The sequence below is a fragment of the Tachypleus tridentatus genome, chromosome 3, assembly GCF_004210375.1.
Source record: "Tachypleus tridentatus isolate NWPU-2018 chromosome 3, ASM421037v1, whole genome shotgun sequence".
Taxonomy (NCBI): Eukaryota; Metazoa; Arthropoda; class Merostomata; order Xiphosura; family Limulidae; genus Tachypleus; species Tachypleus tridentatus.
In genome coordinates, this window is record NC_134827.1 from 73302176 (window position 1) to 73436409 (window position 134234).

A 134234-nucleotide genomic window follows, 5' to 3' on the forward strand; every position below is an offset into this window, starting at 1 on the left:
TTTTCTTGTTTGGACCACCCATTCTTTGTAATGTTTGTAAACTACTAACATGTTTATTGTATCCTATTCGGGTCTGATGAGGTCTGGTATTTGCTGAAAAGCTTCGTCAGTATTAAATATAGCAGAGATAGTGTGGTTGACATATTACTACATTCTTCTTTACTTTCACTGATTTCGTCCTATGACGCTGTGGTCACTTGACCAACTCCTGGATCAAAAAAAGAAAAGAAAGTCTCGCTTACTGTTTTGCCAGTTCTTTTGAGTTAAATTATAGTGAAGTATATCATATGACTATAAAAATAATTATATGTTAAAATAAATAATTAAATGTAAAAATGAATAACTCGTTCAGTACTAAAATAAACAAAAATTGGTGTTAATAAAAATAATAAGCATAATTCTGACTTGTAATGACTTAGCTAAGACTGATAAAATTCACAGTTCATCAGCTTAATGTAGTTCACACAAAAACAGTTGATGTTAAGCAGTTGATGATATAAATGGTACCAAGACAACTGAGTGGAAACATTAAAGATTTGGATCCATTTATTCGTCATTGCACAAACTATGGTACTATCTCCTGTTTGTTCTTGTTTTATGAAAGACATACACATCAGCTGGCCTTCAAATTCAAGTTACCTAGTCCAACTCAAGACTTACATGATTTTATCATGTTTCTCAACATTCTCTACCATCTTTAGAAGCTTCGTGTCACACGCTGTTTCCAGATGCACAATCTCATCCTTGATGGCTGATAAACTCTCCAGTCATAGATCTGTTAAACACTTTTGAGATATTCCTTCCAAAAAATGATCCCGGACATGCTGGTTTCCAGATGAAAAAATGTCTCTGATTATTTCCACCCGCTAGTACAGCGGTAAGTATATAGATTTACAACACTAAAATCAAAGGTTCGATTCCTCTTGGTGGGCTCAGCAGGTAGCCCGTTGTGGCCTTGCTATAAGAAAAACTCACACTCACTTACTCTGAATATTTATCCTACCTGAATATCATATCCATTCCTCGTATCTCACACATCTTCGCCACTATTTAATTAAAGTTTTGAACTCTTTCAAAGTCATCCATAGCCACAATGATCTGAAGTTTTATCTCACGGCCGAAGAAAGGGCTTAATCTTTTTGTTGCCCTCCAGATTCATAGGCTGAAAATAAATGACAAACGGGTAAAACTACTGCATTTGGAATATCCCAGCTGACCTAAAGCCTTGATATTGAACAAAATGTTTCGAAGATGTAGCAGATATAGCGTGGTTGTGGTATGATTATATTATTCTTTACTTACACTCATAAATTAATATATTAACAAACAACTTAGAGTTGGATTATTGGTGGATTCTTGTCTCCTCTTCCATCTGACTTTACAGTGACTTAGATGGATTATTGCTGGATTCCTGTCTACTTTAATTTGACTTTTCAGTGACTTAGATGGGTTACTGGCGGATTCTTGTCCACTTCCATCTAACTTTTCATTGACTTAGATGGGTTACTGGTGGAATAAACTTCAAGAGTGTAATATGGATCTTTCAACTCTAATAATTTAAAGTAAAGCTTGAAAGATAAACACGGTAGGTTTAGGTGACACTCGCTTTTTCAGAATGTCACAGTGATAATTGTTTGAATATGAAAGTTATACAGACCGATGTTGTAAACACAGTTACTCTAAAACAAAGGTTTTGTATTTGATAGCCAATTAGTGTCTGTTGACTATGTTTAAAATACGTTCTACTAGTTTTTAAAGTCTTACTGATAACGTTTATATTACTGTTTTAGATCATTTCTGACATATTGACCCGTAGTACAATACCGATGAAAGAGTTGACAAAGTCAGTAATATGTTTTCTAATAGATTTAAGTATTTTTAATATTTCATTGGAAGAAAATGATATATACACAAGATTGTACTCTTTATAATAAAACTTTGAGCAGTGTGTGTTTCCTTATAGCAAAGCTACATCGGGTTGTCTGCTGTGTCCAACAAGTAAAATCGAGTCTCTGATTACAGCGTTGTAAGTATGAAGACTCACCGTTTTCTCTCTGTAGGATTTCTTTGAACAGACGAAAGATAACCACCAATAACACAATGTAACAAAATTTTTACTTTTTCTTGTTCCTGAGTAGAAGGTGTTATTTCCCAATTGCTTATGCCTAAAGTAAGTGAAAAAGACCTATTTTTCTCTTCAAACTTTGTTTTTGTGACCTGGGAGCGTATAACGAAAACATGATGAGAAACTATATTTGGGTGCTGATACGTGAAAGTGATTTACATCACAGTCGCAAATCACGAAAAATTACTCGCTTCTAAACATTTCTGTTCATTTTTGTATACCGTTAGTATAAATACATGTAAATCTTAATTCATATGTTGTTTTATTCAGACCTTATGTAAATGAAAATGTGAAAATTTGCCCGTTTTTACATAGAAAATAGGTTAATTTCTAAATTTAATTATCCAGGTCACAAAAGCAAAGTTTGAAGGGAATAATGGCCATTTTCTATACTTTTACAACATAAGCAATTAAGAAATAACACATACTATTTAGGAACAAAATTTATGTTAAATAGCGTAATAGTATAAGAACAAAGAATGATTTGTGATCGTGCAACAATATATGATACAAGATACCTTCAAAAAACACAAAAATACATGTAGCTATGGAAAAGTTATACATGTCACAAAAATTTCAGAACATAAAATAATACTACCAACCATAAACATGCAGAGCATTACAGAACTAAGTGTAGTCATAATACAATATCTGATTACAATTATAATTCGCTTAGTTGTGGTTAAACCCAGTTTCACAATGGGATATCTACACTCGGCCCACTCTCTTGTTTCCAAACCAGGTTTGTAACGTAATAAACTAGCAAGCTGTTATAGAATAATAGTTGGAGCAAATCTCCATAACACTACTACAGAAACGTATATGCTACCACAGGAGAGTAAATTCCATATCAGACAACCTACACTGTGGACAACAAAATGCTGTAAAAAACAAAGTGTAACTGCATGATTTGATAAGCTATCCTGGAATTTATATCTACGTTTTTAAACTTTTTTTCTTCATGTTAAAAACATAAATAAAATAAAGTAAGGATACAAATACAAAAATATGTTTCAATTATAACAACCTAAAGTTTAATATAATTATCTCTATATATTATTTTTACAATAATTTAAAATTAATGAAAATAAGGTAAATGATATGATGCTGTAACGTGTCAAATCCTTGGTCTGTTGCTTTTGTAATATTTTGATAAATATTATAACAAGTCCAACTGGTGTAAGAATAACAAATTAAATAATTTATTTTGTCAGTAACGTTTCTTGCGATCTATGTTAATTGGGGGCCCGGCATGGCCAAGCGTGTTAAGGCGTGCGACTCGTAATCTGAGGGTCGCGGGTTCGCATCCCAGTCGCGCCAAACATGCTCGCCCTTTCAGCCGTGGGGGCGTTATAATGTGACAGTCAATCCCACTATTCGTTGGTAAAAGAGTAGCCCAAGAGTTGGCGGTGGGTGGTGATGACTAGTTGCCTTCCTTCTAGTCTTACACTCCTAAATTAGAGACGGCTAGCACAGATAGCCCTCGAGTAGCTTTGTGCGAAATTCCAAAACAAACTATATTAATTGGTGGACCTAATTTCACAAATAATATTTCAACAGAAGCTTCGAAAATAATACTTTTTACGCCTAGTTCACAAATAAGTTTACCTGTAGAAATTACTCGTTAACTAATCAGTAATAAACACACGTTGATTAATTCATTAACTAGATTAATAATTAATTAACAAATTAACTCATAATACGCGGAATAACTACCAAACTAACTATGGAAATTTTATGCCATTATTCTTTTCTACTTATTGGTCAGATGTTGTTTGTCTTTGTGACGTAATGAAAAGCTCTCTCTACCAACAACATCTAACTTAAAATCCTAGAAATATACTTCACAAAGTTGTTCTTGATTGTATGTTGTAAAACACAAAATTACACAATGGACCGTCTGTGCTCTACCCACTACAGGTATGAAAACCTGGTATTTAGCATTGTAACACCAGAAACTTGTCGTTGCAGTACCAAAAATCAGATATAGCCTGAGTATTTTTGTAGTTTGTCTTCTATTGCAGTGGGAATTATAGGGAAATACCGTGCCACCATGATGAAATACAATCATTTCATCATTAATATCATGGTCACAAGGTGATATAAGTCTTCCATTGCTAAATTCATCTGTGACACAATTACTTTCTGTGTAATACACTGAAGAGGGAGAGAGTACAATAACACTTTAAGTGTTAGGATGTCATTATTGCCGTTTAATAACTTATACGCAGCAGTAGAAAAACACAAATACGCGTTTTCTGATGTTATTCCACAGATATGTCTAAATGATTCAAAAATATATAGTATTATCTATCTCTCATTTCATTGTAATTTGGATATAGACCTGTTGTCTTGTCTTTTATTCCAAAGAGTTGGCATATTTTTTCAAACAAGAATGATTAAAGATTTCGTCTGAGTGAAGTTCGAAAGATACTCCAAATCTTGGAAGAAATTCATTTACGTATTTCTTTGGTGGCCTGGCATGGCCAGAAGGATAAAACGCTCGACTTGCAATCTGAAGGTCGCAGGCTTTAACACCCGTCCCACAAATATGCTTGCCCCTTTTAGCCATGACGGCGTTATAATGTGACGATCAACCCAACTATTTAGTAGCGAAAAAGTGGCCCAAGAATTGGCTGGATGGTGGTGATGACCAGTTCTCTTCACTGCTAAATTATGAATGGAATCATTCTGTTAACCGGTTCTTTAACTGCGAAATTTGTCAGCCACTTCGGTACTGTGTTATCTGTCCTGAATATAAACAATTGATCCTATAGATAGGGATTAAAACAGTTTAGAGCTAAAAAAAATACAGGCGCTTCTTTCTTTTTCTCCTTTCTTCAACATTCATTAATTAATAACATTAAATGCCTTGCTGTAGTAGTTAATCACATGTTCTGTACTTACACCTGTGTTAACACTGTCCCCACAACAAAACCACTGACATCTGTATCAAATACAAGTAGATCTTCAATATGTACTATAAATGTAACTCACAATCTCTCTCTTATTGAAGCCTCATTTCTATTACTGTTCTCTGCAATCCGTTTTATTTTCATCACCGGAGACAATTTTCCACTTCTTGTTACGAAGTAAAACAATTGTAATTGTAGAGGAAGTTTTACAGTGAATGGTGTTTTAGTTTGGACTTTTGGGAAAATGAAGAAGAAAGTATAGCTGATGTGATTTTTATCATTCACTAATTATTTTACCAAATATTTCACGTTTGATAAAATTAGACATTATAATCTTGTACTTTATAGATGTCTTTTTGTATTTCTTTAATTTTGTTACTACAGTCTTTCTGAACTTATCCAATAATTTCTCTGTACATATTTGATGACTTATTTGATCTTTGTTTTAATAATATATAAGTTTCTTCTTCTAAAAATACATTTCTTAACACTATTTCTTCTTGGTCTTTTTTTAAAGTTGAACTGTCAAGGCCTGGTGGAAAAGGCACTCGTCTCGTAATATGTAGGTCGCGAGTTTGAATCTTGTCTAAGTTCAAATGATACTAACAAATTGATTTATTTCTTCAATAACATTTTCTATTGATTACATTCACTGGCAGATCCAAAGCCAAAAACAATGTTTCAACAGAAATTATAAACTACTGTAAGTCTAAGTTATTTGCAAGAATTCGTTGTTTACAGAATTGAAGCTTTCTGCATGGAACTTAGTTAAAGTTCAGTAAATTTATCACTGACTCGATTTGCAATAATTTCCTCACTAATCAATCGATGTCTTAATCTCTAAATCACTAACTGGCACTGAAAACAATCACTCATTAGTGATTAATTCACTGAGTTTAGTATTTATTTATTTCTTTTATCTCTTCATAATACACGAGAAATTCTTATCGTTCACATAATTCGAAGCATCATCATCATTCTTCCTCTGGTAAACAGTCAATTACATTACAATATTAAAGATATCCCAAGGATACAAACAGTCAATTACATTACAATATTAAAGATATCCCAAGGATACAAACAGTCAATTACATTACAATATTAAAGATATTACCCAAGGATACAAACAGTCAATTACATTACAATATTAAAGATATCCCAAGGATACAAACAGTCAATTACATTACAATATTAAAGATATCCCAAGGATATAAAAAATTCATAATTTGTTGATACTTTTTGAAACGTAATTTATGAGGCAACATTTATCCTACTGATGTGAGTTAATAAATTAAAGGGTGCTTAAAATTATTTTAAAATTAATAAATTGTTTAATTTAAGACAAATTTGCTCCAGAAAACAGGAAAAGGACAATAAGGAATATGAAAATTACCTGTCTGACTATGGAGGTAAAGTTGAAAATCAGGAAAAAATACCACAAATTTAAAAAGTTTAAATTTACTGAGAGAATAAAAGATTTACAGAACTACAAGAAAGTTAGAGATTTTTGTTAAAAAAGAATCTGCCAAAACAAAAAGGCCTCAGCCGAAATAGTTGGCTGATAGCACTAAAACCACGAAGAAAGTAAGGTATGATGGTTAGAGAAAGATTTATTAACTGAAAATAGGATAGCTTGCATTTGTTTCTTTTTGAATTTCGAGCAAAGCTATACGAGGGCTATTTGCGCTAGCCGTCCCTGATTTAGCAGTGTAAGACTAGAGGGAAGACACCTAGTCATCATCACCCACCGCCAACCCTTTGGCTACTGTTTGACCAACGAATAGTAGGATTGACCGTAACATTATAACGCCCCCACGGCTGAAACGGTGAGTATGTTTGATGCGATTTGGATGGGTAGCTAGTAAGACATAGCGTAAATTTGTCAATAATGTCAAACCGGAACTAGTGGTGTGTTTCGAGGGCCATTGTTTTATTTTACTTACATTAACAACAGTGATAAATTTAACACGTTTGTAATGATATTAAACTCATGGGCAATATCCGTTTGGATGAAAATGTTATGATAATGTATAATAAATTAGACTAATTTATAAGCTCAATAAATACATTCCAAATTACCTTGAATTATAACAACTGTAATGTAATGTATTTCCTCACATATTAACTATAGATGAGGACCCACTAAATAGCATGATTGAAGAAAAGGATCTTAGAATATTGGTAGGCAAGTAATCCAAATAGTGTTTCGTTGCTTATAGAATGTTAAGGCTCAATTATGGAGACCAGAAAAGATTGGAAGGGTTATCTTATGAGAAAGGTTTCGGATATCTCGAATGAATCATTTTATTTTAAGAAAAGAAAGGTGAAAGACAATTTTAATGGATTACTAGGCGAATTCATAGTATGAAGATTTGTTTCATTGTACTACACTACAGTGGAAAAGTGTTAGGACAAGATAATATTTTATCATGTTTTTTTCCATTTTATGGGCTAATTCTTACATGCCATTACAGAGTATAAATTACAACACTATAGTAATGCTTTACTGATTACTGTTAGAATTGAATGAGCCAGGGTGATAATACTTATCGTTCCTTAGAATACCCATATACTTGTACTAATGACGTATTTTAAGGGTCTGCTTGAATGAACATACTGACCTAATGTATGATCTGAAATAACTGTCACGGTACCCATGTAGTTTCTTAACTATATAAAGAGTAGCTAGCATATGGTACTGATATATATATATATGTATATACTAAAATAAATCAATTTAATAGCACTTTACAAATAAACCTAGATAAAAATAGAGTTTAATACTAATACTATCAGCTTTGTTTTATTTTTATGCGTAGAGAATAGTCAATAGAGAAAATAATTTCCATAAAAGCTTTACGTGACGCTGGTTGGACCCTTTCAAAAATTGATGCAAACTTGACATGCTCCACAAACACTATCAGGTACAACCCAGATCATGTGGCCAAGACAAGCATATTTAAAAATAGGAAGTGATGAGGCAGAATACCTAAACTTAGTAATACTGGTGTTAAGTATCTTTGGTTATGCAGCCTTCAGGACAGAAGGAAGACTGCCACGATTCGATCTCAAGCGTGAGATAAACGACCATGTATCAAATGACAGAAAAGTGTCCAGATCTACAGTATCAAGAAGACACAACAAGAATGGAATGTTTGATCGTGTGGCAGTTAAAAACCTTTTACTTCGATCTCCAAATGTTGTCAAGAGACTGAAATTTGGCAAAAAGTACAAAAACAGGATTGTTGACGATTGGAAAAGGATAAAAGATATTATGAACGGATGCGTACAAGTGTAAAATACTTGGTTCAAAGTGTGATTTTACGTAATTTTAGGTGAAAGATACCTCAGTGCATAGCACCTACCATGAAGCATGGGGAAGACAGTGTGATATTCTTCTTCTGAAGCAACAGGAGGTATTCACAAAGCAGATGGATTAATGGACCAGTGCAAGTATCATCAGATGCTGATACCTCATGGTATACCAAGTGATTTGTATATTATTGGTAAAGGATTCTTATACCAAGAAGATAATGACCATAAACATTCATTCAACCAATGTAGAAAATAGTTATCTAAGAAATTACTTAGCTACAGTCATAAAAATGATGTAATGGCCCTCACAGAGCCCCAGCCACAATCTAATTAAACATATCTGAGACTTGATAGCTCAAAAACTTCAGAATTCAAAAGTTCCTTCCAGAGAAACTTTATGGGATTTCATTAGAGACATTTGTAGTAATATCTCAAAGGACACTTTGATTAAATATGTTGTAACAATACCTGAAAAATCGTCTGCAGTTACATAAGCAAAATGGGAATACACAAAATATTAACTGTTTGCTAAGCTCAAGCACTTCCACTGAGTTTCTGTTGTACTAAATATGAAGATTAATAACATCTTGATGTTTCATCTGTAATTTATCTTCCACTGTTTTTTGAAAGTAACCTGAAATCTAATTTTTGACTAATGCACAGAACTGTATATTCTAAAGATAAGAGGATGATAATTTTAAGACTTGAAAAAGACAGGTTTACAGTTAAGATATTTTCCCCAAAAGGTATTTTATTTATGGAATGAGATGCTACTAATATGATGGAAGTCAGCATTTAATTCACAAGACCTTCTTGAAAAGTAACGAGGGAATTCAAATTCTTACTTTTATCGGTCTGAATGGAAAGTATTGAAAAACTAAGTGACCCTTTCTTGATCGTAGTTTTCCTTCCAGGTTCTAATTCTGTCTGATTCAGTAGTCTGAGCCTCTTATTCATTTCCTCTTGAAACGAACAGTTTTGATGAAGAGAGGAAAGTACATCACCTTAATCCGTTTGTCCACTGAAGATTTTAGAAGATATTAGTGGAACATTTATGTAACATGTTTTTCTTATAACATTATAAATGTATTTTAATTGTGAATAGGGAACAAATGAAAAGCTCAAACTCTATTATAATGTTTAGTCATTTATGCAAAAAGTGTTTCCAGTAATGTTGATGGATTTCAATTGCACATCTGTCTAAATAATCGAACAAATAGTCACACAAATATTTCCTAGAAAACAAGTGATATTACCCTAAATAAACAAACAAGTAACTGGACAATCATTTTCTAGAAATCAAATTGCATTATGATATAATTAAAGTTTTTTATTTTGTTAATTGAAAATACAAAATAATTGAGATTTCATATAATGTTTACAAACTAACGTTATTAAAATTGAGCTATTCTCCATTTTTCAGGAAATATCCAGTCTTCTGTTCACCGAGTTGACTACTGTTTCAAAGAAAACCAAAATATGCTAAAACATGAGTTGATAAATGTTTGGTGAAATCAGAAGAAGCAGTTTCTACAGTTTTCTGAAAGTAGTTTTCTCTTACGTATAAAATAAACAGTTACTAAATAAATTATCCAATCACTATATCTCAAAATATTTCTTACATTTAGTGTAAATAGTTTATATTCTACGGAAGAATAAATTAATTAAAAACATTATTATTGTTTCACAAGTTTGTGCTACTGTAACCACACGAAAATACAGCTTGAAGTTAAAAAGAAGAAGAAAAACATTAAATCTAATAGAAGCTAGTAAGAAGAAATGTGTTATATGTAAGTTATGAAAACTGATTACTCTTGACCACGTATATTTTATTGACATAAATATGTAAGAGTTGGAAGTGGGTGGTGATGACTAGCTGCCTTCCCTCTAGTCTTACACTGCAAAATTAGGGACAGCTAGCGCAGATAGCCCTTGAGTAGCTTTGCGCGAAATTCTAAAACCATACCAACCAAACATGCCTCCTTAGCACCGTCCTCCGAATTGTCAAAGAGGTTCGGCATTTGATTTGGTTTAATTTGTTTTGAATTTCGCGCAAAGCTATACAATGGCTATCTGTGCAAGCCGTCCATAATTTAGCAGCGACAGACTAGAGTGAAGGCAGCTAGTCGTCATCACCCACCGCCAACTTTTGGGCTACTCTTTAATCAAGGAATATCGGGACTGAGCGCCACATTATAATGTCCGGCTGAAAGGCTGAGCATGTTTGGTGAGAAAAGGTTCAAATCCGCGACCTTCAGATTGCGAGTCGAGTGCCCTACCCATTTGGCCAGATCTCGGCGTTCTGTCCTATCTCCTGCCACTCCCTAAGGGTCATTGTCAGTTTGATTATACGTCTTTGAAGCCAATCATTTCCGACTTTTTAAAATAAACTTGACATTGTTCATTACAGCCTTCATCCCAGCAGTGTAATAGGGTACAATATTCAGGTCTGACATCCATATCCTCTGGGGATTCATATACAGTTATCTGGATATTTAATCATGACAACATTGGTTTGAGCAAAAACAGTTATCTGAACGTTTAATCATGATAATACTGGTAAACCGATGACCGAAGAAGGTCGAAACGTTGTTCGCTCTTCTATGTAAAATATTTTCTCAACCCAAACGAGCCGTTTTTGCATATAAACATCACAACACTAGTTTGAGTGTATACAATCTTCTAGATGCTTAGTCATATCAACACTGGTTTGAGTGTATACAGTTATCTAGATGTATAATTATGACAACAATGCTTTCGGTGTATACAGTTATCGGAATTTTTAATTATGAAAACATTGGTTTGAATGTATACTGTTACCTGGATATTTCACAATGACAACATTCGTTTGAGTGTATACAGTTATTTGGATGTTTAATAATGACAACTGTGGTTCGAGTGTACAGTTATCTAGATATTTAGTAATCACAACACTGATTGAATGCATACAATTATCTAGATATTTAGTAATCACAACACTGGTTGAATGTATATTCAGTTATCTGGATTTTTAATCATAACGCCATTGGTTTGAGGGTAAACTGTTATCTGAATGTTTAATCCTGATAAGAGAGGTTTGAGTGTATACAGTTATCTAGATGTTTAATCGTGATAACACTGGTTTGTGTGTATACTGTTATCTGAGTGCTTAATTGTTATAACATTGGTTTTGGTGTATACAGTTGTCTCAATTATTAATCATGACAATATTGGTCTGAGTGTATATAGTTATCTGGACATTTAATCGTGACAACATTGGTTTGAGTGTATACATTTATCTGGAGCTTTAGTCATGTCAACATTGGTTTAAATGTGTAGAGTTATCTCGACCTTTAATTATTATAATACTAGTTTTAGAGTACACAGTTATCTGAACCTTTAAACATGGCAATACTGGTTTTAGTGTATACAGTCATCTGGATGTTTAATCGTATCAACATTGGTTTGAATGTATACATTTATCTAGATATGTAATCTTGACAATACTGCTTTGAGTGTATAGAGTTATCTGAATATTTAATCATGACAAAATGGCTTGAGAGTGTACGGTAATTTAAATATTCAATCATGTCAATACTGGTTTGATTGTATACGGTTATACGGATGTTTAATAATGACAGCATTGGTTTCAGTGTAAACAGCTATCTAGATGTTTCATCATCAGAACACTGGTTTGAGTGGGTACAGTTATCTAGATATATAATCATGACAACATTGACTTAATTATATAAAGTTATCATGATTTTTAATCATGAGAAAATGACTTTAGTGTGTATAGTAATCTAGATGATTAAACATGACAATACTGGTATGAATGTGTACGGTTGTCTGCATGTTTAAAAATGTCAGCATTGGTTTGAGTATATAGTTATATACATGTTTAGTCTTTAGAAAGTATACAGTTATCTAGATGTTTAATCATGACAATACTAGTTTGAGTGTATACAGTTATCTAGATGTTTAATCATGACAATACTAGTTTGAGTGTATACAGTTATCTAGATGTTTAATCGTGATAACACAGGTTTGAGTGTATACAGTTATCTGTACCTTTAATTATAACGATATTGGTTTTAGTGTATACAGTTATCTAGATGTTTAATTATGACAACATTGGTTCGGGTATACAGTTATCTAGATGTTTAATCATGACAATACTAGTTTGAGTGTATACAGTTATCTTGATGTTTAATCGTGATAATACATGTTTAAGTGTCTATAGTCATCTAAGTACTTAATCGTGATAACACTGGTTTGAGTGTGTACAGTTATTTGGGTGCTTAATCGTGATAACACTGGTTTGAGGGTATACAATTATTTGGGTGCTTAATCGTGATAACACTGGTTTGAGGGTATACAATTATCTGGATGTTTAATATGAGCTGTTGGATGCACACCCATACCTACTACATAATAATGAATACAACAAAATAACTATTCTCAAAACTATGTCTCAAAACAACATTGTTGTGTTCGATCGCAAAATTCCTCAATACAAAATGCTCGTCTTATCCGGTTCGAAACGTAATAGTTAATCGAAATAAAATAAATTTTGACAATAAATTATGTTCCTTACGAAGAAGATAGTGATAAACAGGACTAAGGTGAGTTCCATAAGTTAAAGATGTTGTAAAGTTCGTATTACTTTTTCAGGTTAGTAAATAATATGTAAGTTATCAAAACTTAAACAAAATTGTTATCGTCTTAATCTGTGTTCAGAAGTAATTAAAATCAGTGATATTTAAAATTTGTATATAAACTATAAACAACGATCATGTCTTAATTAACTCGTAATTTACACATGAAATATTTCAAACGTTATACAAAACAAAAGTAATATCCATAAGATGTAGCTTAACACGTGTAGTATTTCAAACCTTAATACAAACAACAGTAATCTCTGTTAGGGGTAGCTTACACATGTAATAGTTTAAACTTTATACAAACAACATTAATCTCTAGGCTTAAACCTAGAATATTTTAAACTTTATAGAAACAACAGTAATTTGTTTGAGGAGTAGGTTTCACGTATTAAATTTTAAACTTTATTGAAACAACAGTAATCTCCATTATGAGTAGGTTACATGTGTAATATTTTAAAATTTATAGAAAGAACATTAATCTCTGCTGGGGGTGGTTTACACGTGTGATATTATGAACTTTATACAAAGAACAGTGATCTCTGTTATTGGTAACTTATACCTGTAATATTTTAAACTTTATACAAATAACAGTAGTCTCCTTTAGGGGTACCTCACACGTACCCAGATTTTAAACTTTATACAAACAACATTAATTTCTGGTCTTGGTAGCTTGCACGTGTAATGTTTTAATCTTTATATAAATCAACAATAATCTCTGTTAGTTGCAGCTTACACGTGTAATATTTTAAATTTTTTGAAAGAACAGTAATCTCTGTTAGGGGTAGCTTGTGTGTGTAATATTTTAAACTTTATACAAACAAGAGTAATCTCTGTTAGTTGCAGCTAACTTGTGTAATATATAAACTTTATACAAACAACTGTAGTTTCTGTTAGAGGTAACTAAGATGTGTGATATTTAAAATTTATGAAAACAACATCAGTCTCTGTGAGGGGTAATTACACCAATGATATTTGAGACTTTATACAAACAACATTTATCTCCGTTAGGGGTATCTTATATGTGTAATGTTTAAAGTCTCCGTTACATGTAGCTTATATGAGTATTTTTCAAATTTTATTCAAAACAATAGTAATATCTGTTAAGGGTATTTTACATGTGTAATATTTAAACTTTATACAAACAACATTAATCTCCGCGAGGTGTAGCTTACACGTATATTATTTCAGACTTTATACAAACAACATTAATATATATTAGGGGTACTTTATATGTGTAGTATTTTGAACTTTATAAAAACAATAGCAGTCTCAGTTAATTGTAGCTTACGGGTATAATATTTCTGACTTTATACAATAACATTAATCTCTGTTAAGGCTATATCTTAGGTGTTATGTTTAAACTTTATAGAAATAACAGTAATCTCTTTTAAGGGTGGATAAAACGTGTAATATTTTAAATTTTATACAAAGAACATTAATATCTGTTAGGGATAGTTTACCCGTATAATATTTTAAACTTTATACAAACAACAGTAATCTCTTTTACTGATAGCTTACACGATTATTTTTCAAACTTTATTCAAACAAAATTAATGTCCGTTAGAGGTAGCTTACGTGTGTAATATTTAAACTTTATAAAAACAGTAATAATCTCCGTTAGGGTTAGCTTATATGTTTAATATTTCACTCTATACATAACAACATTAATTTACGTTAGCGGTAGCTTACACCTTTATTTTTCAAACTCTATAGAAAATAACAGTAATATCAGTTAGGGGCAGCTTGCGTCTGTATTATTTAAACTTTACATAAATCAAAATTAATCCCTTTTTGAAAGGATTTCTCGCTTGGACAGCGATAAGTTTAAGGATTTAAAACGCTAAAATCGGGATTTCAATTTCTCTCGGTGCGCACAGGAGATTTCGGATTGGCTTTCTCTTAAGCAAAAACCTTCTATTTTGTAGGGTGGTGCTATCTATTAGCGAAAGTACAAATTTCCTACACTCCTGGTGGGAGATGTTTGTATTACAATTATGAATAAACTGGGGCAGTTCTTTCTATTGGGTTGAGGAATAATTCGTGAGCGTTTTTTCAAGTTAAAAAAATATATTCATAAATGAAACGCTTTCGCAAAATATTTCATGTCATTTGGTAGATAATTTTTTGCTCTAATAGATGGTGTGTTTGATTTTCATATGTCTTTAATTTTTGCTTTCATTTTCAGCTCATTAAATGGAATGTCAAGTGGACAAAATCGAGCATTTTCGACACCATCTGCTTTTCGCATTTAATTTCTTGCAATTTCGTTTTAAACAATGCATACTATATACCTAGGTATTACATGAAATAAAGTATCATAATAAATGTTTTGGGTGTAATGTGTTCATGCATTGAAGAATTGTATAGTCTTGCATGTAATGCTTGAATGAAATTATTTAAAAACGCTCACGAATTATTCCTCAACCTAATAATTATCTTCAATATCATAATCTATTTTAAATTTTCAATTTCCAGTTAAGTCTGTTACACATTGTAACACACACACATATACATATATATATATATAACACATATATATGCTTCTGTTATCGGAAAAATTCATTCCCCCTCCCCTCATCGTTCATCTTTAAATCGAAGGTTTATAACTCTGAGAACATGGTTTCATACTCGGGGCTAGATCTGATTAGCACAAATAAATGTAGCTTTGCGTTTATATCAATCAAATGAACATAAATGTTTAAATTCTGTAGCTCAACATTCATGCTTTCAGGTACAGTTTAAATAAAACGTGGAATTATGTTTTTTAGTTCTTTAATTGAACTCTGTTACCTCTAGGCAGCATAACCATTTATTACTTACCGACATATATTTCACAAACTTCTTTAAGCAACATTGGTTTATTTATGTAATTTTAACCTTCTATTGTACAAAGTAAGAAAATATAGTCTCTGGTATACAATTTCTTTATGTAACTCTTTGAGAATTAAAAGGATGTTTGGTATTGAACATTTTATTTTATTTTTGATCAAGTAATAAACACAACTTTAAAATGTTGTTATTCAGTAGCCGCTTATCAAACGTTACTGAAAAAAATTAAAAATTAAATCAATGTAAAAAAAAAAACAAACAACAAAGACAAAAACATTGTATTTACCTCTGTGAGCTGTTATAATTCAAACTTTACCAAAAATTAAAATCATCTATCTTTGATTGATTAATTTACTTTTACTTTAAAGAACTCAAAGTTATTTTAACAGCTAGATGGCAGCCTAATCATATAATCAGGATATAATAGATAAAATGGGGCCTTATTGTATTCTATGTTGTAATAACATGTATAAGGTTTTACCTGTTAAGTTACATATATAACAAACAACAAATGAATTATTTCCGTTCATGTTATAGAAAATATTTAACGTTGTACGGTTGAAGTTTTATACGTTAAAGATAAGTGATTAAAATCATTTAAATAGAAATGAGGTTTTGCTTTATATATTGAATTTATTTGGGAAAAAAATTGTAGTGTGAAAACAAACAGTATCTGATGATAGAATTGTCTATGTAAGCAGTTAATTTATCACTTTCACGATCAGTACAAGAATCGTCTATATTTCTCCCTTATCTTCCACATGCATATCTTCTGAACAGAAAAACGATTTGTAACTTTCCCATTAGGAACTAGAGTAAAATAAAATCTGAATTAATCCTGAGTGCCCGGGGGAGTGTCCTGAATACCTAACCTTCTATTACAGTGGAGAACACGTTTTGTCTGTTCAGTTGTAAGGACTGACACAAAATTAAATTTCTAAACGTCGCTACTGTTTGATATATAGTGTTTTTTTTTAAAGTAAATAGGACCATAGGAACTAATATAGCTACCATGTGTTCACTTTCGTAGCTGTTGGTTATAAAATAACAAAAATGTGTCTTAGCTAGTTTAAAATATCTGAAACCTTAACTTGGGAGATTAAAAGTTATCAGATTCCTTTCATTTTCCTGATTAATTTCGTTGAAAGGCTGCGCCCTCTATTATTGAAGGGATAAAGCTGCACATTTCAACGAAGAAGTCTTACTGTCATATCTTTTGTTTTCGTTGTTTAGTTCAACGGCATCGCGTAATAATAAAAGACAAGTTTTTACTGAAGTTTGTTATATTGTGTTTCTCACCATTTTGGCTTTTCTTTCTCTCTATTGAAAAGTCTATAGTGAACGAATATCAGGGGCGTAGATTTTTTACACCCGATGGGGGGGGATGATTTTTGCAACCAGTTATGTGGACTGTTCAATTTGCAAATTGGTAATCTCTGATTACGTGAACCTGAAAGCTGTAAACATGCAGTGACAGAGTAATCTTGTTGCCACGATACTTGCATGTATACTTAGGCCTACTGACTGATGCTTACTAACTATCGCTTAGATCGAAAAGCTTAGAAGCACGCCTATATTAAAGATGTACATTTCGGCTACTGAAAAAGCCTACATCTAGGCCTAATTATGTAATTTTATTGGTAAGAACACGAGAATCACAAGAACAAACACACAATTTATAGGCCTGTGATGCAATAAAACAATTCAACAGACCAAACTGTAGGGGGGAATGATTGTATGCACCAAAGCCCCCATCTAAAATGAAGGGGGAATGTATATCCCCATCCCTCCAGGATCTACGCCCTTGACAAATATAGTATTCATGTGATTAAGAACTATTTTGTCGAGTTGTCTTATGATCTAATATCGTGTCTTATGATCTAGTATCGTGTTTTATGATCTAGTATTATGATAATCTTCTTACTCAAGTAACTCATGCAGAATAAACTTTCCTTTCAATACCAAAACTGCTTTGATTTATGGCTCTTAACGGAAATGGTTTGGAAACAAAAACCATACAAGAAATATACTTTGGTAAATTGTTTACAAGAGGTTAATTGTCTGTTACAAAATATCAAATATATATATATATATTTAATTCAGTTGACTTGTATGTGGTGTGATAAACACTTGGCTACTCTAAGTTAACATTCCACTTAGAGTTAAAATTATAAATATGTTGTTTCTTTAACAAATAATTTGGTTAGAAAAAAAATACACTTCAGTTAACTTTACACTTAGGTGTAAACTAAGAGTTGTTTCACTTCAGTTAACTTTACACTTAAGTGTAAACAAAGAGTTGTTTCACTTCAGTTAACTTTACACTTAGGTGTAAACAAAGAGTTGTTTCACTTCAGTTAACTTTACACTTAGGTGTAAACAAAGAGTTGTTTCACTTCAGGTGTAAACAAAGAGTTGTTTCACTTCAGTTAACTTTACACTTAGGTGTAAACTAAGAGTTGTTTCACTTCAGTTAACTTTACACTTAGGTGTAAACTAAGAGTTGTTTCACTTAACATTCGACTTTGGTATTAAAAAAAAACTTTTTCTGTGTTGTGCAACAAATTAATGTTATTACTGGATGTAAACAAACACTTTTTCTGGCTTGGTTAACAGGTTAACATTATTATTGGATGTAAATAAACATTTGTTCGATCTTAAATAACCTTTCACTTGGATGTAAACTAAAACATGTTCCACCGTATTTCAAACTAATTTTGGATGTTAATAAAAACTTAGTTCACCTTATTTAAAATTACACTTGATTGTAAAAATAAAAACTTAGTTCATTTTAGTTAACGTTACAGCTGAAGGTAAAAAGGAGCTTGTAATCTCTCTGTGCTAAATTTATAATTGGATGTAAATGAAAATATTGTTCACATCCGTTAACATCTCATTTGGATGCAAAAATTAAAAACTGCTCCATTTCAGTTAACATTATATTTGAATGTAAATAACAACTTTGGTTAAAATCATATAAAATGAGATTATATGATAGAGCTTCTTTGATAGTGGAGGTTTGTTTGTTTGTTTTGGAATTTCGCACAAAGCTACTCGAGGGCTATCTGTGCTAGCCGTCCCTAATTTAGCAGTGTAAGACTAGAGGGAAGGCAGCTAGTCATCACCACCCACCGCCAACTCTTGGGCTACTCTTTTACCAACGAATAGTGGGATTGACCGTCGCATTATAACGCCCCCACTGCTGGGAGGGCGAGCATGTTTGGCGCAACTCGGGCGCGAACCCGCGACCCTCAGATTACGAAGCGCACGCCTTAACGCGCTAGGCCATGCCAGGCCCCAAATAGTGGAGGTCTCTTGAATTAACAACTTAACTTCTCAGATTCTCTAACCTTGCAAAATAAATCAAACCAGTAAAGATACTTAGACATTCCAAGGACTCTTAAGATAACAGTTTGACTACTCCGTTAGTTCTAATAAAATATCTCACATCCTCTTATTTTATCTAATAAACGAAACCAGTAAAGCTATTTAGGTATTTCAAAGGCTCTCTAGATAAATTAATTATACCTTTAGGCTAGCTCTTTTAACTTACTGAGAGTAATTAGGACTAGTAATGATTTTTCAGATATAACAAGAACACCTAAGTTAACAACCTAATAATACAACTGCTGAACTAATGAAGACTCTAGTCCCTTTATCTTTCAGAATGAACGAAACTAAGAAGTTACTTGTTTCATATACTTTTTTTTAGTTAAAGTACCTAACAAATCAGAACTTTATAAGGTTTATCATACTATTTTAACTGACGATTCGGAACTTTATAAGGTTTATTATACTATTTTACCTGACGAATCAGAGCTTTATAAGGGTTATCATACTATTTTACCTGACGAATCAGAGCTTTATAAGGGTTATCATACTATTTTACCTGACGAATCAGAGCTTTATAAGGGTTATCATACTATTTTACCTAACGAATCAGAGCTTTATAACATTTTCTTTGAGCTAATGTACCTAAAAGACTAGAACTTTATAAGGTCTTTTTTACGTGAGACAAGAATAACTTTATTGCTTTCTCGGCGGACTCAGCAGATAGTCCGATGTGGCTTTGCTATAAGAAAACACAAAGACACACACTCTCAAAAACTAAATTCAAAACTCCAGTAACAGTGGATACACTTATACCTACAAACTTGAAACCGTAACTTTTTGATCAGAAGATTACTTCACGGAGTCTTTCTCATGTTAAGTTTTTATTTTAAAAAAAAGTCAACCCAACGTTTGATTCTAGAAAAAAATATTAAAATTCGTCACATCCAAGCTTAAAAAGACAAGTAATAGGAAAGGCAAAAAGAATGGGTTATTTCACGTCCACTAACCTTCTGTTGAAATAAACGACTTTGATGTGCTCATGCCTAAGTCATCGTTTTAATTCTTAATCGCTATGACCGCCTTTGTATAGAGCAATATGTGAACGGTATGCTGGATGGAGGTAGAGCCGGTCGGCTTGGCGTCAATACGTCCGTTAATAATTCCAAACTATGTAAGCCTTGGTCCTTTTCTTTCTCTCTCTTCTTTTTTATACTGATCAACCAAATTATAAGGAAATAGAGAAGAGTGATGAGTTTTTATACGTTGTTTCATAATATTTCACAGATCTTTGTTCGGATTTAATAAATTAGTCCAGAACTAATGTGAAGATGTGAATTAGATAAATAGAAGTATCAAGTGAGTTATTTGACAGTATCAAAAGAGTGTTTACAATTTTGTCTTCTGAGATTTTTTGTTTTTATAAATCGTGAAAACGATCTAACTTAAACACAACTCGGCTATCAGACCTGTAGACATAAATAACTAGTCTCTTGGTGCTTCTGTTAAAATAGTTTTAATCTATGAACCTCGAATTGGCAATATTTTCATGTTAAGGGTATTAAAGCACTTTAATCTCCACGTACTTGTGATTCGGAACTTCAACTTTCTTAACGAATTTTGAGAGCTTAGTTTGGTTTTACAAAATATTAACTCTCTTAACGGGTTTTGAGAGATCCATTTAGTGTAACAGAACTTTAATTTTCCTAACGGGTCTTGAAAGTTCAACTTGGTGTTACAGAAATTTAAGTTTCTTAACTGGTTTTGAGAGAACATCTTAGTGTTAACTTTATTAAAGAAGTTTTGACAGATAAAATTGGTGTTAGAGAACTGTGACGATCTTTAAGGGCTTTTAGTAATCGGTTTAGCATTAAAAATCTCCGGTTTTGTGAGCTTTGAGTAATCAGTTTAGTGTTACAGATCTCAGGTTTTGTGGGCTTTGAGTAATCAGTTTAGTGTTACAGATCTCAGGTTTTGTGGGCTTTGAGTAATTAGTTTAGTGTTAAAGGTCTCCGGGTTTTATGGGGTTTGAGTAATGAGTTTAATGTTACAGATTTTCGGTTTCCTTAATGAACTTTGAGAATTGAGCTTCGTGTTGCAAAACTTTAATTGTTTTAATAGGTTTTGAAAAACCAGATTGGTGTTAAAGAAATATAACTTATTTAAAAGTTTTCGTAAATTAAGCTTGGTGTTACAGTTTCTCATTTTTCATCAAGATGATTCCGAGATGTAAAAGAAAGCCTGTTTGATACAGTTGTTATTTTAATATAACTTAATATTTAGTCGTCGTAGGAAACAACGAGCTAGTTCTTGAAGTTTCACCTATAGACAAGGATGCTTTGGTAGATGATTGATTACAGTCAAAAGGATTTGATTATTAATGAGATATTTAATACTTTATACCCGTCTCCTTATGAAGTATTTCATTAAAATATGTCAGGATATGATTTGAAAAAGCTAATCAGAATTCAAAAGAAAATCAAATTCTCTCAAAATTCAGAAAGTTCTAAAGTTATAAAAACTACTTGAAGCAATTCAACCCTGTGTTCGATCAAGAGAAAAGTATTTAAGAAGTGAAATAAAAAAAAATATCTCTGAAAGTTGCTTTAGAAGTTTTCGTAACTACAAATACAGATATTTTAATTTTTCCGCTTAAAAGTTTTGAACGTTTGTTTAGATCTATTAACAGTGTTTCTGTTTTTGTAAATTTTGTTATGCGTTGTTTGTTTTTGAATTTCGCACAGAGCTACACAAGGGCTATCTGTACTAGCTGACCCTAATTTTGCAGTGTAAAACTAGAGAAAAGGTAGCTAGTTATCACCACCCACCGCCAACTCTTGGTCTACTCTTTTACCAACGAAGAATAGTGGGATTGACCGTCACATTATAACGCCCCCACGGCTGAAAGGGCGAGCATATTTAGCACGACTGGGATGCGAACCCGCGACCCTCGGATTACGAGTCGAGTACTTTAACCAAGTCCCCCGCTAGTACAGCGGTATGTCTCCGGACTTACAACGCTAATCAGGAGTTCGATTCCCTCGGTGGGTTGACCAGATAGCCCTTTGTATCTTTGCTATACGAAAAACACAAACACACACACTTTAACCACAAGGCCATACCGGACCGGCTGTAATGGGTTCAGCTGAGTTGAAACTGAAAGTTGTATAAACATGGCAAGTGTAAGAAATGACTGGCACAAAGCACTAGAGATAAAACTTATAATAAATGAAATTTATAATATTGAGATTATTTGCTAAGTATTTACATATAAAATTTGAAGACCTGTTTTAGATTTAAACTTATAAATCATAAACATTTCATCAGTTCCACGTATAAAAATGTACATGTGAGTGTAATTAGACCTACGAATAACGTCTGATATATGGGATACAAAAACAATGCATTTTAAACATATCGCACAAAATGTTCCAGTTATATATCACATCTCTTAAGACATATTAAAGTGCACGAAAAATCTGCTAATTAAACCATTTAGTAAAATAATGATTTTGTTTGTTTGTGTTGAAGCACAAAGTTACGTAATGGACTATACAAGCTTTGCCAATTAGAGGTATCAAACCTCAATGTTAATGTTATAAGCCTTCAACTTATGACTGAGCCACAGAATAAAAACAAAATAATAAAGCTTTATAAATTAATTTCTAAAAGAATCTTTATATTACTTCTGACTGACTTACTATTATATATCTATTTTAATATCGATGTTTATTTAAGTTAAATTTATGTATATAAACGTACAAAACATGCTGTGTAAATATGTGTTGCGATATTCACGTCTATCCACTAAAGTTGTAGAAGATTCTCGAGTGTGAGAAGAAACAATACATGTGTGCACTTAAACACTAGTGTGTCATCAATATTGTTGTGCAGGCTGAAATTTCTAGAAACTATTCTTACGCCTGTAAATGTAAACAAAGTGACGCGCCAAGAGATAGTATATACTATTGGTTTGTTAAAGGGGTATCTATAAACCTTGAAAGATATAACTTTAATTAATGCTTATTAATCTGGCACTTCAGATATTTGATTAAGAACGTTTATAAATTTCGAACCTTATAAATAATTGAATTCAGCGGATTCACATCAAACATTAGTATTTTTACGAAGATATTATATAACTTCATCGGTAGAAAAACTCGACGTGTGATTACTAAAGAGCGTAGAAAGCAGAGTCTGCTAACTCCCTGTTAAGTGAATTCTATCTACATTAACTCGGAATTGATTCGCTCATCGTGAACCTCCGATAAGATACGAAGGAAATTACAGATGAAAAGAAAGACTTGATGCTGTTTGTAAGTTTGTAAAACTATTGTATATAGATCATTATTTGTAATAACCGTTATTGAAAATCGTATTATTGTTTGTATGCTAAAATATATTTGTATTAAAAAACAAACTGTGTCTCTCAATCTTGTTGGCAAGTATCATAAAGTGGATATATATGAAAATCTAATTATTTCCTAAATCTAAACTACTATTTAATTTAGTTTCAGACTATTTCAAAATGAAATACATAACATTTAAAAAATATACAGGAAACCAGAGCACTAACGAAATATTTAACTCCCTTTTTCAAACGCAAGCTACAAGATAAAAGAAGCAATAAGATACAAGGTATAATATACAATAAGATACAAGATATAATATATAATAAAATACAAGGTATAAGTTACAATAAGATACAAGGTATAAGTTACAATAAGATACAAGATATAAGATAAAATAAATTATTATTTTTCGACAAATTCTCTCTTCCAGGGATATGTTCACTAGAAAATAATAAATATAATATCTTTTCAAGATTTTGACTCTGACAGAAAGTAAATATACCATCTTTTCAACTTTGTGACTCTAACAAATGGTAAATATACTATCTTTTCAAGATTGTGACTCTAACAAATGGTAAATATACCATCTTTTCAACTTTGTGACTCTGACAGAAAGTAAATATACCATCTTTTCAACTTTGTGACTCTAACAAATGGTAAATATACCATCTTTTCAAGATTGTGACTCTAACAAATGGTAAATATACCATCTTTTCAGCTTTGTGACTCTGACAGAAAGTAAATATACCATCTTCTCAACTTTGTGACTCTAACAAATGGTAAATATACCATCTTTTCAACTTTGTGACTCTAACAAATGGTAAATATACCATCTTTTCAACTTTGTGACTCTGACAGAAAGTAAATATACCATCTTCTCAACTTTGTGACTCTAACAAATGGTAAATATACCATCTTTTCAACTTTGTGACTCTAACAAATGGTAAATATACTATCTTTTCAAGATTGTGACTCTGACAAGTAGAATACATAACTTTTCAGATTTGTGACTCTGACAAATAGTAAATATGCTATATTTTCGAGTTTGTGACTGACAAGCCGTAAATATACAATTTTTTCAAGTTTGTGACTTTGAAAAACAGTAAATATACGATCTTTTCAAGTTTTTGACTCTGACAAGTAGAAAATATAATATCTTTTTAAGTTTGTGACTCTTACAAATAGTAAATATACCATTTTTTTAAGTTTGTGACTCTGACAAGCAGTAAATATACTATCTTTTCAAGTTTATGACTTTCAAAAGTAATAAATATACAGTCTTTCCAAGTTTGTGACTCGGACAAACACTAAATACAGAATCTTTTCTGGTTTGCGACTCTTACAAATAGTAAATTACCATTTTCTTAAGTTTATGACTCTGACAAACAGTAAGTACACGATTTTTTCAAGTTTATGACTCTGACAAACAGTAAGTACACGATTTTTTCAAGTTTATGATTCTGACAAACAGTAAGTATACGATCTTTTCAAGTTTTTGATTCTGACAAAAGAAAATATAATATCTTTTCAGGTTTGTGACTCTGAAAAATAGTAAATATATCATCCTTTCAAGTTTGTGATTTTGACAAGCAGTAAATATACCATCTTTCAATTCTGTGACTCTAAAAAGCAGTAAATGTACTATATTTTCAAGCTTGTGACTCTCAAAAGTAGTAAATATAGAATCTTTTCTGGTTTGTGACTCTGACAAGTAGTACGTTCATTATGTTTTCAAGTTTGTGACTCTGACAAGTAGTAAATATGTCATCATTCAAGGTTTTGACACATAGTCAGTAGATATATCCTTTCTTTAAGTTTTCGACTGTGACGATTAGTAGTGTTTGGACTCTGTTTAAGAAAATCTAGCCAGATGTTCACTTTACAATACTAGATTTAAGATGAGGTGCTATTTTAAATCTTATGGTTTTGAGAACCAGACATTCTCTTCTTATACATCAATTCAAAATTTTGAATGTTGATGTAGACTAGTACATGTGTGCTCACTTCACATATATATTTACTCAGCACAACACTGTACATACGCTAAGTACAAGAAACATTAAAAATGTATTCAGTCCAATATGTGAAGTGATTCTACATATGCTATATATATGTCCACTCAAAACTTCGCTGTTTTTTGGAAACATTGGCATATTTTTATCACCAGATGCGTATGAAATATAATTATTATATATCATATTTTTAACATCTATCTCATTTAAATAACTAGCAATATGCTCAAGTAACTTTCAACCTCATTTCTGACGTATTCAAGGGACATTCTCCCATACCTGCAAATGAGACTTCTCACAATGTGAAAAGTATTTGTCGGAAAACCTGTGCATAAATGTCGCTTCTCGATATTAAGACATATTTTAAATTGTCATAGAGTATGGACTATTTTCAGAAGTTTATAATTGTTCAAACTTCTCACTAATTTTACATCACTAATTCTACAGAAAACGGACACCTGGATGCTGTCATAGACTTCTGTATTATAATTTTTACAGATGCACGTGCTACTTCAAGTTAGCGGCGGGCGTGGTCGACGTTTCAACTGGTAAGGTTCTCTCCTATATAAAAGAGAACCCGACGAGCTCGTGAAGTCCGAGCTTCTGGTACGTCGTGTTGGGATGGTCACACTTTACACACGGAGTAATTGTTACCAGTCTAGTTCTCCCACTTCTATGGTTAGTCTTTACGAAACAATGTTAAATATGAAGAATAATACCAGTTTGTATGTCAAATACTAAAATTTCTCACGAGCAAAAAGGAAATACAAAAAAGGTAAGCTACATTACCACTGTATACTTGTTAGTATAAGGTTTTCAGTGTTTTAAAATATAGTTATGTGAAATACTTGTTATAACACTGCTTTGCTGTCTATATTTGTTAGAAGAAGGTTTTTAGTCGTATAGAATATCATTATGTGAAATACTTGTTTTACCACTAACTTACTCTCTATACTTATTAGTACAGGGTTTTAAATGTTTCAGGATTTTGTTAAGTAAAGTACTTGTTTTACCACTAACGTGTTATCTATACTTGCTGGTACAACGTTTCGAGTGTTTTAGAATATCATCATATGAAATAGTTGATTTACTACTAACTTACTCTCTGTACTTATTAGTACAACGTTTCAATTGTTTTAGAATATCGTCTATATTTGTTAGTAGAAGGTTTTTTTAGTCGTATAGAATATCATTATGTGAAATACTTGTTTTACCACTAACTTACTCTCTATACTTATTAGTACAGGGTTTTAAGTGTTTCAGGATTTTGTTAAGTAAAGTACTTGTTTTACCACTAACGTGTTATCGATACTTGCTGGTACAACGTTTCGAGTGTTTTAGAATATCATCATATGAAATAGTTGATTTACTACTAACTTACTCTCTGTACTTATTAGTTATATGAAATACTTGTTATACCACTGTTTTACTATCTATACTTGTTAGTAGAATGTTCTAAGTGTTTTGGAATATCGTTATTTGAAATAATTGTTTTACCACTGGTTGTTTTCGCAAGGATTCAAGTATTTTAGAATATCGTTATGTGAAATAATTGTTATACCACTGTTTTACTATATATACTTGTTTTAGAATATCGTTATGTGAAATGCTTGCTATACCACTGTTTCACTATATATACTTGTTTTAGAATATCGTTATGTGAAATACTTGTTATACCACTGTTTTACTATATATACTTGTTTTAGAATATCGTTATGTGAAATGCTTGCTATACCACTGTTTCACTATATATACTTGTTTTAGAATATCGTTATGTGAAATGCTTGTTATACCACTGTTTTACTATATATACTTGTTTTAGAATATCGTTATGTGAAATACTTGTTATACCACTGTTTTACCAAATATACTTGTTTTAGAATATCGTTATGTGAAATGTTTGTTATACCACTGTTTACTATATATACTTGTTTTAGAATATCGTTATGTGAAATGTTTGTTATACCACTGTTTACTATATATACTTGTTTTAGAATATCGTTATGTGAAATGTTTGTTATACCACTGTTTACTATATATACTTGTTTTAGAATATCGTTATGTGAAATGTTTGTTATACCACTGTTTTACTATATATACTTGTTTTAGAATATCGTTATGTGAAATGTTTGTTATACCACTGTTTTATTATATATACTTGTTTTAGAATATCGTTATGTGAAATGTTTCTTTTCCAATTAACTTAAAATCAATACTTATTAATACAGAGTTTTAAGATTTTAGTACATTATTATGTAAAGTATTTGTTTTACCATTGTCTTACAATCTATACTAGTTAGAAAGAGGTTTTAAGTGTATTAGATTATCATTGTGTTAAAAACTTGTTATACTACTGTCTTACTATCTACACTTGTTATTAGAAGGTTTCAACTATTTTAAAATATCTTTATGACAAATACTTGTTTTTATTAATAACTTAGTATCTATACTTGTTAGTGCAGGGTTTTAAATGTTTTAGGATATCTTTAAGTGAAGTACTTATTTTAACTGCAACTTGCTGTAAATATACATGTTAGTTCTAGGTTTTAAGTGAATTAGAATATCCATATGTGAAATACTTGTTTCACAGCTAATGTACTATCTACGCTGGTTAATATTAGGTTTCAAGTGCTTTAAAAGATCATTATGTGAAATAATTGTTTTAATACTGTCTTAGTATCTATACTTTTTTTAGTACTTACTATCCATAATTGTTAGTACTAGGATCCAAGTGCTTTAGAATATCGTTATGTGAAATACTTGCTTTACCACTAACTTTATATCTATACTTTTTAGAACTTGGTTTGAAGTGCTTTAAAATATCATTATCAATACTTCTTTTAATAATGTTTTACTGTCTATACTTTTTTTAGTACTAGGTTTCAAGTATTTTAGAATATTATTATAAGAAATACCACTTTTTACCACTAACTTACTATCTATACTTGTTAATATAAAGTTTCAATTGTCCTATAATATCGTAATGTGAAATACTTGTTTTACCACTAACTTACCATCTATACTTGTTAGTAAAACGTTGGAAGTGTATTAGAATATCGTTATATGAAATACTTGTTACACCACTGTTTCACTATATATACTTGATAGTACAAGGTTTTAAGAGTTTTAGAATATCGTTGAGTGAAATGGTTGTTTAACCACTCACTTACTATATATACTTTTAGTACAAGGTTTTAAATGATTTTGACTATCGTTATGTGAAATACATGTTTTACAGCTATCTTGCAATCTATATTTGTTGCAACAAGGTTTCAAGTGTATTAGAATATCATCATGTGAAATACTTGTTATACTAATATATTACAATCTAAACTTGTTAGTACAAAGTGTCAAATGTTTTAAAATATCGTCATGAGAAATACTTGTCATGCGAATATCTTACTACGTGTTAGTAGAAGGTTTTTTAGTGTTTTAGAATATCGTTATGTTAAATACTTGTTTTTCCACTAACTTACTATCTATACTTTTTAATACAGGGTTTTAAAAGTTTTAGGAAATCGTCAGGCAAAGTTCTTGTTTTACCCATAACACACTATCTCTACTTGTTGGTACAAGGTTTTAAGTGTTTAACAATATCATTAAGTGAAATACTTGTTTTACCACTGTCTTCATATCTATGCCTGTTAGTACAAGATTTCAAGTGATTTAGAATAACGCTATGTTAAAAACTTGTTTTACCGCTAACTTACCAACTATTCTTGATAGTAGAATGTTTTAAATGTTTTAGAATATATTTATGTGAAATACTCGTCTTACCACTGACTTACTCTCTATTCTTGTAAGCACAAGGCTTTCAATGTTTCAGAATATCGTTACGTGAAATATTTGTTTTACCATTGTCTTACTATATATTTTTGTTAATACTTGACTACAAGAGTTTTAGAATATCGTTTTGAGAAATACTTGTTAGAACACGGTTTTAATGTTTTAGAATATCGTTATGTGTAATAATTGTTTTAACACTAACTTACTACCTATAGTTGTTATTACTAGGTTTCAAGTGTTTCAGAATATCGTTATGTGAAATAATTGTTTTAACACTAACTTACAACCTATAGTTGTTATTACTAGGTTTCAAGTGTTTCAGAATATCGTTATGTGTAATAATTGTTTTAACACTAACTTACAACCTATAGTTGTTATTACTAGGTTTCAAGTGTTTCAGAATATCGTTATGTGTAATAATTGTTTTAACACTAACTTACTACCTATAGTTGTTATTACTAGGTTTCAAGTGTTTCAGAATATCGTTATGTGTAATAATTGTTTTAACACTAACTTACTACCTATAGTTGTTATTACTAGGTTTCAAGTGTTTCAGAATATCGTTATGACAAATACTTGTTTCACTCCTAACTTAATATAGATACTTTTCAGTACAAGGATTTAAGTGTTTTATATTATTGTTGTATGAAATACTGGTCTGCTACTGTGTTACTATCTACACTTGTTAGTCAGGTTTTTAAGTGTTTTAGAATATCGTCACGTGAAACATTTGTTTCATCATTGTCTTACTATCTATTCTTGTTAATACAAGGTTTCAAGAATTTTAGAATATCGTTTTGAGAAATACTTGTTTAAGCACTGTCTTACTATCAATACTTTTTAATACAAGGATTTAATATTATAGAATAATATTATATGTAATATTTGTTTTACCAGTAACTTACTGTGTTTTACGGTAAGCAAGATGTTTAAAGTGTTTGGTAACATTATTATTTTAATAGAGATCAGTAAAAATATACCTGAAACGTGGAACTATTCTTTATATGATTCATACGTGTTTAAAATATTTTGTTTGACTCCACGACTAGTTTCGTTTTAAGATCAAATTTCACGTCAGTTAGGTGAACACCTTTATTGTTGCAGGAGACACTTTTTAAGGTATAGAAAAACAACAACATTGACCTGAATTAGAATTCTCCTTAAGCAGATGAGTAGGACTAACATTTAGTGATGTCGAGAAAACCCACTTGTAGAGAAAAATATATGTGTAAAAACGGATCGTTTGGGTTGAGAAACTCTTTTACGTAAAGGAGCGAACAACGTTCTTCGGTCATCGTCAGGTTCACAAAGAAAGGAAGAGGTAACTGACCGAAAGCTGACCACATGTTTGAAAAGGGGTTGTATAACTGAGTGTCGGAATGTAGAGGGCGTGCTTAGATGTTTGAATATATAATTTTATATTATTTATTTTATTATTATTATTATTTATTATCTTATTTTTAATATAGGTATAAAGGTGTTCCTTTGTATTGGTTTATTTTGGGCTTGAGTTGTTGCATAAGTAAGGCTTCTTTAATTTTGCGTTTGTTTATGTTTGTTTTTTTTATTTAGTATTTGACTGTTTCCTATGGTTATGTTGTGTTTATTTGACTTGCAATGTTCGAAAAATATCAAAAATATTTAATAAATACACAAACATTATCCAAAATTTCCAGAAAAAACTACTTAAAGCCATATTGAACACGAAATACAAAGAACTACATGACTTACAAAAAAAAAATGAACCTAGACCATCAACTGGTAAGCTGTATAAATCAGAGATTTACGGACTTATACAACGAAACATAATCCAAATCAACATTAGGAATGACAGAGACAAAAAGATCTGCCACAACAAAAAACTAGAAAAACTAAGATGCAAACAACAGAAAAGACACCACACAAATCGTTGACTAACCTCATAATTAACAGATCCGACCGACAATTAAACACAGACGAGATACATCTATTTAACAAAGTACTCAACTTTGCAATAGCACCTCGGTACATTCCAACCTTAAAAATCAAAACATGTTTAGAAGATCTAGCCAGGGAACTCTTGATACTTTCCACAGAAAACAAAAACAAGAAAACAACCAACAGAAAGAAGACAACTTAGATAATTTTATTGACATCCAACAGCCAAACTTCCCAGGAAAAATTAAAATTTATATTTTCCAGAAACACCTAAAAACAACATCTTAAACGATTTTTTAAAAGAATTTTCTCACAAAACCATCAACATAATTTCACAAAACAGAAAGCTAAAAAGCAATCCTACAAAAAGAAACATTAATTCCATTAAAACTTAAAATAAGACATAAAACATAAAAATTCTAAAAGCAGATAAAGGTGATGCTATCGTCAGAGTGAACACGAATTGTTCACATCCAAAAAATGAAGAACATCCTATCAGACACTAACAAATTTAAACCAATACACACAAATCTAACAAAGACATACGAAACGCAACTAAACAAAATACTACTAAAAATGAAAAAGCCAACACAATTTCACAAACACTTTATTCCTACCTACGTAAAACCGACTCACGCACATCACAAATATACGGCATCCCCAAACCTCATAAACCAGATTGTCCATTACGACCAATAATGTCCACATATGAATCGTTTAATTACAATCTTGGTAAATACATAGCATGGGCATTCTCCAAATATGTAACATCAGCCAGCTCATTTATCAAAGACTCTTTTAATTTCAAGTCTAATCTTAATCAACTTAATCATAAAGCCTTAATGGCCAGTTTCGAGGTCATATCCCTCTTTACAGAAGTTCCAACCGCTGAAGCCTGCAGGATAGCCTTGGAACTCTATATTCGAGACCCAAACCCATCTATAGACATTCCCAGTAACCAATTAGCAACCGTTATATAATTCATCACGATGAAGACAAACTTCATGTTCAACAACCACTACTATATACGAAAAAATGGCCTAAGCATGGGCAACCCAGTGTCACCAGTTTTAGCCAATATTTTTATGATACAAGTTGAAACACAAGCAATTAACACAGCATTACATCCACCACTATTCAGGTACAGATATGTAGACGAGACGATTGCGGGATTCACATCTACAGAACACACACTTAATTTTTTCAATCACATTAACGCTATACATCCCAACATTAACTTCACATGTTAAGAAGAAAAAAGCAATCAAATATCATTTCTTAACCTCAAAATTACAAGAACTGACACACAATTCAAAACAGAAATCCACCGGAAAATCACCCAACCTGGACTATACATTCCTTGGGACTCAGTACATGAAACAGAACAAAAACTCAACATACTAAGAAACCAAATAAACACAGCCATAAAAACTATGCTCACCATATAAAATTAACGATGAGTTAGACAAAATAAAACAATACTTCATCGACATCAATAAGTTTGCTCCACAAACCGTAGAAAACATTATACGCACACACCTAGACAGAAAGTAAAATCAACCAACAAAAGTAAATATATCTCACGAATCAAAAAATCACGAAACTATATACTGCTGCATACCATGTATTCCCGACATCAGCAGAAAAATAACCAACATTTGGCAAAAACTAGTAACAAAATACGACATTCCAATTAATACCAAGTTTATTCAAAAACCAGGCACAAAACTGAGGTCTATACTATGTAAAAACTACACTGACAAACACCACACCAACATTATTTATAAAATACAATGTGATAACTGACACGACTTCTATATTGGAGAAACAAGTAGAAAAATGAAAACCAGATTAAAATAACATAAAAAGTCAGCTTCACACGTTTTCGAACACTGCAAGTCAAATAAACACAACATAATCATAGAAAACTCTCAAATACTTAATAAAGAAACAAACATAAACAAACGCAAAATTGAAGAAGCCTTACTTATACAACAACTCAAGCCCAAAATAACCCAATACAAAGGAACACCTATATACCTATGTTAAAAATAAGATAATAAATAATAATAATAATAAAATAAATAATATAAAATTATATATTCAAACATCTAAGCACGCCCTCTACATTCCGACACTCAGTTATACAACCCCTTTCAAACATGTGGTCAGCTTCTGGTCAGTTACCTCTTCCTTTCTTTGTGAACCTGACGATGACCGAAGAAGGTCGAAACGTTGTTCGCTCTTCTTCGTAAAAAACGTTTCTCAACCCAAACGAGCCGTTTTTCACATATATTTAGGACTAACATTTGAAAACCCACTGACGACGTGAGTATAAACCATATTAAAATATACAGGGTGTTCGGAAAGTCACTGTGCAGTTTTGTCTGTTAATAAATATATAAGTGCACAGTGACTTACCGAACACCCTGTAGTTTGATACAAATTCATTATATAATAATCTTATCCATCTCTTTAATTGAGGCTTCTGTTTAATTTTTGTTCTTATGAATTTCATCAAATACATTTTAATTTTTTTTTAATTCTTAATAGAAACAAGATTTGTCTTTATCAACAGAAAAATTTCAGCTTAAAAAGGCAAACATGGTAATTTTTTACACAGGTGTTGACAATGATTTGTAAAAAGTTAAATGGTGATGATTGAAGAACTTTCATTTGAAAAATGATTTGTTTTTAAAGTGATAAAATAGTGAAAGGCAGCTGATCAACACCACCCACCACTAACTCTCGAGTTATAACTGTCACACCGAGTTGTGAAGTTTACCGTTACTCTTATAACGCACTGACAACATTAAAGCGCCCAGCGCCATTTTTCGACTTTTTTGGTGGGAGTGACTGGTCGTGAACCATGTCACTTCTAATGACGGATCGGCACTATAGATTAGATTAACGGAAAGGTAGTTTTTAGCTACTGATCCTCAGCGGAAGCTTATACATTTCTGAAACTTCTATTTCAATGATTTTTCCAAAGATCACTTCATAACCTGATAGGGCTTTGGCTCCGCTGTTAGGTGTGTGTTTTTGGCAATGAATTTAGCGAGGCCAACCTTTATTTGGTTCAGTAAGATACGGATTTCTTAAACACTGAGAAATTTGAGAGATGTCATATTCAGTTTTAATTCAATCATTAAGTCGTAAGGGTTAATTGTATGAGCGTTACTGCTGTAATTATTTCGTTTTTGTGGCTTAGCGCGTATATTCATTAAGTTGTATGAATTTAAGTTCTGATTAAGTTGTATCAGAAAGTTCCCGGAATCTTGTTCTAGAGAATTAAAACTTTATAAAGTAAAATAGATTTTTCTTTGGTAAAAGTTGTATTTTCATTTATTCTACGTGTTAAAAAATTGCAAAGTCTCTTGAACATAACGAGTTTTACTTTCCTAAAGTAAGTTATCAGTACTTTCTAATCAAACAGATCACAACTATCTCAAAAGGTTTGGCCATCACATACACGGAAAGGTTAAATAGTTCATACAACAACATTTCTTCACTATTTAAACTTACTAGTTAGATCTGTATCTGTTAATATTTTTGTAGTCTTGTTTATGATTCACAATGCTTTATTACCCACTAAGACAACTTAAACTTTATCTTTTCAACATTAATTGTTAATTGTGTATTAATTCCGGTTTTCCTCTCTTTAACCATGTGCGAGAAGGATGTGTGTTTGGCATTACATGACATACATTAGTTTTATACAATATTCTCAATAATTTCTGTGTCATTAATTTACAACCCGATAAGCCAGTTTCTTATTTCTTTCTTTACTATATATATAAAACGTATTACGTTGGTGTAAAAATAAGATTTTGACCTAGAGGGAAATACAGGACAGAGCAACTACTTAGAAGTTTCTTGAAAAAATGTGAAAAAACCGGTTGCGTGTTCCAATTAACAGTACGTAACATAATCAAGAAAAACAACTATATGGAAAAACGAAACAAGTCGCATGTATACAAGTTGCTTTCAAGACATAACCATGACGGGTAAGAACAACTGTATGAATGATATCAAGCCGTGGATGAATGGCAGTGTGTGGTGACATTCAACCAAACCTTATGCATCTCGATAATTGTAACAAGATTCGAGTCATTTTTTTACTAGTCAACGTGTCAAAATAATTGTCAGAAGTTTTTGTGGAATGCCGCAAAACTAATCAAATGGATTAATAGTCTTCACAGTCTTGTGAGGTGAGGTCAAGCTAGGGGTCAGAAGGATGAAAACAGAGGTCGAAGTGGACTCTGCTCACAAAGAGATAAATGTTCTTGAACATTTGTACCAAACAGGAATTATTATTTTGTACAAAAAGACAATAGGATGTGGCTCATCAATAATAAGGCTTCCAGTCATACTTTCCGTTCACATACTTCAAACACCTGCAGAAAGAAAAAAACCATGCGTGGAATTCCATACAAAGATATACACTTCAAGTCGTTGAATGACATGACCACAGATTTATATGTAATCAAACTGTCTATACGATGGTTGTAAAAGTACCATCCTCTTTTACTAGATTAACTGGTCCAGTTTTCAGCTGCAAAACTTACAGCATCAATAATAATACATTTAGCAATCTCTCCGATTCGCCTATCCTGTCGGAATGTAGGGAAAACTGGAAACTGCTTCTGTGTTTTCAAAAATTCTGTTGTGGACATACCCCATATTAGGAACAGGCAGTTTTTACTTCTTTCGTGCATTTAAGTTTGTTTGTTTTTGGAATTTCGCACAAAACTACTCGAGGAGTATCTGTGCTAGCCGTCCCTAATTTAGCAGTGTAAGACTAGAGGGAAGGCAGCTAGTCATCATCACCCACCGCCAACTCTTGGGCTACTCTTTTACTAACGAATAATGGGATTGACCCCCACGGCTGAAAGGGCGAGCATGTTTGGTGTAACGGGGATTTGAAACCGCGACTTTCTGATTACGAGTCGAATGCCTTAACCACCTGGCCAGTGTAAGACTAGAGGGAAGGCAGCTAGTCATCACCACCCACCGCCAACTCTTGGGATACTCTTTTACCAACGAATAGTGGGATTGACCGTAACATTATAACGCCCCCACGGCTGAAAGGGCAAGCATGTTTGGCGCGACCGGGATGCAAACCCGCGACCCTCAGATTAAGTCGCACGCCTTAACACGCTTGGCCATGCCGGGCCACGTGCATTTAAGAAACAACTAAGTAGTTGCTCTGTCCCTTATTTCCCTCTAGGTCAAAATCTTATTTTTACACCAACGTAATACGTTTTATATATATAGCAAAGAAATAAATAAGAAACTGGCTTATCGGGTTGTAAATTAATGATATAGAAATTATTGAGAATATTGTATAAAACTAATGTATGTCATGTAATGTCAAACACACATCCTTCTCGCACATGGTTAAAGAGAGGAAAACTGGAATTAATACACAAATAACAATTAATATTGAAAATATAAAGTTTAAGTTGTCTTAGTAGGTAATAAAGCATTGTGAATCATAAACAAGACTACAAAAATATTAACAGATACTGATCTAACTAGTTAGTTTAAATAGTGAAGAAATGTTGTTGTATGAACCATTTAACCTTTCTGTACATGTGATAGTTTTGAGATAGTTATGATCTAAGTTTTTTTTTAGCGTTTCCATAACTTTGATTTATCTTAAAGCATTAAAGTGAAATTAAATTAGGTAAAAAATAAAACTGATGTAAACAAATTACTGTGTTTATAACAGGAAAACGTTTACAATTTGGGAGAAGTGTTGTCGTTTCACTTTACAGTCACCATATTATAGTTAATTCATAACTGTTGTCTGTCTTCAGTTCTCAGTTATGAGAGCAGGTTCTGTTTGGTGCACACATGCAGTGAGATATTTAACGAGTTTCCAGATTAGCACGAACAGACTGCTACTTGGTAGAATTTAAAACACCTGAGTTATAGGTATAGACAGACTTAGTCAAGGGTTGAAACTAACTTGTTTCTTAAGAACTGTGATTGTTTTTCAACAAATAGCAAGACTGTTACCATTAGTTTCTTAGACAAACCAAGCTTTGAGACTTGAGGGGTGGATTCTTCAACTTTTACTATTATTACTTTCAATAAAATTACTGTGAAGTCCACGACGTCTCAGGATGTTTTATGTTAGTTTTTTCTTCATAGAACGAGGAACATCTATTGTCACTGATTATTCAATCGTTGTGAGAACAGCACTGTCATAAAAAACACGAACCTTGAACAGTTTGTTTATGATAAACACCACTTTTGAAATATCTTTCACTTGCTATACGAACAACGATATATAAGCATGTTAGTAAACAGATAAAACTTCCACCGCTAATTTACGAATTGAAAAGTGTGCACGTGTTGCAGCAGAAATGAAACACCTGCAAAGAGACCCGATTATAATGGTGACTGCGAAACTTGTACATATATTCGATATGATCCAGAAGACTTTGCAACCCATTATTACAGCAGCTAATTTACAGTGGCGAAGGATATATTTTACCACTTCCAAAAGCTAGTTCAGAATGTCCAAGGATACGTTTAAGTCAATATCAAAACATATATCGTATAAAATACGGAACATAGGATTTTGGCCGAAATACTAATGCGACGAGAAACCTGTTTCTCGCTAACATTATTACTATTAGGTAATTTGGAATCGTTCAGGTATGTATTGAAATATACTTTTTATAAAAATGAATTATCATTGAAAACAATTTACTAAAAAAATTAATATTATTTTCATAAATTTGTTTTTGGATTTTAAATTCGATTGTAACTTGGACGCTAAAAACTGAATTTAGTTATACTTTGTGGGAACAGTATAGATATTCCAATGTGTAGTTTTGTGTGTATCAACAAAAAATTTCATAAATATTTCAATATAAAAATATTACTAAGAATTTCCATGAAAAGTGTGCTTAAAAACAATGAAATAAAAACCGATTTTCAAACGTTAACCACAAGAGATAAACTGTAATTCATAAATCATTATTACGGAGATTTATTCCTGGAAGTTCATTGGTGTTTGTCAACATAATCACGTCCTTCAAGTTTATCAAATCGCTTTCCCACTTCGTGCAACTCTTCAAAAACTCATTGTAAGATAGTGAGAAAAAAATATTATTTTCAAACAGCATAGCACACGCTGACTGTTTTCAAACCAGTAGCAAGTTCATCAGTCTCAATCGTAAGTAATACAGATGTCAACAGGACAGGTTCCTATCATTGGCTTCCAAGATTGGTCGTAGCAAACACAAACTTTAATCACATATTATCCCAATAACCTGATCGTAAATTGAAACATTAAAGTTAATTCTTTATTGCGCATGACAGCAATTTAGAAAACGCATGCTTCCCAAATTTCAATTGAGAGACTAAATTTAGTTTTTTGCACAGGAACGTTGGTTTAGACAGTTTACAAAAACATGACTATATAAACATTGTACTTAAATTCTGGATGATATTATTAACAATTTATTTTTCTTATCGACTTAGTAAAAAACATCTTGATAGTTTGAAACGAATTCATAGTTGATGGTGTTACTAAGTTATTTTTAAGTTAATGTCTTGAGTGAATAACGTTAGCGTGTAGATCATTTTTAGGACTTGTTGTTACAAGTAGATTACAGTTTAACACGTGTTTTCCCGTTAAGTTTTCTTTCAAAGGAGTGTTATGCATCTTTTACACTAATATGACTTTTAAAAGGGAAAATATATTATAACAGACTTGCATAGATCTCTCTTTCTTAATGTTTAGAAATATAGTTCTAAGAAGAATATTTACATCTTTTCACAAGTATAATAAAAAGCTCTCATTAAACTTGGAAACAACATTTTTTATTAGTTAAAACAAAATCAAACAAAAAAAACAATGTTCATTTAAATGCGAGCGATTTTATAGACGGAAGGACATTCACACATTAAAAATATTATGGAAGGAGAACACTTACACATTAAAACCTTTATCGACCGAAGGACATTCACACGTTAAAAATTTTATAGACGGAAGGACATTCACACGTTAAAAATTTTATAGATGGAAGGACATTCACACATTAAAAATTTTATAGAAGTACACATATTTTAATGTGTACATACTTACACATTAAAAATTTACATAAGAAAGGACACTCATACAATAAAACATTTACAGAAGGAAGGACACTAACACGTTAAAAGTTTTATAGAGGGAGGACACTCACACATTAAAAATGTTATAGAAGGAAGAACATTCATATATTAGTTTCATAGAAGAAGGACATTTACACATTAAAAATGTTATAGAAGGGGAACACTTACACATTAAAAAGTTTATAAAAGGAAGGACACTCACACATTAAAAAGTTTGTAGAAATAAGGAACACACATTAGAATATTTATAGTTAGCCCTCCCTCATTTAGCAGTGTAAGACGAGAGGGAAGACAACTGGTAATTACCACCCACTGCCAGTTTTTGGGCTACTCTTTTACCAAAAAATAGTGGAATTGACCGTTACCTTTTAATGCCCGCAAGGCTGAAAGGGCAAGCATGTTTGGTGCGACGGGGATTCGAACCCGCGATCTTCAGAGTACGAGTCGAACGCCTTAACCCATCTGACCATACCGGTGTAACGATTTCAAATTACCCCCGTTTTCAAGTTACCCTCCGGTAATATGAAATCGTTTTCAGAGTACCGGGGGGTAACATGAAATCGATTTTAAATTACCCCCCCTTGATTTCAAATTCCCCCTCTTCTAACGCCAAAATGACAAACATAATAACTGCTTTAAATATTTGTAGTGTGTGTCGAGTACATATCTAAGTACATGATAATAGGCAACATACCTATTATTTCTTTTATTAAAATTGATTATTTATATAAGATAAAAGGTATTTTCATGGCTCGTCGTCGCCAGACCACAAGGTTTACATACTGTCTTCATTCAATATATTGTAATTTATACATATTAATTTTTTTATATTTCTTTATGCGCACTGAAATAAAAATGAGTGATTGATAGCATGAGATATAGAACATGATAAATATTTGAATATTTACATTGTTATTAATGTGTTAATTTCTTTTACAAACACTGAGGGGGCCTGGCATGGCCTAGCGCGTTAAGGCGTGCGCTTCGTAATCTGAGGTTCGCGCCCGAGTCGCGCCAAACATGCTAGCCCTTCCAGCCGTGGGGGCGTTATAATGTGACGGTCAATCCCACTATTCGTTGGTAAAAGAGTAGCCCAAGAGTTGGCGGTGGGTGGTGATGACTAGCTGCCTTCCCTCTAGTCTTACACTGCTAAATTAGGGACGGCTAGCACAGATAGCCCTCGAGTAGCTTTGTGCGAAATTCCAAAACAAACAAACAAACAAACACTGAGTGCGATAAGAACGTTTAGCATCTTAACAAACCGTTAAAACGAGTCTATCTGGAAGGGGTAGTTTGAAATCAAGGGGGGTAAGATGAAAACGAATTCAAATTACCGGGGGTAACATTTACAGAGGGTAGTTTGAAATCAAGGGGTAAGATGAAAACGAATCCAAATTACCGGGGGGTAACATTTACAGGGGGTAATTTGAAATCGGTACACCGGGACTAAACATTTTATAGAAAGAAGAGCACTCATACAATGAAATTAGCACAGAAATAAACAATATATTAAACAAACATCCAACAGATAATGGTGGATTAAAACTGCATAAGAATAAAATACAGTTAAAGATAAAAATTAAGCCTGCACTCGTGTAGACCGAAATATGACAAGTATTTTGTCATGCTGGAATAAGTTTTTTATTTTACGGTTTTTTTCAGTGACAAAGTCACGATGATGGACTTCTGATATAGCTAAAAAGAGAATATTTAAACATAATGTTTAAGTGAATTAATTATATCAAATTCTAATATCTTGGCCTACCCCCAGTGGCACAGCAGTATCTCTGTGGATTCACAACACTATAAACTGGGTTTTGATATCCATGGTAGACAGATCACAGACATCCCTTTGTGTAGCTTTGTGCTTAGCTACAAAACAAATTCATATTGAAATTAACAACAATAATAACTTATCCCTTTAACCATGGTCAGATGGTTAGGGCCCTCAACTCGTAATCCTCGTCACACCAAACATGCTCGCCCTTTCAGACGAGGGAGCATTATAATGTAATGATCAATCCCAATATTCGTTTGTAAAAGCTTAGCCTAAGAGCTGGCTGTGGGTGGTGGTGACTAGCTGCCTTCCCTCTAGTCTTACACTGCTAAATTAGGGATTGCTAGTGCAGATAACCATCGTATAGCTTTGCGCGAAATTCAAAACAAAACAAAACCTAAACTCTTGAAATTTTATATTTTCATGAAACAAAGTTAAGTATTACCATGTGTTGGAAAACAATCACAACAGTAAATAAAAGTAGTTAGTTCTATTACTGAACAGAGTCTAGTCACAGGTGGAAAGAAATAAGACATTTTGAATAATCTGGTTGTTAAATGAACACTTCAACTATACCATATGAAGGTTGCGTGTTCGTGTTAAGAACAATATTCCTGAAAATGCATCGTGCATCACGTGGCAGTTGTCAACCCAAGTAATGGATATCAAATATGTGTGTAGAGAAAATTTGATAATTACCTGATGGCAAACATCAATTAACGATCTGATGAAGTTTGATACATGAAGCACAGATCAGATAAAATCTGATAATTACCTGATGAGGAATATCATTTATGGATCTGATGAAGTCTGATGATAAGCGTCAGTTACATATGTGACTGACCAACTGAATTTGACCTCCAACTACGAACATTCATATTCTAAAAGTACGAACGTGTTTTACTTTGTAAGTAAATGTATTTTTACAATTATAGTTATTAAGTATGGTTAAAAGAGTGAAAGTTTGGGTTAAGAATATTGACAAGCTTTTTAAAAAAATCAAATAAGTTATTTATTTGTAACACATCGATTAGATTGGATCATTAAATTGTAAACTAATATGAAGTCTAAATACTACTTACCACAGCATTTTCCAATTTTATTCCGAGTTGTGGCGAAACACGAAAATAGCAACTTTTCTTCATTCAGTAAACATAATGTTTGTTACAATACAACCACACAATTTTTGTAGTGAAGCCTGGAATAACTTATTGCACTTTTAACAATACTCTAAACAAAGCTTAAAATTTAACCTTAGTGTAAGGTGCTTTTGTAACAGACTTATGAACAGCTCATGGCCTTTACCGTTGGGTTCAACTTTAGACTCGTTACAAAAGTACTTATTTAGATTTTAGGTCATGTCTTCACAGGCCACCAACACGAGGTAATTTACGTATGCTTTTTGTTTGTTTTGCATTTTGCGCAAAGCTACACGAGGGCTATCTGCGCTAGGTCTCACTAATTTAGCAGTGTAAGATTAGAGAGAAGACAGCTGGTAATTACCACCCACCCCCAATTCTCAGGCTACTCTTTTATCAAAGAACAGTGGGATTAGTCGTCACATAATAACGCCCCACAGCTGAAAAGGGCGAACATATTTGGTGTAACGGGATTCGAACCCACGATCCATAGGTTAAGAATCGAGAGCCCTAACCAGCTGGCCATACCGGGCCAATTTACGTATGAAATAAGGATCTTACACAGATACAACTGAATACAAATTAAATAGTCGTTTTGTTTATACGCTGTCTATATCAAAACTATCAAGATTATTTTGAAACAACACTAGCTGTAAATCATTCAGTTCTTCGTTCTGTCTTCTATTATTTTCAGTAACACAGATACAACTTTAGTTAAGCTGTAAACTAAATTAACACCAGAAATACTCTCGGTCATAACCTGTAAAACTGTATCAATTATTCTAAGATATTTTTAAGTAATTATACTTTAAAAATTTTAAATCTACTATTTCTTTAGTACAGTTAATGTTCTTTACATTTCTCTGTTTATTCATTACTTAACCTTTTTAGTAGAACACTGTTAGAATAGATAAAAAGTAGTACAATTATGAAAACCTGTAAAATTGTGTGACTTCTTGTAGGTTCTGGATTACTGTCATCTTCATTTCTGGGGTCAAAGCAATTCTTTGGAGGAACTTGATAAGTGTGAAGAAGTCGGTGTTTAGTGTTTTTCCGATTATTCAAGAAACGTATTAGATATACTTTTAAAAGTGTTTCTTTCAACTAAGTTGGTACAAGAGCGATCTTCTAGTAACGATTGGACCATTCCATCAGACTTTGATACTGGTCTTTGCAGAACTTATTTCTGTCCTTTATCTAATACATTTGATGTAATTATACAATACAATTAATTCAGGGCGTATCAAGACAAACCGTGTAACTCCAGTCTCTTCACTAAAAATGTTCCACTCTTATTTTCATTGCTGTCCCGTTAACTGCTTTTTTTTTGTGGCATTGGTTCATCATTTGTTTGTGTGTTTTATCTAATTATTGAATTTTTTAACATACCACGTCCGTCTAGTTCAAATTTACAGCTGTGAATTTTCTCGATTCGAGATCAAGAACAAAATGTCTCTTCCTAACCCCTGCAATGGGTTTCAAGTCTATATCTTCCTTATTTGGTATCGTGGTTCACTAATGTCCGAGTTTTTCTTATAACATTTGCAGATCTGTTGTTTTCTCTATACCATAAATTATATACACTAAAATAATAAAACATACTCTTGAATACCTTTAAATATATATATATGTAGTACCTGTATTCCACATATTCTTCGCTTCGATTTCTTATGACGTTGTTAAGCAGTTTCTACAGAATATAAGAATTTTCGATTAGGATATCAATCAATATTCCAAATCTGAATTTATTTTACTTTAACTTAGTTTGAAGGCGTGAAAGAAGCCGGAAACAAAACGAAATAATGTTTATTCAAACTGTATCAAGAATGAATTCAGAAAGTATAGTGCTTTTCGGGTAAAGAGCCCCCGATCTATGAAGAACAAGTACTACTGACTATTCCAGACTGACAAAACAATTACAGACATTAAACAATAATGCTAGTATTATCTCTGGGTGCCCAAGTTAATGTTGGTCTTTACTTCCCAAAAATAAGGGAATTTATATCATTTATATACAAGTTTACCTAACTTGTAAATGAGAAAGACAATTGGCCATTGTTAATTAATATGTACAACTTTACTAACATTTTTCCCAAGAAAAGACACAAGAGCTAACTTGGATTAATTTTTGTTTGTTTGTTAAAATTAAGCAAAAAGCTACACAATGGACTGTCTGCGCTTTGTCCACCACGGGTATCGAAACCCGCTTTTTAGCAAGGTGAGTCCACAGACATACCGCTGTGACACTGGGTGCTACTTGGTTTACTAACTCAGACAATAATGTAACTAGAACGTAAAAGATATGGTACATCCTCAACCAACGTTCATTGGTAAATTATATACGCGAATTTATATGATTTTTTTGAAAAAGTCTACATTAAACAGGGAGTAGCAAACGTATGGCACGTCTGAATACCACAACAAGGCCTCATAAGTCAAAGGCTCATAAGTTTTAACCCTCATGAGTCAAAGTTTCACAAAGTCTCAAGCCTCAATTCAACATCAATGACAGTCTTGCCAAATCTCTAGATGCAGTTTCACTAAAGTTTCATTTCTTTATCTTATGTAAGCTTGATCATTAAATCTGTAAAGTAGAAAGTGTGTTCCACAGTCTAAGATTGGTCTCGTTCTTGCTCTCGAAGAAAACCTGTCTAAAAGTAATTATGTTGTAGAACAATAGTACATACTTTGTGATTATAATTATGTTGTAGAACAATAGTACATACTTTGTGATTATAATTATGTTGTAGAACAATAGTACATACTTTGTGATTATAATTATGTTGTAGAACAATAGTACATACTTTGTGATTATAATTATGTTGTAGAACAATAGTACATACTTTGTCATTATCATTATGTTGTAGAACAATAGTACATACTTTGTCATTATAATTATGTTGTAGAACAATAGTACATACTTTGTGATTATAATTATGTTGTAGAACAATAGTACATACTTTGTCATTATCATTATGTTGTAGAACAATAGTACATACTTTGTCATTATCATTATGTTGTAGAACAATAGTACATACTTTGTGATTATAATTATGTTGTAGAACAATAGTACATACTTTGTGATTATAATTATGTTGTAGAACAATAGTACATACTTTGTGATTATAATTATGTTGTAGAACAATAGTACATACTTTGTCATTATCATTATGTTGTAGAACAATAGTACATACTTTGTGATTATAATTATGTTGTAAAACAATAGTACATACTTTGTGATTATAATTATGTTGTAGAACAATAGTACATACTTTGTCATTATCATTATGTTGTAGAACAATAGTACATACTTTGTCATTATCATTATGTTGTAGAACAATAGTACATACTTTGTCATTATAATTATGTTGTAGAACAATAGTACATACTTTGTCATTATCATTATGTTGTAGAACAATAGTACATACTTTGTCATTATAATTATGTTGTAGAACAATAGTACATACTTTGTCATTATCATTATGTTGTAGAACAATAGTACATACTTTGTCATTATAATTATGTTGTAGAACAATAGTACATACTTTGTATTATAATTATGTTGTAGAACAATAGTACATACTTTGTCATTATCATTATGTTGTAGAACAATAGTACTTACTTTGTCATTATAATTATGTTGTAGAACAATAGTACATACTTTGTCATTATCATTATGTTGTAGAACAATAGCACTTACTTTGTCATTATAATTATGTTGTAGAACAATAGTACATACTTTGTGATTATAATTATGTTGTAGAACAATAGTACATACTTTGTCATTATCATTATGTTGTAGAACAATAGTACTTACTTTGTCATTATAATTATGTTGTAGAACAATAGTACATACTTTGTCATTATAATTATGTTGTAGAACAATAGTACTTACTTTGTCATTATAATTATGTTGTAGAACAATAGTACTTACTTTGTCATTATAATTATGTTGTAGAACAATAGTACATACTTTGTCATTATCATTATGTTGTAGAACAATAGTACATACTTTGTGATTATAATTATGTTGTAGAACAATAGTACTTACTTTGTCATTACACTCGGAGGAAATGACAATGGATGAATTAGCTTCAAGAACACCACGAATACTGCGACATATTTATTACAACATTAGTAAATTAACAATTGTAGAAATGGTTAGAAAGTTTTTAAAGAACACTTTACAACAGAAATATGCGCCACTACGGTGAGTGGGTATTTTTCACACCAGATACATGTGCTATAACCAAAGATTATTATATTAAAACACTGATGATTTCGCTGATAATGTAAATATTTTAAGATCGTGCTGTAATACATGATGTGCTTGTGAGTGTAGTTTATGTTATAAGACGAATGCTAGACAGAATAATGAATCAGTAAAAAGTGGTCTGTTCTCTAGATTCATCTTGCTAAAGTAAAATGTGCTACAAGTTAAAGACGATTTTCAAACTCATTTTGTAGCAAGTTTATGTACTATGTTTTATGATAAAATAATGCAACATAATTGTCTCCCAATGAGACAGCGGTAAGTTTAAGGATTTACAGTGATTTACAATCAGTGGCTCAATTTCCCTCCGTGAGCACAGTAGATAGCCTGATATACTTTTGCTGTAAAAAAACACACACATACATGCTATATAGTTTGATTCCGTTGTGTTAAGTACATAGATACACAGTGTGCAATATGTACTTAATCTACCATAAGTATCAAACCCTCAATTTCAGCATCATTTCTTCGTGCATGGTTTCTATAATTCATCTACTGTACAAGAACAGCAGTTTCACAATGCAAATTTCAACAGTCTGATCGAACAAAACTACAAAAGTGTCTATGTATATAATAATATCAATACTCATTTCATTCTCCAGTTACATGAGGTAAGCATTAGATGAGGTTTAACTGTAAGTCTTATCTTGCTGAATACATATCTGGTTGATTTCGTTTCCAGAAGAAGATTATTCTTGGTCGCGCTGCCTACTATGCTTGGGACTAATGGACAGTTTTGCCACTGATTTCTCTTTACGTGGATTTCCTCGTGTTACTAAATACAGCATTTTGTTTTCCACACAGGAGGTAGGACGTGTTCTAGGTCTTATTTTGTTTGATCCTTGTGCTCCAAATTAGTCAGTATTTCTTTGTTTCCCAATGCCAGTAAATACAAAAATATTTTCGTCCTAGAACTTCTAAATCCCTGATCTAAACCGGTATCTGTTATTTTAGTATACTAATTTTTGCATTAGAAAAAAGCTAACAGATACCAAACCCTAAAGCTATATATGTTTGTTGAACGCAATCAAAATGTAGTTCTTGTAAGTACTGTTGCATCACAACATTATATTGGATTTGCATTGACTTGCTCATTTACTTATTCAAAGTTATTTTAATATAATTTACTCAACTCTGTATATTGGTCATTTTCCTAGCTTTAATTTAAACAATATAACGCATTGTCATTTGATGTTGGCTCATCAGCTCATTTTCTATCGAAATATGCTTTTAGATGTTTTTGTTGAGATTATAATAAGATAACAGCTTTGTAGTTGTGAAAGATATTTTAAAATCGTTGCTTAAGAAACTAGTTTGTTACTGATAAAGGGAAGATGTTGTAACCTCACTTTTTAACAGAGTAATGTGATAATGGATCTTGGGTTTCTTTATTGTGTTAAATTTTGTTCTCAAATAATGAGAATATGATATTCAAAGTTTCAAGTTGTCCCCTCGTTCATGAGTTTGTTTTTTACGCACCAGACGATATATCTAAACGTCTAATCAATAAAGACCCTTCGATTTGTAACAATTCTTTATTCTCTGTTGACCAGAGAACCTAAAGTCTTTACCATAAGGTGCCTTATTACGTACATGTTGAAATGTGTGTAAAAATAGTGGAATGTGTTTTTGTACGTTAGAGGAGAGACCCAAGGTTTATTAGGCTTTTGGAAAGAGATTCCCTAAACTTTGAAGAATTTTTTCAAAATATACAAGGAGCAATCATCTGTGTATTAAAGTTCAAGGATGGATATTTGGACACTTTCCGTGAAGAGTTCTCTGTCCGTATGATAATCAATATTAATTGCAAGAGGTTCTTGGTGAGAAATTGGATGATAATCAGAAAAATGGAGCCAGAACTGGACCAATGGCATACATAACCTTGTTTGACCTCGATTCGAATGGTGAAGAGTTCAGTATCGAATTCACTTCAAAAATTGTCGTGGTCGTATGACCATAAAAGAAGCCTGAATACCTTGATGTATTTTTCAGAGCAACTAAATTTGACTCTTAATCTTTCACAATTGGCAGAATCAAAAACCTTAATGAAGTCAATGAAAGTCTTGTGTATGTCTTATTTGATATTTAAAAAAAAAACTGCCAAAATGGGATAGAAATACATCATTACAAATACAAATTATAAATAAATAAAACTCAAGAAGTAAGTTTATACTTATACTAACTCAAGGTTATGTGACTGACGTCGCCACTGGGCGTTCTTAAGTGTTGTGTACAACTGTGCTGAATACTTGATAATGCAAAGTTAATAGTGGCTAAATGTTGAATTTTTAAATGATGTATTTCTATTCCACTTTAGCTGTTTTTAAATTCTGTAGAGTGTAGGATATCTTCAATATTTATATGCACATGTCTTTTTGTTATCCCTGAACCTCAAAGGCAACAAAGATCATATCAGCTATCCAAAAAAATGGCTTGCAGCCACATTAATATTCTGAGGGAATATCCTCAGCAAAAGAAAGAAGACAATTGGTGAGCATATGGGAAAGTGTTTTACATACATTAGAAAGAAGGAAAACAACCTTTATAATTCCCACAAAATGGCTTAACTTCTTTCTTTAAAATAGAGACGATGTTTACATTTTTCATAACCTCTGAAATCTCCCCTTTGTTCCAGATTCGAAAAAAAGATTTTATAATTTGTCAACAATTTCTTAATACAGGCTCCCTTCATACAGGCACCTGGGTCTATAGCTTTAGTGTTCTCAGTTTCTTGTGTAGGATGTTGCGAATGGCGTTAATGAAGACATATGCTACAGTCGACTCATGGTTCAAGAACATTTTAAAGTGCTCTTTCTACCTAAATTAAAAGGTTTTGCTGTAATTCCGGAGTGTCAAGTCATTCTTTAATCACAGTTGCACCATAAATGGTTTTTATTGCTTGCAAGAAGTAATGCATGTCCTGTTTACCATCATAGTGCTGAATCTTCTTTGCTTTGTCTTGCTACCACTGGTTTTTAATTTTCCAAATTCTGCTCTTAGCTATAACTTTAAGGAATTGGACGAGATTTCATTTTGCTAAACAGTTCGTTTATTTTGAATTTTACGCAAAGCTACACCACCAACTGTTGGACTACTCTTTTATTAACAAGTAGTGGGATTGATCTTAATATAATAACGTTCCTTTGTTGAAAGGGCGAGTATGTTTGGTGTGACGGGAATTAGAACCCGCGACCCTCAGATTAGTGTTCGAGCGCCCTTAACATTTTGTCATGCTGGGATGTTGCTTAGCATTATTTTCATCAAACTAGTCTTGATGTGAATGAACAGGTGATATGACCAATGGACATAATATAGACATTAAGGAAAGCAGATTTTAACTTCTTCCAAATATCTTTAATCTGTTCAGTGCCGATCGGTAACACAGTGCCACGGACGAGTTAATTCGTTCTCAATAATACCTAACTTCAACACTAGATGTCAGCACCATACATTCATATGACCTACTTACAAATTGTTTCACTTTCGATCCAAAAGGCGTCACGAAAAGAGTTACAAAATGAAGAAGCATTAGAGTTGTATTTTTGACTAAACATTTAACATGAAAGTAAATTATTAAATGTGTCATGTATTTCAATACCAAAAAATTACATTTTGGCATTATTGTTTCATGTTTTGTACATATTTCTTCATTTTGTGCAGTACTATAAGTTTGGCTTAGAGAAAAAATAGTATTTCTTGCTTATTTCCTTTGTTTTAAAAATTACTCAATTATGCTGAAAAAAAACCAGCATAGGAACTGCCGTAGCAGCTGAAATACTTGTCAGTCAACAGGTTAATATTATATTGATGTTGAATGTCTCTGGCATTGCACTTGGATTTTTCTGGTACTTTAGAACAAGCCCAATATTCGGAATTGATCTACCAAGGTTAGAATCCGATGAACAAGCATCAACTCTTTTCTTAACTCGAGAGATATGGACCTCTCTGTATGTTAACAGGTTCTGATGATATAGAATAGAACGCGTTTATATTTAGAGCGAGGGTGTCTTCAAGTAGTTTTGTATTTGTTACGCTGTTTACACATGGTGTTCATGATGACAAGGTCATGCTACATCCTCCTAATTCTCTGAAGACGATGGCGATTTTCTTTTTGATCATTCCTTTCCTTATGTGTCTATGAAGGAATGAAGAAAGTGCAAATGAGCATTGTACTTATTATTTCTTATTTTTATGTTTTCAACTACAGGAGGAGTGATCCAGCTTGATGCGACTGTCCAGCTCAGAGAAGGACAGATGATATAGGCTTAGGACCTTTGTTAGCTTTATGTAGGGCGAACAGGGGATATGCTGAATAGAACTACTAAGTCACAATAAGTGACTGCTAAAAACTGTTACATGGATTTAGTGTTGGTGTGGAACATACTAATTTCCCGTAACATAGCAGCCTCACAATTTTGACAACTGGGAATCTGAATCCTGTTGAACCCAGAACTTTTTGTAACTTTGTGTGAATACCTACTAACACCACTAAATGTGTATAAAACTTATGGTCCATAAACTATCTTGTGTAAATATCTGAAAGTTGCCGAGGGTCCGAATCATTCGTTGTCATATATAAATATTAGAGAAGTTAAAATGTTCTAAGTTATCTTATTTAGTATACTCGAGATGTTAAAATGTTCTAAGTTATTTTATTTAGTATACTCGAGATGTTAAAATGTTCTAAGTTATCTTATTTAGTATACTCTAGATGTTAAAATGTTCTAAGTTACCTTATTTAGTATACTCGAGATGTTAAAATGTTCTAAGTTATCTTATTTAGTATACTCGAGATGTAAGCGTCTAGCAGGAAAAGATAGAGCTTTTTTATTTCATCAGATCAGAAACGCCAGCTTCTGAAAACAGAGGTGCTGAAAACATCGTAAGTGTATAACGTTGCTCCCAAGAAGTTGGATGTATTAATGCATTTATGTTTTTGTGAGAGTGATGGAAGCAAACATATCAATAGAAAATTGTATTCTTTGTGGGACTCATTTTCTTCAAATTAAGGACTATCACAGTTTTCTAGTTTTATGTAGGTTTCTTTTGTTTGCAGTGCAGTGAGACCTTTAAGAATGTTTAATGTCAGTAAATCCAGTGTTTTCATAAAACTAAAAAGCTAACTCATTTTTATGAATTTTAAGAGTAAAAAATCTTTAACAATTTAGCGAATATTAAAAATTCATGTAACGTGAATGAAATGATTGAAGCAAACATTCGTTTGTTACAGACGTTTCACAAAATGAAGTCATCGCTTTATATGCTCTTCACTCACTATTAAGTTATACTGAATGTTATATCTTTCGGTACTTTCATGTTGTTATTAAACTACAAGATACTAAAAATTAAAAAAATAGTTAAATGCGCTAAATGACGGAGACATTAGTATTATAATATAAATTAAATATACTGTATTTTAAACAGATACATTAGTAAGAAAATAGGATTTGTTTGTCACGTATAGAACTGACTATAACAGTGATGGACGTTTTTTGTGCTGCAATCACAAGGAACAAGAAGTTGACTATCACAGCGATACACAGAAAATACAACACGTTAAACTCTGAACAAAACATCTTTTGATTGTAATTTAAAAACCATTACACGATTCTCTTATGTCTTGAGCTCCTTCAGCGTTTTCCCTTTCTTATAATATTACCCTTCACTAGGGCCCCAGCATGGCCAGGTGGGTTAAGGCGTGTCACTTGTAATCCGAAGGTCGAGGGTTCGCATCCCCGTCGCACCAAACATGCTCACCTTTTCAGCCGTGGGGGCGTTATAATATAAAGGTCAATCTCACTACTCGTTGGTAAAACAGTAGCCCAAGAGTTGGCCGTAGGTGGTGATAACTAGCTGCCTTCCCTCTAGTCTTACACTGCAAAATTAGGAACGGCTAGCGCAGATAGCCCTCGAGTGGGCTATCAATACCCTTCACTAGAAACACGACCACCCCTTGCTTTGATGAAGTAAAGACAATACACGGGCTCTTAATCCACTATTGTTGAAGGAAAGGAGGGCTGCCACGTTGGAAAATACGGCCGCCATAACTGTGCCATTTTGTTTGTTTGAATAGTGGGATTGACCGTCACATTATAACGCCCCCACGGCTGAAACGGCGAGATATTTAGTGTGACGGGGATTCGAACTCGCTACCCTCAGATTACGAGTCTTAACCACCTGGCCATGCTGGGTTCTTAATAGGGGTTTACGCTGTTATAAATATAGCGATACATAATAAATATAAATAGTATCAACTACCAGAGAAGGGTTTACCCTTTACACTGTTAGAAATGTAGCTGTACACGATTAACATAAATGCAGTTTTTTTCTTTTATAAACAGTGTAAAATAATGCAGAAGTTTCAAGTGACATAAAGGAAATGATAAGTAATACAGGTATTATTCATTTGGCTACGTAAATAATATAATTTAATGTACAGGAGGCTTACAATGCTATAAATATACTGATAAATGAGGGTAATAAGGTATATTTTTTACTTGGTAATCACTTGTGTTAGGGGAAAGCCAAATTTATCTAACTCCTGTGTCAATTGAAGGAATCGAACCCCATATTTTAGCGTTGCTAGTCAGTACTTTGTCATAACATGCAGTTGATTATGTGACACACTACCAAGAAGCTTATCACAACAAATAGTTATTTATCGTCGATGTCGGGTCTCTTAAACTTTTTACTTCTCCGACGGCACACGAGGTTGTAATGCGACATCTCTCGACGAGGTTCGAAGACCCGTCGTCGAATTGGACGTCACCTCACTGTCGACGTCTAACAGATGGAACCTCCAATAGAAGATACTGTCCCACCGGAGGATATTTTAATGAGCAATGAATGGTGCATAATAGCGATACGGTTTACCGTGATACAAGCATAGTGGTACACATTGCAAATCAAGTTCCTTATTTAATTTGTAAAGAGTGGCATCTATGGCAGATAGGATTCATTGTGATATAAACATGGTGACACCTAATGGGAATAAGTTTCATAGTTTTCTGAGTAGAATTTCACTGTGGTAATAAAAAGATCATTGTAAACAACGGAAATGAGATTTATTTTATGACTGAAAGAGATTTATATGACAGATATTAACTTACTATGATACAAACATGTAGTTACGTAATAGAAATAGGGTTTATTATACTGGACAAAGTCTATCAGATGGCTATACGTTTGAAATAATGTTTATTTTTATCTCTAAAGCAACGGTTCCCAAATTTTATCAAGTGCTAGAACCATTTTAAATACATATATATATCTATACACATTCTGTCCTTCTATTTAAAATTATTCTCTACGGTACATCATAAAAGTATAAAGCAAGCAAGACTATAAAGAGACAGAATAATAATTACATCTGTCAGTGCTTTTCTATATAAAAAGTATCAGTCATTGCTGATTTTGCTGCTCAGAATCCCTGGACTCTCTCGGAAGAAAACCCTAGGGTTCGGCAGAACACAGTTTGGGAACAACTGATTTAAAGAGTAAAATAATAATAATAAGGAATTTACACTGATATAAACTCATGGTATTTTAGAGTTTTCTTAAAATGAAACATGTAGCACATAATATTGATGGGCTTTACATCTAGTGGTAAGTGGTCAAATTAAAGTTTATTTTACCGTGTATAAAGTGTCGCATAATAAAAAAGAGGGCACTGTGATGATATAAACATAGGGATACATAATAGAAAAAAAGATATGTTTTATTGTGTATAATACGTTGCAAAATATTTATTGTTGTATAAAAATAACATAATGTTTAGGGACAACAATGAAGCTGTTGTTCAACCATAGCTGTCCCAACCGCTTAGCCAACATAATGTTTAGGGACAACAATGGAGTTGTTGTTCAACCATGGCTGTCCCAACCGCTTAGCCAACATAATGTTTAGGGACAACAATGGAGTTGTTGTTCAACCATGGCTGTCCCAACCGCTTAGCCAACATAATGTTTAGGGACAACAATGGAGTTGTTGTTCAACCATGGCTGTCCCAACCGCTTAGCCAACATAATGTTTAGGGACAACAATGGGTTGTTGTTCAACCATAGCTGTCCCAACCGCTTAGCCAACATAATGTTTAGGGACAACAATGGAGTTGTTGTTCAACCATGGCTGTCCCAACCGCTTAGCCAACATAATGTTTAGGGACAACAATGGAGCTGTTGTTCAACCATGGCTGTCCCAACCGCTTAGCCAACATAATGTTTAGGGACAACAATGAAGCTGTTGTTCAACCATGGCTGTCCAAACCGCTTAGCCAACATAATGTTTAGGGACAACAATGGAGTTGTTGTTCAACCATGGCTGTCCCAACCGCTTAGCCAACATAATGTTTAGGGACAACAATGAAGCTGTTGTTCAACCATGGCTGTCCCAACCGCTTAGCCAACATAATGTTTAGGGACAACAATGGAGCTGTTGTTCAACCATAGCTGTCCCAACCGCTTAGCCAACATAATATTTAGGGACAACAATGAAGCTGTTGTTCAACCATAGCTGTCCCAACCGCTTAGCCAACATAATGTTTAGGGACAACAATGGAGCTGTTGTTCAACCATAGCTGTCCCAACCGCTTAGCCAACATAATGTTTAGGGACAACAATGAAGCTGTTGTTCAACCATGGCTGTCCCAACCGCTTAGCCAACATAATGTTTAGGGACAACAATGAAGCTGTTGTTCAACCATGGCTGTCCCAACCGCTTAGCCAACATAATGTTTAGAGACAACAATGGAGCTGTTGTTCAACCATAGCTGTCCCAACCGCTTAGCCAACATAATGTTTAGGGACAACAATGGAGCTGTTGTTCAACCATAGCTGTCCCAACCGCTTAGCAGCCAACATAATGTTTAGGGACAACAATGAAGCTGTTGTTCAACCATGGCTGTCCCAACCGCTTAGCCAACATAATGTTTAGGGACAACAATGAAGCTGTTGTTCAACCATAGCTGTCCCAACCGCTTAGCCAACATAATGTTTAGGGACAACAATGGAGTTGTTGTTCAACCATGGCTGTCCCAACCGCTTAGCCAACATAATGTTTAGGGACAACAATGGGTTGTTGTTCAACCATGGCTGTCCCAACCGCTTAGCCAACATAATGTTTAGGGACAACAATGGAGTTGTTGTTCAACCATGGCTGTCCCAACCGCTTAGCCAACATAATGTTTAGGGACAACAATGGAGTTGTTGTTCAACCATAGCTGTCCCAACCGCTTAGCCAACATAATGTTTAGGGACTACAATGGAGTTGTTGTTCAACCATGGCTGTCCCAACCGCTTAGCCAACATAATGTTTAGGGACAACAATGGAGCTGTTGTTCAACCATGGCTGTCCCAACCGCTTAGCCAACATAATGTTTAGGGACAACAATGAAGCTGTTGTTCAACCATAGCTGTCCCAACCGCTTAGCCAACATAATGTTTAGGGACAACAATGGAGCTGTTGTTCAACCATAGCTGTCCCAACCGCTTAGCCAACATAATGTTTAGGGACAACAATGAAGCTGTTGTTCAACCATAGCTGTCCCAACCGCTTAGCCAACAATATGTTTAGGGACAACAATGAAGCTGCTGTTCAACCATAGCTGTCCCAACCGCTTAGCCAACATAATGTTTAGGGACAACAATGAAGCTGTTGTTCAACCATAGCTGTCCCAACCGCTTAGCCAAACTAAAACTATTAAACAAAAAATTAAAGCCAGCCCTTACCATTCATATATCTATCAATCTTTTTTTTTTTAATTCACTAAGATTTACTGCCTCCACAATATCTAAAGGCAACCCATTCCGTAAGACCACCACCCTATTTGAAAAATAAAACTGTCTTACCTAAATCTATATTTATATCCTCTAGTTCTATAATTCTCGCTGTTATGTATAAAATCTGTTGATTCATCTTCTTCATTAGCAATTCCTTTTACAATATAAACACTTCAATCAGATCCCCTCTAACTCTTTTTTCTTAAGGAGAAAACAATTTTGAAGTTTTTAATCTCTCCTTATATGACAACCCCTTCATACCAGGTACCATTTTATTAACCCTTCTCTGAACCATTTCTGACTATTCAAAGTCTTTTCTTATGTAAGAAGCTCAAGACTGAACACAATGCTCCAAATGTGGTCTAACCCGTGACCCATACAATGAAATTATTACCTCTTTAGACATGTACATAATATTTTTTTTAAATACAGCCTGAACTCTCGTTTGCTCTACCATTAGTAACAACACACTGTTTGGATGGCTAAAGAAACTAGCTTCATTAGTAGTGCATAGCAGTCCAGAGTTCCAAAACAAAACATATTCATTCCAGCTATCGCACCTAACAAACTGGGAACGCTTAACCCGCGAACTAGCCATTATATTATTTGTAGAATAAAAAAAAAAGTTCCATGATACCAGTAGCCTGCTAAGCCTAAATTTCACATTTAACTAGTTTTAAGCTTGTATTTGTAAAATAAGAAAATACATTTAATTTGTATTACAACCTCACTGCAAGTTGAATTATAATTAAGCCTAAAGAAATGTTACGCGTACTAAGCATAATCTGACATTTTACAATACATTGCACTACTAGAACTTAAATTAAAACCTTATTCCTTCTATTTTAGTATCCAATTAATTTCAGACATCCAGGTTTACCGACTTCTTCCATGAATGATACTATTAAGTGCATTAAAACATTAACCTCAGTTCAGTTTTACTTATGACGTGCCAGTTTTGCTTATAACTATACTTGTGTGTTTTTTAATAACATAGCTGAAACTTTAACGTCGAAAATGTTTTTCTCGTCACTTCTCTGAAACCACAAGTTTATTAGATCGTTTTTAATTTTCATTCCCTCTTTTCAGTAACGTTAAACATTAATATCTGAATATGTTTTACTTATCACTCTGTTGGTTCAACTCAGAAACCTCGTTGAAACATTAATCTGAGAAAATTAATTTTTTAAATATCACTTTATTTCTCCTTTATTCGTATCCTGTCTGAAACAATAATGTTAACAATCAGTTACAGTTAAGACTTGTCTGTATTATGAACCTGACTGAAATATCCAGTCAAGCGATTAAGTTTACATATTATACTTCTTTCCTAGTCATGACTAAAACACCAACTTAAGTTGATCCGATTCGTTAATCATTCCTCCTGCATCTTCTTAACGAACTGGCTTGAACACCTGTAGATATTTCTAGAATTATGTCATGACATCAGAATGTTTTGCTACTGTTATGAGATAAAATTGGCAACCAACACACTTTCCTGTCACTAGAGTGCATATTTCATGTTTGTTTGTTTTTTGAATTTCGCACAAAACTACTCAAGGGCTATCTGTGCTAGCCGTCCCTAATTTAGCAGTGTAAGACTAGAGGGAAGGCAGCTAGTCATAAACACCCACCGCCAACTCTTGGGCTAATCTTTTACCAACGAATAGTGGGATTGACCGTACATTATCACGCCCCCACGGCTGAAAGGGCGAGCATATTTGGCGCGACGGGGATGCGAACTCGCGACCCTCAGATTACGAGTCGCAAGACTTAACACGCTTGGCCATGCCGGGCCACATATTTCATGAAATAAAACATGTTGAATAATATATGCACGTATTTAAACTTTGTCATTAAATATATGTATAAGTATCATACCATTTATTAATTGTTGAAACTGTTGAGATTTCATAATGGATCAATAAATTTCTTACGAGCACTAATGACTAATGTATGCAAGCATAATGGCAGAGGTATCATCGTTAGATTAGGCTAGGATCAGCCATACGCCATTCTGTCATAGGCCGATACATAACACCACAGTGAATTATTACTACTAATTCTCTATACTGGTAGCAAGTTTTATGCCCATAGAAGTGAGTTTGGGAGATAAAAAATGTGGTGTTTACAAAATAAATTAATCTTAACAATTACAAATACACTAGCCACACTCTATTTACTTGCACGTCTGACACCCATCCTGCTAAGGAGAATTTAAAACTATCTAAGCCTTAATAGCATTTCATACTTTCGTCGATTAAACTTGTAGCGGAATCAACAAAATAAACTCAAGTATCATAAAATTCTGGATGTGATCATTTATGGACTTTGTTGAAACGCTGATTTCGGAATATTTGTTTGACTTCTACATCTAACTACCTTTTCTTAATAACCATATCGAAACAATAACATTAGAAGATATATTTTACTTATCATACACTTGTGACATTTTAACAAATTGACCGAAACGTTTAGTCAATTTATATACAGAGAATTTGATATCTTGTTTTTACCAAGTTCATTAATCTTTACTGTTAAAATTTCAAAACACTATTTGACGTTTTAAATAGCTTTCAAGCCTATGGCAACCATTGCTAGTGGAGTTTAACACGACGCCAGTTTAGTTTAACATGTCAGCGAATCCTGAACCAGAAGATCCTGAACAGAAACCAAGTGTAGATGAAACTTCTGATGATTATCAAACACTTGGAGCGCCATCTAGTGATGTCCCAAGAAGCATTCCGACTGTAAACGGTAAAAATGTTTCAAATGGCAAGAATAAAAGCACTTTAAAAGTATTTTCCAACAGACGAAGGTTACTGTTCGTCATCTAGCACTCCTAAATCCTCAGGTAACTATCCTTTAATATGTACTCCTCAGGTAACTATCCTTTAATATGTACTCCTCAGGTAACTATCCTTTAATATGTACTCCTCAGGTAACTATCCTTTAATATGTACATAACGGCTTTGACTGATTTCTATCATAATTAATTGTGTAAAACTGTTATTAAAATGCTAATACTAAGAAAAACCAAACAAGTCTCAATTTTTAATGTTTGAAGTTTCTGTACATGGAAGATCTTGCTTCTAGTATTATACCGTCAATCGTGCTTGAAGCCAGTCTAATGGTTCCAGTACTTCGTAAACTGAAAACAGATTTAATCTTTAAAATTTTGTTAGGGTAATTCAGCCCAGAATGTCCCACAACTTAGCCACCTAAGGATGGTACTGTTCAAAACAGAAACACCACACAAATATTCGAGCCTCTGTAATATATAACTTTATTAATTTGAGATGTAAAACATAAAACTACAAAAAAAAATACGTTTAAAAGTATATTCAAACACCTATATATATATATATATATATATATATATACGTAAAATCATACAATGTGCAATAAAACTCGTGTAGTTCGAATATAGTAAAACAATGTGGAACTTTAATTAACAAATTAATATTTTTGTATAAGGTGAGGTTAAATAACACTTCAGTCTTATATTTATTGATATTTTTGTTGAAACTGATATTTATGATAAAATGATTCGAATTGTTTTAATTATATTAGAACAAATTACAGTGTAACAAATAAATTTAAATTGTAAACTGTCTTCTTGTTTCATTGGGGGAAGGCGCGAGCTAGGACATGACTTAGTGGTTAACTGGACTGTGAATCAATAAATTCATGGTTCGCGGCTCTTTGTTGCAAAAAAACAACAACAACAAAAACGACGTTCGGCACTTTGGTGCTGTAGGTGCGCTATAGGAATGACAGTCAGATTGTATTGTTCGATCATATTAGAGTAACTCAAGAACTGACAATAGTGCTATTTACAAGCTGACCCCCCACCTCTCCGTTATTTGTCAGTTAAAAGTTACAGACGGATCCATGCATATAGCTCATATGTAGCTTTGAGTGGAATTATGAAACAACAAAACCGTGCTTTTTTAAACATTATCGATCTGGAAAAAAGAAGTTATTCAATATATTTGTTATTTGATATTGAGGTTAGTAGTAGTCGGATCACTGTTCTAAAATCCATCTGTTATAAGTTCAAGTACTATGGATCAGGCACATCCCATACCAAACATGCTCGCCCTTTCAGCCGTGAGGGCGTTATAATGTGACGGCCAATCCCAGTATTTGTTGACAAAAGAGTTGGCGATCGGTGGTGATAACAAGGTGAGCTGCCTCCCTTCTTGTCTTACACTGCAAAATTAGGGACGACTAGCGCAGATAACCCTCGTTCAGCTTTGCGCGAAATTCAAAACAAACAAACAAGTGTTATGGTGTATTTCTTGTATCCCATCCAGTCATATTAGTTCAAGATTGACCGCAACGTGTCGCCCGCTATGGACACGGAGAGCATGTTATGGTCGGAATGCTTTATTATTACATAATCTTCAGAGTTTTGAAAATTCGCAAAGGACTAAATAATTAATGCAATTTTAAAAAACTATAACAGGCCTAATGCCTTATGACAAGTGTAATAAAAAATGAATCAAAGCCCTCACACCATAACAAAACGTGATGAATTTAAATTAATTAATTTCAAGATTTTAAACTATTTGGGCGAAGAGAGACTCACTTCTCTAAACAAGGAAAAATTACTTATTTTGTAACTTTTCTAAATATTTAGTAAATAAAGAAAAAGAACAAAGAAATTATTTGCACCTTTTTCTGCTTCATTGTAATACCCTGATTAACCCTAATTATATGAGATATACATGTTAACAAAATGATTATTTGCATCACACGAAACAACTGAAACCTTGATGTAAAAATAAACAGTTAAATTAGCAGAAACGTAGCTTAAAGTTATGTCTAAAAATAAGTGTAACTATTTTGAGTACAGCTTTAATATTTTATTTTATCAATTCGCTGGTAGTAACATAATCTTTAATACTTTGGTAAATTAGGTTAATTTTATCAACAATGTATGTCTGTATTATTAACATAAATAAATCTGAGATAAATATATTTTAATTTTTTGTTTTAAAATGATCGAAGTATTTTCTATATATAGTGAGAGAGTTTGGTTTGCTTTGCTTTGAATTTCGCGCAAAGCTACACGAGGGCTATCTGCGCTAGCCATCCCCAATTTAGCAGTGTAAGACTAGAGGGAAGGCAGCTAGTCATCACCACCCACTGCCAGCTCTTGGGCTACTCTATTACCAGTTAATTGTGGATTGACTGTCACACTATAACGTCCCCATGGCTGAAAGGGCAATCATGTTTGGTGTGACGGGGATATAGTGGAAAAGAGATTAACATCTTTGTTGTATTATTAAAAAAAGAAAATATGAAGAGGTTATTGTGTTAAATACATAGTTTTATCAAAACAAGCACATATGTAAAGATGTTACTGTGTTAAATACATAGTTTTATAAGAACGAGATTAAAGATTCTTTCGAAATAAATATTGTGAATGAAGTAATAACGGCGATTAGAAAAACACAATGAGTGAAATTAAATTTCTACCAACGAGATCGAACAAGGTGAGAACATCGAACAGCTGATTTAAAAGTCCACAGTTCGAGCCGCAGTATTTCGCTTTGTAACTGTACTCGACACTCATTCCCATTATTCAACTTCTCGGGAATTGTAAGCAACATGACAGTCAATCCACTATTCAACTCTGGGGACGTTATAACTATACAAGACAATCAATCAACTATTCAACTCTGGGGACGTTATAACTATACAAGACAGTTAATCCACTATTCTACTCTGGGGACGTTATAACTATACAAGACAATCAATCCACTATTCAACTCTGGGGACGTTATAACTATACAAGACAATCAATTCACTATTCTACTCTGGGGACGTTATAACTATACAAGACAATCAATCCACTATTCAACTCTGGGGACGTTATAACTATACAAGACAGTCAATCAACTATTCAACTCTGGGGACGTTATAACTATACAAGACAGTTAATCCCGTTATACAAGTTTGGGGATATTATAACTCTACATGAGAGTCATTCCAGCTATTTAATAAACAGTAGTAGCGGTAGTGCTTACTTGGTGTCCTTCTATTGGACACTAGTTCTACATGAGGGGTGGCTCTACTTGAACTTTAGGATTGTCTAACCCTGTAGCCTATGTGCTACTGAGATTCAATAATTCAAATATAAAATAACCTTTTATATGTTACGAATTTCACGCTGTGTTACTGGGATCTTAGTTACTTCGTAAGTTTCCATTTGGTTTATTCAGTTAATCCATACAACCGTTTTATGACATTAATCAAATACCGTTGTATACAAATATATCCCTGACACTGTTGCAGCGCCTCTAACTCAAGAGAGCACCACGGACGTTCTAACGACCAAACTGCCAGACTTGACCGATGGAACTTTGGCTGTTAGCCTAACTGAAGACGCTCTTACAAAGGAAGAGAAAAGCATTCGGCCGACATGGGCGAAGAAAGCAGATTTTTTGTTATCCATTATAGGATTCGCCGTGGACTTAGCGAACATATGGCGTTTTCCGTATCTTTGTTACAAGAACGGAGGCGGTAAGCTAGCTATCACACATATAATTATTTAGAATAATTTACTACTATTAATGAGTTTAAACCTCTTCAGAACAAGAAATGAATATCTCTTTGATCTTAAAGATTACATAGAAATACTCTCTCTCTTTCTTTAAAATCCAGTCAGCATAATTAACAAGTTTTACACCTTTGAGGTTCTATGTTACTGATCAGTTTCGAAGTTATTATCTCAACTATTGAGGTCCTATGTTACATGTACTTTAATAATATTATTCAGCACAGCAAAGAAAATGTTTATCGCAACACATCACCATAATATATCTTACAAAAAAAGTTACATTATTGGTAAAAGTGTATTTTAGTAGAGTTATAATTTTCCTTTTATTAAAGATATGACCTTATACAGTGAGACCTTAATAAGGTCTTCTATTTTTCTACCTCTAGGAGTCTTTCTCATCCCATATAGTATAATGCTCGTGTTTGGAGCGATGCCTTTGTTGTACATGGAATTAGCCCTTGGTCAATACAACAGGCTCGGGCCTATCAGTTTCTGGAAAATATGTCCTTTATTTAAAGGTAAGCACTTTAACCTTAAATATACTTTCGCAATATAAAGGCACTTTACTCTTTAAGATATTTAAGTAATGTAGATAGACACTTCTTCTTTATAGATAGTTATATGCATTATAAAATGAGCTTCTGGTGTGCTAATTAGTATTATCCAGTGTTTATTTCAACAGCTGAAGGTCTACACAAACATTACCAGAAACATTTCTTATCTGCAACAGCTGCAACAGAACAAAATTAATATGTTGTTTTTTTGTAGCATGACACAACTTTATCTTACAGAGCTATCGAGCTAAGAGTGGACACATTAACTTAACAGTTCAAAAGAACAGCTGTCATTCAAAATGACTAGTGTTTGAATGGCTTGAAGTTACATTACTTTATTTGGGCACAACAGCTGTCGACTTAATGGTATAAGATAATTACGAAACAAACCAATTAGCAAACCTTCAAAGGTCTATTGCGTCACTTCCTCCAAGAGCATAAGTGATTTCAACATAAATATCTCGAGACGTTGATAAATTTATTTCTTTATTAATTTCATATAAATTTCCTTCTGACTACTTTTTTTAACAACTTAAAACTAGCACATTCTTTTCCAGTTTAGGCATCAATTTTAATGGTAATCTAGGCTATCTATACTTCCTGAGCTCGGTATCAAACCCAGGACCTCTCGAATGCTGGACACATAAATCACCCATAATTTACTCAAGGGTTAAACCACAAGTCAAAAACTCTATATTATTACAAGTTAATGATAAATTAATGGGAAGTTTAGTGACCTGTCAAAAAGTCGAACAACGACCTTGTAAGGTACAAGTCAATGAAAGTTGTTTAAACATGAAGAATTTTCATCAAAATCTCAAAATCTTATACGAAACAAGTACGGCTGTATATCAAATTTCTGTTAGCTAAATAATTAGATGTATAAATACAAGTTTGTTTGTTTTAAATTTCGCGCAAAGCTACTCAAGGGCTATCTGCGCTAGCCGTCCCTAATTTAGCAGTGTAAGACTAGAGGGAATGCAGCTAGTCATCACCACCCACCGCCAAATCTTGGGCTACTCTTTTACCCACAAATAGTGGGATTGGCCAACACATTATAACGCCCCACAGCTGAAAGTCGAGTGCCTTAACCACCTGGTGATGTCAGTCCCTCCAAACGTTAGTGAAATTCAGGGGTATGACAAGGCGTAGGCAATCAATTTTATATTCCCTGTTCCAATAATGTCTATTTTGAAGTTTGATTTGGGTAGCCGTACCTTAGGTCTCTAGGTAAAAATTAATATCGACTAGTATTTTGTGGGCTTAACGAATTGTTTGTTAGTGTTACCAGAATTTCTTAGAAAACAGAATATAAACCTGTTTACTGGTGACACCACACAGATACACTAAATACAAAAGATATATGGATGGGTAGGGACTTACCCTGTATATATATTTAGTACGTCTAAAATTAATAAAATCGTCATCTATGTACCGTCTGTAATATAGTAGTACAATCTATGTACCGTCTGTAATATACTAGTACAATCTATGTACCTCCTGTAATATACTAGTATAATTCATGTAGCTTCTGTAGTATACTAGTACAATTTATGTATTTTCTGTTACAAACTAGTATAATCTCTGAACATTTTGTAATATACCAGTATAATCTATATACCTTATGTAATATACCAGTATAATCTATATACCTTATGTAATATACCAGTATTATCTATATGCCTTCTGTAATAGTGGGATTGACCGTCACATTATAACGCCCCCACGACTGAAAGGGCGAGCATGTTTGGTGCGATGGGGATTCGAACCCGCGACCCTCGGATTACGAGTCGAGTTCCTTAACCCATCTGGCCATGTCGGGCCGTATAAATACAAACAGAATAAAGCTGTATTGAACTTCCAATACTCAAATAACATTTGTCTTATATATATGTATATACATACATAAGGGTGTACTTTGCAATATTCAAATAATATTTTTACCATTGTTTTTGTTGTGAGCTTTCTCGTATTTAGCTTTATTTGTTTTTTTTTTATTTCTCACTTCATGGTTGTTATAACATTTCTAGTTAGAGTATGATTAGTTGTGTTAGACGCACTTCATAGTTGTTATAACATTTCTAGATAGAGTATGATTAATTGTGTTAGACGCACTTCATGTTTGTTATAACATTTCTAGTTAGAGTATGATTAGTTGTGTTGGACGCACTTCATGTTTGTTATAACATTTCTAGTTAGAGTATGATTAGTTGTGTTAGACGCACTTCATAGTTGTTATAACATTTCTAGTTAGAGTATGATTAGTTGTGTTCGACCCACTTCATGGTTGTTATAACATTTCTGGTAAGAGTATGATTAGTTGTATTAGACGCACTTCATGGTTTTTATAACATTTCCAGTTAGAGTATGATTAGTTGTGTTAGACGCACTTCATGGTTGTTATAACATTTCTAGTTAGAGTATGATTAATTGTGTTAGACGCACTTCATGGTTGTTATAACATTTCTAGTTAGAGTATGATTAGTTGTGTTAGACGCACTTCATAGTTGTTATAACATTTCTAGTTAGAGTATGATTAACTGTGTTAGACGCACTTCATGGTTGTTATAACATTTCTAGTTAGAGCATGATTAGTTGTGTTAGACGCACTTCATGGTCGTTATAACATTTCTAGTTAGAGTATGATTAGTTGTGTTAGACGCACTTCATAGTTGTTATAACATTTCTAGTTAGAGTATGATTAACTGTGTTAGACGCACTTCATGTTTGTTATAACATTTCTAGTTAGAGTATGATTAGTTGTTTAGACGCACTTCATGGTTGTTATAACATTTCTAGTTAGAGTATGATTAGTTGTGTTAGACGCACTTCATGGTTGTTATAACATTTCTAGTTAGAGCATGATTAGTTGTGTTAGACGCACTTCATGTTTGTTATAACATTTCTAGTTAGAGTATGATTAGTTGTGTTAGACGCACTTCATGGTTGTTATAACATTTCTAGTTAGAGTATGATTAGTTGTGTTAGACGCACTTCATGGTTGTTATAACATTTCTAGTTAGAGTATGATTAGTTGTTTAGACGCACTTCATGGTTGTTATAACATTTCTAGTTAGAGTATGATTAGTTGTGTTCGACCCACTTCATGGTTGTTATAACATTTCTAGTTAGAGTATGATTAGTTGTGTTAGACGCACTTCATGGTTGTTATAACATTTCTAGTTAGAGTATGATTAGTTGTGTTAGACGCACTTCATACTTGTTATAACATTTCTAGTTAGAGCATGATTAATTGTGTTAGACGCACTTCATGGTTGTTATAACATTTCTAGTTAGAGTATGATTAGTTGTGTTAGACGCACTTCATGGTTGTTATAACATTTCTAGTTAGAGTATGATTAGTTGTGTTAGACGCACTTCATACTTGTTATAACATTTCTAGTTAGAGCATGATTAATTGTGTTAGACGCACTTCATGGTTGTTATAACATTTCTAGTTAGAGTATGATTAGTTGTGTTAGACGCACTTCATGGTTGTTATAACATTTCTAGTTAGAGTATGATTAGTTGTGTTAGACGCACTTCATACTTGTTATAACATTTCTAGTTAGAGCATGATTAATTGTGTTAGACGCACTTCATGGTTGTTATAACATTTCTAGTTAGAGTATGATTAGTTGTGTTAGACGCACTTCATGGTTGTTATAACATTTCTAGTTAGAGTATGATTAGTTGTGTTAGACGCACTTCATACTTGTTATAACATTTCTAGTTAGAGCATGATTAATTGTGTTAGACGCACTTCATGGTTGTTATAACATTTCTAGTTAGAGTATGATTAGTTGTGTTAGACGCACTTCATAGTTGTTATAACATTTCTAGTTAGAGTATGATTAACTGTGTTAGACGCACTTCATGGTTGTTATAACATTTCTAGTTAGAGCATGATTAGTTGTGTTAGACGCACTTCATGGTTGTTATAACATTTCTAGTTAGAGTATGATTAGTTGTGTTAGACGCACTTTATGGTCGTTATAACATTTCTAGTTAGAGTATGATTAGTTGTGTTAGACGCACTTCATAGTTGTTATAACATTTCTAGTTAGAGTATGATTAACTGTGTTAGACGCACTTCATGTTTGTTATAACATTTCTAGTTAGAGTATGATTAGTTGTGTTAGACGCACTTCATGGTTGTTATAACATTTCTAGTTAGAGTATGATTAGTTGTGTTAGACGCACTTCATGGTTGTTATAACATTTCTAGTTAGAGTATGATTAGTTGTGTTAGACGCACTTCATGTTTGTTATAACATTTCTAGTTAGAGTATGATTAGTTGTGTTAGACGCACTTCATGGTTGTTATAACATTTCTAGTTAGAGTATGATTAGTTGTGTTAGACGCACTTCATGGTTGTTATAACATTTCTAGTTAGAGTATGATTAGTTGTTTAGACGCACTTCATGGTTGTTATAACATTTCTAGTTAGAGTATGATTAATAGTGTTAGACCCACTTCATGGTTGTTATAACATTTCTAGTTAGAGTATGATTAGTTGTGTTAGACGCACTTCATACTTGTTATAACATTTCTAGTTAGAGCATGATTAATTGTGTTAGACGCACTTCATGGTTGTTATAACATTTCTAGTTAGAGTATGATTAGTTGTGTTAGACGCACTTCATGGTCGTTATAACATTTCTAGTTAGAGTATGATTAGTTGTGTTAGACGCACTTCATAGTTGTTATAACATTTCTAGTTAGAGTATGATTAACTGTGTTAGACGCACTTCATGTTTGTTATAACATTTCTAGTTAGAGTATGATTAGTTGTGTTAGACGCACTTCATGGTTGTTATAACATTTCTAGTTAGAGCATGATTAGTTGTGTTAGACGCACTTCATGGTTGTTATAACATTTCTAGTTAGAGTATGATTAGTTGTGTTAGACGCACTTCATGGTTGTTATAACATTTCTAGTTAGAGCATGATTAGTTGTGTTAGACGCACTTCATGGTTGTTATAACATTTCTAGTTAGAGCATGATTAATTGTGTTAGACGCACTTCATGGTCGTTATAACATTTCTAGTTAGAGTATGATTAGTTGTATTAGACGCACTTCATGGTTTTTATAACATTTCTAGTAAGAGTATGATTAGTTGTGTTAGACGCACTTCATGGTTGTTATAACATTTCTAGTTAGAGTATGATTAGTTGTGTTAGACGCACTTCATGTTTGTTATAACATTTCTAGTTAGAGTATGATTAGTTGTTTAGACGCACTTCATGGTTGTTATAACATTTCTAGTTAGAGTATGATTAATTGTGTTAGACGCACTTCATGGTTGTTATAACATTTCTAGTTAGAGTATGATTAGTTGTGTCAGACGCAATTCATGATTGTTATAACATTTCTAGTTAGAGCATGATTAATTGTGTTAGACGCACTTCATGGTTGTTATAACATTTCTAGTTAGAGCATGATTAGTTGTGTTAGACGCACTTCATGTTTGTTATAACATTTCTAGTTAGAGTATGATTAGTTGTGTTAGACGCACTTCATGGTTGTTATAACATTTCTAGTTAGAGTATGATTAGTTGTGTTAGACGCACTTCATGGTTGTTATAACATTTCTAGTTAGAGCATGATTAATTGTGTTAGACGCACTTCATGGTCGTTATAACATTTCTAGTTAGAGTATGATTAGTTGTATTAGACGCACTTCATGGTTTTTATAACATTTCTAGTAAGAGTATGATTAGTTGTGTTAGACGCACTTCATGGTTGTTATAACATTTCTAGTTAGAGTATGATTAGTTGTGTTAGACGCACTTCATGTTTGTTATAACATTTCTAGTTAGAGTATGATTAGTTGTTTAGACGCACTTCATGGTTGTTATAACATTTCTAGTTAGAGTATGATTAATTGTGTTAGACGCACTTCATGGTTGTTATAACATTTCTAGTTAGAGTATGATTAGTTGTGTCAGACGCAATTCATGATTGTTATAACATTTCTAGTTAGAGCATGATTAATTGTGTTAGACGCACTTCATGGTTGTTATAACATTTCTAGTTAGAGCATGATTAGTTGTGTTAGACGCACTTCATGTTTGTTATAACATTTCTAGTTAGAGTATGATTAGTTGTGTTAGACGCACTTCATGGTTGTTATAACATTTCTAGTTAGAGTATGATTAGTTGTGTTAGACGCACTTCATGGTTGTTATAACATTTATAGTTAGAGCATGATTAGTTGTGTTGGACGCACTTCATGGTCGTTATAACATTTCTAATTAGAGTATGATTACTTGTGTTAGACGCACTTCATGGTTGTTATAACATTTCTAGTTAGAGTATGATTAGTTGTTTAGACGCACTTCATGGTTGTTATAACATTTCTAGTTAGAGTATGATTACTTGTGTTAGACGCACTTCATGGTTGTTATAACATTTCTAGTTAGAGCATGATTAGTTGTGTTGGACGCACTTCATGTTTGTTATAACATTTCTAGTTAGAGTATGATTGATAGTGTTAGACGCACTTCATGGTTGTTATAACATTTCTAGTTAGAGCATGATTAATTGTGTTAGACGCACTTCATGGTCGTTATAACATTTCTAGTTAGAGTATGATTGATAGTGTTAGACGCACTTCATGGTTGTTATAACATTTCTAGTTAGAGCATGATTAGTTGTGTTGGACCCACTTCATGGTCGTTATAACATTTCTAGTTAGAGTATGATTACTTGTGTTAGACGTACTTCATGGTATATTTAGTATACTGTCTTTAATTTAATGATATTCAATTTGTTACATTCCGTCGTACAATTATTTATTTAATTTGTTATTTAGTGTTATTTATTTATTTATGTTTATCTTCATAAACATTGTCTTGTTTTGTTGTTGCAGTATCTGTAATGTCCTTTTAACCAAATATAGGGCTAAGCAGTGACGTATGTCTTTGTAATTTGTCTAAATCGTCAGGCTGCTGTCAAGTTATACTTTCGGAGTCGTATAATGGGCTTTATTACTCATAAGACTTTGTTGAGAGAAATTGGGTAAAGTGTTGACATTTAGTTCTTTAAGGAACATTGAATCTCTGACAGTACATGAAACAAACAACTTATAGCAATGTATTTCACTTGTAAAGAAAAATATGTTATATTTAATATTAGTTTTATTCACAATATTTATCAGGATATTTAACGTATTTATTGCTATTAGTTTTCATTTTTTTATAAAGCCTATTTTTCATTGTTGGTTTAGTATATATATTATGACTAATCTAAATATCCTAAGTTGGTTGAACTTCATGAGAAATTATTAGGATTATGGACGAAAATATCCCTAACAACAAGGATACCTAAGCAGTGAAACAATGCATACCAAAGAGTCTACAATTAAGTAAACTGCATATTGGCTTCTAATGCTTCGCCAGTATAAAAGTATAGCATTAAATATATTGTAATTTTTATGAGGAAAACGCAGTAATAGTATATTTTATTAGATATGATCATAACCGGGTTGACTTTTATTTATACTCTTTGCAGAAAATTGTTTTGATCAGAAGTCAATAATAACTACATAATTCTTTCAGCAGTCTGATAACGTTATGCAGACAATATATTTTTACATCTGTCTCCGAGCAGATAATTTGATGTACATACAAAGACAATGTTAAATACTGCATTACTTTCCCAGCAGTCGGGTAATGTACACTGGAGAAAGCGTTAATTCAAACTTACAATAGTCGGACAGTGATATGTAATGTATATATATCTAGGGATTAATTACAGTTTGTAAGAACAATCTGTTAGGTCCCACATTTTCCTTGGAACTACTTCCTCTATTGCTCAGTCTTTTGAAATTTCAATTGTAAGAAAAATTACAAAGGACAGCGAATGAAACTTTGAACACTCATTTTGCAAACGTTCCATAGATTGAACCTGGACATGGTATCGATGGCTACATTTAAGCAGAGGAACCAAAAACAAAAAAGACCTATGGAGCTTCATGGGAAGACTTGACAGATTATGAGACTGTAATTACTGTTTTATCGGTTATGTTTTTCCTTACGTCATCCGTTGATTTCGAGGCTAGAAGCCCATATAACATGATTAACAAGATAAGTGGCAAAGTAAAGGTCGGCAATTAATTTGTTTGTTCTTGAAACCGCAAAAACACACAACTGGCTATCTACATTCTTCAAACAACGGGTATCGAGCCCCGTATTTTAGCGTCTAAGTTAACAAATTTATAGCTGAGCCACTGATTTCAATCAGTGTTGTCCAAATAATTATCTCTTTTGAAATACACGGAAATACTGATATGTTGTGAAACTAATGCTCACACAGTTGTCTCTTTGAAATACTCAGGAATAATTATATGTTGTGAAACTAGTGTTCAAGTAATTATCGCTATGAAATACTCAAAAATAATTATATATTTTGAATCCAGTTTGGGGTCAACAAAAGTGTAATCAGTATTTGTTGTTAAGGGCAAAATTTCATAACTGAATAAACTGGCTCTTCTCATCGCTGGTATCGGAACCTAATTTTTAGCTTCATAAACTCTCAAATTTATCACTGTGCTACCGCGATTCAGTAAAATACTGGGCATTTATATTTTGTAGCTAGAAAATTATCTAATATGCAAAAACCACCATAAACTTTTCGTCCACCTACCGGCAGTGAGATAATTATTTAATACATATTCACAACTAATGACCTCTTCTCTACCGTTTAAAGTCAGATAATTTGATTTAATATACAGTCACATTCTCCATCTAGATATATGATAATATTATTTATAGTTTATGTGTGAAGAGTAAAATGAATTTAAAACATTTTAGAAATTGAGGAGTAAATTTATGTAGTAAGATGTAGTAATATGTAGTAAGATGTAGCAATATGTAGTAATATGTAGTAAGATGTAGTAATATGTAGTAAGATGTAGTAATATGTAGTAAGATGTAGTAATATGTAGTAAGATGTAAAAAGATGTAGTAATATGTAGTAAGATGTAGTAATATGTAGTAAGATGTAGTAATATGTAGTAATATGTAGTAAGATGCAGTAATATGTAGTAAGATGTGGTAAGATGTAGTAATATGTAGTAAGATGTAGTAATATGTAGTAAGATGTGGTAAGATGTAGTAATATGTAGTAATATGTAGTAATAAGTAATATGTAGTAATATGTAGTAAGATGTAGTAATATGTAGTAAGATGTGGTAAGATGTAGTAATATGTAGTAATATGTAGTAAGATGTGGTAAGATGTAGTAAGATGTAGTAATATGTAGTAAGATGTGGTAAGATGTAGTAAGATGTAGTAATATGTAGTAAGATGTGGTAAGATGTAGTAAGATGTAGTAATATGTAGTAAGATGTAGTAAGATGTGGTAAGATGTATTAATATGTAGTAAGATGTAGTAATATGTAGTAAGATGTGGTAAGATGTAGTAATATGTAGTAAGATGTGGTAAGATGTGGTAAGATGTAGTAATATGTAGTAAGATGTTTCTGGAAATGTTGAAGGCGGTATATTACAAGATAAAATTTAAAAGAAGTTTTAAGTTTGAGGAAAGAAACATACTTTTGACCTACTTTCGTTAACTTTTCCAGGCAAGTATGTAGAAACAATTAATAAAACTTTGGATATAGTTTTAATTGATATAGCAATTCACACATACACATTTGGTCATTTAAACTAAATAAAGACAATACAAAAACTGTTTTGGATTCAGCACTTTAAATAATGGGTAACCATGGTTCTCTACAGAGCGTTATTTGTACTTTATAAGAAAGTTTGAAGTTGTTAATTTGGTGAAGAAAATGCTCGGCCATTCAACAGTGTAACGTTGCTAAAATACACTCATGGTCAAGAAAATGTCACAATTTTTTTATGAAAAGGTTTAACGTACATTCACATTGGTAATAGATAGAGTTATTAAAAAGAAGAACCTTCAATATGCCCCATGGAAGCAGAAAAATTCGCATATCAAACAATTTAGAATAACAATGGGATTTGAAGTCACACCTTAAGCAAATCTTTAGCAATAGCTCAGTTGCAAATTGAATGGCGTGATTACGAAATAAAGCCCTTTGGTCCAATACACCAGTGATGGTCATATCTTGTGACAGCATTACTAGGTAACAAACAAGGAGTTCATGGTGACGAAGTCTTATAAGCTCCCAGCCACATTTCGAAATTAAACTTATTTTCTTTATGAGAAAGAAGTTAAATTCTCTACAATCATATTCGAACACATGCTAGGGAAGTCCCATGATCCGGATCCAAAGGATGTTTATGATATTTCTCTGCTTTTAGAAGAATAGTAAAATGTCTGTGGAACGTATGCATCGATGTGTGGTAAAATGCTGGTCTTGCCTTTCTTTGAAGGAAGCTAAATATATGTGTATGTTTTTTCTTCTAGCAAAGCCACATCAGGCTATCTACTGTGTCTATCAAGGGGAGTTGAACCTCTAATTTTAGCACTGTAACTCCGTAGACTTACCGCTGTCCCAGCGGGGACAAGCAGGAAGTTTAAACCGAAATATTTTGTTGACCAGTAATTGTTTGTTTGTTTTGGAATTAAGCACAAAGCTACACAATGGGCTATCTGTGCTCTGCCAAACACGGGTATCGAAACCCGGTTTCTAGCGGTGTGAGTCCGCAGACATACCGCTGTGCCACAGGGAAGGTGTCGACCAGCAATACATGATAACAACCATTCCAATGAGCACGACTTACGATGAAGAAGTAGCGACAAGGGCGACACGGGACCAGGTAGATCCTTTAAAATAAAGATTAATTAAACCTGAGTATACTGATTTTGAAAAGATTCAATAATATGTAGGAAAATATTTTACTAATAACTATTGCGCTATTCTCACCGTGGCTTCTCCATTACCACCACCAGGGGTCGGCTACTGTGCAGTCATGATATCCTGGTATGTGTCCTTCTACTATAACGTCATAATTGCCTGGACTGTCTTCTTCATCTATAAATCATTCAATTCTGAGCTTCCATGGATGCAGTGTGGAAATGAGTGGAACTCAAAACTTTGCTGGTCTGGTCCTTTTGAGAACACTAGTAACATCAACGCTACTAACAGGACATCGCCAGCTCAAGAATTTTTTGAGTATGTATCTAGAGTATTAAATACCTTCATTTTTTAAACCAAATTTCTGAAAATAATATGAACATAAACCTATATAAAAATAAATATTATATATTTGTTGTTTTGACATTTTTCACCTTAGTTCCGCTCTCCAAATATTCACTATTTTGTATTTGTGTCGTAATAAACATGGCCATGTGTCAGACTCAGAATAAAGTATTTCTTATCTTTGGTTCACATAAAAAGTTTTCATTGTAATCCCATTATTCTGTGCTTGTTGTGGTCCTCCGAAATCAAATAACATGATAGATATAATTTTTAATGACTTTGGTTAAAATTTATGTGAATTAATACCATTTGTACGAAAATCAGGTGAAAAAAGTCCAAAATGGCCAATCATGTTTCATGTTTATACATGAATTAAACGAGTTGAACTTTAGAATTAACAAAAGAGCCTTTCTCAGGACGGCTGATATGGGTATTAACACTTTTACTGATAATGAGAGAACAACATTTCGACCTTTCTAGGCCATCTTCAGGTTAAGAAAGAGAGAGTTTGAAAATGACCGTTGCCGGACACGTCTTAGGAACGAGAGTGTAATTGGGTACGGTATTATAGCGAGCATTGCAGGTGGATGTTAGGTTATTAATTAGTATAAATACAAAGGTGTTCGTTTATATTGGTTCAATTTTAGTTTTAGTTGCTATATAAGTAGGGCTTCTTTGATTTTGCGTTTGTTTGTTTATATTTGTTTCTCTACTTAATATCTAGATGTTTTCTATGGTTATGTTGTGTTTATTTGAGTTACAGTGTTCAAAAACGTGTGAAGGTGTTTCTTTGTGTTCTTTAAATCTAATTTCCATTTTTATGCTTGTTTCTCCAATATAGAAGTCGTGGCATTAAGTTCACCTGTGAATAAGAAAAAAACTGACCAACTAACATTTTTTAACCTCAAAATCACTAGAACTGATACACTATTCAAAACAGAAATCTACAGAATAATCATCCATACTAGATTATACATTCCTTAGGAAACATGAAACAAAACAAAAACTCAACATACGAAGAAACCATATAAACATAACCACAAAACTATTTTTACCCCATAAAATGAATGATGAAATCAAGAAAATAAAACAATACTTCATCAACATAAACAAATTTCCTCAACAAACCGTGAAAAAAAATATGCACACACCTAAACCAACAACAAACAAACAATAAATCCCAAGATACAACAAACTACAAAACCTTATACTGCTGCATACCATATGTTCCCGACATCAGCGAAAGAATAACCAGCATTTGAAAAAAAACTTATAACAAAACACAACGTTCCAGTGAACACCAGATTTATTCGAAAACCAGGTACAAAACTAAAGTCCATACTATGTAAAAACTAGACTGACAAACACAACACGCACATAATTTATAAAATGCAATGCAACAAGACTTCTATATTAGAGAAAGAAGCATAAAAATGGAAGCTAGATTCGAAGGACACTAAAAAAACACCTTCACACGTTTTTGAACATTGCAAGTGAAATAAACACAACATAACCGTAGAACACATCCACAAATATAAGTAGGTAAAGAAATATAAACAACCACGACATCAAAAAATGCCCTACTTATACAGTAGTTAAAACCAAAGTTATACCAATATAAAGGAACATCTTTATACCTATACTAATTAATAACCTAACATCTAACTGCAACACACTCTACAATCCCGTACCAGTTTATACTATCGTCCCTAAGATGTGTTAGGCAACGCTCGCTTACAAACTCTCTTTGACAACCTGAAGGTCACATAGGATGGTTGAATCGTTGTACTCTCTTTATCAATAAGAGTGTTAATACCCACGCCAGCCGTTCTGAGATACATTGTTCTTTCAAATGGGTTTCTCGTCATCAAGAAAAGAGTCTTTCCTTTTCTAGGAGTTTACCTAATAAAATAAAACTAATTTAAAGAAATTTAATAGGGTGCTTTTGGACATTTCTGCAAACCCAAAGGTCACAATATTCAAAAACATATTTATTCACATATGAAATGAGACTTCACTATATAGCTTGCAATTTCTACTGTCTGAGGAAGACAGTTGTTAAATCTTTAGAATATATATGTGAATAGTAAATAATTCAATCTCTAGAGGGCGCTATTGCTAAGGACGAAATTTATCCATTTAACAGATGTCCGACATCATTTTTTCATGTAATATTTATACATTCTTAAAGCTGGCCGATTTTCTTAACATAAATATTAAGGTGAATTTTTATTAATTCATAAAGAAAATGTGAAGATTGTATGTGTTCCTGTTTGTGTTAATGACTCATAAGGTTGGCTTTTTAAGACTATATTTCATATTTTACTCTTATCACCACTATAATTGTGACATGACAATAGAAGTAGAATATTGTCACAGTATTAAATAAACTTACCATGTATTTTAATATGGACACATAAGCATTCGTGTAGATTATGAAATTATAAGTTCCAGAAAGTTTAAACTTTCTTAACCTTTAAAACTTGTGTACTTGAGAATTATCGAAAAAGCGATCAGAACATCATACATGAATACAATCCAAATACAGGATAATCCCTAAACAATCGTACATGAATACAATCTGAATACAGGATAATCCCTAAATATGATGTTAGATATATAACCAGTTTAAGTGCTGATTACCAGTAAGTAAATTCAAATAAAACTAGATAATGACAATGTTTCACTGTTATTTAATACCGAGACAGACAAAATGAAACATTTTAGCATTAGGGTCTCCAATGAAAGCAGTTTACCACAAGAGAGTTTGATTTAATTTAGTTTTCCATAGTATTCGGCTCGCTTGTTTATTTCTACTATTGGGTACTTTTGTTCTGTTTTTATCACTGGTATCGTAAACTGTGAAGGGGCAAGAAAATCGATTCTGATTTATACCACGTGACAGTATTTATCATAAATTCAAAATGGGTGAAATTTGGGAAACGAATACCAGATGAAAAATGTCTTTAGTATAAGATTTATTGTCTACTTTTTTTCAGAAACTTTCATGATGATTGCGTACAGGGTCCTTAGATTATCTTGTTATTTCCATTACTTTCCTAAGTTTATTTACCTGAATAATTGTACTATGTATTTGAACCAGATTTTAGCTATGTATACTGCGAAACATAGTGAATAATAACAATAATATATATTTCATGAACATGCCCATGTTCGGTTAAACGTGTGATATTGCAGCTCGATTATACACATTAAAAAAGATATAAGTGAACTTATTAAGTAACTTTTTCCTCACTAAGGTCCTTAATTTTTGGTTAATTTGTTTTATGTATTTATGGTGTGTGTATAATTTTCTAGTTTATAAAAGTTTTCAGAAAGTGTCATTTAGTTTGAATAGTGCAAAATTATTCAGAACTCAAACGCCTTTTTTTGTCAAATAGTGTTACTGTGTTTGTCTCAATGTAAGTTTTGTTACAAAAGTTTGTGAACTATATAGTTGCTCGTATGAGAGTAGGACATGAGCTGAAAAGAGTACTAATCGATGCTGTACTTACTTGATTTCTTTCTTTCTAACTTCTTAAGACGAGAAGTTTTAGAAATACATCTCAGCACCGGGATCGACGATTTGGGTGCCCCCAGGTGGCAATTGCTAATATGTGTTGTCTTAGTGTTTACCACTCTTTATCTGTCATTGTTCAAAGGAGTGAAGTCGTCTGGAAAGGTATGGTGGCTCCATCTGGTAAGATAAAAATATTTCAACCTGACATCAAAAAATTCAGTGATTATTGCCACGAAACTAAATTTACAAACTGGTATTTCAAATTTAAAAAGTAAGTAGAGGGCACTACACCATCAACAATTATTAGACGATGACATTGTATTCAGAGATAAGACCAGAACAGCATTAGACACCGATAACTCTGAACAGAACTATAAGACAGATTATTAAACACTAGAAATCAAAATAGATACAAAACTGTAAAACAGATGAAATGAAATTAACTTAGACTTTGTGCCATTTCACAACAACACACATGTATTTATCAACCACAAACTTGTGCGAACTAGAATAACTGACACGTTGTTTATTTAAACGTAACAACACCTTCCTATGACAAGTTCCGAGACAAGCATGTTTCTTTATCTAAGGTATTTTTTAAAATATGGTTTCTATATAGTGTTTGACGTCTTAACTTTTGTTATGAAATACCCGAATTTCCTTATTCTATCGCGTGTAAATATTTCTATAAAAAATACTACACAAAGATTGTACATCAATTAAAACTATTGTCGTTTATTTTGTTAAACCGTGTTTAATATCTGTCATAGTCTACATTGAATTTCTATACCATATAACTCAAGTTATGCTGTTTTTAGCACAAATTCTTTACACTGAATTATACAAGGTATGCCTTAGAAATAACAATGTATAAAGCCAAGATGGGGATATTATTAGAAAGAATACAGTTCACAAAAATAAGTTAAGAGCTACATTAAATACATTAAACGTGATGTTGCAGACAAGGAAAGGATTGGCAAGAACAGTGCATTTCATGACAGGACAAAATTAATATTAGAAACGACACTACACACAAATACATTGGAGATAAGAAATTTATAGTGGTATTATAAGTTAAAAAAGGTGAGAACAAGTGGTATAAACAAGTATAACACAAAAATAACATTAGCTGTGACATAACATGCGATCATAACACAAGAAAACAATAAAGTAGTACTGTAACAGAAATGAAACTGAAACAATTTTAACACTAATGTTACACCCTAAAACACAGACCGTATATGCAAGGATAACATAGGAAAAACGTTAAAAGTGTCGTCATACGTAACAAAATCACTAAGAAAATATTGGTAAAACCACTATATGAAACAATAGCACTAGAAAACAACATTAAAAAACACTGTAGAAAATAATGAGAGTCTGACAACATAAGGACACTTTATAGATGAAAGTAACACGTAGAGGTGTCATTATAAATATTTATAACAAAAGTCACACTTGACGTACAATTGACATGGGTGAAAGGATTAGTAGGAACACCATATGAAACTAAAATGCTCAAAAAATTAAAGAAACAAGTACGTGTTCTTATATAATTTATCTCAGTGTTCCAAATGTGATAATATTTTTACTTTTTTGGGTAATTTGCCTCATTTCACTTTCATCTGTATCCATTTTCAATGTGTGATAAACGGTAAAACATGGAGAAATAAGATTCTTAAAAATGACCAATATCACCAAAACTGATATCCCATATGAAACAATACTTTAAACAGTTTGAGTGAGTTTATTCAAGAAATGTTTGAAATATCCAATATCTGGTGTGACCTCCACTGTCTGTGACACACTCCTGACACCGATTTGGCACACTTCGAATCAGTCTATTGATGTTGTCTTGGGGTATGGCAGCCCACTTGTCGACAATGGTTTGTCGGAGTTCCTGTACATTCTAAGGAGGGTGCTGGCGTTCACTAACATACCTCGACAACATATCCCAACAATGTTCAATCAGATTGAGATCTGGCGGGCCACTCAAAAATCTCTATTCCTTCCTCGTTAAGGAAGTCCATACACAGTCTGGCGACGGTGGCTCGCGCGTTAACCTGCATGAGAATGAACCCATCGCCGACAGCATCGGCAAAAGGCCTCACAATGGGTTCCAGAATTTTGTCTCTATATCGTTGTACGTTCAGAGCTCCTCTGTCGAATATGAGTATGTACGTGCGGCCACCCAAGCACGTGTCTGTTCAGACCATTACAGAACTTTCTCCATAAGCGTCGAGTTGCACAATGTTACAGGTAGGAAATCGCTCTCCTCGGCGTCTCTACCATCTTGCACGTCCATCGTTGCCAGACACAATGAACCTGCTCTCTGGCCCATTGACGAAGTTCCCAGTCCAGGTGCTGAGCTGCAAACTCCAACCTCGCTGCACGGTGTAGCGGTGTCAGAATAACTCCTCTTGCAGGCCGTCTGGGCCTAAGGCGTCTTTCGTGCGGACGATTGCGAACTGTTTGGGTCGACACCCAAGTTACAGTGGAATGCTGAAGGTCATTTCGCATTGACCGAACCGTAGCTAACCTATCCTGCTGAGCGGTAGTCACGATGTAGCGAGCGGTCCTCGCTGGCTGTTACACTCTGAAACACAGGTCTAACCGTATATGCAAGTATAACTTAGGGAAAACGTTACAAGTGTCATCACACGTAACAAAAATACGGGTGAAAGTGTTAGCAAGAACAGTGCATTCCATGACAGGACAGAAATAATATTAGAAACGACACTACATTAAAAGACATCAGAGATAAGAGATAAGCATCACATTATTATGTGCAGCGATAACGGCCTTGACCTGGTCTCCTGCCATAGGTGTTCGTCTCCTGGTAACGTCGCCAAAGTCGATTGATGACGCTTGGTGACACATTGACGCTCGGTGCCACCCTCCTTTTGGACTGCCCTGGCCACCTTGTTTTCTGTCAGATGGCGCCTGACTGCTTGAGTACAAAAGATGAAGGTAGACACTGACAAAACGAGCCGCAAAAGATCTATGTTGGTGTTTGTTTCGAGAATTAATGAGGGATGCATAGTTTCACGTAACAGCCTTATATAGGGTAGCTTGAGTTGTATTCTCCTTGAGTAAGGTGAGTTTCGTTTGAGCTGCTTCAAACTTCACTCGAAAGCTTAAAAATACACTTGTAGACGAACGGATGTTTTTTATACATAAATTTAGTTATGACAAAAATATCCTGAAATATGTACTTGTTCCTTTAATTTGTTGAGCAGTAAATAAAAAGTAACACATGATAAAAGACACTAAAAAATGAAAACAGCTTACAGATTATAAAGATTTTACTAACTAAAAGTAACACTATAAGAATACTGCTATGTCATATATAGCAGGATGGCTGTTACACATTACACTCTATACATTAGCGGAAGAATAGTGTCAGTAAAAAATACATATGTATCGCTATACCATAGAATAGTATCAGATGCCACACTACATTAAACAACCGAAACGTTTAGTTAAAAAACAGATAAATCATATTCACATATTTAATGTTATTCTTTACGTTACTCGAACCTGTTTTATAAACTGAAGCAATCTATATTTTATTTATATTCCAGGTTGTTTGGGTTACAGCGACAGCTCCTTACGTCATCCTTACAATTCTGTTGTTACGTGGTGTTGTTCTTCCAGGTGCTGTAAATGGAATCAAGTATTATTTACGTCCTGATATCCATAAACTACTCGAGCCGCAGGTCATCACTTTTAACTATTCACGCTTTAATAGCTCAAAATATTATTATTTTATGGCGAAAACACACAGTGTGGCTTTCGCACGGCTATTTTATTACTGGTGTTGTAATTGTTATCTAGCTTTTAACACAGTACGATTAACTTCATCACCAAGTTAATAATATCTTTTAATTAACTTGTAAGCCTAATTACTACAATATAATGTTAGCCTTTGAACCTTGTTCTGTAAAACAGGGACAGTGGTAAGTTTGTGGACTTACAACGCTAAAATTGGGGTCTACTCCCTGCTGTGAAAAAAAAACAGCTTAATGTGGCTCAGCTCTAAAAAAAACAAACAAACAAACAAATCTGTAACACATTATTATCACATTTTGCATCTTGTAGTTGCAAACTACACATGACTTAAATAAACTAATCTTGTAGTATATTACAGTATTATGTTACTGTGCTCCTGTAGTACAGTGTTAATAGATTTGTACCTCTTCCTGTATCACATGTTATTTTCCAAGTTGTGCTCCATTAAAGTATTATATACTTGTGCCTATGATTATGTAACGTTACGTTTTGCACTTTGTTCTCTGATTGAGTATTATTTACTTATGCTTATGGTTGTGTAACATTACGTCTTGCACTTTTCTCTCCATTACAGTATTATTTACTTGTCCTTCTGGTTATATAACGTTACTTTTTGCACCTCGTTTTCTATAACACTATTATTTACTTGTGCTTATGTTTATGTAACATTAATTTTTGCATTTTGTTTTCTGATTGAGCATTATTTACTTGTGCTTATGGTTATGCAACATTACGTTTCACACTTTATTTTCTATTATTGTATTATTTACTAGTGCTTATGGTGATGTAACATTACATTTTGCACTTTGTTTTCTATTACAGTATCATTTAATTGTGCTTAAAGCAGTGTAACATTTCGTCTTGCACTTTGTTTTATAATTGAGCATTATTTACTTATGCTTATGATTACGCAACATTACGTTTTGGACTTTGGTTTTTTTACAGTATTATATACTTGTGCTTATAGTTGGGTAACGTTACGTTTTGCACTTCGTGCTCCATTACAGTATTATATACTTGGAGTCTGGTTGTGTAATACAGGTTGCATAGTTAAGTAATGTATTTTCTAATTTAAGGAGTATGATAATATAACATATATGGTGATATCCCTAGGTGTGGATAGACGCAGCTGTACAGGTGTTCTTTTCTGTTGGGGTGGGTTTCGGAGTCCACCTTACCTACGCTTCGTACAACAAGTTTCACAACAACTGTTACAGGTAAGATTCAAATGTGAAGTTTGAGCTAATACGGCCACACATGATATTTTTTAGAAATGTTAAGTCCAACTGTACTATGCTTTTATATTAAAATACAAAGACCGACGATAGATTCTATAACACTGATTACGACACACAATTAATATAACAATTACTATTAAAGACCAACGATAGATTTAATAAGTTATTATGACCCATAACTATTATGACAATTATTATTAAAAATCACGTAGATAGATTTTATAACAGTGATTATGGGCCCGGCATGCCCAGGTGGTTGAGGCACTCGACTCGTAATCAGAGGGTCGCGGATTCGAATCCCCGTCACACCAAATATGATCGCCCTTTCAGCCGGAGGGGCATTATAATGTGACGGTCAATCCCACTATACGTTGGTAAAAGTGTTGTCCAAAGGTTGGTGATGGGTGGTGATAACAAGTTACCTTCCCTCTAGTCTTACACTGCGAAATTAGTGACGGTTATCGCAAATAGCCCTCGATTAGCTTTGCGCGAAATTCAAAACTTAACTAAAATGACAACTTTAATTAAAGAACCTGGTTATCCAACTTTTTGGAAAACAGAAAATGTAGAGTAAATGTAGAGGGAACTTTCTTGGAGTTTTTCACTCCAGAAGCTGGAGTTCCTCAAGGAGGGGTTGTTAGCCCTATTCTCTTCATCATATATGTAAATAATATGTCATTCAAAGACCCAAACCATGGATATGCGTCTCAGTTTGCTGATGATGTAGCAATCTGGAAAAGTGCCCCTACACCAGAAATAACAGCCACTAACTTACAACCACAACTAAATAGATTATGTGAATATTGTGAAAAATATAGAATTAAAATAAACACAGCGAAGACACAATTAGTAATATTTTTAAAATCAACGAAACATCAGAAAGTTCAACCTCAGATCTACATGAACGGAAAGCTTCTCCAAACTGCTACATCTGCAAAATATTTAGGACTAACACATGTTTCTAAACTTACATGGATAAAACATGTAAATAACATAAAACTAAAATTTGGCGAAGAATAAACTATGCTAGAGTCTAACTGGTAAAACCACGGAACAACACCAGTAAACATCATTAAAATATACAAGACATACATTAGACCTGTAATAGACTATGCAGCTCCTGCATGGATCAATGTAAGTGTAAAACAAATTCAAACCCTACTCCAAGCATTACAGAATACACTAGTTACATCAGCATACAGAGTACCTAAAACCACTTTCTCAAAGTTCATACATAATTAATCAAATACACAAACAATACCAGATAGACTTCTACATAGTACAATAAAATATTTTGATAAAAATTGGCGAAAAATGAGTTGTTATGCGAACTAGACAGGTATTGCATATGTGATGAAGAGAGACCTAAACACCTCTCCCCGTTAAATCTATACATTAGATCACTAAGACAAAATCATTTAAAATAATAATAATAGTAATAATAAAATAGAGCCAAAATAAAACAGGCCACCTACGTTCTAGACTTATTAAAAAATGAACAATATAAATGGACATTGCCCTGAAAAGGACCAGTTTAAAGTTGATATTATTACATATTAATCAGTCCATTTCAACAATGTAATGGAAGGGAGGAAGAGGTCTGGTGTACCTGACTCTCATGGGTATACAAAATATATATACCCAAACACCCAGATAGATATTATTAAAGAACAACGATAGATTTTACAACAGTGATTATGACACATGACTAACATGACAACAGATTTTGTATCAATGATTATGACACATAACTACTATGATAACTGTTATTAAAGACCAACTATTGATTTTATAACTGTGATTATGACGCATGACTAATATGACGACTATCATTAAAGACCAACGATATATTTCATAACAGATTTTATGACACTTGACTAATATGGCAGTTATTATTAAAGACTAGCGATAGATTTTATAACAGTAATTATCACACATAACTAATATGAAAATATTATTACAGACCAACGAAAGATTTAATAACAGTGATTACGATACACGTCTATTATGAACACTGTTATTTAAGACCAACGATAGATTTTATAACAGTGGTTATGACATATGACATATATTTCAACTGTTACATAAGACTAACGATTGATTTTATAAGTGATTATGACACATGATTAATATGACCACTATTATTTAAGACTAACGACAGATTTTATAACAGTGATTATAACACATAACTAATATTATAACTGTCATTATAGACCAACGACAGATTTTATAAGAGTGATTATTACACATGTCTAATATGAGAACTGTTATTAAAAACAAACAATAGATTTTGTAACAGTGATTATGACACATAACTAATACGAAAACTGTTATTAAAGACCAACGATAGATTTTATAACAGTTGTTACAACACATAACTAATCTGACAACTGATAACAGTTTTATAACAATGTTTATGACGCATAACTAATTTTGCACCTGAGTTTGGTTACTGGTGTGCAATTCATGTGATTTGGGTTGAGAGACGTTTGTGATACAAACAAAATGTCTACTACGTTTATATATTCTTTGTGTTTTTATATGAACATTTTGTTTGTTTCAATTACCTTAACACTTTGTTTTATTCATATATTCACTGTATTTGTATTAATTATATAAAAACTGTACTTGTTTTAGTTATATAAATATTACAGTTGTTTTAAATACATAAGCATTGTATTTGAATTGTTTATATAAACATTGTGTTTATTTTTATTATATAAACCCTGCGTTTTTATAAATTTTATAAACATTATATTTGTTTTGTTTATATAAACATTGTGTTTTTTCGTATATAAACACTGTGTTTGTTTAAATTTTATAAACATTGTATTTGCTTTGTTTATGTAAACTTTCTGTTTATTTTAATTATATCAACACTGCGTTTGTTTTAATTTTATAAACATTGTATTTGCTTTGTTTATGTAAACTTTCTGTTTATTTTAATTATATCAACACTGCGTTTGTTTAAATTTTATAAACATTGTATTTGCTTTGTTTATGTAAACTTTCTGTTTATTTTAATTATATCAACACTGCGTTTGTTTTAATTTTATAAACATTGTATTTGCTTTGTTTATGTAAACTTTCTGTTTATTTTAATTATATCAACACTGCGTTTGTTTTAATTTTATAAACATTGTATTTGCTTTGTTTATGTAAACTTTGTGTTTATTTTAATTATATAAATACTGCGTTTGTTTTGTTGTTATAAAAATTGTGTTTGTTTTATTGATATAATTATTGTGTATTTTTGTTTATATAAACATTGTATATATTTAGTTTTTATAAATAAAATTTTGTTCTTCTTTTACATAAAAAATATTTTTGTCTTATTCAAATTAACATGTTTGTTTTATAAAAATGTGTTTGTTTCATATATAAACAATTTGCTGTTTTATTTACACAAATAGTGTCTTTTTTTCTTTAATATATTACATTTGTTTAAAGCAGATGTTAAATCACTTTCAAGTTAAGAGGTCATAATAATAAAATTATTCCGTTGGGAGTTGGTTATAAAGTTTGTAATAGTCGGTTTTTGAAGTTCTTTCAATTATTCTCTTACGAATTTCAAAGAGACATTTTGCTCCATTAGAAGAAACAAAACTATTAGGAAATATTCCGATTTCAACGTTGATTGTTTGTATTACGAGAGGTTCAAGCGTGAATGGTTTCCTCTCCACTTTGTGTTATTGGATTTCGATTCTAAATGGAAGAGCTTGAAAGTGCGAGATATTAGATTTACTGGCTTACTCCTGTAAGGGTGACTCGGTTCCGAGGGTAGTTAACCACGAACACACAGCTGAAGCTGTTTGGAATGTTGGCTCAAGATGATAAAGATTAAATATCTAGCGCCGGATCTCATAACTTTCGTGAACCAGAAAAATGTGACACCTAGGATGAACATTACTCATCGCTTTCATTAAAGTTCGAGAAAGTTTGAAGACAATAATTTTTTAAGAAAAAATTATTGACCAAGCATCTTAACACTAATTAATAAAACTTTCAGTGTTCTCTTTCCTTTACTAATGAGTTAAGCTATCATACAATGAATTTTAATTAAATAAGCAAGGTATTCAACATAGCATAATAGCTTAAATTTTACTTTCTAAAAATCATTACTTACCTCTGGATGTAGACAAAAAAGATACACTCTAATTAGGTTGAAAACTAAGTATTGAGATAAAATCTGTCTATGAGAATCCTAGTTATCTAAAGATTTTATGAGTATACATCTAAACTTCGAGAATATAATAGTATAGTATAAATTCCAGCATACAGCATCCTTTCAGACACGGCATTATTCAAGTCTTACTCAATACCTTATGACCTCAGGCGCTGAGATTGTTAATCTGGCATGGCCAGATGGTTAGGGCGCTCGGTTCGCAGTATGAGGGTCGCGGGCTCGAATCCCTGTCATACAAACATGCTCTTTCAGTCGTTGAGGCATTATACTGTGACGGCCAATCCCACTATTCACTGGTAAAAAAAATGTAGCTCACTAGTTGGCGGTGGGTACTGATGACTAGTTGGCTTCCCTCGAGTAGCTTTGAGCGAAATTCAAACCAAACAATATCCCTTTCCTACCAGTGACAAAGCGAAAAGTCTAGAAGTTATGGTAATCTATTAATACCCTCCACCATCACTGATACAGTGATAAGTCTGGAAATCGGGTTTCCTATCCAAGTTGGAACAGCACAGATAACCCATTGTTTTGCTTTGTTCCTGACTAAAAAAAAGACATTTTATTGATTTAAATTACCATGTTTTCTTCACAGGGATTGCCTGCTAACAACGGTGACGAATAGTTTCACAAGCTTCTACAGTGGATTTGTTATTTTCGTTTATCTTGGCTATATGGCTGAAAAGCAAGGAGTCCCTATAAACAAAGTAGCATCAGAAGGTCACGGACTGGTGTTTCAGGTTTATCCGGAAGCGATTGCCACGCTACCTGGTGCACCTTTTTGGGCTGTACTTTTCTTTTTCATGTTGCTTACATTGGGACTGGATAGTGCCGTAAGTAAAGCTAATTAACCTAGTTATATACGAGGTTCAGTATGATAAGGTTGGGCGACTGAGCATCTTCTGTGCTACAAATTTTGAAGTTGAGTTGCGGTTAACATTGTCAACAACCATTTTACTTGAAAACTGTAGCTGTTTGTGAAAATTAAAATTCACAATTAAGCACTTTTATTTTAACTGTTACTTTGTTATACAACACAGTAAATCAATTTATGTTCTCAGACAAAACTATCACTCGGAGAAAAAGATTGTTAATTGTTATATTAAAGAGTTAATTGCATATTTTCTCAGATGAAGGTAACACACACCAAAAAAAATTATAAACACACAAATTATATATTTATTCGAAGAAAAGACTCACTCAGCTCTCAACTTTCATTTGCTGTTTTCAGTTTCACGCAAAGCAACTCGAGAGCGATCTATGCAAGCCGTAGAAAATTAGATGAAAGGCAGCTAGTCATCACCATTCACCGCCAGCTCCTATGCTACTATTTTACCAAAGAATAGTGAAATTGAACGTAACAGTATAACGCTCCACAGCTGAAACGGCGAGAAAGTTTGGTATGTCGGGGATTAAAACCCGTGGCCCACAGATTACGTGTCAAGTGTCTTATCCACCTGGCGATGCTGGGCTGCTTTCAAAATGTTATACAACACAATTAAACTGTGAAATAGCCACTCACCTATTAGTGTTATATACAATGTTCTCTCAAGTTAAACGTTTGTTAGACTGATGCTTCACGTAGTTACCTACTACTGTTTTCAGCCTGGCATGGCCAGGTGATTAAGGCACTCGACTTGTAATCTGAGGGTCGCAAATTCGAATTTCTGTCGCAACAAATACACTCACCCTCTCACCCGTGGGGCGTTATAATGTGACGGTCAATCCAACTATTCGTTAGTAAAAGAGTAGTCCAAGAATTGGCAGTGGGTGGTGATGACTAACTGCCTTCCTTCTAGTTTTACACTATTAAATTAGGGACGGCTAGCGCAGATGGCTACCGTGTAGCTTTGCGCGAAGTTACAAACAAGCAATACTACTGTTTTCTTAGATGAAATTCTCCATGACTTCTAACATTTTTTATCGACAAAAGTAACGTTTTTCTCAGATGTTTCTTAGTTGTTAGACTGTCATATTACACAGTAAAATCCAATCATTATTTTTTAAAACACTACTCTTGTGTCTAGTTTATTCTTTTGAGTTATTAAACGTTTCTAGATTATCAGAAATAATCCTCACTCAAGTGTCATTCTTAGCCTGACAACTCGAGAAACCGGGTTTCGATACCCGAGCCGGAGAGAGCACATATTGTTAATTATGTAGCATTGTGCTTAATTCTAAACAAACAAAACCTTTCACACCTCGCTGAGCTTTAGATTGTTATGCAACATTGCATAATTTAAAGCTTTTTATCTGGTGAACTTGTAAAGCAATAAATTACAATATTCGTTTAGCTGTTCTTTTAACTGTTTCGTAAAATAGTTGTTTATAATATCGTCTAGCACATTACTCTAACTATTCTATGAATCGAAAAATGAAACTCCTTTTTGTATTATTACTATTACTCTATAGGTAATTATTGACAAGGATATACTTAGTTATCACTCTGTTCTTACAGCGAAATGGCTTACTGGATTATCCGTTGTGTTAGAACACTGAATCTGTAGGAATGTGGTTGATAAGAATGTTATTTGAGTTAGTACATTAAATCTATTGGCAGTGGTTAACTAGAATGTTCTATGTGTTATTACTCTGATTATACACTAAGTAGTTGATTGGTAAGTTCTTCAGTTATTACTTCAACTTCATAGAAACTATTTTTTTAGAAGATCCTTTGTATTATTTTGTATGAGTTGTTTACTCAACTAAGAATTGTAAAAGCTTTATGTTACGTCTATGTTTAATTTTTGTACGTGATAGATTAAAATATATATTTTGATTTATTGACTGAAATATTATTTTAGTTGCTGCCATACCTATGTTATGAAAATATTGATTAAAACGTACCTTAAGTTCTTAAACTTTTAAGTTGTTTTTCTGACATTTCGTGAAATGAATTTTGTTAGTACTACTGAGTCCATGACAATACTGTCGATTTTCATGTTATTTCTTTTTCAGATGGGAGGTCTTGAATCAGTTATTACTGGCCTTATAGATGAGTTTCAACCATTATTTGGCAGATGGCGTATCAGACGAGAGATATTTACGGCTATGGTTATATCTCTATCGTTTTGCATAGGAATAGTCAACGTAACAAGAGTAAGTGTAGCCTCTGTGTGGGTTAGTTTTGGAACAACTTATGTGTGTGTTTGTGTTGTTTATAGCAAAGCCGCATCGGGCTATCTGCTGAGCCCACGGAGAGGATTTGAACTTCTGATTTTAGCGTTGTAAATCCTTAGACATACCGCTGTACTAGCGGGGGACAACAACTTATGTAATTTTATTTGTAAATTTGAGTTATTCTAATTTATTTGGAGATTGTGATGTCACTACGTATAATACCTTGTTTGTTTTTGAATTTCACGCAAAGCTACTCAAGGACTATCTGCGCTTGCCGTCCCTAATATAGTCGTGTAAGACTAGAGGGAAGGCAACTAGTCATCACCACCTACCGCCAACTCTTGGGCTACTCTTTTTCCAACGAATAGTGGAATTGACCGTCACATTATGACGCTCCCACGGCTGAAAGGGCGAGCATGTTTGGTGTGACGGGGATTCGAACTCGCGACATTTAGATTACGAGTGGACTACCTTAACCACCTGGTCATGCCAGGTCATATATAATGCCTTAGACAATAAACTTTAACCAATATTTTATAATTTCACCTTGATGTGATTCTTGTGCGACCTTAACTGTCAAATTGCAAAGATCATGAGATCAATGATATCGTTAAACGTTTACACATTTATTAAATGTCGAAAGTTATTGCTAAACTATACTTATTTTTATCGTATATTTTTTTTACCGGTTCTAATTCCATTTAATTTCTATACTCCTACTGAATAATATACGGTATTACTAAAGTAATAAGCAAACCTGTACTATCCATCAGGAGCTGAATGTGGTACAGTACATTGAACACCAAATATTACTTGTAACCTATCTGTTCTATGATTTTGTTACTATAATACACTGGACTTACAGTATTGTGGTACCACACTGTATTACCCGTATCGTCTAGCCCAACAGTTGACGGTGGGTGGTATTGACTAGCTTCCCTCCCTTCATCTGGTCTATCGCTGCTAAATTAGGAACGAGTAGCGCATGTAGTCCTTCAGTAGTTTTGGGCGAAATTTAAAAGAAACAACAAGTCGTCTGTTCAATAAATGTAAATTTTTTTCTAACTAAACAGCTCATCTTTAGAATAGTCTGTTCAAAACAGAACGAATGACATGTACTACTGGCTATATATACATATACACACACACAAAAGTACCTCTTGTTGTCTACATGTACCTGCACGAAAAACCCATAAACTTAAAATCTTAATTTTGTTATAGGTGATGACTTGTACAAAATCTGAAGGCAAGCGTGTTTGACAATAATCACAGTTTTGTGTTTAGAAATATGGAAGACAGTTTACAATTTACTGCACTTAATCACAGGAGCTAATATTCGGATTACATATTTATGTTGATATACGGATTATGTGTTTATGTTAATATACATATCATATGTTTATGTTAATATACGGATTATGTGTTTATGTTAATACACAGATTATGTGTTGTTTTACTATCAAAATTTTATAATGCTTTTGTCCAGAAAAGTGAGAAAATCAACAATTCAAGTCCTTGATGTTTTTTATCAAGATTTTAAAACAACAAAAACAGTTCTACTAAAATTGTATACTATTATACATATATATATATCCAAGGTGTATCATTTAGAAATACTTGTAACATAAAACCTTGGAAACTATTACGTAATACAATGTTACATATGTAGAAAAGGGTCTTTCGGAATTTCAAATCTTACAAAAGCAATTTTGTAAGTTTTTATGTAACAAAGATCCTTGGGAAAACCCTTATCTGATATTTACTCTTTTTGACTGCTATGTCTAATACAGATACTCAGCAAACTTTCACGCAGCACAGACTTATTTTATAGGTCCTGGGATAAAGTTTTCTTGAGAAAAGAAATTATAATATAGAAGTTCCTTGGAGAAAACTTAGTTGAGCATAGCTTGTTTGTTTTTTGAATTTCGCACAAAGCTACTCGAGGGCTATCTGTGCTAGCCGTCCCTAATTTAGCAGTGTAAGACTAGAAGGAAGGCAGTTAGTCATCACCACCCACCGCCAACTTTAGGCTACTCTTTTACTAACGAATAGTGGGATTAACTGTCACATTATAACGCCCCCACGACTGAAAGGGCGAGCGACGGGGATGCGAACCCGTGACCTTCAGATTATGAGTCGCACGCCTTAACACGCTTTGCCATGCCGGGCCCTAGTTGAGCATAGATCCTTAATAAATTCTATATGCATTGTAGATGCGTCGTAATGTAATGCTACACACATTGTGAATGGTTCCGAAGTCCCTATTAATTGTAAGTCCTTAAGTAATGCTATATGTATTGTGAAAGGTTCTACAGTCCACATTAATTGTAAGTCCTTAAGTAATGCTGCATGCATTGTGACTGGTTGGAAATTCTACATTTATTAAAATCCTCACTCACATGTAATAGACATTCTTATGTTAAAAATATTTTGGGAATATGAATGAAATGCCTATGTTACCGAATCTTTCATAAGCTATTTAATAGCATTGATAATTAAACAAATGAAAAGGTGCAATGTTTTATACACTTACGACATATCCATCCACTCGTCACATACCTCAAAACAGCTGAAGAACGAACCTGTGTATTCGTGTTATTTCATGCGCATACACACAAGTCAAGTAGCTTGAAGCAGCACGCTCTGGAAAGCTTCATCGCGTTGTAGTGGAATTGTGGAAAGTTGCAGAGAGAGGAAGTGTGCTTTGAGCTTGATAGTCTTAAGAATGAGCCTTTTGCAATTAAAATTACTCGGTAGGACTATTGTCATCAGATAAAATAAGATCAAGTGTGACAACGTTAACTATAATGATGCCGTGTAACTTGTGTTAATATAACACTCAACATTTGTTTACCTCAAAGCTGTTAATATGTATCACATCTATTTAACGCACGTGTGACCTAGAATTATATAAATAGTTAACCAAGCAAAGCTGTAAATGTGTTTTACAGCTTGTTAGTCATGTGTTCTAGAGTTGTATAGATATATATCCAATCAAAGCTGTGAAAACATGTCTCACATCTGTGTAAAACGTTTTATTACAGTATCTTTTTTTTTTACTTATGTAAGCCTGACAGTGACTGGTAATTTCACTCCCCATGTCAAATACAATTATGAACATTAAAAGTGACATATAATACAAATTGAACATTGAAGGTTATTAAAAGTGACGTAGATTATAAGCTCTTGCTTGTAAAGTGTACAAATCGTACCTAGATTATATCTGGTAAAAATAATTTGTAGCCGATTGTACATATCTGTATACTTCTCTTGTAGTAATAGTAATGAAGTTAATATAAATTAATATTTGATTTTAGTAGTTTAAAATTGAAAAATTAATTAAAGTAGTTTTGAAACCTAGTTTAAGAAAATATTTTAATTTAAAAAAAAATTAAATTTCCAGAAGATGGCACTATCAGTGACAAGAAAGTGTTGTCACTTCAAGATAAGGCATAGCCCTTTTCAATCTTTGGAAATTAATTTAAACTCTAAAAGAAGAAGAATGCTTAGCACAACTGAACAAAGTTCACTTAGGTCGGAGTGACAATAGCGTAAAAAAGAAGTACAAAGTTATGAACAAACGGCTGTAAATTCTTCTTGCTATATATAATACAGATAGCAAGATCGATTCTTTACGAGCAATACCTTATAACCTACCTCACTTTTAATAATCTTGACAAATGTCATTTTTAATGTCGATTTTTAATGAATGCCATATTTAATATTCTTTTTTTTTTTTTGACGTGGAAAATGAAATTATCGAGACTCAAATTATGTGGAACTGTGAATAACATACGTCTGTTTAATAGACCTACCTCGTATATCTACTTACGTTTTATTGACTTCAGGGTATGAATCGGTGATCAACCGAAACCAGCCGTTTTACATATATATTTTCAGGTATGAATGTTTTTAGTCTAAAAACGTCATGATTTATATCAAACAAGCTAAACGATCATTCAGTATATAAGTACAGTATTCCATACCTTGTATTCGGAATTACTTTATTAAATCTTGTTGAATCGCAGTTGTGAAAGAGCAAAATTAAATATTTATTATCAAACGACGGAATTGTTTTACACCTCAAAATGCATTACGTTCACAACAAAATCAACTTATTTATGGTTTTAATATTAATGATACCCCATTTCGTAACTAACTATATCTTTGTGGTTCAGTTGTAAGCTTAAGAACTTATAACGTCAAAACACTTGATTCGATTCCCCGAAGTGGAGAAACTGCAATTAGCGTAACTTTTGGTTTAACAATAAATCAGCCAAATTTCAATAACTGCCTCTTCTGCCATCTAGTGGCGAGTTTGTATATTTATTCTTTGTAGAGCATTCTAATAAGTGTGTGAGTTAGATATATGAACCAAAGTTTTATTTCTATTTCGCAAATTCGAATTTTTTTTAAACTAGGTCTGTAAAATTATTTTCTGAAATAATTGTTACATACAATTATTTAATATAAGTCATTATTAATCCAAGTCATTCTTAAATCTAAATATCCTTATTTTCCTAATAAACTTTATCCTTTTTCTTTAGTATAATAATTCACAATGTTGTTGTTTTCTGCAGAAACGCCTTTATAATTTTTTGTAAGGTTTTATTATAGCGATTTCTAAGAACGTCTTTGTGTTGTTGTTCCGCATAACTTATCTTTGTAATTTACTTAGTATATCTCTTTGTGTGGTTGTTCCGCATAACTTATCTTTGTAATTTATGTCGTAATTTTGTTATTTACTAAGTTGATAATTACGACATTATTTAGTTGTTTTTAACAAGTTAGTAAATTTGTAAATCTTGACTTAATTATACATTATGAATATCTTAACTATAATATTTGTTTATATTTATATTTGTTATTTAACTGTTATATTTTAATCTTGTTATCTATTAAACATACTTTTCTTGTTTATTTACTCTATAGACAATTAATGTATCATTTTCCATCTTTATTATGTTCTACTTAGTCTATATACATTTATATCGTTTTTATTTATTTTTAATTTCAATCTTTACTTCAAATATTTTAACTTTGTTATTTAACGTTTAGCTCTTTACTTTTGCACGTATTGGTTAGATCTTTATTTAGTTATTTACCATTTATCTTACTTTTGGAATGTTTGACTTCCTTCTTTATATCGTTCACCTTAACTATGTTAATTACTAATTAGTTGTATCTTTTTTTATTCACTTCAAAGATTTTAACTTTATTACATATCGCTGAAGTATTAAATTCATTATTTACAGGTAGATTTTATTAAACTTGTCATTTACCATATTATCATTATCTCTATTAATTACTAGGCGATTTTATTTTGTTTTATTTGGGGTGTTGATTATTTCCTACTGTGCATCAAAGGAAGGTTCACAGACTTACATTGCTACAATTCGAGACTCGCGTCACAGTGGTTGGACAGAGTGCAAATAACCCTTTGTGTAGCTTTGCTCTAAGAAAACAACAATAGTATTTCTATTCTAAGTTTTTTTATTTACTTGGAATACGTTTTACAATTTAAGTGTTAATCTTGATTTCTTTGATTATTAGGTAAACGTGTACGTGATCTTTAGAATATGTTCAGTAATTAATTTACAAATTTTCCTATAGGGTGGTGGCTATATGATGTTCTGGTTTGATACTTACTCAGCGGGAATTTCTCTGTTGTTCTCTGCGTTATTAGAGGCTATTGGAGTAGCTTGGATCTACGGTATAAAATAAATGCTTTTGTATTTTTCTAATTAAGAATTAAAATAAAATCTTTTGTAGCAATTTCATAAAAACAAGTATTTTTGTCACTAGAAATTATTATAACTGAGACATAATTCTTTTTTTTAATTACTCGATATCAATTTGAAAACTTCAAAAATTATACTTATTAATCTAATCAGTTTTATCTCGATTGTCAAAGTAACATGTTTATAGATTGTGATTTTCTAAGTGTTCTAACACTATCATATATTACACATGAATAATAATACTGCACAACAAAGTTTTTGCTTCTTGAACGCTATTGGGTGTTCCTTATAGATTTTTGGCTGCTAATCACAAAAATCACATCTAAATTTGCCCATCACGTACCGTTTCATCGAAATATTCAGTTTCACCAGGACATTGCTATTACGGAAAAACGATATTAGGGCAACTGGAATCCGTCAATGCTCGCTGACTACTGTTGGACACTGCAACGTGATGTACCGGACATTGAATACAAACGAAAATCAGGAGCAAAACACTTTTAATTATTTTGAACTTAATAGCGTATTAGAAACATAAACGCAATTAGATACGTTATTGCCGGTAAACAGTTAACTGTCTATTTCTTAGAGTTCCTACGTGATGAAGCAAAACCAAAACTATACTTGTGCATACCCACCAGGTACCTGTCACAATCAGCAAAAACTTTTCAGGAAGCAAAACTTAAAAAAAAAATTGTTGTGCAGTGTAATCTCACTTCCTAATTAGAGCTTTACATACATGAATTAGTGGCTTTACCTTGTAATACTGAAATGTTTTCACGTGTTCTTTCTTTTCAATTAAATTATATAAAAGTAAGAAAACGTTTCATCTGCATTTTTGTAAATATTTCACAACTTTCAATTTTAAACAAGAGTATTATTGTAAAAAACTTAAAACTTACAAGCAGTAACGAGATTACATAATATTTGGAGTTGATTTTCTGAACGATGTCGTAGCATTCTCTTGTTTCTTTCTTCCTTGCTTCGTGTCTTAAATCCTGTTTCGTTTTAATTATTTATTTACATATGTATATATTATGTCTGATCAGTGACGATACTATACTTTGTAGGTTTAGAAAACTTCTGTGAAAATATAAGAGAAATGCTTGACTTTTTTCCTGGACTTTTCTGGAGATTATGCTGGAAATTTCTCAGTCCCATTTTTTTGGTGGTAAGTGATGATGAAAGATATTTTTATCTACTAGCTGGATTCGATATTAATGACATTAAAAGATATCTTAACCACGTTGTTGACGTCATACAGATCTTCTGGCCTTTGGATTATTTCTTTCGCATATTGTAATGTCAGATAAATAATTGATATTTGTTTATTTAATGGTATTGGTTCTGTTACAGAGCGGTGATTTTCTTGTTTTAGCTTTCAATAATTTCTTACATTTTCCATTGTTAATGTAAAGCTCAGTTACTTAAAATATGAAGAGTTTTATATATTTGAAAAGGTTCAAGTGCGGTACTATAATAATACATGTAAATTAAAGTAAAAACTTCATGTTAACCTTTCTTTCTTTCTCTTTTTCATTTATCCTTGAACTATTCTTACTCAAATCTATTTTGACTTATTAACGTTTTTCACATTTATTCGTTTTAACCTTTGTAAATGTAACCCTAAATATGATTAGTTTTAACTGAATTTTAATGTAGCTTTCTGATGTACTTAATTAAAATATCCAACAACAGGCAATAATAGTGTCGGCGATTATTACCAGTCCACCACTGATCTATCAAAACTATATATATCCTGAGTGGGCTGTGGCTCTGGGATGGACATTTGCACTTTCTTCTGTTATCGCAGTTCCAGTGGTAGCTTGCTATAAGCTATACAAAGCCAATGGTAGTTGTACTGAGGTGGGTAATTACAATTTACGTTTGTCTCAAAAAACTAAAAACTAAAAGAAAAACGTATCTGGCATTTGTGGCAAAATTACCATTCATTTATTATTATAAAATAGTTATAATTATTTATAAACACCTGGATGTTTACAGTGAACTAAATTATTAAAATAAGTTAATAAGGCTTGTAATTTTTCGAAACAATGGAATTAAATTTTGCAATAAATTTAATGTTTGAAATTGGATAAACAGTTAAAGTGAATGATATATAGTTAAAGTGAATGATAAACAGTTAAAGTGAATGATATACAGTTAAAGTGAATGATAAACAGTTAAAGTGAATCGAATGCTTATTTATAAACAATATATTTACATCGTCTAAATATAGAAAATTAATTTCAGGTTTAAAAATCTAATCATTACAATGAAATAATATTTGATAATAAATGAATATTTGCATTTAAATAAATATTTACAATAAACTGACTACTTACGATGAAAAGAAAATTTACTTTTATAACAGTTTTTATTGTTGGACGATTTGTTTTGGATTTTTATGGAAAAAGAAGACTGTAAAATCCAATTCAATCAATCATAACGAAATCACTTTATTTCTTCAATTATAAAATCTAGACATTATTTTACATTTTGCTTATTGATAGGCCTAAGTTCACAGAAGACGCTACTACAACATTCCACATATGTAATAATTCTCGATTATCTCTGTTGCTTTGTCAAACTACAACGACCATAATCATAACCCTGAACTAGCTAAGTAACAAACTGAACCAACAAGCTGTGGAGTGTGTCTCTTTTTGGGTATGCATTTATGGCCATAGGGATATATAGATTATATCTTAAAGTATAAGTTAAAAAACTACTTTACAGATATTACTATTAGTAAATCATATAATAATAACAATTAATATGGAAAGAGGACAAATACAGTATTGTTAGAAATTCACGCCTGTTTCCATTTAAGTTTAATGCGAGAGTTATGATTTAGATAATTATATAGAAAAAGTGCTAAATTTAGATACTTACAAAAGCGACAAGTTTGTTTACGTAGCTGTATACGAATCATATGTTGTGTAGTTCATTAGTTACAAATTCGTGATTGTTTTATTATTGTATGATGTTACTAGAACCTTCTACGTTTTCATTGATGTTGATGAAACCCACTTGTAGAGAAAAATATACATGTAAAAACGGCTCGTTTCGGTTGAGAAAATATTTTACGTAGAGGAGCGAACAACGTTTTGACCTTCTTCGGTCATCGTCAGAAACGTTGTTCGCTCCTCTACGTAAAATATTTTCTCAACCGAAACGAGCCGTTTTTACATATACAGTCAAACATCGATATAAGGCGCTAGTTGGGGTCCAAAAAATTCGACCGCGTTGTATCTGATTGCGCCTTATACCGATTTGATCATATATTTTTTTGACCCTCGGGGTGAGCGATAATGCAAAATTTACGCGTTTTGTAGTGAAATAAAGAAAAACAAACAAAACTACTTACACCAATGACATAGCATTTTTTATTTATTTTTATTTATTAAACTCAATTTTAAGACTGAAATTAAATGTAAAAAGCAGAATTCTAAAGAAATTTATCGAATTCATTACTTTGATGGGGGCTGATATTCTAAAAGTAGTTCCGTCAGAGCAATCATGTGATCGTTTTTACGATTAGACGCTGATTAAAATTAGTTCAATTTTAAAAGTTAATACATATAGTAATTAATTTTGATAATTTATTTACTAATTATTAAAATCTAAGTACAAACTGAAGTCAAATAATTACCAGATAAAAAAAATGTCATGGCAAAGTTTAAAATACGAATTCAGTACTGAAACAAAAAGGGATTTTTCAAAAAATTTAATAACAATAAAATATAGTAAGCACATAAAACAAGTTGAAATGCACAAATTTATAGTTACTCAGTAGTCTTCTTTCTTTCAAAAGCCTCCAAAAGTGTCTGTTGTCTTCCTCCTTGGTTCCGCATCCTCTTCGCAGTTCTCATTAGGTCCTGGATCTGTAGTATCTTGCAAATTCCTAGATTGTGGTGTTCTGCCCAATATAGAAGTTGTTCTGTGTACTGTACTGCCTGAGTTGAGGTGATGCAATTCCCGAGTTCTTCTGGAATAGGGTCATCTTCTTCTTCTTCATCTGGAGTGGTAAAATCTGTGGGTGCTGCCGCTGGGTTCTCTATTGCTTTCTGGATCTCTTCATCTGTGAGGGGTGGCTGGGTAACTGGTGCTACTTCGTCAATCTCGGCCCACTGCTTCACAAGGGTTGTCAAGGGGAGTCCATCCTGGTAGTCTACAAACTTCCTTTCTGCCTCTGCTACTTCTTCTGCTGTAAATCCATGGAAAATGTCATCTTTTTCTTCTATTGGTTCTGGTTGTGGTTCTGGTGCTGCTTCTTTGAGTCCTTTATTCCAACAATTGATGATGGTGCTCTGGCTTATCTTGTTCCATGCTATGCTGCTCATGTAGATGGCGTCCTTGATGGTCATCTTCTTCAAGAACTCTGGTACGTTGCTGATATCATCGACTATGGCCTTGACCAGTTGAGCTCTGTATTCTCTCTTGAAGCTGGCGATGATCCCTTGGTCAAGTGGTTGAATCTTGCTGGTGGTGTTTTTGGGTAAGTAGAGTACGGTAATCTTTCCATCTCTGCTGGTGAGGTTCTCTGCCGGCGGGTGTGCTGGGCAATTATCCAATAGTAGTACGGCCTTCTCTTCTTTCTTCTGTGTTCTGAGGTGCTGACGAATTCCTGATAAAACCATTCTTCAAAGATTGTTGCTGTCATCCATGCGTTTTACTGCTGTTGTAGTCAAGTGGTAGTGTCTTCATGTTGAGGTGATGGAAACATCTTGGTTGTCGAAACTTGCCAATGAGTAGTGGTCGAATCTTGTGGGTGCCGCTCCAGTTACAGGTGAAAAGTAAAGTTGCTCTGTCTTTGACTTGCTTGTATCCTGATGTCTGGGTCTCTGTCCGAAGTGCGAATGTCCTATCTGGCATAGCCTTGTAGTAAAGTGCTGTCTCATCACAATTGTAGATCTGGTTCAGTTCCAAGTTATTCTCCTTGATGTAATCCTGTAGTTGAGGGATAAATTCCACTGCTGCTGCTATATCTGCCGACTTTGCCTCTCTGGTTGATGCCGTGCCGCTCCTTGAATCTCTGTAGCCATCCATGGGTGGGCTGCCAATCTTCTTTCTGGTATAGTTGCTGGTAGGTCTTCTCTGCCTTTGCAAGGACCATGGGTCCTGAGATGGGAATGTTGTCTGCTCGAAGTCTCACAAACCAATCATAAACTTCCATGTCCACTGCTGGGTCTGCTGCTGTCTTGGCTTTCTTCCTCTGTAGTCCTGTCATTCTGTCTACCTGGTTGCAGAATTCTTTCAGTTGATCTTCATTCTTCAGCCAACCTCGAAGTGTAGACTCTGGAACTCCTATTTCTTTCATAATCTTGGTCCTTGCTTCCCCGTTCCGAATTCGCTGCACAATCTGTATCTTCTCTTGTACTGTGTAAGCATTCCTTTTGGTGCCTCTCTTCTCCATGGTTATAAATACGCTGTATGTTGAAAAAATATGAAAATCGCAGTCTGTCGCCACCGGATGGTCACTATCCCATTCACTTACGACAAAAATGATTCGGTCGACGAAATTCTGCCTACGAGCTGGTGTTACAAGACCTTTCAGTTATTCGGCGATATTAGAATAAAAGGGAATAGCTGACGTCACAGATTTCCAAGAAACTATTTCTTCTGAAAGCTTCTGGGGAGCGAGCTGTTTCTTAGAAAGTTATATGGTTTCAACATTGACGCTATCGTTTGCAGCACTTCATGCCACTGTCACTGGTGTATGAGTGTATATGACTCATCCTTCGTCATCCATCTGTCGATCAAGGATGACTTGTGGTTTTAATGAAAATAAAGTTTTGATACTTCTTGCCTACGCACTGAGAGCTATCCTATGACTGGCAGATTATGTACTTTACTGCAGTTGACAGCGCCAGGAATTATTACATACAGGCCGGGGTTTGATCACAATATGCGGCGTGAAAACCATACAAAAGATTGAAGTGGATTTGGTTTTGATTTTTGATCACATTAACCGGCTGATTACATTAAGCAGTGGTAATATTAAGCGGCGGCCTCTGTAGAAACCCCAAAAATTTGGGGCCTAAGACCCCATCGCGCCCAACTGATTATCGCGCTTTATCGATGCGTTTTATATCGATGTTTACCTGTATATTCTTCTGAGTTTTAACTTTGTTTTAGTTAATAATTATTGTATCGTAATATATAGTACAGTGTGAAACGTTCTAGACCTCTGTCGGGGGATAAATATGAGTCGAAAATATATTCGAAAGATAGATCTAGACTGCACTCAGCCAAAAAGAGCATAAGGCGATTTTTTAAAATGAAATTATCAGAGACCGTAATAATAGAGTAGAAAAGAATAATTGGTCTCGTCATATTGAACCAGCCTAGACTTTAGTGAAAAGAGACAATTACTTAAGACTTTGGATACAAGTGTTATGACCAACTGTGTTACGACCATTTTTATATACTTGTCATTTATTTTATGTATTATACTATGTGCTGTTTGTTCATTGTTGACCTTCATCACCAACAAATCACAGACACCTACTGTAAAGAATTCGTGCCATATATAAAGCATGATACGCATGTACACAAATAGGTTGTAAGAGGTGCGGGATGGTAAAAAGTGGATCCTTCGGAAGGATGACACGATAAAAAATTTGCACACCACTGATATAATATTAAACTTTTAGAATATAGTTACTTTGAGAATCAGAATAAAGTATTTTTATCTTTAAGTGAGCACATATCCAAGAAACCACATAGTGAATATGGTACAGAAGTAACACAATACAGACACTCATAGATCCTCTTAATTCTTAATTGCTCAGCAACTCTACCTAGTTGGTTGATACTTACATTACCTTTGATACTTACAATGACAGATTTATTTTAGTTTGTTGTCTGTCACATAAAATGATGTTCATAATTCATTAGGTTATTCTGTATTCACGTCAGGAAGAACGCTGGAAGAATAAGGTTTTTATAAGGGCTAATTACTGGTGCTAAAAATCTCACTTTCTTTTTGTCTACATTCTTAATGCACAAACCATATGGTTTCAAATAATGATTCAAGTTCCCATTTGGTACTACAGGAAGGACATTTAACAAGCCCTTGTAACTCTATAGTGTGTCCACACATCATTATTGGATTGATCATTTTTTTGCTGGCTAGAAAAAATATGGATTGTTTATTTCTTCTGGTTGAGCTGTGCCACTTAAATTTTGTTTTGGTTCCCTCTGATATTGTGAATGGCACTGGAGACACCTCTTCTTCATGGGGCTTACTAACACTTAATACTAACTGTAAGGACTGGTGTTCTTAATGTAATTAATACTGAACATTTGTACCTATTGAGACCAATGCAATGCGATCACTGCTTGAATATCTACTTGAACCTCAGTATTAACTATACCTCTCAGGTTATTTGTGAAAGCTAACATTTTACGGGGCATAATTCTCGAAGTTTCAAGCTCAAATAAAATGGCCTGGAACTGAAATACTGAATTGTCATTTACATGTAGGGGGAGAGGAACTGGACGTTAACTTATTAGTAGTACAACAAGCACTAGTTATAACGCATAATATGCCTTTGCATTCTTAAATTCATAGCTGTAAGTTTTAGATTATAAGTGTAGTAGTTTACTTGTTATGCAGTTTACAGTAAACCTTTGCTATTAACTACCCATTAACTCAGAGAGTATGGATCGCCAGTTTCATTCACTCATTAATCTGGTTGTCCAAATAAGTGTAAACATCCTAAGGTAAAATTACGCTCAGTAGCTTCCAAAAGACACAAATTCCCTTTGATAGTTAGATAATATGATCTAGCGATTCTCTGGTGATTATACTGAAAACATACCCTACTGCTTACGTCATCAGGTAATCTATACATAAGAGCACAGTCATCTTTCATACATTCAAAAATAATTGTTTCAGGTAAATGTTCCTGGGCTTTTCGTGGTCATATTTATACATATTTATCATATAGCTATAGCTCGTCAGTTCCGAATAATATTCTTGCAAAAACTCATGTCATAAGTTCATTTCTAAGATGTATGTGCCTGAATTAAGGTCAGTTACTTCAGTATTTATTCTGAATAAATATCATTAATAATACTAAATCACAGCCAAACATATCCAGCTACATCTACCTTATCTTAACCAGACAACACTAAAGTAGCGTTTATTGACTTCATTTATGGATTTTCTTTAAAAATCCTAGCATTAAGAATGATTGATGTTTGGATAGTCTCGTATAGACTGACAAAGACATATAATTGCAGATGCAAACCAGACCGTACTTGAACCAATTTTATCTGGATGCTCACTGTGTTCGTCCACGTCAGTGACAAAATTCGACCTGAGACGAGCTAATTTAAAGTAGGCAGACTTACAATTCTGGGAGCTTATCCCTTATCATTATACTGCTTCCATTTGACAAAATAACGAGATGTATTAAGTTTTCATCGGCACTCAAACTTATATTCAATGTCCTAGCTACCTTCAGTGAAAATATTAATTTCAGTTTCTACGAAGACGTTGACAATAATAGCTGTCTCACTGTATCTGTTGTTCAAATTTCTTGTCTCATGAATATATCTCTTCTTTTATGGTAATCTACAGCATATTACAATCGTGTCTGAGTTAAGACGCATTCTGGTGTCTCAAAGATGCAAATCCCTTTCGATAGTGTGTCGTTTAAACTTGGTCACAGAAACTGCTGTAAGTGACTTTTCTTAGTTTAAGGTTTTACTAAGCTACAAATCTCATCACAGTCGACGCGGCTTAAGTTTATGACAAAAGGCCTATGATACCTAAATAATCGCCAGATGTTTACTTGTAGAATATCAACAAATTTATCTATAAGTTTCAGTCGTGTATAGACATGTTTTGCCATCCAGACAGACGGTCCTTCATATAGTCTTCTGCCTCTAGCCTTTAACTCTGGCGTATGAATAGTTCGACTTTATCCTGCAAAAAAAAAAAAAATCTTCCACAAATGCATATCTACAATACTGGTATTTAGTCCTGTCTAAGGCTAGACCATCCAAGACTAACTAAAAGTACTGTGTTTTTGCACCCAAACGTATCATGTAGCTACTTTTCTCAATTACTTCAGGATTGTATTCAAATGTTATTTTCTTGCTAACCTTGAAAACTGTTAGGGTTTTTTACATTTCCTATTGCGAAAACTAAGGAAAGCTGATCTGCATTAGCTTTGTGCTCAAGAAAAACTTGTTTATTTCACATCAACAATGGCGCTGATCTACGACTTGTGAACCCTATTTCCAGGTGAATGTGTGGCACCTGGGTTAACTTTACACCAATAATAGTAGCACAAAGTATGGTTTGTAGAAGTTTGTCTATGTGAATGCATAACATCTGTGTACTATCAGCTAGATGATGTATTTCTCCTGCAGACGCATGTATAATCTCAGCTGTTTAAAGGACATATTGTTAAATCGCAACATTGCATACTCAACCCTTCATCTAGGGGTAATTACGTTAAGCTTCTGGTCTGAGTTCACCTAATTTCGTGGTAAATTTTGAGATAACTGTATCAGTAATGTTTGATATGAATACCATTTACTCATATTTCCAGCTAAAATAAAAATATTAGCAGAGAAATAAAATACATTTTTAATGTTTTCCAAAAGATTACTTTCGACCATATGGTGAACTATTTTGTAAATATTAATAAAAAATGATTTTTTTTAAACTAACAAATTGTGTTTTCGCAGTACAATTCATATTTTATTTCGCTTTATTTTCAGAGACTTGCCAAAGTTATTACCTCAAAACAGGATGCAAAGCAAGCAAATAAGGTAAATGTAAACCAATTTTCTGTTTCTTTTTTCTTGATAATTCATTACCAGCCAAGCTGTAGCATATGTTTTCCTTCATCTGGAAACTTACTTTTGTTTTTACAAAACTGTTTTATTGGGAATTGGTTAATTTTGCTTGGAATGTTTAAAACTGAGAATTAGTTTGGGTGAAGCAGAGAGTGTGGCTGACTGATGCAGACGTAATGTAGCAGGAGTTCCTCGTGTGAATGTTCTCATGCTTGTGAAAACTCTTCAGATTCAAAGCATTTTGCTGATACAAATATTGTTAGGTTTGATGAGGATTATAAGGAAGTCTAGGACAGTAAATGATTAACAATACATAAGAAAATATATGAAGAATTTTGTGATAATTACAGTTAGGATTTTTCGTGCAAATTCTTTTGAATGCCAATTGTTATATGAATGATTATTTTGTTTTATTGTACTTAACATTGTCGAGAAATGAAGATGATTTAGTACTTAGAGAAATAACAGTCCCATATGTACAACTGATGTTCAAGACATATGAACTGAGCAACAGTTTAAAAATAACCATTGAACGACATTTTAATTACTAATAACACCAATAGTAACACCAATTAAGGATGATTTTTATTCCTGAAAAGGGTAATAAACCTTAAGATTCTAAATAATACCAATAACTTCACAATAATTTCTTTGTACAATCAAGCGTTAGTAAATAATGTTTCAACAATTAATAAAACTACATGAACATCTTAAGTCATGTGAACTATTCTAAAAATAAAACGCTTATATTGATGTAATCACAATATGACAAACAAAAATCTATAAACTGTCTAGAAAAATTGGAAGCATAGTTACCTGAACTAAAATGTGCTCTTTTACTCAAAGCAACCACTAAATAAACCTTAACTCACAGATTGCGTGGGATAACAGACAAGTGACTAACTGTATCATATTTATGTTTTATAAATGATTTAATACCAGTCTACTTATTTCACTTGAAACTTTAATGGACTTCTTTTGCTGTGGCCTTATGGTGGCTTACCTGAGTAATCCATATGATGATACCTTCATCATGCCAGTGTAATTTCCATATGGTATTTTATACAGTCAATATGAATAGATTTATGAGAAAATTGCATATTGTTTATTAGTTTGTGTGTTAATGATCATGTCTGTAGAGAAAACCATTATTTATTTCAGTAGATAATGGATTCTAATTTAAAATCATTATTTGATTTCCTTGTTTCTCTACATTGAAATTTTCTAAAGATTTGTCGTTGTTTTCAAACAACCTATGCATAGGGTAGAATTTTCTTGACATTATAGTCGCGAAGTATATTTAACTCTATGATCCACAGTTCTGCTAGTTTTTCAACAGGAGTACTAACTATTGTAAAATTCGTTTTTGGTTTACGTTGTTACCATTTTCACTTTATTACAAAGCTTCCAATACTACCACCATATTTGAAATAAACATTTGACTTATTCCTGATATTTTTTTCCATTTAATGCATAATTTTGGTTTTTAAAGTAAGGCGGTGGAAGCTGTAGCATCAGTCTGTGATGTTGGTTGTACACTTAGTCCCAGACTAATGAATAAAACTTGGTACATAAACATTGGCTTGAAGAAACTTATTTTTATGATAATTTTTTTTTTATTTGGCCTTCAAAAATATTTTTTGAAATATTTTTGCAGAAACACATTATATATTCTTCAAGTGATACAGTGTGAATAATCATACTTAAATTAATGCCGACGAGTGAATGATATCTGGAAAACCGTGGTCAGTTTATTTATGTTCGTATAGTAAACTACACGTTTTGACTTAAAGAACATAGATACTCGAGGAAACTATCTAGATCACTTTGTTCATAAGGCCAGGTGAGAAAAATACCGTCAATGTGTTGTTTTCATAGATATAGTTCCATGAGGGTAGACATTTTTGATTCAACGTATGTCGTGTAAACGTATGATTGAGAACACATTAGAAGTCTGAAAGTCTGTTTATAAAAGGATGTCTTTAAACTTCAGTGTCATTTATTCTGCATTGCAATATTAAATGCACGTGTTTGTTGTATGGAATTTTATAAAGGCGTTCGCTTTTTAACAACGAGCAGAGCTAGATCAACATTATGTCTGGAAATTAGGTTTATTATGTCAAAGTTTACAAATGTTTGTTTGATGATGTATCACATTTTGTAGCAAGAGCATTACAGTGTTTTTTCAAGCGATTTTAAGCTGAAATAGATCAGGGTGTTGGCGAAATAATAAGCTGGTTTATAGTAAATATATATATTGATGATAGCTACAATCATATGGAGACATAAACATGCTCGCCCTCCCAGCCGTGGGGGTGTATAATGTGACGGTCAATCCCACTATTCGTTGGTAAAAGAGTAGCCCAAGAGTTGACGGTGGGTGGTGATGACTAGCTGCCTTCCCTCAAGTCTTACACTGCTAAATTAGTGACGGCTAGCAGAGATAGCCCTCGAGTAGCTTTGTGCGAAATTCCCAAACAAAAAAAAAAAACATATTATGAGACCTAGAGGCCTCTAGTCTCTCTATAGAGGTTCTGGTGACGTTTCTCATTGTTAGTAATGACTTCTGTCATGAAGTCAGATTGGTTTTGGTATAGATTACGTTCATAGTTCTTACTTTAATAAGATTTAATAACAATTATGGTATTAATCATGTACACAGTAAGTTATTAGTATGGGCAAGATGCTTAATTATAAACGATTATATTTTACTTTCTTATACAAGTATTAACAAAGAATACCTTCCATCGAAAATAAATTTGTTTTGGAACGTAGGTAATTATAATGTTTTTAACAAACTGATAACTGTGTATCTTTTCAGAGATCTACTGAAGTGACGGCTCCAGGAAAGGCTAATGAAGTGGTCATAAAACAATTTCACGTATGTGTCCATTTATTATGTTGTATCTTTAGTCGAGATCTTTGCCCAAGTAAACACTCTTAGTGGGAGAGAAAACGTGTTTATGACTGTTGTAACTAACTTATTCATTACCTAAAGCTATTATTGTTCTTTGCCTCTGTCAGGGTTACTGAAACCATTCATATTCAATAATATGTGATAAATTCATTAATATAGTACACCTTATATTTGCTTTTCATAAAAAAACACTTTAATTTATGTAATAAGAAACTACAAAAATAGTTTATTAACTTTTTTAATTATATTTATTATATCTCGCAAGTTAAACATTACTAGTCAGCTCTCCATTAACTAATACTATGGACATCTAAGCTAGATTATCCATTGGAGAACAAACAACTGTTCCTTTCCAATTGTTCTTTGCTAAAATTAATCACTTGCATAAGCAGCACGCAGTTTTGCATCTTTAATTTTGGATAATGGCGAAACTTACGTTTTCCTAGTTATAGATATATTGCACCTGAACAGTAGCAACAAACGTAACCTGAACACATATTCCACTACACAACTTACTAAACTGTGATTCCCGTGTTCATTTGGTACGACTGTTTTCTGTAAAAATGTTATCGTTATTTCAGCACATCACAACACAATAAGTTATCTATGATTCGCCTGGAGACCTAAAGACTGGATTTATTTCAAAAATATATTAATATACACTTTGAACATTTTTTTTAAAAAACTGGATACAACAAATAATCCGGTAAAGCTCACCTAGTTAATACTTTCAAATCTGGCTACAGTATGGCTACAGATGTTGTATGTGAAGTTGGATCTACCTGTATACATTTGGAGCTGCCACTCCATGTCCTGGAACAATTACAGAACTGCCGGAAAATCTGAGAATCATTAATGTGAAAGTAATCTCGATTACCCATAGTGACATGAACTCTGTAAGTATGCTTCTGTGATTGTGTTAGACAATCACATAAACATGTTATGCATATCTGATGACAAAAACACCAAAAATATTGAAAAAGCTGTCCTGTGTCTGTAGGGATATTGTCAATGCTGAGATATAGTGGATGTTGAAGAATAGAATCATATAATCTTCAGAAAGTGTTTGGTAACCAATTATCAGTGATGCTTATCAGAAATAATTTAAATGATGAATTTAGATGGATGAATGTATCGACACACTTTGATCAGTTTTCATTTCAATGGACAGAAGACTATCTGAAAACAGTGGAATATGTCCGTTGGCTCAACTTGACCTCTTGGTACTGGAAAGTCGAGATGGTTGATGAAAGTAAGCCCAAAACTATTTTAAGTACTTAAGAGGCACTATAGAAACTTCAATGTAAAACACTTGTCACCTTTGAATGGTTGATGGAACTTACATACACTGAGTCTTTTACAATGGGAGACGCTTAATTTATGCTGATCGCGTTTGTTTTTTTCTGGTCACGAGTTTCAGTCTTCCGTGGACATCCTGGGTATGTTTCTTCAATGGAGAAGAGTGGCAGGCTTAAAACTGAAATCAATTAAATATGTGCTCATACAGAGACAGGTGAAATTTTATGGTCACTTTGTAGGAATGGATAAAATCTTGATGGGTTATGTTAAAATTTCAGTAGTCGGGAATTGGCCTGAACTCAAGATGAAAGTAAAGGTCCACAGTTTCCTCAGTTCCACGTCATACTACTAATAATATCTGTGCCAATGTTTTATCTAATTAAATATGAAGTGTGTTTTAGGCGTATTCATGACTGTGATCATGTATTTAAGTCACTAAAATATACATACTTTTGTGGCATCACTGGAGATAATGTAAATATTAAAGGTAAATATTGCTGTTGGATTCCAATTATAGCTATGATATTTGTCAAACAAACTGATCACTGGTACAACAAAAACTTCACGATCTTTAGAGCAGTTCGCGCCACTTGGGTCACAACTTTGCAAGAGTATAGCTTTGACGCTCAATATCATCTTGTTCCACAACAAAGAAATATGATCATATTGTATTGCTAAATAGTGAGATCTTGTCCATCTTATCCTGGCCACTTTTGGGAACTGAAAGCTATGTCAGAAAGAATGATATTGAACCGTATCGATTATTGCACTCGTGTGTGGGTACCAAAAAATGGCACTTCATGAATTCCAGGAAGAGCAACCGAAAGCTCCAGTAATCTTTTAACAGTTTATTATCATTTAGCAAAGTTAATTACAGAAGCTGCAGATTGAGGAACATAGAATATATATACATATAACCTTCTTTATAACACTTTGAGTGCAGGAACAAAAATATACTATAGTTATAAACCCCCAGATGTGGTTCTCAATTTTTACTATAGCTAATGGTCTATAGAGCTTTTAGACAGAAATATTTTTGTAACTGTATTTCCATTGCGACATTGAACGATGATGCAAACACTGTAATATGTAGAACCAGGAGAAAAACTGGATGAAAATATACATTTTGAGAAATATTTTTTTTTGTAGATAATAAACCTGGATATGATTGATCCTTTACAGAGAGAAGTAATTGGTATATAATGATAATTATTCATTACATCACCAAGTGGACCAAAACTTATCCATTGACTGATATATTGTTGCATTTTATCACTGATGTGTTCAGTGCAATATACATAACACGATTTGTCACGCACAAGAAATCCATATGGATCGAAAAAATAATTTCAGAGAGTTCCAACATTTTGGGTGGGGTGCAAACGTACACTTCACTGCATCACTCTATGTCTGATTGTTCAGCAAAACACGTAATACTGCCTATTAAATAAACGCTTCAAAGTTTCTTAATTCTTACTATACTGATGGAGGTGAACACTTGCCACATATAACATGAAGGCCTATCATATAACAGAAGTCAACTGGTGTTCATGAAACATATACATATATGTATATGATGTCAAAAAGCACTACTTTCTGTGGACATGATGCATGACTTGCTCTTAGAACTGACACGTTACCATGTCCACAGGTATATTTAAATGCTAAAGGCCTACATTAAGTTGTGCTCATGAATTTGAAGGTCAACAACAATTAGGAAAGATAGAAAAGATGTTACGAATGGTCGGTGAAGGTATTTAAGTTCGATCAAGGAGACTGGGTGTGACATTGGTATGAGACTATGTCTTGGAAGCAATTAGGCTCTGGCAACTCACTCAAACTAGAAGCTACAACGTTTGTATGATGTACACAAGCACGTTTAAAACGTTGATAAGCTCAAGCCATACAATTCAAAAAGTGTCAGGGGTTCAAACACCGATGGTGGAGCTTGGTAGACTAAGATGCCAAAGGAGACATGATTAATATGGCAGACCAGCCACAAGCTAAAAGCATAAGTTAGATCGGCAGACTCACTGCTGAAAATATGAGTTGGCTCGTACATTCCAATCGTTCAATGGTGTTTCATGTGGTAACGATTTTATTATTAAGCAGTAAGGACAGATTGTGATCGTAAGTGTGGTTTCTGTGAACATTGTCAACTTGCACGACTGGGTATGATTGCTAGGATTTTTAAAACTGAGATACAAGTGTGTTGTGGTCCTGAGTTGTAGTAGCATTTCTCTGGATGAGACCATACAACAGTTACAAGACTGATAGCTAGGACAGCTGACATTACTGGATGCAATGCTTAAAATATATTCAATTGGCAAGACTAGGAATGACCAAAATGATTTCTAATGTGTCAAAAAGATGAAAATACTTGGTGATACATCCTTTCCAATACACAGTTTGCGATGAATATTTGTTTTACTAGTATTGTTGGTTAACGTTAGTGAAGAATATATTGCTGGCCAAAATCTTAAGGCCAGTGAACATAAAGAAAAATAATGCATTTTGCGTTGTTAGACTCAACCACACATCTGAGTAGAGCTTTGAAAGATGAAAATAAGAAAAGGGAAAAAACAACTTTTTTACCATTTAATAGGGAAAATGTGAACACTATGAAATTAGCCTAAATACTAGCTGGTCAAAATTTTAAGAACATACTGAAACGAAGCGTTAATTGGTAAACACGTAACGACATTTATTCATTTGTGTTCAAGCATTAGCGTTGTCATCTTCCTTCTTACATTGGGTAAAAACATGGCAAAGGATAAAAAGTTGACAGAGTTTGAACGTGGCAGAATTGTCGAGCTGCAAAAGCAAGGTCTCTCTCAACGTGCCATCGCTGGTGAGATTGGGCGTAGTAAAACTGCTGTTGCAAATTTCTTAAAAGACTCTGAGGGATACGGAACGAGAATTTTAAGTGGTCAATCCCAGGAAAATTTCGCCGGCGTTGAGAAGGAGGTTTCGACGGGTTGTCCAGCAAGACACCAGCCGATCGTCGAACAAGATTAAAGCCCTTACGGACACAGAATGCAGCTCAAGAACAATAAGACGACATCTACGAGAGAAAGGTTTTAAAAACCCGTAAACGTCTTCAAAGGCCACGCCTCCTTCCACACCACGAAATAGCTCGATTAAACTTTGCTGAGAAGCACCAAACATGGGACGGAGAAAAGTGTTTGAAGGTTTTGTTCTCTGATAAAAAAAAAAATTTAACCTGAATGGTCCAGATGGCTTCCAACGCTACTGGAACGATAAGGATATCCCACCGGAGACATTTTCTACATGACACAGTGGAGGAGGTTCCATCATGATCTAGAGTGCTTTATCCTTCCATGGAACAATGGAGCTTCAGATTATACAGGGGCGTCAAACAGCAGCTGGCTACATTGGCATGTTGAAGAGAGCATCCTTATTGACCGAAAGCCCTCGCTTGTGTGGAAATGACTGGATATTTCAGCAGGACAACGCTGCAATCCACAATACCCGCAGGACAAAGGACTTATTCATGGCGAATAACGTGACTCTTTTGGACCATCCAGCGTGTTCGCCCAAACTTAACCCCATTGAGAATGTTTGGGGGTGGATGGCTAGGGAAGTCTATAAAATGGATGTCAATTCCAAACAGTGCATGATCTTCGTGATGCCATCTTTACCACTTGGAATAACATTCCAGCCAGCCTTCTGCAAACGCTTATATCGACCATGCCAAAGCGAATGTTTGAAGTTATTCGCAATGACGGCCGTGCAACTCACTACTGAGACCTCTTGTTGGGCATTTCCTACCCTGTTTAGGACTTTTTTTGGTATGGTCTTGAACTTTTGACCAGCTAGTATCTTGGATAATTTTATAGTTTTCATATTTTCCCTGTTAAATGCTAAAATGTTTTATTTTTATTTTCCCTTTTCTTATTTTCATCTTTCGAAGCTCTTCTCAAATAAGTGGTTGAGTCTGACAACGCAAATTGCATATTTTTTTTATGTTCATTGGCCATGAAATATTAATGAATTGAAAAATGAAACATTATTCAGGAAAACGAAACTCAGTGAAAATTTCTTATGCATCATACCGAGAGTAAACTTAGTGTACTTAAAGTTTTATTTGGTTTAGAAGTAATAAAGGTTGGGTTTTGCAAATATATATAGTAAGTACATGCAAGGAAAGGTATGAAAGAAAATGCGTTATTTATTTACACTATATTCGTGGCTTGGAATTTTACTAACATTTATAATGGTTCTTTCTATTTGTTAGTTCGTGGCTTGGAATTTTACTAACATTTCTAATGGTTCTTTCTATTTGTTAGATTCTGACGTTCCTCCAACATAAATCTATAAATGTAATAAAGCACTGTATGTAGCCAGTTTAAATTCTGCATTATTATGCTCAAGATTTGACGGACGTCTTTATTTATTTCATTGTATTCCCTCGATTGGTCGACAGAAATTTTCCGATTTCAGAACGACACAATCCGAGGTTAGATTTCCCTCGGTAGGCAGAAACCAAATATTGCAATATATAGCTTTTGATAAACGAACAGCAGCACCAACAAATGTATTTTCATACGTTCTAAGGTCACATGTGAGAAGTCTAGTGGTGCAGAAACTGTAATTTTGTAAATATTTCCGTTATATTTGTTTTGGACTATAAGCAGATTTTGCGATAATTTGATGGTAATTGTCAAAATGTATATATTTCCTGTGTAAGGGTATCACTGTTTGCCTAGCATTATAGTTATTGTAAGTTTCGTTTTTGTGTAAAAGAAACCATTCCTTTCTTTGTTTCATATTTTAATCTTATAAACGTTTTTTTTTTGGGGGGATTGTGGGACTTCCACCATTTTCCCGTTAAAGGGTGTTTTAGCATTCTTACGTGTATATATATATATATATATATATGATATACATATAATGCTACACCCTTGTGCAAATTAATTGAAACAAATGGTCATTTTACAATATTTTCAGCATGGCGGCCGGTGTAGGCTCGCTGGACCCGCTATTTCCTTTAATAGTCATTTTTTCACACAGACGGTGTCATTAGCTGTATTTTGCCAGCACGGTCGACCTATTTTTGGGATATATGACGAAATATTGAAAAATATTACGTCATTTGAAACTGCGTTAAAAGGGCAAGGAGACCAGTAAAAAAAACAACTTCTTACCAATTCAACGAAGAAGAAACGGTATCAATGGGGTCTGAAATACAAGAACTGGACGCAAGAACAATGGTGGAAGGTGTTATTCAGTGACGAGACTCATTTCTTTGTACAGGGTCAAAGAAGTCTGCATGTTCGCAGATCTCCAGGTGAGAAACTTCGAGAATCTCACATCAGTTAGTTCATAAAATATCCCTTGAAAAAGATGTTTTGTGGCTTTTTCAGCTACTATGGCGTCGGAAGCTTACATATCGTAGAAGGTATGATGCGAGGACCACAGTACATCGAAGTTTTGCAGAGAAGAGTCGTTCCAGAATTGAAAAAGAGATTTTCAGATGGATCTGACATTTTTCAGCAAGGTCTGGCTCTGTGCCACACATCGAAACTTATGAAGAATTTTATGACTACAACGCGAATAAAGGTGCTGGACTGGCCTGAAAACTCTTCCGGACTTAAATCCTATTGAAAATTTTTGGGCGATTTGTAAAGAAAGACTTCGAGGAAAGTACTGTACTGCGAAAGATAAGCTAATTGAGATCATAATTGAGGTGTGGTACCGCGATCCAAAAATTAGTAAAGATTGCAGTCAACTCATGGACTCGATGTTGAAGCGGATTAATGATCTTCTGAAAAATAAAGGCGGTCATATCATGCATTAATTTGTGAGTAATTTTTAGATTCTCAGAAATAAAACGCAAAAAATTGAAAAAAGCGTAATTTTCCGTCTTGTTTCAATTAATTTGCATAAGGGTGTATATATATATAACTGTTACATATTGTTGATGTTGAGTTTTAAAAGGTGTCTGGAATTATGTGACCAATTATAAACTTAAGCTACAGTAACAAACTGATAAATACCGTTGGTGTTGAGTGTTTATAAGATGTCCAGAAATTATGTGATCAGTGATCAGTTAAAACTTCAACCACAGTAACAACTGATACATACTGTTAATGTGAATGTGCTCTGTATTCACTATGAGGAAAACCTACACAATTGATAGATGAAGTGAAAGAAAAGTGTTATTGGCCAATATTCAGTTCTTCTCGTTATATAGCAGCAACGTAGAAGGTGTAACATATAAACCTAGTATTTCAAAAGTTGTTTAACTGTGTGATATGCTTCCTGGATCTTGAAACAGTCCATACAACTTATTTACAGAATGATTTAAACTGTGGGTCACTTCCACACACTGTACTGTATTGTTTCTACACTAGATAAGACTACTTTCTCTCTCGTAACCATAAGACGTATGTAGCCTTCACCTTCGTCATTTGTTGTTGTTGTTTTTAATGGCGTGTTTGTTGACGAAGCGTACACTGTTCATAATTGTACTTATGTGGACAAAAAAATTTATACCCATGCCCTTTATCTACCAAAGATTATATGTTCGTAATTGATACTGTCTTGTTTTAGTTACCGTCACATGACCTTCAAACATATCACATGTAAATAACTCTGAGTTTATAGTTATCTTGTTGTGTATCTTGTCAAGCACAACAAATAAAGTATTACCAGCTGATGGCGATTTACGTCTTTTCGGGTGATTATTTAAAATTACTTACCTAGCTCGAACCACACTGATCTTTTGTGTGTGTGTGTGTATATATATATATATATCTTCACGATTAAACACACTCAGATATGAAGGCACGGCTTTTGGATAGTGCTTTTATGATACTTAATATAGTACATATACTATTGCCGATATGCATTGAGCCAAGACATGATGTTTTCATAGGTTAGCAACTTGGACCTTTTCCGAAGGTTGAAATAAGAACATTCACAAGAGTAAAAAGCTGTATACAATCATCCAGTTATGTTTGTTTGTAGTTAAGCTACACCAAGAACTAATTGTGCTGTACCCATCACGTGTATCGAAACCCGGATTCTAGCGTTGTTAGTCCGTAGACGTACCCCTGTGTCACAGGAGGACTCCAATTATGCATTCTCACCAAACACGTACATTATAGTTTTCATAATGCAAGAGCTGGTTCCAATATGTGATTTCGTCACCAACCGATCGTTCTTTAGTCTTGCTGTATCTATAATAAATTTGTTTTTCGTTGTTGTTGTCGTTGTTTTGGAATTAAGCACGAAACTACGCAATGGGCTATCTGTGTTCAACCCACCACTTGTATCGAAACCCAGTTTCTTGCGCTGTGAGTCCGCAGACATACGGCTGTGCCACTAAGGAAGGGGAGCTCTATAATTTAACAAAGTAATAAAAGAATACATATTGAAAATGGATGGCATATCCGGTCAGAAAGTTGGCTGATATTTCTTAAGAATATATCAGTAGTTTGAACCTATTTCGATCTAGGTAAACAAAAGTAACTTTTCTATAAACCCAAAGTTCTTTGCCAGTTTACGTACCTAATCTGGTATCCTTATTTACGAACATTTTTTCAGAGTGATATTTACAACTATGCATATTATTCCAACATAAACTACATCAGCGTCTTTTTCCTTCATTACACTTAAACATATTCATATATTGAAATATTTTACTCCGTTCTATATATCTGCATGAAAAGAAACTAAAACAAAAGAATATTCTGCAAGTGATTATCACTTTAAGAATATTGATATATTTTATTTGGATTCCATCTGAGAAGTAAGTTTTTATTTGAAGAAAACTGTAGTACATATACATATTGAAGACAAGTTGAGCTAGACCTGACCAACAGACATTTGTGTCCTTTCGTTTAATTGTTTCAAGTTCCAGTTTTATCCAACAAATATGTATTGCTTACACTAATTTTCAAACATTGTTAGTTACTAAAAACGACAAGTTGTTGACCAACAGACATTGTAAAAGTTCCAGTTTTATCCAACAAATATGTATTGCACACTAATTTTCAAACACAGTTACTAAAACGATTGAATAAAATGGTGAAAGAATAAGTGAAATATAAGCGAAGAATAAACCGAAGATTTTTACAGTCATCCAGAAGGTTTCATAAAAATGTAATTTTAAACAAATTCGTGATGTCAGACGTGAATGTAGCGTTGGAAGATAATATTAAAAATTCATCTTCCTTACTATACTCCATCAAAATGTTGTGGTAATTTTAGGAAAGGGGATTTTGCGTGACACATGGTTTAAATGGACAAGACATTACCAATTTAGAAGCTTAGAAAGTGCACAAATCTTATTCCATTTGCGAAAATAAATCGTAATGTATGGGCCCGGCATGGCCAAGCGTGTCAAGGCGTGCGACTCGTAATCTGAGGGTCGCGGGTTCGCATCCCCATCGCGCCAAACATGCTTGCCCTTTCAGCCGTGGGGACATTATAAAGTGACGGTCAATCCCACTATTCGTTGGTAAAAGAGAAGCCCAAGAGTTGGCCGGGGGTGGTGATGACTAGTTGCCTTCCCTCTAGTCTTACACTGCTAAATTAGGGACGGCTAGCACAGATAGCCCTCGAGTAGCTTTGTGCGAAATTCAAAAACAAACAAACAATCGTAATGTAATGTTGATGAGCAGTCATAAGCTATGGTGGCGTTCTCTAGCGATTTAAAGATATAACTATACATAAGTACCAAATTACTATTCACACACAAAAAAACCGAATTATTAGACTAGGCCATCATCCCATAATAAACAAAGCTTAGAGCTGAACTGTAAATGTTGATACTTTCCGATGTATATAACATTCTAAACTCATTATTTCGTTAACAAAATAGTAACGTGGCATGCATTTAAAGTATATTAACACAGGATTTTTCTTTTACAGATGAGCCACTGGGTGTATGTATAGCTGCTAAGAATAGTGGCGTAGCGTATTTCACTTACCAAAGCTCTATCTGGTGGGTGTAGAAGACATTATTATTTTCTTCTGATTTAAGCGACCAACAGTCTAAGTTAGTGTTTTGTGATTATTTATATTAACTTTACTGTTATATATTGATGAAAATACCAGTAAAAGTTACTCAGTTGTAAAAAAAAAAGCAAAACAAACTTATTTTATAGATTACAAAATAAGACAATTTGGTCGTGACTTGACTTTCACCAGGATATTTGGTTATTAGTTTATCAAAGGAGGAATAGAATACACTAGTTTTAGTAAACAGCGAATAAAATAAGACGGTACAGAATATTTTAACAAATGACATCTACTTGATGAGCAGCTAATAACGAATAAGTCAAAGAACTGGAATTTTGAAAGATCCAATATTTGTTATGTTTAGAGTGAGTTTGACTTATTTCATTTTTGTTCAGGTAAAAACTAGACCATTTTGTCAAGTTAATTTTAAGAGGTTTGCATCCTATTTCTATATACAGTATAGAATGTTGAAGTAAATAACTCTAAAATTACTGGACGTTTCCTTCTCTCTCCATGCTTGTTGTCTGGTTTCCTGTTCTCTGGACGCTTCACCAGAACAAAGATAAAGCATGGTTTGTGATGTAACAGATGTTGTAATAGATGTAATAACCGATAATTCCCCAAGAAGTATTGGGAATTCCAATGTAGTAGAATAGCACAATTTACTGTACTAAATATCAGTATGTATTCTTAACTAGAAACCAGTACTTCTAAGTGCTTGTTGGAGATATTGACATGTAAAGTAAAATGCTAAAGTAAGCTTAGCTGTTTATTTCTCTTGGATTTATGCATTAATAATTAAACTCTAAAGCCATTCAACAAGTTTATAAAACCATTCATTTTCATGCTTTAGGTAAATATAATGTAATATAAGCAGTAGTAACTCTGGTTATGTTGATGTTTTCCACAATTATATTAAAAACTTCGTTAGAACTGTAATTGAAGCTTAAGAAATGACTTCGACTTTATTTCTGGTCATGGTTCTATAATCAAACGTTTTCAAACCAAACATAACCAGGTTTTTACATAGAACAATAACATCAAACTGCTAGTGTTACGATTCCAACTCTATTCCTCTGTGTGGTTTTTCAGGTTATATAACCACTTTTTTAACTCAAATCACTAAATATCAACCACTTGTATCCCAAACACTTCAACATTATTCCTGTTTAAAATAGTTTAAACATTGTTTGACACTGTATAATCCAGTTTTTCTCAAATTCAAACGCTGTTTTCAGAAATGGCTTAAACTTGCTATATATATATATATATACACTCGTGTGTTTAATTTAGATGGCTACATTTTTCTTGTGTAAATTTAGCCCAGATTTTCACTCCAAAACAGTGCATGACTTTTTGTTGTACAGAATAAATCCTACCCAAATCAAAACTAATCAGAACGATGACTATTTGTTATGAAATCTAACATTGGAATTAGAATACCCAGATAAACACTGAATAGAAAAACAGCTATTCTTGATGAGGGCTGTTACTATTCTTAATAATTTAATCACAGCTTGTTTAACAAAGAAGTATAAAACGTTACCATATTTGATGTTTATAATATATTTATATAACAAGTCTGAACATGTATTTAAATGTATTACTTCGATATGACTTTCTCGCTTCGTGTATCTCTAATAGCTCATTTTTTAAATAAGTCTTTATTGTATGTATAATGTAATGATATTGAGTTTCAAGGTTAAAGTGTGTATTAGCTCTCTGAATGAACTTATTTAAATCCTATAGATGGTGTTTTAAAGGCTTGTAATCCATGTACGAATCACTCAGTAGTTTAATCTTGATGTTTTCATGTTTTATCCAGGCGATGGAATAATCGTCAGTTGACAGAAATCTATTTCATGTATCGTACCAACAATAAAAATAGTTATAAATCGTACTTTATACTTTGTTATTTTATTATCAGGTAGCATAATATAACCTTCAGACAAAAATGAACCTTACATAATCCCCCTTAAGAACCATAACGTTAAGGTCCATTCTTTACTTTTCACGAAATAATCGATTCTCATTATATTACTGAAAATGTTCTCTCTTCACTACTGCCCAAGTAGGTCATTCCATAAATAGTTATCCTTGTTCAATAATTAGAACTGTCTTTATTGAAGTCAAGCCTGTATTTAAACTTGTAATTTCCTTCCTATTATCTTCAGATTATGATAGAAAGAAATTAAACCTTTAGTTTATTGATCCCGCCAGTAATCTTACAAATTTCAACAACAATATGTCTTATCTTTCTTTTCTTAAACTAAAACAAAGTAACAGATCTTAATTTATCTCTGTACAATAATTCTTCAATCCCAGGAATAATCCCAGTAGGATTCCCTTGAATCCTAAGTCAAATTTCTCTCTAAGATAAAGAAAGAAAAATAGTATAACAAGTGAGGACTTTTCTCTCTTAAGCTTTAGAATATTCATTTTTGCTACGATCCAATCAATCACTGAATATTGATGCATGTATTACTCATTTTACACTATTTAAATTATTATTCAAATTTAAAGATCGGGAGAACCATGTTTTTGTTACTAATGTAAACACATTGACTTTGACAAAAAATTGTGCTTTTATCTCTCTATATATCAAGAAAAATTCTCTAGTTTAGTACACAGCACAATTCTGTATTGAATGTATTTGTGTGGTGTTATACAAATTACCCAGAAAATGATATATTCAAAGTGATAGACATTTATGGCCGTAAGATAATATTCATTATATTTATTATGTTCAAAACCATATAAAACAAGGCAGAAAACACAAATGTTTACCAGTTACCTACCAGTTATAATTACACTTTCTATTTTTTAGTACTTTTCCCCCTTCTGTTATGACATTTGATTCCATAAAGGGAGTTATAACTGATCTCTGTAATCTGTCACATTTTTAGCCGTTAGCAACAATAATATCTTATAAAAAGTAGATAGAAAATCAGTTAATAAGACAAAAGCAGATAAATGATTACCGTATCACCTGAAGGATGCCTTGGAAAAAATTGTATCTAGGTCCTGCTTTGTTGTCACTGTGGATATCAATGTCCTTATGATCTATACTCGAAAGTTATATGACCTCCACACTTTTAATATAGCTGTGAACATTTAGGTGACCTTTGCTACAGACAAGAGCTTTAACCATGTTCATGCTACTGTCATCTGGTGTACCTTTGGCAGACCGAAATCTCTGACTTAGTCGTCTCTCATAGTTTAACAGGTTGTGGTGCGAAGTCAGCTACCCTTGGAAAAGAGTATAACTCATCATTGAAGGCCTGTATTTCATATTCTGAGGTAACTCAGGCCTTCAACTATATGACATTAAATATGTATTTTATTTAGAAGACGAACATTACCAATTTCAACTTCTAGAACACTTTGCAGCTGTCCTATATGACAAAAACCAACAATCTAAAATATGTTAAAGACAGAAATGAGTTGTTCCATGAAATACATCTTGCCCACCGTTACTAACAATAATTTCCTGTTCACGCATCATTAATATGTATCCGAACACAGAACAAAATCAAATGTTTTGTCATCACATGTGTAGTGAAAGAAGCACAATGAAAGAAAATGAGAAACGATTTTATTAAAATATAAGATAGTGTTTAAAAATTGATGTAATTTTATAAAACATGGGACATTTATTAAATGAAAACTTGTTAACCTTAAAAATGGAGGTTAAAGATAAAACAGGTATACTTTTAATGAAAATTTAAAACATTATTTCAAATAGTATCGAGGATAATTTTAATATATAACATTTTATGTCATCTGAGTAAATTTTCTGTCTTTAAAATTACAGAAAGGTACATCAAATCATGCAACTGGACAATGAAACATTTGGTAACTAATGAGAAATATAGACTTGTATGAAAATGTCTATATAGAGGAAAGAATGGACTAGAAAGACTTCGGATAGATGATCAGAGGTCAGAATACAAACCTCAGTGAGCTAGTTATGAAAAAAGAGCAATTTATTAAAATCATTCTTGATAGAATTGCACTGGTCCACAAATGATGCAATTATTCTAACATTCCCACAGATCTTGCAGTAGAAAGAATTCAGTCCTTATTTAGTAAGTATCATGATAATTATATGGTTTTCATCTGTTTAACATGTACACATTACATAGCAAAAGAAAATATAAAAATCTAACGAATTTAAAATAGTAATATTCTGTAAGAGAGACACAAACAGAAAACAGTGACTAGTAAACCACCAGCCCTTCACAAGATGTGTTTACTTCCTAATAAATATTTTAATGTGTATTTGAAGAGTAACACAACATTAAGTGATGATCTAAAACAAATGTTGTAAGTAGTAGAATCGATAAACGTTATGTGTTATTATAATGATTAGAATCACTGCATTCCTCACTTTCATCTAAAACTCCTCCAGATGGCGATGTGTACACAATTGCTTCTGATTGTTTATCGTGATATTTAAATTAATACTATTTGTTACTCTGCAGTTCATCAACAATAACGTACCATTACAAATCTGACACAGAAAATGCAGATTAGCCAAAAACAGTTTTTTTTAAATAACAAAGGAAGTTTAAAATAAATTACTTCATAAATTAGATATAATAATTAATATAAGTAAAACAAAATTTAGACAGAAAGAAATAAAAACAGAAGAAGCTGGAATTACAACATTACCCCATCATCTAACATTATAGCATATTGTAGTAACAGGTCCATCACCTCTTCATAGAGAAAACTTGGTTCCATAGCTTTAACCATTACAGTTCCTTTCTTGTATAATATATTAAAGGAAGAAGTAGAATATATCTAGATGTTCTAGATAAAGCAACATACATTTCAGACTAAATAAATTTACACAAGGCAAGTATACTCACGTTAAGGACACCAAGATAAACTAAGAGATTTATCAGAACTTATCATAAACAAAGACAGACTTAATTTACTGATGTGTAGGTAATTAAAAGAATATATAAGTCAACATAGATTCAATACAATAGTGAAACAAATAAAATGTTTGTATCATTTAAGAAGTTAATCTATGAGAGTTTGGACACAAGAAAAAAAGGACAATCTACAGGTTTAGACGATTGTTTGTTTGTTTTGAATTTTGCACGAAGCTACTCGAGGGCTATCTGTGCTAGCCGTCCCTAATTTAGCAGTGTAAGACTAGAGGGAAGGCCATATCGGGCCAGGTTTAGACGAAGCACACCCATATGAATTAATAGTACAAGATATAAAAACCTTAGTTTCTTTATTAATAAGTCTAAATTCAGGTAAAGCAAGATGCCGTAAGCAACCTCAGTAGATTTAATTTAAGTAGCTATAACAGAAGAGTTCAGGAACATTTTGCTAATATTGCTTTAAAGACAACAAAACAATGTAAAATATTTTATACGGGTTAAAGAAGAAAATGGTTCACGACTGAAGACGTCCACACAAGCAGAGATTTGACAAAACAACTTATGATCAGAATTGTTTGTTTGTTTTTGAATTTCGCACAAAGCTACTCAAGGGCTATCTGTGCTTGCCGTCCCTCATTTAGCAGTATAAGACTAGATGGAAGGCAGCTAGTCATCACCACCCACCGCCAACTCTTGGGCTACTCTTTTACCAATGAATAGTGTGATTGACCGAACATTATAACGCCCCACGGCTGAAATGGCGAGCATGTTTGGTGCAATGGGGATGCGAACCCGCGACCCACAGATTACGAGTCGTACTCCTTATCACGCTTGGCCGATTAGAATAATTAAAAGGAAGTTTTTATAACCGATGCCAGAACATGTTGTAGCAAAAGTAAAAACAGAGGTTATTCCAATCAAAATTTTGCTTTGAAAATAGCTACAAGTAATTCTATTAATAGCTGTTGACAGATAAAAAATGCATAGTGTGTGTAAATGGGATTTTTTAAGTATTTAATTTAAAGATAGAAATTATTAAATGTCAAACATGAGTTACTATATCTTCACTAATAAAGGCAAACTTGATACCAGTGTTCTTTGTCATATGGTATTTTCCAAGCCTTCAGTTACTGAGCCAAACTGGAGACTCTTTTGGAAAACTATTACAGTGGAAGTGTTTCACATTAAATAATTTTCTTTGAGGATTATGATATACAATTAAAATATTTATTTACTAGTAAATACTAATGAGAAAACAGGAGTCAAGTTTTAAAAATTTAAACCAATATTCTGAAAATTTTATAAGAAATAAATTTCAGAACTTGATGGACTACAATAGTAGTAAACTTCAAAGTTACTTTAATTCTAAAACACAGTGAGTTTATTCACCTAAGAAAACAATACTTTATACTGAGAGTTGTTCATGAACTATTGCAGCAGTTTGTTGTTCATGAACTATTGTAGCAGTTCGTTGTTCATGAACTATTGTAGCAGTTTGTATATTCAATCATCGATCCCTGACCTTCTTCTGAGAGTTCAGTTGAAGCGTGATGTTTTGTAAGTACAGATGGCGCTTGCATTTTAATCCTTTTTTAATATTAAATTATTGGATATTCCAAATGAAGCTATTACAATTTATGTTTATGGAATAATAGAACGCATAAAATTTCATCACTTTAACAAAAGGGGATATATTTAATGTTGGACTGTATTAGTTAAGCAAGGAAAGACGAGATTCCAGCAGAGTAGAATTCAAGTTTTCCTACAACTAGCTACTTGTCATGCATAAGTAATAAGTTAAAAAGCATGTAACCATGACTACACTAGTGCAGCAAAAGTGCGAAGCTCCATTAAAACTCTAAAAAAAAATTCTGATTTAAGTATATAGAAAAGACACAAGAGTTGTGTTCTCTTGTTTTTCAAAGCAAATAGCCAAGTGACTACAATAGGTTTCCATAGATTTCACTGCACTGAGAGAAGCATAGATTTTAAATAATTTATTTATAATGACAGCAGCAGTAAGATCTACAGGACTTGCCTGTATAGTATAGCCTGTAAGTATTGTGGGGCTTACCTGTAGTTATGACATAAATAAAGAATTTTCCTAGAAGGAAGTAGCTAGAATTTTAAAGGGAAGAGTGATATTTTTTTTATTTCAAACAAAACCTAATGTTTTTCATTTTACTCCCTCCCAGACATGTGAAGACTTGACAACCGTGGTTGGCACGCCACACATGCTGCGTTTTGTGTATGTTGACGAATAAACAAAACATTTCACACAATAACTACAATATTTCTGTCTTTAGACAACCTTCATACATCTCATCCATTACCTTCTGATTCACAAACATTCACGAATGCTGTAGACTGCACAAAATTTATAATGGACTCGTAAACAAAAAAACAAGTCTTGTCTTATAAGCATTGAATTACATTAAGTTTTACTTAATTTGATTAATTTTATTTCATTAAATCATGTTTACCCGTATGATCTTTACATGGAGTTTATGACTAATTAAAAATAAACCAAAAAAAACAGAATTACAAAGTATAATGTATATTCTAAAAATTTATAAAACATATGACAATTTAGAAGTTAAAAAATGAGTTATGACTTTGCATAACCTCCATCACTTTAAAGAATAACCATATAGTGTTAGAACTTCGTTTATTACGGTATTGGTTGTTTGCGTTATTACGTCTTTGTTTCTTGGCTTGATTGTTGTCAAGCACAATGTGCTACCTGTGGTCCACTCTGTATAGATTTTGAAACCCGAATTTTAGACTTACCAGGGAGAATTCGAGTAAAATGACGGCTTCATGACAACACAACTAGTTATTCAATAATCTGAGACCATTAAAGTAGCCGATGGAGTAATATTTCTTTTACATAATTTCAAACAAATTTGACACTATAGTGAGAATATTAAACAGTTTATCAATGTAGCAACTGACTAAACAGGTTTATAAATCTTAAAAACTCATTAGGTATTTTGGAATCATTATCATAAGTAAACTTTTGGATTAAATAGTCCGAGCTCTTCATAAGTGAACTTTTGGATTAGGAAGTCAAAGCTCACCATAAGTAAACTTTTGGATTATGTAGTCCGAGCTCATTATAAATAAACTTTTGGATTGGGTAGTCAGAGCCCATCATAAGTAAACTTTTGGATTAGATAGTCCGAGCTCATCATAAGTAAACTTTTGGATTCGGTAGTCAGAACTCATCACAGAAAAACTTTTCGATTAAGTAGTCCAAGCTCATCATAAGTAAACTTTTGGATTAGATAGTCCGAGCTCATCATAAGTAAACTTTTGGATTCGGTAGTCAGAACTCATCACAGAAAAACTTTTCGATTAAGTAGTCCAAGCTCATCATAAGTAAACTTTTGGATTAGATAGTCCAAGCTCATCATAAGTAAACTTTTGGATTAGATAGTCCGAGCTCATCATAAGTAAACTTTTGGATTCGGTAGTCAGAACTCATCACAGAAAAACTTTTCGATTAAGTAGTCCAAGCTCATCATAAGTAAACTTTTGGATTAGATAGTCCAAGCTCATCATAAGTAAACTTTTGGATTAGATAGTCCGAGCTCATCATAAGTAAAATTTGGATTAGATAGTCCGAGCTCATCATAAGTAAACTTTTGAATTTGGTAATCAGAGCTCATCATAAGTAAAATTTTGGATTAGGTAGTTCGAGCTATTCATAAACTTTTGGATTTGGTATTCAAAGCTCATCATAAAGAATTTTCGATTAATTAGTCAGAGCTCATTATGAGTAAACTTTTTGATTAAGTAGTTTGAGCTATTCATAAGTAAACTTTTGGATTTGGTAGTCAGAGCTCATAGTAAAAACTTTTCGATTAAGTAGTCTGAGCTCATCATAAGTAAACATTTTAATTATTTAATCTAAGCTCACCATAAGTAAACTTTTCGATTAAATAGTTTGAGCTCATCATAAGTGAATCTTTGTATTATGTAGTCCGAGCTCATCATAAGCAAACTTTTGTTATAGGTAGTCCGAGCTCATCGTAAGTAAACTTTTGGATTAGGGTTCCGAGCTCATCGTAAGTAAACTTTTGGATTAGGGTTCCGAGCTCATCGTAAGTAAACTTTTAGATTAGGGTTCCGAGCTCATCATAAGTAAACTTTTGGATTAGGGTTCCGAGCTCATCGTAAGTAAACTTTTGGATTAGGGTTCCGAGCTCATCGTAAGTAAACTTTTGGATGAGATAGTCAGAGCTCATCATAAGTAAACTTTTGTATTATGCAGTCCGAACTCATCAAAAGTAAACGTTTGAATCTAAAAACATGGAAAAATAAATGGTTCTGGTTCCTGAATAACTGGGACCTTCTCTTTATCAATGCAAAGTATATGTTTGTTTAAGGTTGTGCATAAAACTACACAATGAGCTATCTGTATGTCTGTAGACACACTGTTGTGCCAAAAGAGGGGATCAAGATCCAGGAAAGGCTTGTACATAAAATATCAAACTTTGTAGATGACGATATAAAGTATGCAATACAAAATCATGCATTACCCTTACATGATAAAACAAAGTATGTAATACAAAATCATGCATTACCCTTACATGATAAAACAAAGTATGTAATACAAAATCATGCATTACCCTTACATGATAAAACAAAGTATGTAATACAAAATCATGCATTACCCTTACATGATAAAACAAAGTATGTAATACAAAATCATGCATTACCCTTACATGATAAAACAAAGTATGTAATACAAAATCATGCATTACCCTTACATGATAAAACAAAGTATGTAATACAAAATCATGCATTACCCTTAGATGATAAAACAAAGTATGTAATACAAAATCATGCATTACCCTTAGATGATAAAACAAAGTATGTAACACAAAATCATGCATTACCCTTACATGATAAAACAAAGTATGTAATACAAAATCATGCATTACCCTTACATGATAAAACAAAGTATGTAATACAAAATCATGCATTACCCTTACATGATAAAACAAAGTATGTAATACAAAATCATGCATTACCCTTACATGATAAAACAAATATGATAAACCAACTGCAACAACATTATCATACCTTTAATTCACAAACCATGGAACCCATGAAAATAATAATGGAATCGCTGGCTTAACACAAATTAGAGATTGTAGACAGTGTTCCTCAGAAATGCAAAAAGAAAACTAATATTCGACTAAACTTAATTTATTCCAGTGGTGATCCAACGTGAAATGGTCGTGAAGAATTAGCGATAAGTGGAAGATCGGTCCAACCAGTAACATTATCGTCTAAATCAACGACGTCACACGAAAATAAAACAATTTTAACCCTACAAAATGGAAAGAATTTTGCAGAATAATTATCAAATATGAATATTCTCCAACAAATTGTTAAAAATGCAGAGAGATAGAAGTATGGGAAACACGATACATGTATTAAAAGAACTAAACTTACTGTATCTGAATGGGATCAATATAAAAACACTTGAAAAAGCGAATAAAAAAACCTAAAGTATGGTTAAGGTATGTCGATCACACACATATTTCATTTGACGACATTGTATAAATCAATTTAGCATCTCCCCACATTAGCGCGGCATGGCCAAGTGGTAAAGACACTTGACTCGTAATAGGAGGGGCGCGGGTCCGAATCCACGTCACACCTAATATGCTTCCCCTTTTAGGCGTGGGGCATTATAATGTTCGATCAATTGAACTATTTGTTGGTTAAAAGAGTATCCCAAGAGTTGGTGGTGGGTGGTAATGACTAACTACTTTCTCTCCTGTCTTACACTGCAAAATTAAGGATAGCCCTTGTGTGTCTTTGCTGAAGATTTTAATTTTAATTTTAAATAACCACAATTACTAATGGAATCAAATTGGACACCGCCATCCTCATTTCCTGTTCCACTTTCATTTTCGCAGGGTATTTGCACGGTATTTTTATCAAGCAACCGCCGAAAACCCAGATATGACATCGCAAATGAAATTGGGATTTGCTGAGCTTTAATGCTAACAGCGGATATCCATCTTTTACTGATATCCAAAACTCAGTTAGTTCCATGCTGCCAAATTTTGTTTTAAAGTCTTGTCACAAAACAGTTCAATAAGATTTTCTTCTACAAAGGTAAATTCAGATGGAGACTTAGCCTTGAATAAATCTTGGATCCATTCACACTTCTCCATATTTTCTGGAAATAAATTTTCAACCCAGTCACTGAGCTGTGTTAGATGCTCATCAAAAACAGATTTTAGTTCGTGGGTCAAATCAACTTCATTCGATATAACAAACTGCTGCAACAGGGGGAAACAGTCTTTGCCGCTATCTTCATTCATTTTTATTCTCTATAGTAGTGACTATATTCTGAAAGCTGAAACCTTCTATGCGAGTTTTTGAATGTGCGTTGCTTCTCTGAAGAGAGAGATTCAACGCATTAGTTTTCCGAAGAGATTGCACAGGTATGCCAATTTTGACAAAAAATCAGTATCCAAGAAGTATTTAGCACATTCGCGTTCTTCTTCTTCAAGAGGAGAGTAGAGTTCCTGTCGTATTTCGAACACACTGGACAGTACATTCCCACAGGAGAGCCATCACGAGCTACAGTAGTACAACAAAGATGTGTGCTCAGATCCCATATCCTCACACAGTTTTTAAAAAACTTTGCCTTCTGTGGCCAAGCTAGTAGTTCGCGCGGTGTCCGACAGATGTCGATATCGCTATTTCCTTCGAAAATTGAAATATCCCCTGTGAGTTCCCCACTGCGCACAATCTGTGAACCACTGTATTAATTAGTTAATTTTGCTAATTACCTAAATAACTTTAATAATTTTATAAGATTTAATTATAAAATTTAAGCAAGTGGTTGTTTACCTTTTTGTATGAGTAAAAATAAGAATAAAAGAAACTACCATTTATAGTAAACCTTTTTCTATAATCATTCAATCACATCAAAAATCTTGCCACACTAAATCTAAGAAAAAGCTATTGTTTTTAGTCTTAAGTGGATAGGATACTAAAATTATGTTTTAAACAGAATGATATTAACAATGAGTTAATATTAATTAAACACACTGCAGTAAAAAGACGTTTTAATCCTCATGTTGTTGTTGGAGCTGTTAAGAAACTAAGACACAGGGATAAAAATATTAAGTTAAAACCATTTACTGAAAAAAAGCTATGAATATCATAGTAATATTGGTAATATTATTTGTACCAGGCTTATCTTGTCAAATAATGATAATAATAATAATGAAAAAAAAATGTAAAAAACAAATTATTTTTTTTCTTAATTACAAATCGATAAACAAAATTAGCCAATTTCTTAATGCAGTTAAAGATAAAATTGATTTAATGTAATATATAAAATTTGATGTGAATATAAAATAGCTTATATGGGGCAAAACATAATAAATATAGAATTAACGAACACAAAAGAAACGTTAAAAACATATATATTACTTTATCAACACTAGCAGAACACATCAGTGAAATTAAACATACAATTTAATGGGGAATTTAATTAGTATGAATGTACGTAAATCTATTGTGATATTTAAATATTAAAAAATACATTTATATCAGGACTATCATTCTCATATAATAATTTAAATGTATTTTTTAATATTTAAATATCGTGAAATTCTTAAATATATAAATTACCAAAAGATTAATTTATATATTTAATGGTTACATTTTGCAAAAATTACACTCCTGAGAATGTAGATTTTGTTTGTTTATGAATATCGCGCAAAGCTGGCTGTCCCTAATTTTGCCGTCTAAGGGGAGACAAGTAGTCATCACCCCTACCGCCAGCTCTTATAATATACCCAATTGTAACGCCCCCATGGCTAAAAGGGAAAGCATATTTGGTGCGACAGTGATTCGAACCCGTGACCCTTAGATTACGAGTCGACTCCTTAACCACCTGACCATAATCATTTTAAACGTACTGTGCTAGATACAACACATTATCGAACCATTGAACATATTTAATTAACCTAATCATAATACAGAATAAATCCTCTACACTAAGTTGTTCTCCCCGAAGACTCAATAGTATTCTACAGTAATAATAATTATAATAAATTACCTAAATCATAAGTAACAGGCAAACTACAAAAAAGCTCCTGTGATGTGATACTAATTCGGTACCCTTGTTGTCAGAGGCGTGTTTTACCCTTAATGCAATAACGTTTGTGAATTTTGACTTTTTTAGCGATATTGCTAAGCATTAAAGGTAAATGTCTCGTAAAATTTCATATACCATAATATAGAATTTGCTCAATCTTTTTGTTACTGTTTAAGGAATTTAATTTTATATATTTAATCTACCTAATATAATGAATGAATAAAAGCTATTGAATTGCTTCAATTTAATACTGTAAATTACTCTAGCTCTTAGAAACACATACAGTTTACTGAACATGTGGCACGTTTCAGCTAGATGTTTACAGAACAATGAAATATGTTGCTGGCACTGTATCTGGCTTAACTCTACCCATTTTAAAGCACTTGAGAGCGGCCTTTCTAAGGAATGTTTCCACAGGCCACACTTGAAAAGAGGAACTTATAAGGGTGCAAACCAAGGGTGACCAGTTTTGGAAAGTAAAGAATAATTTAAGAAACATTAGTTTAGAATTTGACAAAATTCAGAGATCACATTCATAGTTTTCAATCTTTATGGTACGATAAAAGTTTATTTTTGGTGGCAACATTAATCCTGGTGTTTATGACACTGGAGGCAACAAATATGATTTAATGACTATTCCTGCTTTAATCCTTAATTAGCTTAGTGAGTCAATGAGATTTTTCCATTTCAATATGTATTGACATTTTTTTTTGGTGAATTTTTTACTTCTTTGCTCAACTCAAGCAAAATGAGTTGATCTTAATTTAAGATGTAATGATGTAGCTAGTTGATTGTTCAACTTAGATCGTAGGTTACGAATTAGAAGTGCTTCCTTTTTATTAGCATCATCTTTCGTTGAGTCTATTATTTTGAAGTGTTCACTGTTTGGTTTTTCACTACATTATTTGCTTAAGTGGTCGAAACTTCCAGAGTTACTGAAGAGGCTGTTATGCGTATGTTCCTTGACTCTGGTAGCTGAGGTTCGAGTCGTTGACTTAAGAAAAGATACGGATATTTGTATGCTACCAGCGATTTTTTAAATGAGGTATTTGGTCTTTAAAAGGAAAATAAATTCATATCTATTTGTTTAGATTGAAGATTACTTTTAAGCTGATTTGAGAATAAGATGATGTTTTTTATTTTACTTTTTACCAGTCAAAAGTGATAGGACATTTAAAAACGTTGATGTCAAGAATTTTTGGAAATGTAAACCTTATTGATATATTCAAAAATACTTTGTTTAAAAGTGTTACAAGAAAGGCGTTTTTAATCAAATATTTTTTAATATTGAAAAGTTAATCGTGAAAATAACCATAAAATCTGTTAAATTTATATCTTATAAACTAAAATACTTATTAAATTAGTTCTGTAATAATCGGTTATAAATGCGCTGAAATTACAGTACAGTTCAGAATATGTTAATTTTTGGTAGTATTTAGTTTCGAGCCCGTTCTTCTAGTTGATTACTTCTATCATATATCTAAAAAAGGCAGTTTAGATTCTCTCTGCCCTTCAATCATGCACTTGATATTATTGTTGAATGCAGCCAGTAGAGTCACCATGTGAATAACACCTTAGTACCCATCAGCAACATAATGACATCAATTTAAGTCATATGTCTCCTCTTTAAAATCAACACAGAATCTTAGTATGCCTTCGTTCATTCAATAATTACTGGAGGCGATCAAAAGTGCTCTCCAAAGGTTGTATGATCCTGTCTATTACCATCCATTGTATCTATGTAATGGCTACACCCATAGTGTTAGAAGGAAGCGAAAACAGGGTTGTTTCATTGGACATTCATTGCTTGAACCTACGCAGTGTCTCATTATTCTTGTGTTACACAAATGGTTACCTGTACCCACAAATACATTTTTTATATTTAACATACAAGTCAATTAGCTGATTTTTTTCTAAGTTGGCTCCAACCAGTTTGTGTAATTTTCAATCAACGACCTCATATTTGCTTTAAGATGAGGC

General features: G+C 33.0%; 1 long non-coding RNA gene and 1 pseudogene across 3 annotated transcripts in view; both read left to right on the top strand.

Moving 5' to 3' along the window:
* LOC143246094 (uncharacterized) overlaps positions 1–9993 on the top strand; it is a 13854-nt gene extending 3861 nt beyond the window's left edge. Inside the window, exon 3 of one of the 2 annotated variants that reach the window (XR_013025781.1) lies at positions 9779–9993. This is a non-coding gene — a long non-coding RNA (uncharacterized LOC143246094). Of the gene's footprint in view, positions 1–1963; positions 3148–9778 lie in introns of those variants that run through there. The other variant, XR_013025782.1, reaches the window with a different exon arrangement.
* Positions 9994–26132: 16139 nt separating this feature from the next.
* Positions 26133–121113, top strand: LOC143247172 (sodium-dependent dopamine transporter-like; annotated as a pseudogene). Its single transcript, XR_013026419.1, has 16 exons — positions 26133–26296; positions 58899–59179; positions 62632–62859; positions 63283–63414; positions 74341–74563; positions 78134–78272; positions 81695–81829; positions 83016–83119; positions 87919–88156; positions 90282–90422; positions 96057–96156; positions 97255–97355; positions 97883–98050; positions 105929–105979; positions 108828–108887; positions 119124–121113. The product of XR_013026419.1 is annotated as a sodium-dependent dopamine transporter-like (transcript).
* Positions 121114–134234: the final 13121 nt, after the last annotated feature.